The 135,254-nt window shown below is 45.1% G+C and overlaps 1 protein-coding gene across 3 annotated transcripts; it reads right to left on the minus strand.

Annotated features, from left to right (window-relative positions):
• Window positions 1–22,231: 22,231 nt before the first annotated feature.
• On the minus strand, window positions 22,232–80,361 carry LOC128703984 (WD repeat-containing protein 47-like). Of its 3 annotated transcripts, none has more exons than XM_070104926.1 (5): window positions 80,271–80,361; window positions 44,266–44,489; window positions 34,981–35,112; window positions 28,738–28,881; window positions 22,232–23,527 (listed from the first exon to the last, which is right to left on the minus strand). In XM_070104926.1, exons 2-5 carry the CDS (start codon window positions 44,476–44,478, stop codon window positions 22,247–22,249), a joined length of 1,770 nt encoding a protein of 589 aa, XP_069961027.1. In that variant the 5' UTR covers window positions 44,479–44,489; window positions 80,271–80,361; the 3' UTR covers window positions 22,232–22,246. The 3 variants fall into 3 exon arrangements, with proteins under 3 accessions (XP_069961027.1, XP_069961028.1, XP_069961026.1); XM_070104927.1 differs by lacking the exon at window positions 80,271–80,361 and adding an exon at window positions 80,101–80,182; XM_070104925.1 differs by lacking the exon at window positions 80,271–80,361 and adding an exon at window positions 79,923–80,075.
• Between the last annotated feature and the right edge of the window lie 54,893 nt (window positions 80,362–135,254).

Consider the following 135,254-nt stretch of genomic DNA (forward strand, 5'->3'; position numbering starts at 1 on the left):
TCCTTCAGAGTGCAGGCACTGTACTTCCCACCTCCAGGACTCCTTCAGAGTGCAGGCACTGTACTTCCCACCTCCAGGACTCCTTCAGAGTGCAGGCACTGTACTTACCACCTCCAGGACTCCTTCAGAGTGCAGGCACTGTACTTCCCACCTCCAGGACTCCTTCAGAGTGCAGGCACTGTACTTCCCACCTCCAGGACTCCTTCAGAGTGCAGGCACTGTACTTCCCACCTCCAGGACTCCTTCAGAGTGCAGGCACTGTACTTCCCACCTCCAGGACTCCTTCAGAGTGCAGACACTGTACTTCCCTTATTCAGAGTGCAGGCACTGTACTTCCCACCTCCAGGACTCCTTCAGAGTCCAGGCACTGTACTTCCCTACTCCAGGACTCCTTCAGAGTGCAGGCACTGTACTTCCCACCTCCAGGACTCCTTCAGAGTGCAGGCACTGTACTTCCCATCTCCAGGACTCCTTCAGAGTGCAGACACTGTACTTCCCATCTCCAGGACTCCTTCAGAGTGCAGGCACTGTACTTCCCATCTCCAGGACTCCTTCAGAGTGCAGGCACTGTACTTCCCATCTCCAGGACTCCTTCAGAGTGCAGGCACTGTACTTCCCATCTCCAGGACTCCTTCAGAGTGCAGGCACTGTACTTCCCATCTCCAGGACTCCTTCAGAGTGCAAACACTGTACTTCCCACCTCCAGGACTCCTTCAGAGTGCAGACACTGTACTTCCCACTTCCAGGACTCCTTCAGAGTGCAAACACTGTACTTACCACCTCCAGGACTCCTTCAGAGTGCAGACACTGTACTTCCTACCTCCAGGACTCCTTCAGAGTGCAGGCACTGTACTTCCCACCTCCAGGACTCCTTCAGAGTGCAGGCACTGTACTTCCCACCTCCAGGACTCTTTCAGAGTGCAGGCACTGTACTTCCCACCTCCAGGACTCCTTCAGAGTGCAGGCACTGTACTTCCCACCTCCAGGACTCCTTCAGAGTGCAGGCACTGTACTTCCCACCTCCAGGACTCCTTCAGAGTGCAGGCACTGTACTTCCCACCTCCAGGACTCCTTCAGAGTGCAGGCACTGTACCTCCCACCTCCAGGACTCCTTCAGAGTGCAGGCACTGTACTTCCCACCTCCAGGACTCCTTCAGAGTGCAGGCACTGTACTTCCCACCTCCAGGACTCCTTCAGAGTGCAGGCACTGTACTTCCCACCTCCAGGACTCCTTCAGAGTGCAGGCACTGTACTTCCCACCTCCAGGACTCCTTCAGAGTGCAGGCACTGTACTTCCCACCTCCAGGACTCCTTCAGAGTGCAGGCACTGTACTTCCCACCTCCAGGACTCCTTCAGAGTGCAGGCACTGTACTTCCCACCTCCAGGACTCCTTCAGAGTGCAGGCACTGTACTTCCCACCTCCAGGACTCCTTCAGAGTGCAGGCACTGTACTTCCCACCTCCAGGACTCCTTCAGAGTGCAGGCACTGTACTTCCCACCTCCAGGACTCCTTCAGAGTGCAGGCACTGTACTTCCCACCTCCAGGACTCCTTCAGAGTGCAGGCACTGTACTTCCCACCTCCAGGACTCCTTCAGAGTGCAGGCACTGTACTTCCCACCTCCAGGACTCCTTCAGAGTGCAGGCACTGTACTTCCCACCTCCAGGACTCCTTCAGAGTGCAGGCACTGTACTTCCAACCTCCAGGACTCCTTCAGAGTGCAGACACTGTACTTCCCACCTCCAGGACTCCTTCAGAGTGCAGGCACTGTACTTCCCACCTCCAGGACTCCTTCAGAGTGCAGGCACTGTACTTCCCACCTCCAGGACTCCTTCAGAGTGCAGGCACTGTACTTCCCACCTCCAGGACTCCTTCAGAGTGCAGGCACTGTACTTCCCACCTCCAGGACTCCTTCAGAGTGCAGGCACTGTACTTCCCACCTCCAGGACTCCTTCAGAGTGCAGGCACTGTACTTCCCACCTCCAGGACTCCTTCAGAGTGCAGGCACTGTACTTCCCACCTCCAGGACTCCTTCAGAGTGCAGGCACTGTACTTCCCACCTCCAGGACTCCTTCAGAGTGCAGGCACTGTACTTCCCACCTCCAGGACTCCTTCAGAGTGCAGGCACTGTACTTCCCACCTCCAGGACTCCTTCAGAGTGCAGGCACTGTACTTCCCACCTCCAGGACTCCTTCAGAGTGCAGGCACTGTACTTCCCACCTCCAGGACTCCTTCAGAGTGCAGGCACTGTACTTCCCACCTCCAGGACTCCTTCAGAGTGCAGGCACTGTACTTCCCACCTCCAGGACTCCTTCAGAGTGCAGGCACTGTACTTCCCACCTCCAGGACTCCTTCAGAGTGCAGGCACTGTACTTCCCACCTCCAGGACTCCTTCAGAGTGCAGGCACTGTACTTCCCACCTCCAGGACTCCTTCAGAGTGCAGGCACTGTACTTCCCACCTCCAGGACTCCTTCAGAGTGCAGGCACTGTACTTCCCACCTCCAGGACTCCTTCAGAGTGCAGGCACTGTACTTCCCACCTCCAGGACTCCTTCAGAGTGCAGGCACTGTACTTCCCACCTCCAGGACTCCTTCAGAGTGCAGGCACTGTACTTCCCACCTCCAGGACTCCTTCAGAGTGCAGGCACTGTACTTCCCACCTCCAGGACTCCTTCAGAGTGCAGGCACTGTACTTCCCACCTCCAGGACTCCTTCAGAGTGCAGGCACTGTACTTCCCACCTCCAGGACTCCTTCAGAGTGCAGGCACTGTACTTCCCACCTCCAGGACTCCTTCAGAGTGCAGGCACTGTACTTCCCACCTCCAGGACTCCTTCATGGTGCAGGCACTGTACTTCCCACCTCCAGGACTCCTTCAGAGTGCAGGCACTGTACTTCCCAGCACCACACCTTCAGAGTGCAGGCACTGTACTTCCCAGCACCACACCTTCAGAGTGCAGGCACTGTACTTCCCACCTCCTTCAGAGTGCAGGCACTGTACTTCCCACCTCCTTCAGAGTGAAGGCACTGTACTTCCCACCTCCCCTCCTCCTTCAGTGTGCAGGCACTGCACTTCCCATTGCACCCTCCTTCAGTGTGCAGGCAGTGTACTTCCCACCCCTCCCTCATTCAGTGTGCAGGCAATGTACTTCCCACTCTACCCTCCTTCAGTGTGCAGGCAGTGTACTTCCCACCCCTCCCTCATTCAGTGTGCAGGCACTGCACTTCCCACTCCACTCTCCTTCAGTGTGCAGGCAGTGTACTTCCCACCCCACCCCTCCTTCAGAGTGCAGGCACTGTACTTCCCACTCCTCCCTCCTTCAGTGTGCAGGTACTGTACTTCCCACCTCCAGGACTCCTTCAGAGTGCAGGCACTGTACTTCCCACCTCCAGGACTCCTTCAGAGTGCAGGCACTGTACTTCCCACCTCCAGGACTCCTTCAGAGTGCAGGCACTGTACTTCCCACCTCCAGGACTCCTTCAGAGTGCAGGCACTGTACTTCCCACCTCCCCCTCCTTCAGAGTGCAGGCACTGTACTTCCCACCTCCACCCTCCTTCAGAGTGCAGGCACTGTACTTCCCACCTCTCCCACTGTACTTCCCACCTTCAGAGTGCAGGCACTGTACTTCCAACCTCCACCCCACCTTCAGATTGCAGGCACTGTACTTCCCACCTCCACCCCTCCTTCAGAGTGCAGGCACTGTACTTCCCACCTCCACCCCTCCTTCATAGTGCAGGCACTGTACTTCCCACCTCCACCCCTCCTTCAGAGTGCAGGCACTGTACTTCCCACCCACCTTCCCCTCCTTCAGAGTGCAGGCACTGTACTTCCCACCTCCCCCTCCTTCAGAGTGCAGACACTGTACTTCCCACCTCCAGGATTCCTTCAGAGTGCAGGCACTGTACTTCCCACCTCCAGGACTCCTTCAGAGTGCAGGCACTGTACTTCCCACCTCCAGGACTCCTTCAGAGTGCAGGCACTGTACTTCCTACCTCCAGAACTTCTTCAGAGTGCAGGCACTGTACTTCCCACCTCCAGGACTCCTTCAGAGTGCAGGCACTGTACTTCCCACCTCCAGGACTCCTTCAGAGTGCAGGCACTGTACTTCCCACCTCCAGGACTCCTTCAAAGTGCAGGCACTGTACTTCCCACCTCCAGGACTCCTTCAGTGTGCAGGTACTGTACTTCCCACTTCACCTCCTTCAGTGTGCAGGTACTGTACTTCCCACTCCTCCCTCCTTCAGTGTGCAGGCACTGTACTTCCCACTCCTCCCTCCTTCAGTGTGCAGGTACTGTACTTCCCACTCCTCCCTCCTTCAGTGTGCAGGTACTGTACTTCCCACTTCTCCCTCCTTCAGTGTGCAGGCACTGTACTTCCCACTCTTCCCTCCTTCAGTGTGCAGGCACTGTACTTCCCACTCCACCCTCCTTCAGTGTGCAGGCACTGTACTTCCCACCACCACCCCTCCTTCAGAGTGCAGACACTGTACTTCCCACCTCCACCCCTCCTTCAGAGTGCAGGCACTGTACTTCCCACCTCCACCCCTCCTTCAGAGTGCAGGCACTGTACTTCCCACCTCCACCCCTCCTTCAGAGTGAAGGCACTGTACTTCCCACCTCCACCCCTCCTTCAGAGTGCAGGCACTGTACTTCCCACCTCCAGCCGTCCTTCAGAGTGCAGGCACTGTACTTCCCACCTCCACCCCTCCTTCAGAGTGCAGGCACTGTACTTCCCACCTCCACCCCTCCTTCAGAGTGCAGGCACTGTACTTCCCACCTCCAGGAGTGCAGGCACTGTACTTCCCACCTCCAGGAGTGCAGGCCCTGTACTTCCCACCTTCACCCCTCCTTCAGAGTACAGGCACTGTACTTCCCACTTCCAGGACTCCTTCAGAGTGCAGGCACTGTACTTCCCACCTTCACCCCTCCTTCAGAGTACAGGCACTGTACTTCCCACTTCCAGGACTCCTTCAGAGTGCAGGCACTGTACTTCCCACCTTCACCCCTCCTTCAGAGTGGAGGCACAGTACTTCCCACCTCCACCCTTCCTTCAGAGTGCAGACACTGTACTTCCCACCTCCACCCCTCCTTCAGAGTGCAGGCACTGTACTTCCCACCTTCACCCCTCCTTCAGAGTGGAGGCACAGTACTTCCCACCTCCACCCTTCCTTCAGAGTGCAGACACTGTACTTCCCTTATTCAGAGTGCAGGCACTGTACTTCCGACCTCCACCCCTCCTTCAGAGTGCAGGCACTGTACTTCCCACCTCCCCTCCTTCAGAGTGCAGGCACTGTACTTCCCACCCACCACCCCTCCTTCAGAGTGCAGGCACTGTACTTCCCACCTCCCCCTCCTTCAGAGTGCCACTGTACTTCCCACCTCCTTCAGAGTGCAGGCACTGTACTTCCCACCTCCCCTCCTTCAGAGTGCAGGCACTGTACTTCCCACCTCCAGGACTCCTTCTGATTGCATGCACTGTTCTTCCCCCCTCCACCACTCCTTCAGAGTGCAGGCACTGTACTTCCCACCTCCACCCCTCCTTCAGAGTGCAGGCACTGTACTTCCCACCTTCACCTCTCTTTCAGAGTGCAAGCACTGTACTTCCCACCTCCACCCTCCTTCAGAGTGCAGGCACTGTACTTCCCACCTCCACCCCTCCTTCAGAGTGCAGGCACTGTACTTCCCACCTCCACCCCTCCTTCAGAGTGCAGGTACTGTACTACCCACCTCCACCCCTCCTTCAGAGTACAGGTACTGTACTACCCACCTCCACCCCTCCTTCAGAGTGCAGGTACTGTACTTCCCACCTCCACCCCTCCTTCAGAGTGCAGGGACTGTTCTTACCACCTCCAGGACTCCTTCAGAGTGCAGGCACTGTACTTCCCACCTCCACCCCTCCTTCAGAGTGCAGGCACTGTACTTCCCACCTCCACTTCCCACTCCTTCAGAGTGCAGGCACTGTACTTCCCACCTCCACTTCCCTCCTTCAGAGTGCAGGCACTGTACTTCCCACCTCCACCCCTCCTTCAGAGTGCAGGCACTGTACTTCCCCCCTCCACCCCTCCTTCAGAGTGCAGGCACTGTACTTCCCACCTCCACCCCTCCTTCAGAGTGCAGGCACTGTACTTCCCACCTCCATCCCTCCTCCAGAGTGCAGGCACTGTACTTCCCACCTCCACCCCTCCTTCAGAGTGCAGGCACTGTACTTCCCACCTCCATCCCTCCTTCAGAGTGCAGGCACTGTACTTCCCACCTCCACCCCTCCTTCAGAGTGCAGGCACTGTACTTCCCACCTCCACCCCTCCTTCAGAGTGCAGGCACTGTACTTCCCACCTCCACCCCTCCTTCAGAGTGCAGGCACTGTACTTCCCACCTCCACCCCTCCTTCAGAGTGCAGGCACTGTACTTCCCACCTCCACCCCTCCTTCAGAGTGCAGGCACTGTACTTCCCACCTCCACCCCTCCTTCAGAGTGCAGGCACTGTACTTCCCACCTCCACCCCTCCTTCAGAGTGCAGGCACTGTACTTCCCACCTCCACCCCTCCTTCAGAGTGCAGGCACTGTACTTCCCACCTCCACCCCTCCTTCAGAGTGCAGGCACTGTACTTGCCACCCCCCTCCTTCAGAGTGCCACTGTACTTCCCACCTCCACCCCTCCTTCAGAGTGCAGGCACTGTACTTCCCACCTCCACCCCTCCTTCAGAGTGCAGGCACTGTACTTCCCACCTCCCCCTCCTTCAGAGTGCAGGCACTGTACTTCCCACCTCCACCCTCCTTCAGAGTGCAGGCACTGTACTTCCCACCTCCACCCCTCCTTCAGAGTGCAGGCACTGTACTTCCCACCTCCACCCCTCCTTCAGAGTGCAGGCACTGTACTTCCCACCTCCACCCCTCTTTCAGAGTGCAGGCACTGTACTTCCCACTTCCACCCCTCCTTCAGAGTGCAGGCACTGTACTTCCCACTTCCACCCCTCCTTCAGAGTGCAGGCACTGTACTTCCCACCTCCACCCCTCCTTCAGAGTGCAGGCACTGTACTTCCCACCTCCACCCCTCCTTCAGAGTGCAGGCACTGTACTTCCCACCTCCACCCCTCCTTCAGAGTGCAGGCACTGTACTTCCCACCTCCACCCCTCCTTCAGAGTGCAGGCACTGTACTTCCCACCTCCACCCCTCCTTCAGAGTGCAGGCACTGTACTTCCCACCTCCACCCCTCCTTCAGAGTGCAGGCACTGTACTTCCCACCTCCACCCCTCCTTCAGAGTGCAGGCACTGTACTTCCCACCTCCACCCCTCCTTCAGAGTGCAGGCACTGTACTTCCCACCTCCACCTCTCCTTCAGAGTGCAGGCACTGTACTTCCCACCTCCACCCCTCCTTCAGAGTGCAGGCACTGTACTTCCCACCTCCACCCCTCCTTCAGAGTGCAGGCACTGTACTTCCCACCTCCACCCCTCCTTCAGAGTGCAGGCACTGTACTTCCCACCTCCACCCCTCCTTCAGAGTGCAGGCACTGTACTTCCCACCTCCACCTGCAGGCACTGTACTTCCCACCCTCCTTCAGGGTGCAGGCACTGTACTTCCCACCTCCACCCCTCCTTCAGGGTGCAGGCACTGTACTTCCCACCTCCACCCCTCCTTCAGGGTGCAGGCACTGTACTTCCCACCTCCACCCCTCCTTCAGAGTGCAGGCACTGTACTTCCCACCTCCACCCCTCCTTCAGAGTGCAGGCACTGTACTTCCCACCTCCACCCCTCCTTCAGAGTGCAGGCACTGTACTTCCCACCTCCAGGCACTGTACTCTCCTTGAGAGTGCAGGCACTGTACTTCCCGCCTCCACCCCTCCTTCAGAGTGCAGGCACTGTACTCTCCATCAGAGTGCAGGCACTGTACTTCCCACCTCCACCCCTCCTTCAGAGTGCAGGCACTGTACTTCCCACCTCCACCCCTCCTTCAGAGTGCAGGCACTGTACTTCCCACCTCCACCCCTCCTTCAGAGTGCAGGCACTGTACTTCCCACCTCCACCCCTCCTTCAGAGTGCAGGCACTGTACTTCCCACCTGCACCCCTCCTTCAGAGTGCAGGCACTGTACTTCCCACATCCACCCCTCCTTCAGAGTGCAGGCACTGTACTTCCCACCTCCACCCCTCCTTCAGAGTGCAGGCACTGTACTTCCCACCTCCACCCCTCCTTCAGAGTGCAGGCACTGTACTTCACCCCTCCTCCCCTCCTTCAGAGTGCAGGCACTGTACATCACCCCACAACCCCTCCTTCCGAGTGCAGGCAATGAACTTCACACCTCCACCCCTCCTTCAGAGTGCAGGCACTGTACTTCCCCCACCTCCCACCCCTCCTTCAGAGTGCAGGCACTGTACTTCCCACCTCCACCCCTCCTTCAGTTTGCAGTCCCTGTACTTCCCCCCTCCTCCCCTCCTTCAGAGTGCAGGCACTGTACTTCACACCTCCACCCCTCCTTCAGAGTACAGGCAATGTACTTCACACCTCCACCCCTCCTTCAGAGTGCAGGCACTGTACTTCACCCCTCCTCCCCTCCTTCAGAGTGCAGGCACTGTACTTCACCCCTCTACCCCTCCTTCAGAGTGCAGGCAATGTACTTCACACCTCCACCCTTCCTTCAGAGTGCAGGCACTGTACTTCACACCTCCACCCTTCCTTCAGAGTGCAGGCACTGTACCTCCCACCTCCCCCACCACTCCTTCAGAGTGCAGGCACTGTACCTCCCACCTCCCCACCACTCCTTCAGAGTGCAGGCACTGTACCTCCCACACCACTCCTTCAGAGTGCAGGCACTGTACTTCCTACTTCCACCCCGCCTCCAGAGTGCAGGCACTGTACTTCTCACCTCCACCCCTCCTTCAGAGTGCAGGCACTGTACTTCCCACCTCCATCCCTCCTTCAGAGTGCAGGCACTGTACTTCCCACCTCCACCCCTCCTTCAGAGTGCAGGCACTGTACTTCCCACCTCCACCCCTCCTTCAGAGTGCAGGCACTGTACTTCCCACCTCCACCCCTCCTTCAGAGTGCAGGCACTGTACTTCCTACCTCCACCCCTCCTTCAGAGTGCAGGCACTGTACTTCCCACCTCCACCCCTCCTTCAGAGTGCAGGCACTGTACTTCCTACCTCCACCCCTCCTTCAGAGTGCAGGCACTGTACTTCCCACCTCCACCCCTCCTTCAGAGTGCAGGCACTGTACTTCCCACCTCCACCCCTCCTTCAGAGTGCAGGCACTGTACTTCCCACCTCCAGCCGTCCTTCAGAGTGCAGGCACTGTACTTCCTCCCCCTCCTTCAGAGTGCAGGCACTGTACTTCCCACCTCCACCCCTCCTTCAGAGTGCAGGCACTGTACTTCCCACCTCCACCCCTGCTTCAGAGTGCAGGCACTGTACTTCCCACCTCCACCCCTCCTTCAGAGTGCAGGCACTGTACTTCCCACCTCCACCCCTCCTTCAGAGTGCAGGCACTGTACTTCCCACCTCCACCCCTCCTTCAGAGTGCAGGCACTGTACTTCCCACCTCCACCCCTCCTTCAGAGTGCAGGCACTGTACTTCCCACCTCCACCCCTCCTTCAGAGTGCAGGCACTGTACTTCCCACCTCCACCCCTCCTTCAGAGTGCAGGCACTGTACTTCCCACCTCCACCCCTCCTTCAGAGTGCAGGCACTGTACTTCCCACCTCAACCCCTCCTTCAGAGTGCAGGCACTGTACTTCCCACCTCCACCCCTCCTTCAGAGTGCAGGCACTGTACTTCCCACCTCCACCCCTCCTTCAGAGTGCAGGCACTGTACTTCCCACCTCCACCCCTCCTTCAGAGTGCAGGCACTGTACTTCCCACCTCCACCCCTCCTTCAGAGTGCAGGCACTGTACTTCCCACCTCCACCCCTCCTTCAGAGTGCAGGCACTGTACTTCCCACCTCCACCCCTCCTTCAGAGTGCAGGCACTGTACTTCCCACCTCCACCCCTCCTTCAGAGTGCAGGCACTGTACTTCCCACCTCCACCCCTCCTTCAGAGTGCAGGCACTGTACTTCCCACCTCCACCCCTCCTTCAGAGTGCAGGCACTGTACTTCCCACCTCCACCCCTCCTTCAGAGTGCAGGCACTGTACTTCCCACCTCCACCCCTCCTTCAGAGTGCAGGCACTGTACTTCCCACCTCCACCCCTCCTTCAGAGTGCAGGCACTGTACTTCCCACCTCCACCCCTCCTTCAGAGTGCAGGCACTGTACTTCCCACCTCCACCCCTCCTTCAGAGTGCAGGCACTGTACTTCCCACCTCCACCCCTCCTTCAGAGTGCAGGCACTGTACTTCCCACCTCCACCCCTCCTTCAGAGTGCAGGCACTGTATTTCCCACCTCCACCCCTCCTTCAGAGTGCAGGCACTGTACTTCCCACCTCCACCCCTCCTTCAGAGTGCAGGCACTGTACTTCCCACCTCCACCCCTCCTTCAGAGTGCAGGCACTGTACTTCCCACCTCCACCCCTCCTTCAGAGTGCAGGCACTGTACTTCCCACCTCCACCCCTCCTTCAGAGTGCAGGCACTGTACTTCCCACCTCCACCCCTCCTTCAGAGTGCAGACACTGTACTTCCCACCTCCCCCTCCTTCAGAGTACAGGCACTGTACTTCCCACCTCCACCCCTCCGTCAGAGTGCAGGCACTGTACTTCCCACCTCCACCCTCCTTCAGAGTGCAGGCACTGTACTTCCCACCTCCACCTCTTCTTCAGAGTGCAGGAACTGTACTTCCCACCTCCACTTCTCCTTCAGATTGCAGGCACTGTACTTCCCACCTCCACCCCTCCTTCAGAGTGCAGGCACTGTACTTCCCACCTCCACCCCTCCTTCAGAGTGCAGGCACTGTACTTCCCACCTCCACCCCTCCTTCAGAGTGCAGGCACTGTACTTCCCACCTCCACCTCTCCTTCAGAGTGCAGGCACTGTACTTCCCACTTCCACCCCTCCTTCAGAGTGCAGGCACTATACTTCCCACCTCCACCCCTCCTTCAGAGTGCAGGCACTGTACTTCCCACCTCCACCCCTCCTTCAGAGTACAGGCACTGTACTTCCCACCTCCACCCCTCCTTCAGAGTACAGGCACTGTACTTCCCACCTCCACCCCTCCTTCAGAGTACAGGCACTGTACTTCCCACCTCCACCCCTCCTTCAGAGTGCAGGCACTGTACTTCCCACCTCCACCCCTCCTTCAGAGTGCAAGCACTGTACTTCCCACCTCCACCCCTCCTTCAGAGTACAAGCACTGTACTTCCCACCTCCACCCCTCCTTCAGAGTGCAGGCACTGTACTTCCCACCACCACCCCTCCTTCAGAGTGCAGGCACTGTACTTCCCACCTCCACCCCTCCTTCAGAGTGCAGGCACTGTACTTCCCACCTCCACCCCTCCTTCAGAGTGCAGGCACTGTACTTCCCACCTCCACCCCTCCTTCAGAGTGCAGGCACTGTACTTCCCACCTCCACCCCTCCTTCAGAGTGCAGGCACTGTACTTCCCACCTCCACCCCTCCTTCAGAGTGCAGGCACTGTACTTCCCACCTCCACCCCTCCTTCAGAGTGCAGGCACTGTACTTCCCACCTCCACCCCTCCTTCAGAGTGCAGGCACTGTACTTCCCACCTCCACCCCTCCTTCAGAGTGCAGGCACTGTACTTCCCACCTCCACCCCTCCTTCAGAGTGCAGGCACTGTACTTCCCACCTCCACCCCTCCTTCAGAGTGCAGGCACTGTACTTCCCACCTCCACCCCTCCTTCAGAGTGCAGGCACTGTACTTCCCACCTCCACCCCTCCTTCAGAGTGCAGGCACTGTACTTCCCACCTCCACCCCTCCTTCAGAGTGCAGGCACTGTACTTCCCACCTCCACCCCTCCTTCAGAGTGCAGGCACTGTACTTCCCACCTCCACCCCTCCTTCAGAGTGCAGGCACTGTACTTCCCACCTCCACCCCTCCTTCAGAGTGCAGGCACTGTACTTCCCACCTCCACCCCTCCTTCAGAGTGCAGGCACTGTACTTCCCACCTCCACCCTCATTCAGAGTGCAGGCACTGTACTTCCCACCTCCACCCCTCCTTCAGAGTGCAGGCACTGTACTTCCCACCTCCACCCCTCCTTCAGAGTGCAGGCACTGTACTTCCCACCTCCCCCTCCTTCAGAGTGCAGGCACTGTACTTCCCACCTCCACACTCCTTCAGAGTGCAGGCACTGTACTTCCCACCTCCACCCTCCTTCAGAGTGCAGGCACTGTACTTCCCACCTCCACCCCTCCTTCAGAGTGCAGGCACTGTACTTCCCACCTCCACCCCTCCTTCAGAGTGCAGGCACTGTACTTCCCACCTCCACCCCTCCTTCAGAGTGCAGGCACTGTACTTCCCACCTCCACCCTCCTTCAGAGTGCAGGCACTGTACTTCCCACCTCCACCCCTCCTTCAGAGTGCAGGCACTGTACTTCCCACCTCCACCCCTCCTTCAGAGTGCAGGCACTGTACTTCCCACCTACACCCCTCCTTCAGAGTGCAGGCACTGTACTTCCCACCTCCACCCCTCCTTCAGAGTGCAGGCACTGTACTTCCCAGCTGCACCCCGCCTTCAGAGTGCAGGCACTGTACTTCCCACCTCCACCCCTCCTTCAGAGTGCAGGCACTGTACTTCCCACCTCCACCCCTCCTTCAGAGTGCAGGCACTGTACTTCCCACCTCCACCCCTCCTTCAGAGTGCAGGCACGGGACGTCCCACCTCCAGGCACTGTACCCTCCTTCAGAGTGCAGGCACTGTACTTCCCACCTCCACCCCTCCTTCAGAGTGCAGGCACTGTACTTCCCACCTCCACCCTCCTTCAGAGTGCAGGCACTGTACTTCCCACCTCCACCCTCCTTCAGAGTGCAGGCACTGTACTTCCACCCTCCACCCCTCCTTCAGAGTGCAGGCACTGTACTTCCCACCTCCACCCCTCCTTCAGAGTGCAGGCACTATACTTCCCACCTCCACCCCTCCTTCAGAGTGCAGGCACTATACTTCCCACCTCCACCCCTCCTTCAGAGTGCAGGCACTATACTTCCCACCTCCACCCCTCCTTCAGAGTGCAGGCACTATACTTCCCACCTCCACCCTCCTTCAGAGTGCAGGCACTATACTTCCCACCTCCACCCTCCTTCAGAGTGCAGGCACTATACTTCCCACCTCCACCCTCCTTCAGAGTGCAGGCACTATACTTCCCACCTCCACCCTCCTTCAGAGTGCAGGCACTATACTTCCCACCTCCACCCCTCCTTCAGAGTGCAGGCACTGTACTTCCCACCTCCACCCCTCCTTCAGAGTGCAGGCACTGTACTTCCCACCTCCACCCCTCCTTCAGAGTGCAGGCACTGTACTTCCCACCTCCACCCCTCCTTCAGAGTGCAGGCACTGTACTTCCCACCTCCACCCCTCCTTCAGAGTGCAGGCACTGTACTTCCCACCTCCACCCTCCTTCAGAGTGCAGGCACTGTACTTCCCACCTCCACCCCTCCTTCAGAGTGCAGGCACTGTACTTCCCACCCTTCAGAGTGCAGTCACTGTACTTCCCACCTTCAGAGTGCAGGCACTGTACTTCCCACCTTCAGAGTGCAGGCACTGTACTTCCAACCTCCACCCCTCCTTCAGATTGCAGGCACTGTACTTCCCACCTCCACCCCTCCTTCAGAGTGCAGGCACTGTACTTCCCACCTCCACCCCTCCTTTATAGTGCAGGCACTGTACTTCCCGCCTCCACCCCTCCTTCAGAGTGCAGGCACTGTACTTCCCACCTCCACCCCTCCTTCAGAGTGCAGGCACTGTACTTCCCGCCTCCACCCCTCCTTCAGAGTGCAGGCACTGTACTTCCCGCCTCCACCCCTCCTTCAGAGTGCAGGCACTGTACTTCCCACCTCCTTCCCACCCCTCCTTCAGAGTGCAGGCACTGTACTTCCCACCTCCACCCCCTTCAGAGTGCAGGCACTGTACTTCCCACCTCCACCCTCCTTCAGAGTGCAGGCACTATACTTCCCACCTCCACCCTCCTTCAGAGTGCAGGCACTATACTTCCCACCTCCACCCTCCTTCAGAGTGCAGGCACTATACTTCCCACCTCCACCCTCCTTCAGAGTGCAGGCACTGTACTTCCCACCTCCACCCCTCCTTCAGAGTGCAGGCACTGTACTTCCCACCTCCACCCTCCTTCAAAGTGCAGGCACTGTACTTCCCACCTCCACCCCTCCTTCAGAGTGCAGGCACTGTACTTCCCACCTCCACCCGTCCTTCAGAGTGCAGGCACTGTACTTCCCACCTCCACCCCTCCTTCAGAGTGCAGGCACTGTACTTCCCACCTCCACCCCTCCTTCAGAGTGCAGGCACTGTACTTCTCACCTCCACCCCTCCTTCAGAGTGCAGGCACTGTACTTCCCACCTCCAGCCGTCCTTCAGAGTGCAGGCACTGTACTTCCCACCTCCACCCCTCCTTCAGAGTGCAGGCACTGTACTTGCCACCTTCACCCCTCCATCAGAGTGAAGGCACTGTACTTCCCACCTCCACCCCTCCTTCAGAGTGCAGGCACTGTACTTCCCACCTCCACCCCCTCCTTCAGAGAGCAGGCACTGTACTTCTCACCTCCACCCCTTCTTCAGAGTGCAGGCACTGTACTTCCCACCTCCGCCTCTCCTTCAGAGTGCAGGCACTATACTTCCCACCTCCACCCCTCCTTCAGAGTACAGGCACTGTACTTCCCACCTCCACCCATCCTTCAGAGTTCAGGCACTGTACTTCCCACCTCCACCCTCCTTCAGAGTGCAGGCACTGTACTTCCCACCTCCACCCTCCTTCAGAGTGCAGGCACTGTACTTCCCACCTCCACCCCTCCTTCAGAGTGCAGGCACTGTACTTCCCACCTCCACCCCTCCTTCAGAGTGCAGGCACTGTACTTCCCACCTCCACCCCTCCTTCAGAGTACAGGCACTGTACTTCCCACCTCCACCCCTCCTTCAGAGTGCAGGCACTGTACTTCCCACCTCCACCCCTCCTTCAGAGTGCAGGCACTGTACTTCCCACCTCCACCCCTCCTTCAGAGTGCAGGCACTGTACTTCCCACCTCCACCCCTCCTTCAGAGTGCAGGCACTGTACTACCCACCTCCACCCTCCTTCAGAGTGCAGGCACTGTACTACCCACCTCCACCCTCCTTCAGAGTACAGGTACTCTACTACTACCCACCTCCACCCTCCTTCAGAGTACAGGTACTCTACTACTACCCACCTCCACCCTCCTTCAGAGTACAGGTACTCTACTACTACCCACCTCCACCCTCCTTCAGAGTACAGGTACTGTACTACCCACCTCCACCCCTCCTTCAAAGTGTAGGTACTGTACTTCCCACCTCCACCCCTCCTTCAGAGTGCAGGGACTGTTCTTACCACCTCCACCCCTCCTTCAGTGTACAGGCACTGTACTTCACACCTCCACCCTTCCTTCAGAGTGCAGGCACTGCACTTCCCTTATTCAGAGTGCAGGCACTGTACTTCCGACCTCCACCCCTCCTTCAGAGTGCAGGCACTGTACTTCCCACCTCCACCCCTCCTTCAGAGTGCAGGCACTGTACTTCCCACCTCCACCTCTCGTTCAGAGTGCAGGCACTGTACTTCCCACCTCCACCCCTCCTTCAGAGTGCAGGCACTGTACTTCCCACCTCCACCCCTCCTTCAGAGTACAGGCACTGTACTTCCCACCTCCACCCCTCCTTCAGAGTGCAGGCACTGTACTTCCCACCTCCACCCCTCCTTCAGAGTACAGGCACTGTACTTCCCACCTCCACCCCTCCTTCAGAGTGCAGGCACTGTACTTCCCACCTCCACCCATCCTTCAGAGTGCAGGCACTGTACTTCCCACCTTCACCCCTCCTTCAGAGTGAAGGCACTGTACTTCCCACCTCCACCCCTCCTTCAGAGTGCATGCACTGTACTTACCACCTCCACCCCCTCCTTCAGAGAGCAGGCACTGTACTTCTCACCTCCACCCCTTCTTCAGAGTGCAGGCACTGTACTTCCCACCTCCACCCCTCCTTCAGAGTACAGGCACTGTACTTCCCACCTCCACCCCTCCTTCAGAGTACAGGCACTGTACTTCCCACCTCCACCCCCCTCCTTCAGAGTACAGGCACTGTACTTCCCACCTCCACCCCTCCTTCAGAGTGCAGGCACTGTACTTCCCACCTCCACCCCTCCTTCAGAGTGCAGGCACTGTACTTCCCACCTCCACCCCTCCTTCAGAGTACAGGTACTCTACTACTACCCACCTCCACCCTCCTTCAGAGTACAGGTACTCTACTACTACCCACCTCCACCCTCCTTCAGAGTACAGGTACTCTACTACTACCCACCTCCACCCTCCTTCAGAGTACAGGTACTCTACTACTACCCACCTCCACCCTCCTTCAGAGTGCAGGTACTGTACTTCCCACCTCCACCCCTCCTTCAGAGTGCAGGGACTGTACTTCCCACCTCCACCCTCCTTCAGAGTGCAGGCACTGTACTTCCCATCTCCACCCCTCCTTCAGAGTTCAGGCACTGTACTTCCCACCTCCACCACTCCTTCAGAGTGCAGGCACTGTACTTCCCACCTCCACCCTCCTTCAGAGTGCAGGCACTATACTTCCCACCTCCACCTCTCCTTCAGAGTGCAGGCACTGTACTTCCCACCTCCACCACTCCTTCAGAGTGCAGGCACTGTACTTCCCACCTCCACTCCTCCTTCAGAGTGCAGGCACTGTACTTCCCACCTCCACTCCTCCTTCAGAGTGCAGGCACTGTACTTCCCACCTCCACCACTCCTTCAGAGTGCAGGCACTGTACTTCCCACCTCCACCCCTCCTTCAGAGTGCAGGCACTGTACTTCCCACCTCCACCACTCCTTCAGAGTGCAGGCACTGTACTTCCCACCTCCACCCCTCCTTCAGAGTGCAGGCACTGTACTTCCCACCTCCACCACTCCTTCAGAGTGCAGGCACTGTACTTCCCACCTCCACCACTCCTTCAGAGTGCAGGCACTGTACTTCCCACCTCCACCCCTCCTTCAGAGTGCAGGCACTGTACTTCCCACCTCCAGCACTCCTTCAGAGTGCAGGCACTGTACTTCCCACCTCCACTTAATATAGTATTCTCCTTCAGAGTGACAGGCACTGTACTTCCCACCACTCGTGGCCCGGTGGCCTGGTGGCTAAAGCTCCCGCTTCACACACGGAGGGCCCGGGTTCGATTCCCGGCGGGTGGAAACATTTCGACACGTTTCCTTACACCTGTTGTCCTGTTCACCTAGCAGCAAATAGGTACCTGGGTGTTAGTCGACTGGTGTGGGTCGCATCCTGGGGGACAAGATTAAGGACCACAATGGAAATAAGTTAGACAGTCCTCGATGACGCACTGACTTTCTTGGGTTATCCTGGGTGGCTAACCCTCCGGGGTTAAAAATCCGAACGAAATCTTATCTTATCTTATCTTATCTTAACCTCACCAACATCAAGGAACCTTCCTTGAGGGGAGCCCCTCACCAACATCAAGGAACCTTCCTTGAGGGGAGCCCCTCACCAACATCAAGGAACCTTCCTTGAGGGGAGCCCCTCACCAACATCAAGGAACCTTCCTTGAGGGGAGCCCCTAACCAACATCAAGGAACCTTCCTTGAGGGGAGCCCCTCACCAACATCAAGGAACCTTCCTTGAGGGGAGCCCCTCACCAACATCAAGGAACCTTCCTTGAGGGGAGCCCCTCACCAACATCAAGGAACCTTCCTTGAGGGGTATTCAAGAAGAATACTTAAAGAATATGAGGGAAAAACTGCTGACTTTTACCTTTAGTTTTGTTATACCTTTGACGAGTTTTAAGAGTTTTACCACTTGGAGCCCGGCCATGGGCCAGGCTCGTCTGGTGTGTGCCTGGTCAACCACTTGCTGACCTCTCTAAGAAGGCTTTCCAAACATCCTCAATCACATCTATGCTTTGAAATTCCTACTGAGATCTCATGTACCTGAGACTCACCTCTCAAAGTGAATAAAAACGACAAAAATAAAAAAATATGGAGGACTTGCACCAGCACGTCCTCCATGATGCTCGACTGGCAACAACTTTTCCATTCATAAGTAAGACTGATATTATATGGGCAACTAGCAAGCAAAGTTTACCGACCATAACATAAACGTTCCATAACTTACAGAAGTAATGCAAGTTACACACATCCATAGTTAGTAACAAGACACTCAGGAACCAGTTATAAACAAGACACTCTGGAACCAGTTAGCAACAAGACACTCAGGAACCAGTTAGTAACAAGACACTCAGGAACCAGTTATAAACAAGACACTCTGGAACCAGTTAGCAACAAGACACTCAGGAACCAGTTAGTAACAAGACACTCAGGAACCAGTTATAAACAAGACACTCTGGAACCAGTTAGTAACAAGACACTCTGGAACCAGTTAGCAACAAGACACTCTGGAACCAGTTAGTAACAAAACACTCTGGAACCAGTTAGTAACAAGACACTCTGGAACCAGTTATAAACAAGACACTCAGGAACCAGTTAGTAACAAGACACTCAGGAACCAGTTATAAACAAGACACTCTGGAACCAGTTAGTAACAAGACACTCTGGAACCAGTTAGTAACAAGACACTCTGGAACCAGTTAGTAACAAGACACTCTGGAACCAGTTAGTAACAAGACACTCTGGAACCAGTTAGTAACAAGACACTCAGGAACCAGTTATAAACAAGACACTCTGGAACCAGTTAGCAACAAGACACTCTGGAACCAGTTAGTAACAAGACACTCTGGAACCAGTTAGTAACAAGACACTCTGGAACCAGTTAGTAACAAGACACTCAGGAACCAGTTAGTAACAAGACACTCTGGAACCAGTTAGTAACAAGACACTCTGGAACCAGTTAGTAACAAGACACTCTGGAACCAGTTAGTAACAAGACACTCTGGAACCAGTTAGTAACAAGACACTCTGGAACCAGTTAGTAACAAGACACTCTGGAACCAGTTAGTAACAAGACTGGAACCAGTTATAAACAAGACACTCTGGAACCAGTTATAAACAAGACACTCTGGAACCAGTTAGTAACAAGACACTCTGGAACCAGTTAGTAACAAGACACAGTTAGTAACAAGACACTCTGGAACCAGTTAGTAACAAGACACTCTGGAACCAGTTAGTAACAAGACACTATGGAACCAGTTAGTAACACGACACTCTGGAACCAGACACTTAGTAACAAGACACTCAGGAACCAGTTAGTAACAAGACACTCTGGAACCAGTTAGTAACAAGACACTCTGGAACCAGTTAGTAACAAGACACTCTGGAACCAGTTAGTAACAAGACACTCTGGAACCAGTTAGTAACAAGACACTCTGGAACCAGTTAGTAACAAGACACTCTGGAACCAGTTAGTAACAAGACACTCTGGAACCAGTTAGTAACAAGACACTCTGGAACCAGTTAGTAACAAGACACTCTGGAACCAGTTAGTAACAAGACACTCTGGAACCAGTTAGTAACAAGACACTCTGGAACCAGTTAGTAACAAGACACTCTGGAACCAGTTAGTAACAAGACACTCTGGAACCAGTTAGAAACAAGACAACCAGTTAGACACTTCTGGAACCAGTTAGTAACAAGACACTCTGGAACCAGTTAGTAACAAGACACTTCGGAACCAGTTAGCAACAAGACACTTCGGAACCAGTTAGCAACAAGACACTCTGGAACCAGTTAGTAACAAGACACTCTGGAACCAGTTAGTAACAAAACACTCAGGAAGCAGTTAGCAACAAAACACTCAGGAACCAGTTAGCAACAAAACACTCAGGAACCAGTTAGCAACAAAACACTCAGAAAGCAGTTAGCAACAAAACACTCAGGAACCAGTTATCAACAAAACACTCAGGAACCGGTTAGCAACAAGACACTCAGGACCCAGTTAATAAGACACTCGGGAACCAGTTAGCAACAAAACACTCAGGAACCAGTTAGCAACAAAACACTCAGGAACCAGTTAGCAACAAAACACTCAGGAACCAGTTAGCAACAAAATATTCAGAAACCAGTTAGCAACAAGCCACTCAGGAACCAGTTAATAAGACACTCAGGAACCAGTTAAAAACAAGACACTCAGAAAGCAGTTAGCAACAAAACACTCAGGAACCAGTTAGCAACAAAACACTCAGGAAGCAGTTAGCAACAAAACACTCAGGAACCAGTTAGCAACAAAACACTCAGGAACCAGTTAGCAACAAAACACTCAGGAACCAGTTAGCAACAAAACACTCAGAAGCCAGTTAGCAACAAGACACTCAGGAACCAGTTAAAAACAAGACACTCAGGACCCAGTTAATAAGACACTCAGGAACCAGTTAATAAGACACTCAGGAACCAGTTAATAAGACACTCAGGACCCAGTTAATAAGACACTCAGGAACCAGTTAATAAGACACTCAGGAACCAGTTAATAAGACACTCAGGACCCAGTCAATAAGACACTCAGGAACCAGTTAGCAACAAGACACTCAGGAACTAATTAGTTTTACAACTGCTGAGCCACAGCATAATTAAAATAATTAACACAATGACCATCTCCCACCAAGGTAGACGAGCCAAGAAAGAGGAAACACATTCACTGTTATTCAGTCAATCACTATCTTGTCAGAAGTGCAAATGTAAGTGAAGCATAACCATCCTTTGTACCTTTTTAAACAAACAACTTGTTAGTAAGTTGAAAAGGCAAGAGAGCAGCTGGACGTAAATTAGGGGGTCTTGCGTAGAGCATTTTACGTCATTAATTATTTCTTTCCAAGTCCAAACCATCTTAGCTCCAGCTTTGTATCTTATATTTATTCCTTGCTTCAAATTCTATTTAAACATTGATATTATGTAACACAAAATATTCATGGTGGCACAATACTGCACAAAATACATTTGTTTCACTTAGAGCAAACTCTGAAGATACGCAAAACAAAGGTATAACTTTAAGACTTTTTTGTATAAAAATGCACTTGTATGTTCTTACTAATATTACTAGTAAAATCAAATAGTGTGTGGAAGATATCTGAAGAGAAACGAGTAATTTATAACTACAAATAAATTCAATTCTCACTTTTTTCATCTGATAAAACAATTGCTTACTCAATCACAAATTATATACAGTGGACCCCCGCATAACGATTACCTCCGAATGCGAGCAATTATGTAAGTGTATTTATGTAAGTGCGTTTGTACGTGTATGTTTGGGGGTCTGAAATGGACTAATCTACTTCACAATATTCCTTATGGGAAAAAATTCGGTCAGTACTGGCACCTGAACATACTACTGGAATGAAAAAAGTTCGTTAACCGGGGGTCCACTGTAATACATTATTGACATTGCTAGCTCTTCGCCAGTGATAAATTATAAATTAGTGTAAGTTTTGGAGAAAAATAACTAAAATCTAAATAGATTACTTAACTAACGCAAGAAGAGATACAATGTAAATAAAATACCACAAAATATAGTAGTCTAAAACTCCATAATTTTTCAGTTTTCCAAGGAGGTGGAATTTAGCACAAATATTATTCAACATAAAAGTTGCTGTTGAAAATGGCTTTGAAAACTGACAAGTTGAAGTAGGAGACACTTGTGTAACACTTGAGAATCTTTAGAGGAAATATTTTGCCAGCCAGTGGCTTCTTCAGTCCAATACAGATAATAACAGTTGAAGATGAGGAGTTTGAGGTAATCAGTCCCTCAAACTCCTCCTTATCTTCCACTGTTATTCTCTGTATCAGACTGAACAAGCCACTGGCTGGCAAAACATTTCCTCATTAAAGATTTTCATAAACATGTCATTACTGCAACATGACAAAGAAAATGCTCATTCCTTCCCTCTCACTATAAACAAACATGGATTACGTAAATAAAATTTAGTTATTTTATGTTTAAAATTTTTTCATGGAGAGATAATGACAATAAAAACAATCTTGCGAATGTTTAATAATTGACACTCTCACAGGACTATTATTGTATTTACAGATAAGTGCTAAACCCATAAGGGTCATGCAGCGCCTGGGAAATGGGATGTAATCAGGTTTGATCCGAGGAAGACGAGGGTTAACTTTAATTCCTTAGATTCCACAGATCAAGATCACAATCTGTTAGAATATACAATGAGTAATCAGGAGTTGACTAACCTGGTAATGATCAAGATCACAATGTTAGAACATACAATGAGTACTCGGGAGTTGACTAACCTGGTCATGTTCATGTTGGCATGATGCATGGGACCCATATTCATCATCATCTGGTTATTGTTTCCATAATGATCATACATGTGTTGCTGTTGTTGCTGTCCCATCATCTGTTGTCTCCGCTGGTATATGCTATAGAGTTCTCCCGTCTCCCGATCGTTGTTGGCATTGCAGTTATCATCGTAGGGAGGCGGAGGTGGCTGCTGAGAATGCTGATTTTGTTGAGGATGTGAGAGAGCAGATTTCCCATCAGGAACAGGAGGAAGGGGAACATTCTGTTTCGGATGAGGATGGTGCTGGGCTGGCAGTTGGTGTTGGTATGGTGGTGGCATGTTGGACTGCACATGATTGGAAGGTGGAAGCTGAGGTGGTGTCGGCGACGATTTAGGAGGAAGAGCTGGTGGAGAACCTGGCTTTTCTTCACGGATTTCCTTCTCAATTTTGTCAGATAGGGCTGGCTTGTTGAGGGAATCTGTCGACTGTCGCTTGTCTGGGCTACGCGATCGTGCCCGTCTTGGTGGTGGTTTAGGAAGGGCAACTTTCTCAATTATAGTGGGAAGATCTCCATATGAACTACTGGTAAATACATTTTCTGTGTCAAATAATCTGTCAACGGATGTATTCATAGTCTTTTTTCCTGTGAGATGGAAGCTCGCAATGCTCTTAGACATGAGGTTGATATCACCAGTTGAAAGTGCCATAGAACTTCTGTTTGACCCAAGGCCAAATGGAAGTCCATCAAGGTTAGGATTTAGTGAACGGGACATTATATCTGTAGCTCTTGGTCGACTGTAGGGCATGGCAGAGTGTGGGAAAGTTCTGGGTTTAAAGGGTGTTACTAAGAGATGCTCCGTCCAAGAAGCCTCAAGAGGAGGCTTTTCTAGACGCTCAACATCAACATTAAGAGTTTTTTGTTCAAATGGGCATGCAAATGTTTCTGGGGGTATACTTTGTAGCCACGAAAGTAATGAGAGATCAGAATCACTGAATGTTGTGGCGGCAAGGAGTGAAGGAAATTTGAGCGTGCCAGAACCATTGCCCTCTCCAGTGGCCTGATTCTGGCAGTAGTCGACACATGACTCATATAGAAGACCTTTGATGATTAACTGAACAAGACGATCATTTCTGGCCATGCCAACACCTTCCATTGCACCAGCAAGTCCTCCACGATGCTCGGCTGGCAAGAACTTTTCCACCAGAGGAAACACCTGATAAAACAAATGTAAATGTATTATCTTCATCAAAAGAGTACAACTTCTGATATTCAAGAGCTGGAAATGTTACTAACTAAAACTTTAAAAGATATATTAACAATTTAGCATGCAGCTAACTTATTTAGTGGACATTATTAATTGCATTTTAGAAAAAATGCATGTATACAGTGCATAAATATGTTCAAAAATCTGTCCTGTAGCAACTAACAAAAATTTCCAAACATTACCCCAGGAACGTTACATTAACAAGAAAATACACCTACCTGGCCGCTTCCCACCCTATGTCAGTGGGACACAGCAGGTAGGTTAAAATTTATTATTATTATTATCATCATAATCATTATTATTAGTGCTGTTATTGTTGTTATTATTATTATTAATGAAGCATGAACATTTTGTAGGGGCATTCAAGAAAGGGTTAGAGAGAGGGGTGGAGGTTTTACGTATTACATGCTTGAGCAGAGTGATAACAAAGCAGTTTTTTGGATTTGTAACCAGTTAGCCAGGCTTGAGTCTTTAAAGTACAGTGACTACAGTGGTGATGGATAGTGATGCTGCACAGTGGCATACGGTGGGTTATTGTCACATGATGTCTGCTGTGCATGATGCAACTAGCTGTGTGGTGTGCAGTGCTATTTTAGAACAACTTCCACAATATTTCATAACAGGGGACAGAAAAACTAGTTTCCCATTGCAGCCTCTCCTCACTTAACGATGGAGTTCCATTCCTAAGACCACGTCGTTAAACGAACTTGTTGCAAAGTGAAAAGCATATTATAATTGTAGTGAGTTTGTGTCAACCATCTCTGATATTGTTTTAATGTCACCTTTGCACCATTTATAACATTTCTGGTATATTTTTAAAAGTTTACACAGTAGTGTACTGTATATTGAAATAAACAGAATAGAGGAAATCAGCTCTAATATACATTATTTAGGTATGAATGCTGGTCAGAGAGCCTGTCATAAGTCCGAGGCATCGATAAACGAGTATGTTGCAAAGTGAGGAGAGGCTGTATTATCCATCATTATATTATTGTGTGAACTTAATACATGTATTTATGATGACTTTACCATCTTTGGTGGGTATGCAGCACTCACCTGATGCTGTGTTCTGTGGGTCATTTGAACTATGGTTTCCATGCATTCTGCACTACAGTGAAAACCAAATGATGATGATATGAGGACGGGTGTTAATGTTGCAGTTATACAGTGGGCCCTCGCCTAACGATATTAATCCGTTCCTGAGAGCTCATCGTTAGACGAAATTATCGTTAGCCGAATTAATTTTCCCCATAAGAAATAATGGAAATCCAATTAATCTGTTCCAGACAGCCAAAAGTATTAAAAAAATAGTTTTTTTTTTCATGAAATATACATTTCCCTACAAAGAAAACAATGAGACATGCACAATAACTATATAAATAAATGTTAAAATGACACTTACCTTTATTGAAGAGTATTGATGAGTGATGAGACACTGTTTTTCTTGAACACTCTGGGATTTTCAGAGTGATACATGAGTAAAGGCTTCACTTTGCAATCCCCACTAGCATTACAACAAAACAAGAAAGTTAGCCTGTCTTTCATAGGCTTGTGTCCTGGGAGTGCCTTTTCCTCCTGAGTAATGTAGGTCCTGTTTGGCATTTTCTTCCAGAACAGGCCTGTTTCGTCACAATTGAACACTTGTTGGGGTTGGAATTTTTCAGCTTCGCCATGCCTTATCACACTGTGTATGCCACTACGATTCTTAAATCTCTCAAACCAACCTTTGCTGGCCTTAAATTCACCAATATGAGCACTAGTTCCAGGCATTTTTTCCTGTTCACCTGGGTGTTAGTCGACTGGTGTGGGTCGCATCCTGGGGGACAAGATTAAGGACCCCAATGGAAATAAGTTAGACAGTCCTCGATGACTCACTGACTTTCTTGGGTTATCCTGGGTGGCTAACCCTCTGGGGTTAATTGTTTCTCGGTAATTGTTTCTCGTTAAGCCACACCAACAACAGTCTCTCCACATCTTCGAGTAGTACAGCTGACGGTGGTGCAGCAACAGCTGACGGTGGTGCAGCAGCAGTTGACCTTGGTACGATAGTATTTCGATAGTATTTCTCACCCTTTTTACCACAGGGTTGGCACTAGAAGCTTTCTTTGGGCCCATGGTGGCTTATTTAGCAGTTACAAGCACTATAAACAATGGAATAATACAAAATGTATCTAATGTATGCATGAAACCGGCCACCCTGGCTTGTAAACAATGACGGCAGGGCAGCCGAGGTGCTCAGGCTGGACGGACAGGTTCGGGATGAATCACGTTGGGCGAGTTTTTTATCGTTAGCCAAGCCAAAATTTTTACGCTCAAATGCTTCGTTGGGTGGATTTAACGTTAGGCGATGAGTTCGTTAGCCGAGGGTCCACTGTATAATTGGCAATTTGGTGAATTTCATGCAAATTAAAAAATATGCCAGTTTCAAAATAGGGTCAAGAATGAACAATGTAGACATTCCTGGCTCTAAAATAACATTTTCTTTGTTCATCAGTCACATCTGCTTTCTATTTTGAATTTTTATTCAAGCAAAAAATAGATTTACTGTTATGCAGACTACTGCAATATTGTAATAACTATAAATAACATCAACCCATTCATGACTGCATATTAGAATGGCTAGTTGGGCATTTATTGGACAATGACATCATTTGTTTACTCTTGAACATCAGCAAAAATCAAACATTTTCCCTACTTTGAGCTCCATTTCCAGGTCCTTTTCATAGTAAAACCAAAGTTACTTCTATTTCTATAATGTGTTTTCCATTCTATCAAATGAGACCATGAAAACAAAAATACAACCATAAATGCTACACAAAAATACACCTCAAAGTCGGTGTTTTAATCCAAAAACATGGTCGGAGTTTTTTTTTCTCATTACGCACTGCGTGCTGCAGGATTTTTTTTATATGGTGCACACTGACCACACAGACCCATTCTCTCACATGTGGGCCTACCAGCTTTCTCCAGCTTGATTTGAAGCTGCTAGAATTTTTGAGTATACAGTGGACCCCCGCATAACGATCACCTCCAAATGCGACCAGCTTGATTTGAAGCGGTCAGCTAGAACTTTTTATCGACCGGGGGTCCACTGTATATATGTCAAACACATTGGCTCGTAAGACGTATATATACGACCGAAAAAGTCAAAGGGTTAATTATAAAGAAGGCCACTATCGTGCCTATCGTACAGATGCTACCCTACTTACGAACATTCGGGTTACAAACATTATGATATATGAGCAGACTGCAACCTGAAGTTTATTGTACCAATTAAAAAGGTAACAAGTTTTTATTACAGTGTTATTATTAAAATATGCATTAGTATTAAGAACCGTACTTTACTGATTTTTTTTTTTTTTTATTATCACTGGCCGATTCCCACCAAGGCAGGGTGGCCCGAAAAAGAAAAACTTTCACCATCATTCACTCCATCACTGTCTTGCCAGAAGGGTGCTTTACACTACAGTTTTTAAACTGCAACATTAACACCCCTCCTTCAGAGCATTGTAGAGTATTGTCTTTAAGTTTTCAACAAACAACGGCGCAGAGAAAGAACAATAATAATAATGATACTAATATTAAAAACAATAATAATAACCGTAATAGAAAAATGGCAAAATAACGACTTACGAACAATTCAAGATACAAACAGCCTTCTGGAACGTAACTTGTTCGTAAGTTCGGGGGGGGGAGGCGTCTGTACAAGCAAAATAATCACCTAAGATTATTTGTTTATGGCTTGATAAAACACAACAGTTGGGTATCTTTATTATTGAAATGTTTCACCTACACAGTAGGTTTCTTCAGTAAAATACAGAGGCAGCAAGAGTTTCTGTATTTGACTGAACAAACCTTCAGTGTAGGTGAAGTGTTCCAACAATATAGATACTCAACTGATATATGTGTCTTAATTATCACCTTGTTACTATTTTATACCATTTTCAACATAACGCTTATGGCTTAGCATGCTGTCGGAGTTTAAGTAAAGTAACATTTATGAAGGTGTTCAGAATGACCAGGCAGCTGGACTTGAATTTTGGAGGTGAGAAGTGCAGTGTCTGAACTCTGGTGGAGTGGTAAGTAAGTTTATTTAGGCACAGGTACATGTAAGTAAAATTATTGTACATAGTGTAAATTACCTAGGACAGGGGTGGGCAAACTTTTCAGTGCAGGAGCCACATTCAGTTGTTGACAGGAATATAACTGAATCATAGTTTTCTCAAAAAGTATGTTCGAATATAAATATATCTTTGTATTATACATATTTATTCATTCATAATTAATATTCTACTGTACAACTATGAAATAATTACTATCCTACTGTACAACTATGATATACTACTCCTTAGTGTTAAGTAGTCTGTAAGTCAATAATGTTAAGTTGGCCCATAATGCCTAGGCATAATAGAGGCTCTCTTTGCATTGCAACCCACTATTGTAAATATAAAATCTCAATGTACTGTTTGCAAAGACATAAAATAAATAAATAACGTGTTAATGTTGCACAATATTACTCGGCATTACGTGGTAACTTTTTTTTTTCAAATTTACTAACATTTTGTCCCCAAATAACATGAGTACATGACTTGATCTTGGCGGGCTGCATAAAAACCTTTGGCAGGCCGTAGTTTGCCCACCGCTGACCTAGGATAACCCAAAAAAGTCAAAATGACTTATTTCCGTTGGAAGGGATGTTGTAGTTCAGAAGACCATTTGAAGTGTGATATCTGTGCACTTCGAGCAAGACAGCTGTTGAGTGATTGATGTTCATTGTATTTTATACTGTGGGTTGCCCTACCTTAGTGAGAGACGGCCAGTGTGTTAAAAAAATTCTATGTTATGAGTGTGTACTGTGAATGCCTATTCTCCAGAAGCTGCATAGCTTTTATGAATGTAATCAGGGAAACTGATTAGCCAGGCTTGAGCCCTAGACATGGGAGGATCAGTGCCTGCACTTTGAAGGAGATGTAGGAATGTTGCAGTTGCAGGTAATCTGACTGTGATGTCTGCACACTTCTGGAAAGACGGTGACCGAATGAATAATGGTTAATGCGTTCTCTTCTTTGGGTCACCCTACCTCAGCAGGAGATAGCCATTGAGTTAAAAATATATATATAGGCAAACACTATATTACTTTTTGACAAATAAAAGCTCACCTGAGTCCAACATTGAACCCGAGCACTACTGGGGTTCCAGTCTCGTAAGTCAGCATGTTCGTGTAGTCGAGGAAGTGTTAAGTACAGACACAGCTGTGAGTAAGCTTCTTTATTGGGAGCATATTTTTCCAACTCATTCAAAACCTGTTAAGGGCAAAAAACATACCATGAATAATGTTATTTACTAAAGAGAAAAAAAAAAAAAACACATTTATGATGAAATTATAATTTTTTACAGTTTCTGAAGTAGATTAAGATACATGTGCAACAGTTGGGTATTGTTAGTGATGAAACGTTTTGCCTACACAGTAGGTTTCTTCAGTCATATATAAAGGGAGCAGTAGTAATGAAATAATGATGATGTAATCAGTCCATCAACCTTGGAGAAAAAGTATTTGAGGTGGTCAGTCCCTCAGCCTGGAGAAGAGTTCAGCTTCATGGAGTTGAACTCTTCATCAATAAAGATACCCAATTGTTGCGCATGTGTCTTAATCTTCAACTTGTCTGTATTTTATATCATTTTCAACAGTTTCTGAAGTGGAGAAAGCTGGGACAAAATTTTTAATGAACAAATGGAACAGTTTAATGAAGCAATCAGAATTTAAACCTGAAGTCTCGGATTACCAGCTTATTGCCTTCGTTCAGTGGAGAGAAATGGCGCAAGAGACCGACAAGATAAACACAAATGCAGTATAATGTACTTGTGTCTCATTCTCCCCACATAGTGGACTTTATTAAGTTGTTTGTGACTTGATAAAGTGAAGTGTGGGGGCAAAAGAAAAAGTTATATTACATTTGTGTCCAAGCTCAGTAATGCATTAACCCAGCTCTAATAACCCAGCTCTAGTAATCCAGCTCTAATAACCCAGCTCTAGTAATCCAGCTCTAATAACCCAGCTCTAGTAATCCAGCTCTAATAACCCAGCTCTAGTAACCCAGCTCATGGATTTAAAACCTCATTACTTCACTGAAATGATGGTGAAAGTCAGAAAAGTAAGGTAAAGTAAGTGTTATGATGCCCTAATATTGTCTGATGGGGATATAAAATAATTCCCAAAAACCCGCACGTGAGAGACGAACCTTAGAACGACATTTCAGTCTGTCCTGGACCATCGTTATGTCTCTGAAATGTCATTAAAACGTTCACCTCTTAAGTGCAGACTTTTGGTGAATTGTTTCACCCATGGTATTGTGACTTTTTATTTTATATGAAATAATAATAATAATAATAATAATAATAATAATAATAATAATAATAATAATAATAATATATTTTTATGATACATAATTGTACAAAGGAATATAATAGTGGAGTGTACATGACAAAAGCCCATTGTATGCAGAGCATTTCATTAAAGTCAAATGCAAGAGGTATGCACAGATTTAATCTACTGTAGTTTACCTGGAGTTTGCCTGGAGAGAGTTCCGGGGGTCAACGCACACGGGTTCTGATAAGACTGAGAGTCTATCAGTTTTATGCTTAAAATAACAAGTTTTCAACCTCCCTCTCACTCTTGCACTCAGTAACACCAACAACCTCCTTCCCACTCTTGCACTCAGCAACACCAACAACTTCCCCCTCACTCGTGCACTCAGTAACACCATCAACCTCCCGCTCACTCTTGCACTCAGTGGTCTGGTGGCTAAAGCTCCCGCTTCACACACAGAGGGCCCAAGTTCAATTCCCGGCGGGTGGAAACATTTCGACGTGTTTCCTTACACCTGCTGTCCTGTTCACCTAGCAGCAAATAAGTACCTGGGTGTTAGTCGACTAGTGTGGGTCGCATCCTGGGGGACAAGCTTGAGGACCCCAACGGAAATAAGTCAGACAGTCCTCGATGACGCACTGACTTTCTTGGGTTATCCTGGGTGGCTAACCCTTCAGGGTTAAAAATCCGAATGAAATCTTATCTTATCTCCCCCTCACTCTTGCACTCAGTAACACCAACAACTTCCCCCTCACTCTTGCACTCAGTAACACCAACAATCTCCCTCTCACTCTTGTGCTCAGTAACACCAACAATCTCCCTCTCACTCTTGCACTCAGTAACACCAACAATCTCCCTCTCACTCTTGCACTCAGTAACACCAACAATCTCCCTCTCACTCCTCCACTCAGTAACAACAACACTAATGTATGGCACAAGCATTTTTTTTTAAACACACTGGCCATCTCCTTTTGAGTAAGAGTGACCTGAGAAAAGAGGAAATGCTTTCACAGTCATTCCTTCAATCACTGTCTTGCCAGCAGTGTGCTGATGTAACAGTTCAAATGACTCTCTGAACTGCAACTCCCCACCCCTCCTTCAAAGTGCAGGCACTCTACATCCATCCTCCAGGACTCGAGTCCAATATGTAACAACAGTCACCGAGACTTCAGTCACAGGTGGGCCTTCACATTCCTCTGCTATCTTGGTCATAACAACCCATCTCATTGACTACATACAAATTTACGAATATGCTTAAAAATCATCTCATCTCTCAATACTAACCAAACCAAAACAACTTCTAATTAGCTTGAAGCAACTCTCCCAAATATTATATCATATGACCTCTAGTCTATTAAAACATCTGCCAATCCATAAAATATTACTGTTTGAGCCATTAATTGCAATGTTGTTTTTATTATGTGCAACTTCAAAGTTATTATTCTCATAAACCTCCACCTTGACTAAATAACAAAAAAAGGCACAATACCGTGACTGGAACGATACACAAATAACCCGCACATAAAAGAGAGAAGCTTACGACGACGTTTCGGTCCGATTTGAACAATTTACAAAGTCACTCCACCTTGACTAACTTGCATAGTACAGTACATTTAGAAAGGAGAGAAAGACACAGAATGACTTGAAGAGTGTATACTGTATTTTGTGGCTATAAGTTTGGGGTGTGGAGTGGGCTGCAGGTCTCCCAGTTACATTTTAAGCCAAGCTATTGAAACTAAAACAAGTCTTAGACGTCACGTCTTACAAGCCGTGAAATACGGTAAATCTGTAATGGAAGAATGGCGGGGTAGGTGTCGGCCTAGGAAAGCTTCAAGGGAGGGGGTAAAGGAGGTTTCATGTGTGAGGGGCTTGGACTTCCAGCAAGCATGCGTGAGTGTTAGATAGGAGCTAGCGGAGACAAATGGTTTTCATGACTTGATGTGCTATTGGAGTGTGATCAAGGTAACAATTATGAAGGGACTCAGGAAAACTGGTTAGGCAGACTTGAGTCCATTAGGTGGGAAGTACAGTGCCTGCACTCTGAAGGAGAGGTATTAATATGTTGCAATTTTGTTCTAATCATAGTGTAGACACATCTCTGGCAAGACAGTGATGGAATGAATGATGATGAGAATGTTTCTTCTTTTACCGAGTCACCCCGTCTCAACAGGAAACGGCTGATGTTATAATAAAAAAAAATACTATGACTGAAACAATGCACAAATAACCTGCAAGTAGGAGGCTTACATTTATGATGTTTCGGATCGAATTGGACCATTCGTTAGTCACTAGTTGGACCGAAACGCCATCATAAGTGCCAGTCTTCTACATGTGGTTTCTTTGTGTAATTTATAAAATGCTCCTATGCTATGGAAATGTTTTGTCTACCAGACTTTTCCTTAATAAGTTCCTAAATGATATGTTTTCTTTATACATTTGCTTTACAATGTAATTCTTGATTACATACCATATTTTGTATCAAACATCTCATGCTGTAAGCATCCCAAATTTTTTTTTTTTCAACACACCAGTCGTCTACTACCAATGTAGGGTGACCCCGGAAAGAGGGAACACTTTAACTATCACTCACTCCATCCCAAATAGACAAAACAATGCTAATTAAAATGAGCCTTCATAATTCAACAACCAGCAAGAGTCTTCTCAGCTGGAAGCCTAACAATACCATTGCACTTTCTGGTCTATATCTGGGATATAGACCACTTTTATTATTGTCCATATTTCTGTATTTAACTAAATTGCTCAACTGAAGCTAGACTGATCATAAGTTTAAGATATGATAAGATTTTCTGGGATTTTTAACCTGGGGTAGGGAGGGTTAGCCACCCAGGGTTAAACCAAGAAAATCAGTGCATCATCGAGGACTGTCTTATTTCCATTGTGGTCCTTAAATCTTGTCCCCCCCCAGGATGCCACCCACACCAGTACAACAATAACCAGGTCCCTACTTACTGCTAGGTGAACAGAGACAGCAGATGTAAGGTGAGTAACATCCAGATACCTACTTACTGCTAGGCAAACAGGGAGAGCAGGTGTAAGGAAACATGTCCAACATTTCCACCAAGATGTAACAAGTATCTTGACTAGTTCATTAACAGCATTATTAAACTGAATGTTAGTTGCTCAAAAGTAGGTTATACTGAAATATAACACATACATCGACTAATTCATCAACAGCATTGTTAAACCAAATCAACAAAACTGGTTGCTAGTTTCTCAGTAGTGGTTAATGCTAAGTTGTAAGACATACCTTGACTAGTTCATCAACAGCATTATTAAACCAAATCAACAAAACTGGTTGCTAGTTTCTCAGTAGTGGTTAATGCTAAGTTGTAAGACATACCTTGACTAGTTCATCAACAGCATTATTAAACCAAATCAACAAAACTGGTTGCTAGTTTCTCAGTAGTGGTTAATGCTAAGTTGTAAGACATACCTTGACTAGTTCATCAACAGCATTATTAAACCAAATCAACAAAACTGGTTGCTAGTTTCTCAGTAGTGGTTAATGCTAAGTTGTAAGACATACCTTGACTAGTTCATCAACAGCATTATTAAACCAAATCAACAAAACTGGTTGCTAGTTTCTCAGTAGTGGTTAATGCTAAGTTGTAAGACATACCTTGACTAGTTCATCAACAGCATTATTAAACCAAATCAACAAAACTGGTTGCTAGTTTCTCAGTAGTGGTTAATGCTAAGTTGTAAGACATACCTTGACTAGTTCATCAACAGCATTATTAAACCAAATCAACAAAACTGGTTGCTAGTTTCTCAGTAGTGGTTAATGCTAAGTTGTAAGACATACCTTGACTAGTTCATCAACAGCATTATTAAACCAAATCAACAAAACTGGTTGCTAGTTTCTCAGTAGTGGTTAATGCTAAGTTGTAAGACATACCTTGACTAGTTCATCAACAGCATTATTAAACCAAATCAACAAAACTGGTTGCTAGTTTCTCAGTAGTGGTTAATGCTAAGTTGTAAGACATACCTTGACTAGTTCATCAACAGCATTATTAAACCAAATCAACAAAACTGGTTGCTAGTTTCTCAGTAGTGGTTAATGCTAAGTTGTAAGACATACCTTGACTAGTTCATCAACAGCATTATTAAACCAAATCAACAAAACTGGTTGCTAGTTTCTCAGTAGTGGTTAATGCTAAGTTGTAAGACATACCTTGACTAGTTCATCAACAGCATTGTTAAACCAAATCAACAAAACTGGTTGCTAGTTTCTCAGTAGTGGTTAATGCTAAGTTGTAAGACATACCTTGACTAGTTCATCAACATCATTATTAAACCAAATCAACAAAACTGGTTGCTAGTTTCTCAGTAGTGGTTAATGCTAAGTTGTAAGACATACCTTGACTAGTTCATCAACAGCATTATTAAACCAAATCAACAAAACTGGTTGCTAGTTTCTCAGTAGTGGTTAATGCTAAGTTGTAAGACATACCTTGACTAGTTCATCAACAGCATTATTAAACCAAATCAACAAAACTGGTTGCTAGTTTCTCAGTAGTGGTTAATGCTAAGTTGTAAGACATACCTTGACTAGTTCATCAACAGCATTATTAAACCAAATCAACAAAACTGGTTGCTAGTTTCTCAGTAGTGGTTAATGCTAAGTTGTAAGACATACCTTGACTAGTTCATCAACAGCATTATTAAACCAAATCAACAAAACTGGTTGCTAGTTTCTCAGTAGTGGTTAATGCTAAGTTGTAAGACATACCTTGACTAGTTCATCAACAGCATTATTAAACCAAATCAACAAAACTGGTTGCTAGTTTCTCAGTAGTGGTTAATGCTAAGTTGTAAGACATACCTTGACTAGTTCATCAACAGCATTATTAAACCAAATCAACAAAACTGGTTGCTAGTTTCTCAGTAGTGGTTAATGCTAAGTTGTAAGACATACCTTGACTAGTTCATCAACATCATTATTAAACCAAATCAACAAAACTGGTTGCTAGTTTCTCAGTAGTGGTTAATGCTAAGTTGTAAGACATACCTTGACTAGTTCATCAACAGCACCCTCTTTGCTTGGGTTAGCTGGGGCTTCTGCTTTGATACACAACAGTTCATAATACTTGTACTTGAGCACAATGAAGTGGAACTTCTTAGTCTCAAATGCATCGATAGCCTGAAAACGCAGATGATGATTAACAATAATAATAATAATAATAATAAAAATAATAAAAATAATAATAATAATAATAATAATAATGATATTGGCAGTGTGGAGGGAAATGTTGTGTATCTTTATACGTATATGCTTCTAGACTGTTGTATTCTGAGCACCTCTGCAAAAACAGTGATAATGTGCGAGTGTGGTGAAAGTGTTGAATGATGATGAAAGTATTTTCTTTTTGGGGATTTTCTTTCTTTTTTGGGTCACCCTGCCTCGGTGGGAGACGGCCGACTTGTTGAAAAAAAAAAAAAAAAAAAAATAATAATAATAATAATAATAATAATAAATTTCCAAGAGGAAGTGGAGAATTTTCCTCCGTAAGCCATGCATGTCGTAAGAGGCGGCTAAAATACCGGGAGAAAGGAGCCAGTGACTCGTTCTCCTGTATACATTACTAAATGTAAAAAAATAGAAAATCTTTTGTTTCTTCTTTTTTTTGGGTCACTCTGCCTCAGTGGGAGAAGGCTGGTGTGTTAAAAAATAATAATAATAACAAAAATTATAATTTATTTCCACAGAATACAGTTCTTACAAAACTGGATGACAATGAATGGTACACAGAGAGAACTGCTGGTTATGAAGAGCATTTCAGACAACCTTAAACCTGTGCAAGAATGGTACATAATACCAACAAGATGAAATTAAGACACATGTGCAACATCTGGGTATCTTCATTGTAGACGTTTCGCCATCCAGTGGCTTTATCAATACAAATTCCAGGACATAACTTGAAGACAGTAGAACTATGTACAGAAGATGAGGTAATCAGTCCCTCAACCTAGGAGTAGGTGCGAAGAGCACCGTAGCCGTAGAATTCTGAAGCAGAGGCAAGGAGCCTGGCGTTTATATACTAACGTCAGGCGTAGCAGATGAGGACATAGTCGCTGGTAGGCGGGATTCCCCAGTGGAAGTAGGTCCTTCCCAAAGAGATGGGTTAGTTGCAGTAGTAGTTGTCTTCAAGTTATGTCCTGGAATTTGTATTGATAAAGCCACTGGATGGCAAAACGTCTACAATAAAGATACCCAGATGTTGCACATGTGTCTTAATTTCAATCTAAAACCTAACATTAAACCAACAGAACATTAAAAAATCTAATACAATTTCAAATACAGTAGTAACCACTCAATACTTTTTTCCGAAACATTTCACAGACCATATTCGTATGTACGATTGTTCGACAGCTCTGTATAACCCTAGTGGGTTTAACGCTTCTTTTTTATTATAACAATGATTGTTCGACCAAACACACATTATTTGTGTAATTAATCACTGGATCTGGCTTCTGTATTGTTGATTGTGTCTTGATGTTCATCTTGTTAGTTTGTAACAACGAAAGTTTATGAAAAGTTGTAAGAAGTGTTCCACCTCAACTTTCTTACCACCTACTTAACCCTTTGAGTGTCGAGATCAATGCTCGCAAACTTGCGAGCAATAATGAAATAATGAATAATTAAACCAAAAGTTTGAAATTTGATGGAAAACTTACGAAATTACACTCTTGCAAAGTTCGCAGTCTTGGCGATATTTATGCATCGGTGATTTTGCCCACTTTGAGCCTTATTTTGGGCCAATTACTTTATTTCACTCGACCAAGCTCATAGCAATTTTATTCTACTGACTGAGCACAAGAAACTGCCCACTTACCTATTTCAAGTACACAAAAAAGTGATCAGAAATTACTAATTTGGCCAATTTCACACAAAATTCAAGAAAGGTGAATTTCAAAATAGGGGACAATAAACAATGCAGACATTCCCAGCACAAAAATAACATTTTCTCTGTTCATTAGCCACGACTCCAGGCCCCTCTTATATTATGCCTGCTTTCCATTTTGAATTTTTATTCACACAAAAAAATAGAAGATTTACTGTTATGCAAACTACTGCATTATTGTAAAAATTGTATAAATAATGTCAACCCATTCATGACTGCATATCAGACTTGCCACTTAGACATGTATACAAACCATACGAAAATGCCCGCAAAATTGCTGTTTTACACCAAAAGCACAGTCGCCATTTTTTTCATGCACTGCGGCTGCAGGACTTACCACACAGACCTATTCTCTCATATGTAGGCCCAAATACAGTAACATCTCCAGGCGCCTCTTATATTGTGCTTGCTTTCCATTTTGAATTTTTATTCAAACAAAAAATAGATTTACTGTTATGCAGACTACTGCATTATTGTATTTTTATTATTATTATCACACTGGCCGATTCCCACCAAGGCAGGGTGGCCCGAAAAAGAAAAACTTTCACCATCATTCACTCCATCACTGTCTTGCCAGAAGGGTGCTTTACACTACAGTTTTTAAACTGCAACATTAACACCCCTCCTTCAGAGTGCAGGCACTGTACTTCCCATCTCCAGGACTCAAGTCCGGCCTGCCGGTTTCCCTGAATCCCTTCATAAATGTTACTTTGCTCACACTCCAACAGCACGTCAAGTATTAAAAACCATTTGTCTCCATTCACTCCTATCAAACACGCTCATGCATGCCTGCTGGAAGTCCAAGCCCCTCGCACACAAAACCTCCTTTACCCCCTCCCTCCAACCTTTCCTAGGCCGACCCCTACCCCGCCTTCCTTCCACTACAGACTGATACACTCTTGAAGTCATTCTGTTTCGCTCCATTCTCTCTACATGTCCGAACCACCTCAACAACCCTTCCTCAGCCCTCTGGACAACAGTTTTGGTAATCCCGCACCTCCTCCTAACTTCCAAACTACGAATTCTCTGCATTATATTCACACCACACATTGCCCTCAGACATGACATCTCCACTGCCTCCAGCCTTCTCCTCGCTGCAACATTCATCACCCACGCTTCACACCCATATAAGAGCGTTGGTAAAACTATACTCTCATACATTCCCCTCTTTGCCTCCAAGGACAAAGTTCTTTGTCTCCACAGACTCCTAAGTGCACCACTCACTCTTTTTCCCTCATCAATTCTATGATTCACCTCATCTTTCATAGACCCATCCGCTGACACGTCCACTCCCAAATATCTGAATACGTTCACCTCCTCCATACTCTCTCCCTCCAATCTGATATTCAATCTTTCATCACCTAATCTTTTTGTTATCCTCATAACCTTACTCTTTCCTGTATTCACCTTTAATTTTCTTCTTTTGCACACCCTACCAAATTCATCCACCAATCTCTGCAACTTCTCTTCAGAATCTCCCAAGAGCACAGTGTCATCAGCAAAGAGCAGCTGTGACAACTCCCACTTTGTGTGTGATTCTTTATCTTTTAACTCCACGCCTCTTGCCAAGACCCTCGCATTTACTTCTCTTACAACCCCATCTATAAATATATTAAACAACCATGGTGACATCACACATCCTTGTCTAAGGCCTACTTTTACTGGGAAAAAATTTCCCTCTTTCCTACATACTCTAACTTGAGCCTCACTATCCTCGTAAAAACTCTTCACTGCTTTCAGTAACCTACCTCCTACACCATACACTTGCAACATCTGCCACATTGCCCCCCTATCCACCCTGTCATACGCCTTTTCCAAATCCATAAATGCCACAAAGACCTCTTTAGCCTTATCTAAATACTGTTCACTTATATGTTTCACTGTAAACACCTGGTCCACACACCCCCTACCTTTCCTAAAGCCTCCTTGTTCATCTGCTATCCTATTCTCTGTCTTACTCTTAATTCTTTCAATTATAACTCTACCATACACTTTACCAGGTACACTCAACAGACTTATCCCCCTATAATTTTTGCACTCTCTTTTATCCCCTTTGCCTTTATACAAAGGAACTATGCATGCTCTCTGCCAATCCCTAGGTACCTTACCCTCTTCCATACATTTATTAAATAATTGCACCAACCACTCCAAAACTATATCCCCACCTGCTTTTAACATTTCTATCTTTATCCCATCAATCCCGGCTGCCTTACCCCCTTTCATTTTACCTACTGCCTCACGAACTTCCCCCACACTCACAACTGGCTCTTCCTCACTCCTACAAGATGTTATTCCTCCTTGCCCTATACACGAAATCACAGCTTCCCTATCTTCATCAACATTTAACAATTCCTCAAAATATTCCCTCCATCTTCCCAATACCTCTAACTCTCCATTTAATAACTCTCCTCTCCTATTTTTAACTGACAAATCCATTTGTTCTCTAGGCATTATTGTAATAACTGCATAAATAACATCAACCCATTCTTGACTGCATATTAGACCAGCCAGTTGGACGTGTATTGCATGGTAACATTATTTGTTTACTCTTGAACATTGGCAAAAATTGAACAGTTCTGCGACTTGGAGCTCAATTTTGAGGTACTTTCATGCATGAAACCAATTAAAATGATATCTATTTCTGTAAAGTATCTTCCATTCTATCAGATGAGACCAAAAAAATGAGAATACAACCATATAAAAATACACCGCAAAGTTGGGTTTACACCATAAACACGGTTGCAGTTTTTTCTTATTATGCACTGCGGCTGCAGGATTTTTTTTATACAGTGCACACTTACTACACAGACCTATTCTCTCATATGTAGGCCCAGATTTACTGGTCACAGCTTATGTGAGTGAGGTGAGCTCATGGCAACCGACAGTGGTTTAAAAGCCACCTTATCTTTCATGGACAATGTACAGTGTATGTGCTTTACACAATGAGAAGCATTTCTTTTATTTGTTAGAACCATGGCTAGAGCTAAAAGTGAGCAGGTTATAACAATGGAGAAAAAGAAATTGGAATGACTTATGCAGCAAGTAGCGCCACCAAACTGTAGCAGCAGGTTGGTGTGGCAACCCTGAAAATTTGAAGTTATGCTAGCTGAAATTAGTGCCGGATTACTGATGGAACCGGATTACTGATGGAACCGGATTACTGATGGAACCGGATTACTGATGGAACCGGATTACTGATTGCCAGATTACTGATGGCCAACCTGTAAATTGCTGCTTAAGAATTCAAACACATCTTTTGCAACTATCAGTTTTTTCTTTGTGGTAATACTGTAGAATATTATGAATCAATTCTGCTAAATAACTAGCAGTATACACTAAATCATACACACTTCAAAATTTATTCTAATTTAAAAATAAATAAATTTAAAAAATAAATTTGTGAAAAACTTGTACAGGTATGTTAAAAAATTAAATCCAACTTGAAAATACGATAAACTTCACTAGCTGTTCTCTTTATTTTTACCACATCAATTATTTCCCACCAAGTTACGGTGATTCAGAGGAAGCACATTCATCATCACTCAGTCAATAGTTGCTTTTAGAGAAATGTGTAGATATCATCGTTATTAACCCTTTGACTGTCAGTGTCATATACACCTACCATCCGACTTACGACCGAGTTCGGTTCCGAGAAACCGGTCGTAAGTCGAAATGGTCGTAAGTCGAACTTTACTACTGAATATCAACAAAACATTTTTGTAATGACTTTATTTTATTGTTTTATTTTGGTATTTCATGTTTTACTTTACTTTTTATGTTGTTAGTACTGTATTTTATACTGTAAGGTTTAGGATAAACACTGTGTACAACACAAATAGTTGTTTATTTCCCAGAAATTTGGCATAAAAAACACGGTCGTAAGTCAAGTGGTCATAAGTCGAGCAGGTCGTAAGTTGGATGGTAGATGTACATACGTTTTACGAGCCAGTGTTTTTGATGTATTAATACGCCAAAATTCTAGCGGCTTCAAATCAAGCTTGAGGGAGAAAGCTGGTAGGCCCACATATGAGAGAATGGGTCTGTGTGGTCAGTGTGCACGGTATAAAAAAAATACTGCAGCACCCAGTGCATAATGAGAAAAAAACTTCGTGATTTTTTATTAAAACGCCGACTTTGAGGTGTATTTTCGTATAGTATTTATGGTTGTATTCTCGTCTTCTTGGTCTCAATTGATAGAATGGAAGACATATTACAGAAACAGAGATGATTTTGATTGGTTTCACTATGAGAAGAACTTTGAAATTGAGCTCAAAGTAGCGGAAATGTTCGATTTTTGCCAATGTTCAAGAGTTAACAAATGCCGTCATGGTCCAGTAAGTGTCCAACTAGACCTTCTAATACACAGTCACGAATGGGTTGACGTTATTTATACAATTATTACAATAAAGCAGTAGTCTGCATAACAGTAAATCTTCTATTTTTTGTGTGAATAAAAATTCAAAATAGAAAGCAAGAGGAATATAAGAGGGGCCTGGAGACGTGACTAATGAACACAGAAAAATGTTATTTTAGTGCCAGGAATGTCTGCACTGTTTATTCTGATCCCTATTTTGAAATTGGCATCTTTTTTTTTAATTTGTGTGAAATTGGCCAAATTGCCAATGTCTGACTACTTTATTGGGTAGTTGAAATCAGTAAATGAGCAGTTTGATAGAACAAATGGAGTTCTAAAGAAATAGCTATGAGTTTGGTTGACTGGAACAATGGAATTGGCTGACAATAGGGCTCAAAGTGGGTGAAATCGCCGATGCGTATATATCGCCAAGATTGCTAACTTTGCGGGAGCGTAATTCCCTAAGTTTTCTATCAAATTTCGTACTTTTGGTGTCATTACCATCGGGAAAAGATTCTCTATCATTTCATAAGAAAAAAAAAGTCATGTTTTTTCGAATATTCTGCGACACAGAGAGACACTTCAGGGCTTGGGGTCTTGAGAGTCAAAGGGTTAGTAATACAATATTATTATTATTAATAGATTTATTTCTTTTCTGCTGTATATGGGCAATGTAGTTTAAATGTAGTAAAATATTATTAGGCATAAAGGAAAGCCACTAACATGCTGTGCATTTTACGTAGACTAATCCTTAATATCAATATGTACTAATAAGATATTCAATTTTCTTGTATTCGTTGTAACTACTAAGTTTATATTTACAATCACCTAAGAGATTGTGCATGTAAAATCATTAGTCCTTGCCTTATTAATCTTAAGTTAGTCGTAAGTTTGCCCGAAATGCTCTGTATATTAACCCATAAACGGTCAAAACGTATATATATACGTTTTTTCAACATTTGAATTCTTTCAACACACCGGCCGTATCCCACCGAGGCGGGGTGGCCCAAAAGGAAAAACGAAAGTTTCTCCTTTTACATTTAGTAATATATACAGGAGAAGAGGTTACTAGCCCCTTGCTCCCGGCATTTTAGTCGCCTCTTACAACACGCATGGCTTACGGAGGAAGAATTCTGTTCCACTTCCCCATGGAGATAAGAGGAAATAAACAAGAATAAGAACTAGAAAGAAAATAGAAGAAAACCCAGAGGGGTGTGTATATATGTGCTTGTACATGTATGTGTAGTGTGACCTAAGTGTAAGTAGAAGTAGCAAGACGTACCTGAAATCTTGCATGTTCATGAGACAGAAAAAAGGACACCAGCAATCCTACCATCATGTAAAACAATTACAGGCTTTCGTTTTACACTCACTTGGCAGGACGGTAGTACCTCCCTGGGCGGTTGCTGTCTACCAACCTACTACCTAAAGAAATTATTATTATTATTATTATTATTATTATTATTATTATTATTATTATCATGCACCAATTTTCCTGTGATATACACTTGTAATGCATCATAAAATTGGAAAAAAAAGCTATTTTTTTGAAAAAAATTTTTTGGTGTGCGCTCGTTTTTGTCATTAATCTCGGAAGCAAGTTATTCATAAATTACAGTAATTATGACAGTGATAAATTCGAATTAGCAATGTTTTATCAGAAGAAAGTGCCCAAACAACTTCTCGCAGTGCCAGTACCCGGCTAAGGCTTGCCATATATGATTTTTGGTAAATATTTTTTTTCTCAGTTGTTTGTTGGGCTATCTTATTGAAACTTGGGCAATGTATGACGGAAAGATGCTTCTTAACATACACCAAAAATGAAAGAAATCAGACAATAAATAACAGAGTTCACTTCTCAGCCATTAAATCTCTTAGGACTCGTGCAATGTTAGTTTTCTCTGTTGTTCATGGTTGTCTCAGTGTTAATCAAGGATTTTACATTTAGTTCACTATTACACTGTGTATTCTATGGTATAATTAACTATTTTTATGCTTAAAATCTAAAAAATCAAAACAATATTTACATACATTTCGTAGGTGTCTGGAATGGATTAATCGTATTTACGTACAATCCAATGGGGAAATTAGGTTCGGGTCATGACCAAATTGGGTTGTAACCAGAGTTTTGGAATGAATTATGGTCGTGATCAGAGGTTCCACTGAACTAGTATATTAGAATAAAGTCCCAGACTGAAAAGTTTTCTAATACAGTGGACCCCCGGCTTACGATATTATTTCATTCCAGAAGTATGTTCAGGTGCCAGTACTGACCGAATTTGTTCCCATAAGGAATATTGTGAATTAGATCAGTCCATTTCAGACCCCCAAACATACACATACAAACACACTTACATAAATACACTTACATAATTGGTCGCATTGGGAGCTAATCGTAAACCGGGGGTCCACTGTATATACAAGCAGGCCCTCCACTGTCTTCATTTTACAGCATTTCGCTAATGCAATGGTTTTCAACTATGCCCATTTTTCATTGATTCAGATTTCCTACAGTAAATAAATCTGCCACTCACTCTAAACTAAGGGCAAAAATATTTTAAGGTAAGTAATGTGTGTACTGTATATGCACTGTTCACTTAACCCGTAAACGGTCCAAGCAGATATACGTACACATGTGTAGTGCTGCAAAAGTAGATCTACGTTTTTTTTACATATTTTCAATAACAAAAAAAAAGTACATCAAAGTTTTTTTTACACAGTTTCAAATGTAAAAAAACAAAAGAAGATCTACTTTTTTTACATACTTTCAAATGTTGAAAAAACGTATATATACGTTTGGACCGTTTACGGGTTAATATATTATACTGCAAATGTGTTACCAGGCTTTTATGTGCATTTGAAAGTGAAAAAAATGATTTTCACTTTACAACAGTAGCCCAGAACTTACCCTGTTGTATAAGCAGGACCCTCCTGTATGTCCTTGTATTTAAATAAATAGTGTGTCCTTGTATTTGCTCACGTGGCTTTGTAAAACATAAATTAATTCTGAGGATTTATTGGGAAAAAATAAGCTTACCTCTAACGGCTGCACAAATTCGAGGACATCATCCCACTGGCCATCGAGAATAAGTTGACGTAGAAAAAGTGCATCATCCGAGTGGTTGCCATTGATGATGCCTGTTTCTCTCTCAACATTTAACTGTGAGATATGCAAGAAGCGGTTGTGAAGAAACTCTAGTGTAAGTCGCACTACATCCTCCTCCCGTAAGCTGAGATGAGCACTAGGCATGTTGATGATGCCTGAAAAATTAAGAAAACAATTATAATACATGTAATAATTTATGAAAGGATTCAGGGAAACTGGTTAGTTGGAGTTGAGTCTTGGTGGTGGAAAGTACAGTGCCTGCACTGTGAAGGAGGGGTGGGGATATTCGCAGTTTTGAACCGCAAAGACACAACAGTGATGGAGTGCATGATGGTGAAAGTATTTCTTCTTTTTTGGATCACTCTACCTTTGTTGAAAAAAAAAATAACAACACTAATCTGGAATTTCATAATTTTTGATCACTTGATCTTTGGAGAGATTAACACATCAAATCATATATATAACAACTATGATAAAAAAAAAGTTAGTAAAATCTACATTCTTGAGTAACAGTATAATCATCAGTCTCATAAACCCTAGCAGAGAGATGTGCTTTCAACTGATACTTAAAAGAATGACCAGAATCCTAACCAAAGTAAAGGCTTTTTCTGTAAATGATTTCTTCCCAGCAACGTAAGGCTCAATCAGTCTGAAAGAACCCACAGCAATTCATGGACACATTCCTGAGCCCAATGTATAATGGTGTGGATGTTAACAATTTCTGAAAGTGTAAATATACATCAATTCAAACATTAATATAAAAAACAGTTCGGATTGGGCTTAATATCTAAGGATAAGAACAAACGATATACTGTACATTAATACTTCCCAACTTAATAAGGAAGTCTAAACAACTTTATTATGCAAGCAGATTTAACAAAATAAAAGGAGATATGAAAAAGTCCTGGAAAACCTTCTCCAAAATCCTGGGCTGTCAAAAACCATCCAGAAACAGATATAGACTTAACTAAATCAGATGAACTTCACACCCAGCCTGGAGATACAAATGATTTCTTCTCTACTATAGGATCAAAACTAGTTAGCAAAATCCCAACTTCAAATGCCCAGGCGAGTGACTACCTTACTGGAAATTATCCAAATTCACCACGTCTAGCTCCAACTAATCCTATGAAAATCTCACTAATAATAAAGTCCCTGAAATACAAGACAAGGCACCACTTTTGTACAAAAAAGCAGCCAATGTGCTGTCACTCACTATTGCAACTTGCTCAACAAATCAATAGAATCTACAACTTCAACAACACTTAACCCTTAAACGGTCCAAACAAATCGACGTTCAAATTCGTAGTGCTCCAAAAGTAGATCTACTTTTTTTTACATATATTTTCAAAAATAACAAAAAAAAAAAATGTAGACCAAAGTTTTTTTTGCCTATTTTTAAATGTAAAACAAGAAAGAAGATCTACATTTTTTTACATACTTTCAAATGTTGAAAAAACGTATATAGTATACCTATCATCCGACTTACGACCTGCTCGACTTATGACCACTCGACTTACGACCGTGTTTTTTATACCAAATTTCTGGGAAATAAACAACTATTTGGTGTTGTACAGAGTGTTTATCCTAAACCTTACAGTATAAAATACAGTACTAACAACATAAAAAGTAAAGTAAAACATGAAATACCAAAATAAAACAATAAAATAAAGTCATTACAAAAATGTTTTGTTGATATTCAGTAGTAAAGTTTGACTTACGACCATTTCGACTTACGACCGGCTTCTCGGAACCGAACTCGGTCGTAAGTCGGATGGTAGGTGTATACGTTTGGACCATTTAAGGGTTAAGATAGCAAGAGTTACCTCGATCCTCAAAGGAGGCAATCAAATCAATGTAAACAGCTATAGGCCAATGTCCAACTTACCATTACTATCTAAAATCTTCAAAAAAATAATCCATAAGCGAGTTTGCTCCTTCCTAGTGTCTCACAACATATTCAAACTCTGCTAGTTTGGCTTTTAAGTTAAAAAAAGTATAAATGATCCAATTGTAAAAATGCCTGAACTGTTTTATGCAGCTCTTGGAAAAATGAATATGCTCTGGGACTCTTTACAGACCTACAGAAAGCTTCCAGTACAGTGAACCACAACATCCTGCACCTTAAACTAGAACATTATGGGGTCAGAGGACATACCCTTGCTTAACGAAAGTCTTATCTGAACTTTCTAGACAGTTGCAACAGGACCCATGGACACAATACTAGACACAAAAATCTCTATGACATTCCCAGTGTTAGGTTAAATCTTTTCAAAACTCAATATACATAAAAGGATCCAAAATCTTGAACTCTCTGCCAGAAATCTCCAGAACCATTGGCTTCGCTAGCATTTTTAAAACTACAGTTAAAAACACCTTATCTCCTTAACCTATCCTAGCCCATCATAAATAAGTACGTTTTTTTTTTTTTGTTTTTTTTTCAACAAGTCGGCCGTCTCCCACCGAGGCAGGGTGACCCAAAAAAGAAAGAAAATCCCCAAAAAGAAAATACTTTCATCATCATTCAACACTTTCACCACACTCACACATTATCACTGTTTTTGCAGAGGTGCTCAGAATACAACAGTCTAGAAGCATACACATAAGTACGTACATGTAAGTAAATACTATATGTGCATTTGCTCAATATCAAGAACTTAGTTAAAACATTATAATCGGTACATATATATTTACTCTCAATATCTTTAATCCTCTCAAATGTTAATCATTCCATTGTGCCCATACAGTGGACCCCCGGTTAACGATATTTTTTCATTCCAGAAGTATGTTCAGGTGCCAGTACTGACCGAATTTGTTCCCATAAGGAATATTGTGAAGTAGATTAGTCCATTTCAGACCCCCAAACATACACGTACAAACGCACTTACATAAATACACTTACATAATTGGTCGCATTGGGAGGTGATCGTTAAGCGGGGGTCCACTGTATTAGGTTAACCCTTAAACTGTCCAAACGTAGATCTACGTTTGTACTGCTAGCGCTCCAAACATAGATCTAAGTTTTATTTTTCCTGCCTCTAAATTTGGCATGATTGGTCTGAGATGCCTTGTCAGTATAGAATGTGTCTTAACACTTGGTGTGTGCAGTATTAAAAAAAATCTGGGACCACTTAGTACCTTGTGGGAGCACCAATTCAACTGAGTGCCAGCTAGAGCAAATAGCACAGCAAACACCAGGGATTCACTGATGTTATGTCGTATTAACACTCCCTTTTCAAGAGGAAAGTAATGGATGTGGCCGTACGTGGTCGAGGAAATATAAAAAACCACAATAATAACCCATGTGTAACATTTGTGCAACATCCTTTCATTTTTTATACTATTGGTAGTGTCATCCTGCCAGAATGTCCTAAACCTATGCCCTAAGTAAAGAGAAACGATTCTGGAACATGTGTAACATGTATTCGGCAGGCAGGCAGGCTATGGCTCTCTGTCTGTCTATATCTCTATCTTTCTATAGCTCTGTCTATATCTCCATCTATCTGTCTATAGGTCTGTCTATCTGTCTATATCTCTATCTATATCTCTATCTGTCCATATCTCTGTCTCCCTCTTTCTCACATGTACACATAAGTACAGTTATTATACATAGTGTACATTACCTAGGATAACCCAAAAATTCCAGGCAAAGCACTATACAGTGTTTGTAGATATAAGACATAATAACCATGACCAGCAACTCAGTGGCAAGTAATACACATTTTCACATCATCAGGAATCAGATGTGACTACTGCATCGTGTGTAACACTTGTTGGTTCATGAGCCGCTCTCTGAGACTGACAAGCAGATGGAAAGACACACACACACACACACAGGCAGACAGAAAGACAGACACACAGGCAGACAGAAAGACAGACACACAGGCAGACAGAAAGACAGACACACAGGCAGACAGAAAGACAGACACACAGGCAGACAGAAAGACAGACACACAGGCAGACAGAAAGACAGACACACAGGCAGACAGAAAGACAGACACACAGGCAGACAGAAAGACAGACACACAGGCAGACAGATAAACAGAGCTAGACAGACAGATAGACAAACAGACAGGAGCTGAGTCTCGACCCCTGCAACCACAATTAGGTGAGTACGTGAGTACAGATAGACAAACAGACAGACATGTTTGTGTGTAACAGTGAAAACAAATAAAGCCAGGGTTCCCTGCAGCAGTGCACTATCATCGTGTCACTTCACTGCTTACCCTGTCAGCAGTTTAGTGACACTTGTCATAAACACCATGATTCAAGAAGTTTCATATATACTCCAGCATGTCTAAAACATTACTGAGACCTATAAATACAGTGGACCCCCGGTTAACGATATTTTTTCACTCCAGAAGTATGTTCAGGTGCCAGTACTGACCGAATTTTTTCCCATAAGAAATATTGTGAAGTAGATTAGTCCATTTCAGACCCCCAAACATACACGTACAAACGCACTTACATAAATACACTTACATAATTGGTCACATTCGGAGGTAATCGTTATGCGGGGGTCCACTGTACAGTACTTTGTATATACAGTATTTCTAGACAATAGTAAATGACCAAGGCAAGTGAAAATGTTCACCTGTCGGTGTGATTGTGACTATTTGAGTGCTATTTCAGTACATAATAATGTACAGTGGACCCCCGGTTAACGATATTTTTTCATTCCAGAAGTATGTACAAGTGCCAGTACTGACCGAATTTGTTCCCATAAGGAATATTGTGAAGTAGATTAGTCCATTTCAGACCCCCAAACATACACATACAAATGCACTTACATAAATACACTTACATAATTGGTCGTATTGGGAGGTGATCGTTAAGCGGGGGTCCACTGTATTAGTGTCAGAATAAATATTGGCTATGAAATCACAAAAACTATTATAAATTGTAATTATCAGAAGATAAAAATTATAAATTAAAATGAAAACGAAGAAAAAAGGTATATCGGCAACACTTCTGCAAGCAGCAGGACAAGATGTTGCAATCAGGCGAGCATCCAGCGCCAAATTCGCAGTCTTATATCTCGGTAAGTACTGGTCCTAAAATTTTTATTTTGGTCTTATAACACACAGAAAATTGCCCTCTTTAATTTAAAAAGAGAGAGAATTTTTTTTTTTTTCAAAATATTCGGAGCGCTGGGTGAGAAAATGTAGATGTACGTTTGAACAGTTTAAGGGTTAATAATCAAAACTTTAATTCTTCTCTACGAAACTTATTAAAGCCATACAACATGAACTAATAGAATATTAAATTTTCTTGTATTCACTGTAACTCACCTAATGACCATATGTACAATTATTGCAGTGTTATTGCCTTATTAATCTTAAGTTAGTCTTACGTTTGCCCAAAATAATCTGCATATAAAGAAACTTTTGGCATATACACCCAATTGTTATACTCCTTTGTACAAACATGTACGTATTATGCTAAACTAAAAATATTATTACTATACAGTGGAACCTCAAATTTCGAACATATCGCTTATCGAACTTTTCGAAAATCAACTGCTTTTTTCGAACCAACTTTGTCTGCCAGCTCGCTCTGTCCGTGTCCCCATGTAGGCGCCGCGAGCCAGTCTGGCTTTGTTGATGCTTGAGTGAACACTAACCTGCGCTCTCATTCAAACATTTTATGATTAATTTATTGTGGTTAGTGCTTGTGGGACTGTGAAATAAGCTACCATGGGCCCAAAGAAACTTGCTAGTGGTACCCCTGTGGTAAAGAAAGTGAGAAACACCATCAATGTGAAGAAGGAAATAATACAGAAGTATGAGAGTGGTGTGAGACTTGTTGAGCTTGCCAGGATGTATATGGACAGTTATTTTGTGAGACAGGGGTTCAGTGACTCTCATGCTGGTCCTAGTGGCATTAAAAGACAGAGAAGGGAAGTAACCCCAGAGAAGGCTTTCATACCTAAAGTCCTTATGGAGGGGGATTCCCTTTCCAAACACTAACCCCAACTCCCTCTCTCCTCCTCCCTATCTTCCAGACACCATCACCAATCTTCAATAAAGTTAAGTAGAAATGTTATTTTATATGTTTATTTAAATTTATTAATAATTGTACACTATATTTGTTGTATGTAAAACTATAATGTAATACTATCAATAAAATGTATTTTTTTGTGAATATTTTCTGGAACTAGCTCCTGGAACGGATTACTCTCGAAATTTGAGGTTCCACTGTATTATTATTATTATAACACACCAGTATGTCTTCACCTACAGCGTAACCTCATCAACTCAGCCTGTAGCTGTAAGAGTGTCTCAAGGCTGTTTGCTCTTCCTCATTTACATCAATGATCTCCCAAACGCATCTCATTTCTTTAAACCTGTCTTGTTCACAGACGACACAACTTACATTTTCCCCCATTAAAACCTGACTACCCTCAGCAACACTGCTAATGATAAGTAAGTTTATTCAGGTACAGGTACACATAAATACAGTTACATAAATTATCATACATAGCAACATATTTCCATTGGAGTCCTATGAGCTCCTACAAATATCTACGTGGATGACTAGCAACAAACTCACCCTTAATACTAACAAAATCTACTACATGCTATTTGGAAACAGCTTCAAATAACCAACTAAACATAATGATCAACGGTCCTTCCATTGCAAGACACGCCGAGGGCAAATTCTTAGGTCTACACCTTAAATGCAACTTGAAATTTAATACCCACATCCAACACAGCCAAGAAGGTCTCCTAAATAGTAGGCATCCTCTCCACGATCCATTACTAGGTACCTCAAACAACATTATTTACATTATACCACTCTCTAATCTACACTTGCTTTACCTACCGTAATAGTGTGTGTGCGGATCTAATACACCGAATTGCCCAAAACTATTAATAACCCAACAATAAAAAGCCACTGTGTCAACTATCACCTAATGCTGTGCAGGACAACACATCCCCCTTAGCTTGAATTTACTTAATATACAAAATGTGCATTCATATTACTGTGCCAACTATATCTGTTGAACATTCAACTTCAGTATCAACCCTTCTATGAATTTTTCCCTTTATAGCTGCAACAGAACACAGGCATAACACAAGACACAAAGGAAAATCTCTTGAGCATTTCCCATGTCTGACTCTGCCTATGTAAATACTCAATGTACACAAAAGAGCCTAAGATCTGGAATTCATTGCATGAATCATCAAAAGGTGATTCAGGAAATGTCAATCAATTCAAAGCTATTGTTAAAAAACACCTCATCTCCCTAACATAACTGAACTAGCAATAAGTTATGTCAAACAAAATCAGTTCATCCAACTCTGCCCTTGTTTTTCTTCCAGTCTTCCTCCAACTCCCACAAAATTAATTACTCATCTTCTACCATTATATTTTTACTTTAAGTAACTTGCTATTCAAACATTAGCTATTCAAGCACTTGCAATTCAAATACTCGCAATTCAAACACTTGCAATTCAAACACTCCACAAAACTGAGGATCACTGAATCAGTTTGATATAATGTCAAACTTTTAAAATTTGCACCTTTAACTCATTAGCTGCCTTGCATATTGCACATACAGTTGCAGTTAACTGCACAAAAAATCCTACTTAACCCTTTGACTGTTTGGTCATATATATACATCTTACGAGCCACCGTGTTTGACGTATATACAGTGGACCCCCGCCTTACGAACACATCGTGTTACATTAAATCCGCCATACGAAGCATCTGAATGCAAAAATTTTGCCTCGCCTCACGATAAAAAACTCGCCTTACATGATTCGTCTGGGACGCATCCCACGTGTGGCCTCAGCGCCAGTGTTTACAAGCCAGCCAGTGTGGTCGTATCTACACATACATTCGGTACATTTCACATTATCACAGTGTTTTTAGTGCTTATAACTGCAAAATAAGTCACACATGGACCCCAAGAAAGCTTCTAGTGCCATCCCTGTGGTAAAAAGGGTGAGAATTAGTATGGAATTGAAAAAAGAGATTAAATGGCCCATTTTAGGAAAGTCTTAAAGGAACGGGAGGTACAGAGCTCTTTGGACAGATTTGTTGTGTGACAGAGGTCCAGTGACTCTCAAGCTGGTCCTAATGGCATTAAAAGAAAAAGGGAAGTAACCCCAGAAAAGGACTTACTACCTCAAGTCCTAATGGAAGGGGACTCCCCTTCTAAACAATAACTTCCACATTCTCCCCTCCTCCCATCCCATCAATCATCACCAGATCTTCAATAAAGGTAAATGTCATGTATTCTATTCTTAGTAGAGTAGTAAATGTGCATGTCTTCTTCAGTTTGTGTGTATTAAAATTAATATTTCATGTGGTAAAAATAGTTTTTTTTTTCATACTTTGGGGTGTCAGGAAGGGATTAATTTGATTTCCATTATTTCTTATGGGGAAAATTAATTCGGCTAACGATGATTTCGGCTTACGATGAGCTCTCAGGAACGGATTAATATCGTAAGGCGGGGGTCCACTGTATACTCATAAATTCTAGCAGCTTCAAATCAAGCAGGAGAAAGCTGGTAGGCCCACATGTGAGAGAAGATTTGGGGTTGTGACAGTCAAGGGGTTAATAGTCTATGTTTAATTCTTAAGTACAGGAGGGTCCCACTTTACAGTGCTTCACTTTGAGGCATTTCATTAACACAGCAGTTTTCAATTATAGCCTCTTCTCACTTAGTTACGTACTTGTTTACTGACGACTCAGACTTATGACGGGCTCTCTGACCAGTATGCATACCTAAATAATGTATATTACAGCTAATTTCCTCTATTTTGTTTATTACAATATACAGTACACTACTAAACATTATACCCCAGAAATGTTATAAATGGTGTAAAGGTGACATTAAAACAATATTGGTTGACACAAACCCACTACCATTATTGCGACAAATTATTTACTGACGTGGTCTTACGCAACTCCGTCTAGGCTGTACTATACCCATTCTTTATATATTCAGACTTCCTACAGTAAATACATTCATCACTCACTATAAGCTATGGACAAAAAATAATTTAAAGTAATATATTTTTTTATTTATTATCACACTGGCCGATTCCCACCAAGGCAGGGTGGCCCGAAAAAGAAAAACTTTCACCATCATTCACTCCATCACTGTCTTGCCAGAAGGGTGCTTTACACTACAGTTTTTAAACTGCAACATTAACACCCCTCCTTCAGAGTGCAGGCACTGTACTTCCCATCTCCAGGACTCAAGTCCGGCCTGCCGGTTTCCCTGAACCCCTTCATAAATGTTACTTTGCTCACACTCCAACAGCACGTCAAGTATTAAAAACCATTTGTCTCCATTCACTCCTATCAAACACGCTCACGCATGCCTGCTGGAAGTCCAAGCCCCTCGCACACAAAACCTCCTTTACCCCCTCCCTCCAACCTTTCCTAGGCCGACCCCTACCCCGCCTTCCTTCCACTACAGACTGATACACTCTTGAAGTTATTCTGTTTCGCTCCATTCTCTCCACATGTCCGAACCACCTCAACAACCCTTCCTCAGCCCTCTGGACAACAGTTTTGGTAATCCCGCACCTCCTCCTAACTTCCAAACTACGAATTCTCTGCATTATATTCACACCACACATTGCTCTCAGACATGACATCTCCACTGCCTCCAGCCTTCTCCTCGCTGCAACATTCATCACCCATGCTTCACACCCATATAAGAGCGTTGGTAAAACTATACTCTCATACATTCCCCTCTTTGCCTCCAAGGACAAAGTTCTTTGTCTCCACAGACTCCTAAGTGCACCACTCACCCTTTTCCCCTCATCAATTCTATGATTCACCTCATCTTTCATAGACCCATCCGCTGACACGTCCACTCCCAAATATCTGAATACATTCACCTCCTCCATACTCTCTCCCTCCAATCTGATATCCAATCTTTCATCACCTAATCTTTTTGTTATCCTCATAACCTTACTCTTTCCTGTATTCACTTTCAATTTTCTTCTTTTGCACACCCTACCAAATTCATCCACCAATCTCTGCAACTTCTCTTCAGAATCTCCCAAGAGCACAGTGTCATCAGCAAAGAGCAACTGTGACAACTCCCACTTTATGTGTGATTCTTTATCTTTTAACTCCACGCCTCTTGCCAAGACCCTCGCATTTACTTCTCTTACAACCCCATCTATAAATATATTAAACAACCACGGTGACATCACACATCCTTGTCTAAGGCCTACTTTTACTGGGAAATAATTTCCCTCTTTCCTACATACTCTAACTTGAGCCTCACTATCCTCGTAAAAACTCTTCACTGCTTTCAGTAACCTACCTCCTACACCATACACCTGCAACATCTGCCACATTGCCCCCCTATCCACCCTGTCATACGCCTTTTCCAAATCCATAAATGCCACAAAGACCTCTTTAGCCTTATCTAAATACTGTTCACTTATATGTTTCACTGTAAACACCTGGTCCACACACCCCCTACCTTTCCTAAAGCCTCCTTGTTCATCTGCTATCCTATTCTCCGTCTTACTCTTAATTCTTTCAATAATAACTCTACCATACACTTTGCCAGGTATACTCAACAGACTTATCCCCCTATAATTTTTGCACTCTCTTTTATCCCCTTTGCCTTTATACAAAGGAACTATGCATGCTCTCTGCCAATCCCTAGGTACCTTACCCTCTTCCATACATTTATTAAATAATTGCACCAACCACTCCAAAACTATATCCCCACCTGCTTTTAACATTTCTATCTTTATCCCATCAATCCCGGCTGCCTTACCCCCTTTCATTTTACCTACTGCCTCACGAACTTCCCCCACACTCACAACTGGCTCTTCCTCACTCCTACAAGATGTTGTTCTTCCTTGCCCTATACACGAAATCACAGCTTCCCTATCTTCATCAACATTTAACAATTCCTCAAAATATTCCCTCCATCTTCCCAATACCTCTAACTCTCCATTTAATAACTCTCCTCTCCTATTTTTAACTGACAAATCCATTTGTTCTCTAGGCTTTCTTAACTTGTTAATCTCACTCCAAAACTTTTTCTTATTTTCAACAAAATTTGTTGATAACATCTCACCCACTCTCTCATTTGCTCTCTTTTTACATTGCTTCACCACTCTCTTAACCTCTCTCTTTTTCTCCATATACTCTTCCCTCCTTGCATCACTTCTACTTTGTAAAAACTTCTCATATGCTAACTTTTTCTCTCTTACTACTCTCTTCACATCATCATTCCACCAATCGCTCCTCTTCCCTCCCGCACCCACTTTCCTGTAACCACAAACTTCTGCTGAACACTCTAACACTACATTTTTAAACCTACCCCATACCTCTTCGACCCCATTGCCTATGCTCTCATTAGCCCATCTATCCTCCAATAGCTGTTTATATCTTACCCTAACTGCCTCCTCTTTTAGTTTATAAACCTTCACCTCTCTCTTCCCTGATGCTTCTATTCTCCTTGTATCCCATCTACCTTTTACTCTCAGTGTAGCTACAACTAGAAAGTGATCTGATATATCTGTGTACTGTATTTGCATTTTTTTTAGGCCTACCTCTATTGTTCACTTAATATATGATAGTGTAAACATGTAAACATGTTATCAGGCTTTTACATGAATTTGAAAATTAAAAAAAAAGGATATGTTTCACTTTACAGAGATTTTCTCTTCACAGCAGTAGCCTGGAACCTAACCTGCTGTATAAGCGAGACCCTCCTGTAGTCTTAAAGCATTATGATTAGTTTGCCTGAAATGCATTTACACACTAGTGTCTTTCCAATATGCTAACAATATATTTTATTTATTAACGCTTTAGCTGTTTCCCACCAAGGCAGGGTGGCCCGAAAAAGAAAAACTTTCATCATCATTCACTCCATCACTGTCTTGCCAGAGGCGTACTTACACTACAGTTATAAATTGCAACATTAATACCACTCCTTCAGAGTGCCGGCACTGTACTTCCCAGCTCCAGGAATCAAGTCCGGCCTGCTGGTTTCCCTGCATGTTACCTTGCTTACACTCCAACAGCACGTCAAGCCCTTAAAAGCATTCGTCTCCATTTGCTCCTATGTAACACGCTCATGCATGCTTGTTGGAAGTCCAAGCCCCTCATACACAAAACCTCCTTTACCCTCTCCCTCCAACCTTTCCTAGGCCGACCTCTTCCCCACCTTCCCTCCACTACAGATTTACACACTCTTGAAGTCATTCTATTTTGTTCCATCCTCTCTACATGTCCAAACCATCTCAATAACTCCTCAGCCCTGTGGATGATAGTTTTGGTAATCCTGCACCTCCTCCTAATCTCCAAACTACAGATTCTCTGCATTATATTCACATTACACATTGCCCTCAGAAACAACATCTCCACTGCCTCCAGCCATCTCCTTGTCGCAACATTCACCACCCATGTCTCACACCCATACAAGAGCGTTGGTATAACTATACTCTCATACATTCCTGTCTTTGCTTTCATGAATAAAGTTCTTTGTCACCACAGACTCCTCAGTGCACCACTCACCTTTTTTCCCTCATCAATTCTATGATTCACCTCATCTTTCATAGACCCATCCGCTGATACATCCACCCCCAAATATCTGAATGCATTCACCTCCTCCATACTCTCTCCCTCCAATCTGATATCCAATCTTCCGTTACCTAATTTTTTTGTTATCCTCATCACCTTACTCTTTCCTATATTCACTTTTAATTTCCTAACAATTTGACTAACAATGTTCAATTATATGTAAACTACTTTATCTTTGTACAGCACAAAAAAAAAAAAATTGAATTCAAATATGTTAATATAGGAAGCTCTTAGCATACAAACAATTTTTGTTTCTAGAACTGAAAATTATCAAGGAGGTGTTTGAATAGAAAATAACAGGGCAAGAGATACATAGCTATGTTTCACACATTTATACAGAGGATTAGCAACAGTTAAACATGAACCCTTTCACTGTCCATCAAGTAAAACCACGTCACTGAGGCCAGGGTCCTTCAGGTAGTTCTATGTCACGAGCTCCTCACTCAGATAAGCTGTGAGCGGTAAATTTTGGCCTAGATATGAGAGAATGCAACTGTGTAGTGAGTGTTCACAGTATAAAAACAATCCTGCCCTATGCAGTGCATGATAGGAAATACAAAACTGTGACCATGTGTATGGTTTAAAACAGTGATTTTGAGGTGTTTTCTCAGATGGTTTTTATGGTTTTATTGACTGTTTCTTGTATTATTTGATAGAATGGAAGACATACTGAAATAAATGTGATTTTGATTGGTGTTAGAACTAGAAATTGAGCTCAAAGTAGTGAAAACATTCAATTTTTGCTGATACTCCAGAGGAGAGGTAAGGCCTGATTTAATTATTGGGAAGTTATAAACCATGACCAGTCTTTCCTGGTTATATTTTATTATCTGAGAATTAGAGTAAATCTTCTATCTTTGCATGAACAAGAATCAAAATGAAATATAGAAGAAAGCTTTTGCTGTGACTAATGAACAGAGGATATTCTGCTTTACTGCCAAGAATGTCTACATTGTTTATTATGGACTCATTTTTAAATTGGTATTTTTTTAATTTTGTGTAAAACTGGTTGAATTACTGACTTCTGCACACTTTACAGGGTAGTTGAAATAGTTGACAGGGCAGTTTCTCGAGCTTATTGATAGAATGGAAGGCATACTTGCAAAATAGCTAAGAATTTGGTCAAATGGAACAATGGAATTGGCTTAAAATAGGACTTAAAGTGGGTAAAATAGCCGATGTGTAAATAGCACAGCAATCACTAATTCTGCGCCTGTGTAATTCAATAAGTTTTCATCAAATTTTATATTTTTTAGTGTCATAACCTTCAGAAAAAGATTCTCTACCATTTCACAAGAAAATATATATACAGCAGAACCCCAAATTTCGGCCATAATTCCTTCCAAAAGGCTGTTTGAGTGCCGTTACCAAACGAATTTGTTCCCATAAGGAATAATGTAAATTAGATTAGTCCATTTCAGACCCCCAAAAATACACTTACAAAAGCACTTACAATAATACACTTACATAAGTGTTCAAGTTGGGAGCTGTACGAAACTCGGGGTACCACTGTATATGATTTTTTCTAAATGGACATTGAGACCACTATTAATTTTGGGGGTTGGGACAGTGAAAGTGTTTACCTTTGAAGTGATTAGCTGACAGGGAACACCTGATATCTTCAGTCAAGGAGCTCCAGATTTTATGCACATTGAATTTTTAACCAGGTTGAGTTGGACACAGGGACTATCATAGAGAGTTTTGTCTAGTATTATGACTATGAGTTGTATTTGTAGCTATCAAGAAAGTGTTTTGGAGCAGGATTAATATTAGAAATGATTGTCCTGTACATGTAATATACACATAAGTATGCGTGAATTTTATGTATATTAAGTAGATTTAAGTGCCTGCAGCAGTGATCCACCACTCCTGTCAGGTGTATAGTGTACCCTAGCTGTGTCCCACCACACCTGACAGGTGTATAGTGCACTCTAGCAGGGTGTTGATAAGTTGCAGTTTTATAACTGTGGTGTCGGCATGACTCTGGTAAGACAGTGATGGAGAGCATGATAATGAAAGTGTTTCTTCTTTTCCGGGTCACCCTGCCTTGGTGAGAAATGGCCAATGTGTTAATAAAAAATTGAATAAGTAGATTTTAGCTTTCAAGAGTGGGGGAGTGTGTTGCCTGGCACTAGACTGCCACCAGGCCACGGTGGCCCATGGTGGCCCATGGCCTGGTGGCAAAAGCTCTTGCTTCACACAGTGAGGGTCCAGGTTTGATTCCTGGCAAGGATTGAAACATTGGGCATGTTTCCTTACACTGTTGTCTATGTTCACCCAGCAGTAAAAAAATGGGTACCTGGGTGTTAGTCGACTGGTGTGGGTCGCATCCTGGGACAAAACTGACCTAATTTGCCACTTGTTATGCATTGCATAACAAGCAGCTTTCTGTATAGTAGTATGTCACTGATGTCAGCTAGGCCTGTATACCTTGTACATGTACTTGTAGAATATAGATATTATTATTATTATCATTCACACAGTGACTTTTTGTTGAGTTATTGACTTAGGTGATTTACTGTAGTGGATCCCACCATGAACAAATAACATAGGTGAGGTAAAGATAGATCAGAGAGTAGTATAATGTAAGTAGTGCTGTTTGAGGTACACAGTAACATACATGTATCTTGGAGAGGATGCCAACTATGAAGTACAGTGGTTTTTCAGTTACTCAGAGGAAACATGAAAATAGCCTATGATCAGTGGCAGCTTGTAACGCCAGTAATGCCTATAGTGTACTATCGTACCACATCAAACTTCTACTTTTAATAATTTTTCATCTCGTTTCAACAACAACAACAAAAAAATAGCTTATAAATAGATTGAAAACAACATACAACAGATTTTTCCTGTAATATATGTGTCAGTTGTTGCAAATTATTTTAGGTTAAGGTTGATGAGGTCATGCATCTGGCAATGAGCATCTGGGGGGGGGGGGACTGCAGCTCTGCAACTCCTACAGATGAGCCACCACTGCCTATGATACAAGAGTATCATAGGCTGGAATACTGCTGTACATTAACATCTCCATTCAAAGCAGGTTAAATCGCAGATCTAGGGAGTGTACAGAGATCCTTTACTGCACATATAAGTTCTGTCAAGCACCTTAACTACTGGGAACACTTGGAAGCACTTGACTTGTACTCGTTGGAACGCAGGAGGGAGAGATATATCATAATCTACACTTGGAAAATCTTGGAAGGAATGGTCCCAAATCTGCACACAGAAATCACTCCCTACGAAAGTAAAAGACTGGGCAGGCGATGCAAAATGCCCCCAATAAAAAGTAGGGGCGCCATTGGTACACTAAGGGAAAACACCATAAGTGTCCGGGGCCCAAAACTGTTCAACAGCCTCCCATCAAGCATTAGGGGAATTGCCAATAAACCCCTGGCTGCCTTCAAGAGAGAGCTGGATAGATACCTAAAGTCAGTGCCGGATCAGCCGGGCTGTGGCTCGTACGTTGGACTGCGTGCGGCCAGCAGTAACAGCCTAGTTGATCAGGCCCTGATCCATCGGGAGGCCTGGTCATGGACCGGGCCGCGGGGGCGTTGATCCCCGGAATAACCTCCAGGTAACCACTGCATAAATGGTATGCTCAACAGTGCACTGTTGGTGTTAATGTTTGAGAGAGCTGAGTCTGAAGAGTGAGAGTTCATTCAGTTTAACTTGACTCTGCAGCTATGAAGCAAGCAAGCCATATGGGAATAGAATTTGGGGCAAGTGATAGTTGGCTTCAGAAAAACCTATGAAGCTGGCACCTACACCATCTGCAATGTTACTGCTGGAGACCTACAGCTCCACTGGCTAAGAATAAGTTCCGAGTCACTACTACACCACATGGGAATACTGTATTGCATTGTGCATCTGTAATTTCATCTATCCACCAGAAAATATAAGAAAAATCAGTCTACTGTATTCTATTGTAGTGTAATGTATTTTTAAGCTATTTTCTTTTCAGGTTCATTTACAGGCAATACTATATTGTACTCCAAATTATTCTTAGTATGTCCAGTATTCCATCAATATAGCGGACTATGTTTTACTGGATGTTGGTCTCTGTCAGGTAGTTGATCAATTAAGCAGACTACATCTACTTACCTGAAATATTTAATACAATGAAATTTTTATAAATTGGATACCTACCACCATCACTACCACCCTCTACCACCATCACAACCACTACCACCCTCTACCACCATCACTACCACCCTCTACCACCATCACAACCACTACCACCCTCTACCACCATCACTACCACCCTCTACCACCATCACAACCACTACCACCCTCTACCACCATCACTACCACCCTCTACCACCATCACAACCACTACCACCCTCTACCACCATCACTACCACCCTCTACCACCATCACAACCACTACCACCCTCTACCACCATCACAACCACCACTTTCGTATTTTTCTACAAACTTTTTCTTTAATTCTATCCTGTTTCTCACCAATAACTAAACAATGTCCAACTTAAAAGTCTACGTAGTGTAGTGTATGTTTTGCTCCATTATTGTTCTAATTTCATTGTACAATCTCTTAGTAATTAAATATTCAACTACCTCATTTTGTGATTTTACTAGTAAGCATAGGTCACCTTATGTGATTTTCTTATTTACTATTGTTCGCTTAAACATTAGCTGAATTGATACTTTCTCTGTCCATATTACTACCTCTTATTTTTTTTTAAATACTCTTTTGTACATTAAACATTATTTTATACTTCCCATAACATTTTGTTGCCAAATTTTCAAGTTTTTATATTCAACCCCAACCTTTGTATTATCCTTTGTACCTGTGTACCTGGGTACCTGTCTACCATCTTACTATCATATTATAACCAAGACATTACCATTGTGATTTTTTACTATTATTCTTTTGGTACTTTAATTGTGAATTTTATTTTGTCAATTTAAATCTATAGTTATAATCTTGATCTTGTCAACAACCTATACCAGACTCTAGTGCAATTGCAAGTACCATTTCAAATTGTATTTTTATATTATAAGTTTATATTATAATTCCTACCATCTGTCCATTTAACTTTGCTTACCATTACTTAATTTTAGTCCCTTATATATTTTCTCCTTTATTTTAGCTTTATATAACTATCCTAGTTTATATATCCACAACTGTTAAAATAATCAAGGTGCTATTCTCAGGTGCTAAAGTAGAATAAGCTCACAATTTTGCCATTATATTCCAAAGCTCATTTATTTGATTACCACTTTATTTCACAACCTATATTAGTCCCTTTTTATTATAATTTTAAACTATAATTATAACTTTAAAAAATTACCTTTATAGTACTACCTACTATCATATTCCCAAGCACTATTATATGATCATCACTTTATTTGTATTAGTCCCTTAGCTCATTATTTTACATTTGTTAAATAATTCAGGTGCTATTTTTTAGCTTAAGACTATTTACTTTGTTTTATACTTAATTCTAACTATAGATTCACTACAAATCTTATGATTACAAGCATTGATCCTGATACCAACCTCTTATTTAATGACTTAAATGAATCAAACAGTTACTGTAATTACTACACTGCAGAACAATCAAAGGCACTTCTCAGTGCCAACAACAACATAACTATCTTTAACTACAATATCAGATCTTTAAGCAAGCATTACGATGACCTCATAGCATTACTAAATTCCTTACATGCCAATATGTCCATCATTACACTAACTGAAACCTGGCTAAAGCCTGATAGTACAGATGTCTATGCCATTCCTGGTTACACAGCCATACACAACTGTAGGCCAGACCAACAAGGGGGTGGCACAGCCATATACTACTCAGACCAACTAGAATGTATCACTAATACTTGCACAAGGGATGAACATGGGGAATATATAATAGCTAAATTCAAATCCAAATACCTACAAAAACCTCTCACATTGATAAACATCTACAGAGTTCCACAGTCAAACATTAGCCAATTTAGTCAAAATCTAGGAAGTATGATAACTGATGCACGCATGAACAAAGATCACTTACTACTCTCAGGTGACTTCAATATAAATCTCCTGCAAGACCAGGACCCACACGTTACTGAATTCACAAACACAATGAGTAACTGTATGTTACTACCAACAGTAACAAAACCTACAAGAGTTACAGAGACTAGTGTTTCCCTACTTGACCACATCTGGACCAACACCATATCCCCTTTAAAATCAGGCATAATTACAGATAATACCACAGACCACTACCCTACTTTCCTCATAACAACTCTTGGTAAACTACCCCAAGACACTACTAAAGTCACCTTCAGACTTCACAATGAGGCAGCCATTAATAACTTCACAACAGCATTAGCAAACATTGATTGGCACACTGAGCTAGAAATCTATACAGATATTGACGAATGTATTAATAATTTTCTAAAAAAGACCCAATACCTCTATAACAAGCACTGCCCTAAAAAAACTAAACAGATGACAGCAAAGAGACTGAACAGTCCCTGGCTAACACCCAGCATTCTCAAATCCATAAATACAAAACACCAATATGAAAAACAGTACAGAATGGGTCACATAACCAGAGACCAAACAAAACGTTACTCGTCAATCCTAACCAGCCTGATAAGAAGGGCAAAAAAATTGTATTATGAGAACAGATTATCCAACTTACGAGGTGATATAAAAAAGACCTGGAAAACCCTATCAGAAATTCTGGGAACAAAAAAGATATCACGAAATAGCGAAATAAAATTAGCAAAATCAGATGAACCCCAACTCCCACCAACAGAAACAGCAAACAGACTCAATGATTTCTTCTCCACTATAGGACAAAACCTTGCCAATAAAATCCCAAGCTCAGATACCCCACCAAATGACTACCTCACCGGCAACTACCCGAACACACTGTTCCTAGCTCCGACTAACCCATACGAAGTCTCCCTTATTATCAATGCACTAAAAAACAAGGCAGGAGATTTAAGTACCTTACCACCCTTTATATACAAAAAAGTGTCACAAGTGCTATCTCCAATCATTGCAACACTCTTTAACAAATCCATTGAATCCTCCACCTTCCCTACAGTACTCAAAATAGCAAGGGTCACCCCGATCCACAAAGGAGGAGACCAAACAGAGTTGAATAACTATAGGCCAATATCCAACTTACACCCTCTCTCAAAAATCTTCGAAAAATTAATTCATAAACGAATCTACTCCTACCTTATCTCCCAAAACATACTCAACCCCTGCCAATTTGGATTCAGGCCTAATAAAAATACTAATGATGCTATTATACACATGCTAGAACATATATACACTGCAATAGAGAAAAAAGAAGTCCCACTGGGGATCTTCATTGACTTACGTAAAGCTTTTGATACAGTTGACCATGACTTGCTCCACGTAAAATTGTCACACTATGGTATAAGAGGGCACTCCCTCAACTACCTCAAGTCATACCTCAGCAACAGAAGCCAATATGTGTACGCAAATGGGGCAAACTCTTCTGCGCAACCAATTACAGTTGGTGTCCCACAGGGAAGTGTCCTTGGCCCTCTTCTCTTTCTCCTATACATAAATGACCTTCCAAATGCTTCGCAATTACTCAAACCCACACTATTTGCAGATGACACTACATACGTCTTCTCTCACCCGAGCCCAGTCACACTAGCCAATACTGTAAATACCGAATTACAGAAAATATCTACCTGGATGAGGACTAACAAACTTACACTAAACATTGACAAAACCTACTTCATTCAGTTTGGTAACAGAGCTACAGATGTCCCTCTTAACATAATGATAAACGGATCACCTATCACAAAGCTAACAGAGGGAAAATTCTTAGGAATCCACCTTGATAATAGACTCAAATTTCATACACATATACAACAAATTTCTAAGAAAATTTCCAAGACTGTAGGCATACTATCGAAGATACGGTACTATGTTCCACAGTCAGCCCTCCTGGCCCTATATCACTCTCTTATTTACCCCTATCTCACCTATGGAATTTGTGCATGGGGCTCAACAACAATTAACCATCTCAGACCACTAATTACCCAACAAAAGGCTGCAGTTAGAATGATAACAAATTCTCACTACAGGCAGCACACTCCACCAATATTCAATACACTAAACCTACTCACCATACAAAACATCCATACTTATTACTGCACCTATTACATACATAGAACACTTAACTCTGATATTAACCCTCCCCTCAAACATCTCCTTGCCAACCTCAACAGAACACATGACCATAACACAAGGCACAGATCACTCTTTGATGTTCCTCGTGTTCATCTCACACTATGCAAAAACTCAATGCACATAAAAGGCCCTAAAATCTGGAATTCATTACCTGTAAATATAAAAGAAACACTACCTGTTTATAAATTCAAGTCTCTACTCAAAGATCACTTACTCACCCAAAACCAAATAAATACTGAATAACTGAACCTTATAAATTGTATATCTTAAATGTTTCTCACAATTATATCACATAAATGTTAAACCTAAAACCCAATCTAACTTTATTATTTTTTAAATACACTACCTAACAGATCATCCTGAATGCAACCATATGACCTGTCTTTGTAATACTCACTTGTGCTTTATAGTAATCTGTTTACATTAATGTTTTATCACTGACTTCATCATTGCTTAGTTAATCTTAAGTTAATTTTAAGCCAGCCCGTAATGCTATGCATAGTATAAGTGGCTTTGGCATACTGCTCTTATCTGTATTTTTTTGTACCTCTGTATGTGTGCACAAATTTATAATAAATAAATAAATAAATAGTCAACTCCCAAATACAGTGGACGAAAAGGGAGGGTCCCTGGTTAACGATATTTTTCACTCCAGAAGTATGTTCAGGTGCCAGTACTGACCGAATTTGTTCCCATAAGAAATTGTGAAGTAGATTAGTCCATTTCAGACCCCCAAACATACACGTGCAAACGCACTTATATAAATACACTTACATAATTGGTCACATTAGGAGGTGATCGTTAAGCGGGGGTCCACTGTACATGTATAGCCTCTCCTCACTTAATGATGGAGTTCCATTCCTAAGATCATGTCCGTAAACGAATTCGTTGCTAAGCCAGAAGTATACTATAATGGTAGTGGGTTTGTGTCAGCTATCTTTGATATTGTTTTAATGTCACCTCAGCACCATTTGTAACATTTCTGGTACATTTTTAAATGTTTATACAGTAGTGTACTGTTTATTGTAATAAACAGAATAGAGGAAATCAGCTCTAATATACATTATTTAGGCATGCATGCATACTGGTCAGAGAGCCTGTCATAAGTCCGAGGCGTTGGAAAACGAGTACATCGCTAAGTGAGGAGGGGCTGTACAGGAATACAGTGGACCCCCGCTTAACGATCACCTCCCAATGCGACCAATTATGTAAGTGTATTTATGTAAGTGCGTTTGTACGTGTATGTTTGGGGGTCTGAAATGCACTAATCTACTTCACAATATTCCTTATGGGAACAAATTCGGTCAGTACTGGCACCTGAACATACTACTGGAATGAAAAAAGTTCGTTAACCGGGGGTCCACTGTACTTCATTAATGTGGCAGGTTAGGTTCCACACCGCTGCCATAAAGCAAACATCACCTTAAAGTGACTCACAGCCAATTTTTCACTTGTCAGTGCATATAAAAGCCTAAAGATATGTTTACACTATCATTTATTAAGTGTGCAACAGCACTAAGCCTTAAAGAGAGGCACAAATTTAAAATTTATGAAAACTATCCTAGGAGCAAGAAAAGTGCCAAAAATAAACATGAATACAATTCAAAAGCACTGTATTTGCAAAGCACTCTAAAGTAAGAACCATATTAACTTTTAAACGGTCCAAACAAATCGACGTTCAAATTCGTATTGCTATAAAAGTAGATCTACTTTTCTTTACATATTTTCAAATATAACAAAAAAATGTAGATAAAAGTTTTTTTTACACATTTTCAAATGTAAAACAAAAAAGAAGATCTACATTTTTTTATATACTTTCAGATGTTGAAAAAACGTATATATACGTTTTGGACCATTTAAAGGTTAACAAGGTATGCCTGTAGTGTTATACATTCATACAATAGTCTCCAAGGCAGCCAGTTGCCTTAACATAAACAGTTATTTATATATTTAACCATGTTGACAGGCAAGTCATATTAATATATTTTCAATCTGCTTAATTTTTTTTTTAATACACTTAACCCGTAAACGGTCCAAACGTATATACAGTGGACCCCCGCTTAACGATAACCTCCGAATACGACCAATTATGTAAGTGTATTTATGTAAGTGCGTTTGTACGTGTATGTTTGGGGGTCTGAAATGGACTAATCTACTTCACAATATTCCTTATGGGAAAAAATTCGGTCAGTACTGGCACCTGAACATACTACTGGAATGAAAAAAGTTTGTTAACCGGGGGTCCACTGTATACGTTTTTTCAACATTTGAAAGTATGTAAAAAAAGTAGATCTTCTTCTTTTTTTTTTTTTACATTTGAAAATGTGTAAAAAAACTTTGATCTACTTTTTTTTTGTTATATTTGAAAATATGTAAAAAAAATGTAGATCTACTTTTGGAGCACTACACATGTGAACGTAGATCTGCTTGGACCGTTTACGGGCTAAACTTTTAACTATAGTTATTATGCCACTATCATCTCAATAATCTTTAACATACTGCCGGCTACAGACATGTCTGATGGGCAAGTAGACACTTTCCTAAATGTTATAGGCATACATTATTCACATTTAACCTAGGAATGGATAACCCAACAAAGTTGAAAAGTTTGAGTTAATTTCTGGGGTACTCAAATTCTATTGTAAGTCATCAAATTCCAATGGGTCTTCAACTTTTAACAATACTTGGGAAAACATGTCAGACAAAACACAGAAGCCATTCGCAAGTCACAGCCGACACATGTTGGGAAAATTCAACATGATGACTATAGATATATCTAAGGATTAGAGTCATAGTTTTAGGTAAAATGATTAGATAAGCAGTGTAATTCTTTCTGGAATGAATATTTTGAGGAACTGTTAAATGTTGATGAAGATAGGGAAGCTGTGATTTCATGTATAGGGCAAGGAGGAATGATATCTTGTAAGAGTGAGGAAGAGCCAATTGTGAGTGTGGGGGAAGTTCGTGAGGCAGTAGGTAAAATGAAAGGGGGTAAGGCAGCCGGGATTGATGGGATAAAGATAGAAATGTTAAAAGCAGGTGAGGATATAGTTTTGGAGTGGTTGGTGCTATTATTTAATAAATGTATGGAAGAGGGTAAGGTACCTAGGGATTGGCAGAGAGCATGCATAGTTCCTTTGTATAAAGGCAAAGGGGACAAAAGAGAGTGCAAAAATTATAGGGGATAAGTCTGTTGAGTATACCTGGTAAAGTGTATGGTAGAGTTATTATTGAAAGAATTAAGAGTAAGACGGAGAATAGGATAGCAGATGAACAAGGAGGCTTTAGGAAAGGTAGGGGGTGTGTGGACCAGGTGTTTACAGTGAAACATATAATTTTATTATTTTTTTATTATCACACCGGCCGATTCCCACCAAGGCAGGGTGGCCCGAAAAAGAAAAACTTTCACCATCAGTATTTAGATAAGGCTAAAGAGGTTTTTGTGGCATTTATGGATTTGGAAAAGGCGTATGACAGGGTGGATAGGGGGGCAATGTGGCAGATGTTGCAGGTGTATGGTGTAGGAGGTAGGTTACTGAAAGCAGTGAAGAGTTTTTACGAGGATAGTGAGGCTCAAGTTAGAGTATGTAGGAAAGAGGGAGATTATTTCCCAGTAAAAGTAGGCCTTAGACAAGGATGTGTGATGTCACCGTGGTTGTTTAATATATTTATAGATGGGGTTGTAAGAGAAGTAAATGCGAGGGTCTTGGCAAGAGGCGTGGAGTTAAAAGATAAAGAATCACACATAAAGTGGGAGTTGTCACAGTTGCTCTTTGCTGATGACACTGTGCTCTTGGGAGATTCTGAAGAGAAGTTGCAGAGATTGGTGGATGAATTTGGTAGGGTATGCAAAAGAAGAAAATTAAAAGTGAATACAGGAAAGAGTAAGGTTATGAGGATAACAAAAAGATTAGGTGATGAAAGATTGGATATCAGATTGGAGGGAGAGAGTATGGAGGAGGTGAATGTATTCAGATATTTGGGAGTGGACGTGTCAGCGGATGGGTCTATGAAAGATGAGGTGAATCATAGAATTGATGAGGGGAAAAGGGTGAGTGGTGCACTTAGGAGTCTGTGGAGACAAAGAACTTTGTCCTTGGAGGCAAAGAGGGGAATGTATGAGAGTATAGTTTTACCAACGCTCTTATATGGGTGTGAAGCATGGGTGATGAATGTTGCAGCGAGGAGAAGGCTGGAGGCAGTGGAGATGTCATGTCTGAGGGCAATGTGTGGTGTGAATATAATGCAGAGAATTCGTAGTTTGGAAGTTAGGAGGAGGTGCGGGATTACCAAAACTGTTGTCCAGAGGGCTGAGGAAGGGTTGTTGAGGTGGTTCGGACATGTAGAGAGAATGGAGCGAAACAGAATGACTTCAAGAGTGTATCAGTCTGTAGTGGAAGGAAGGCGGGGTAGGGGTCAGCCTAGGAAAGGTTGGAGGGAGGGGGTAAAGGAGGTTTTGTGTGCGAGGGGCTTGGACTTCCAGCAGGCATGCGTGAGCGTGTTTGATAGGAGTGAATGGAGACAAATGGTTTTTAATACTTGACGTGCTGTTGGAGTGTGAGCAAAGTAACATTTATGAAGGGGTTCAGGGAAACCGGCAGGCCGGACTTGAGTCCTGGAGATGGGAAGTACAGTGCCTGCACTCTGAAGGAGGGGTGTTAATGTTGCAGTTTAAAAACTGTAGTGTAAAGCACCCTTCTGGCAAGACAGTGATGGAGTGAATGATGGTGAAAGTTTTTCTTTTTCGGGCAGCCCTGCCTTGGTGGGAATCGGCCAGTGTGTTAATATAAAATATAAATTTTATAGAATGGAAGACATATTACAGAAATTGAGATGATTTTGACTGGTTTTACAATGAAAAGTACCTTGAAATTGAGCTCAAAGTAGCAGAAATGTTCAATTTTTACCAAATTTCAAAAGTAAACAAATCATGCCAAGCGTCCAATACACATCAACTGGCGAGTCTAATATTCTTTCACAAGTGCGCCAATAATATTTATACCATTTTTTACACTATGCAGTAGTCTGCATAACAGTAAATCTTATATTTTTTGTGAGAATAAAAATTCAAAGTGGAAAGCAAAAGAATATAAGAGGGGCCTTGAGACGTGACTAATGACCAGAGGAAATGTCATTTTAGTGCCAGGAATGTCTTTCTTGTTTATTCTGGACCCTATTCGGAAATTGGCATCTTTTGAAATTTGTGTGAAATTGGCAAAATTGCTAAATTCTGACCACTGTACTGGATAGTTGAATTTCATAAATGGGTGGTTTCTTGCACCCATTCGATAGAAAAAATGGAGTTCTAGCGAAATATTCATGTTTTTTGTCGACTAGTACAGTGGAATTGGCCGAAAATGGGGCTCAAAGTGGGCAAAATCGCCGATGCGTAAACATCGCCGAGACCGCTAACTTCGCGAGAGCATAATTCCGTAAGTTTTCCATCAAATTTCAAATTTTTGGTGTCCTTATGATCAGGAAAAGATTTTCTATCTTTTCATAAAAGAAAATATTTTTTTTTTTTTTTTTTAATTTGGCCGACCCTGAGAACGAGTTTCGGAGAGGGCCTGTCGACCCTCAAAGGGTTAATTGAATAAGTATGGATGTTCTTAATGGTGAGCAGATTCAGACTTTTGAAAATTGGTGGAGCATGCTCACTAAACAACGGAGTTCCATTCCTAAGACCACGTCGGTAAATGAAATCGTCACTAAGTAAGGAGTATTATACTATAATGGTAGTGGGTTTGTGTCAACCATCTCAAATGTTTATACAGTAATGTACTGTATATTGTGATAAACAGAAGAGAGGAAATCCGCTCTAATATACACTATTTAGGTATGCACATTGGTCAGAGAGCCCGTCGTAAGTCCAAGTCTTCAGTAAACGAGCACATCGCCAAGAGAGAAGAGGCTATAAGTCACTGTATCTAGCTTTTTGGGGTTATCCTAAGTAATTTATGTTATATGATAATTGTACTTATGTGTACAAGCAGACTCTGCTTTACAGCACTTTGCTTTATGGCATTTCGCTAATGCAGCAGTTTTCATTTATACCAATTCTTCATTTATTCAGATTTCCTTGTTGAATCAAGACCACTCACAGTGTCGGCTGGTTACCTCGGACACAGGTGTCAGGTCACCTCAGACACAGGTGCTGGGTGGCAGGTCACCTCAGACAGGTGTCAGGTGGCAGGTCGCTTCAGACACAGGTGGCAAGTCACTTCAGACATAGGTGCTGGGTGGCAGGTCACCTCATACACAGGTGTCTAATGGCAGGTCACTTCAGACAGAAGTGTCAGGTCACCTCAGGTGTCAGGTCACCTCAGACAGGTGTCAGGTGGAAGGTTACCTCAGGTACAGGTAGCCTGAGACATAGGTGTCTGGCAGGTCATCTCAGACACAGGTGTCAGGTCACCTCAGACACAGGTGTTGGGTGTCATGTCACCTCAGACACAGGTAGCCTGAGACATAGGTGTCCGGCAGGTCATCTCAGACACAGGTGTCAGGTCACCTGAAACACAGGTGGCAGGTCACAGGTGTTGTGTATCATCACTTCAGATAAAAGTGATGTGCAGGTCACATCAGGCACAAATGTTGCAATGGTTATCTCAGACACATGTGTTGTGTATCAGGTCACCTCATACACAGATGTTGTGCTGCAGGTTACCTCAGATACAGGTGTCATGCAGGTCACCTCAGGCAGGTCTCCTCCACTGTGGATCAGGTCACCTTGGACAAAAGTGTTGTGCATCAGGTCAACTCAGATATTGTGCAGGTCACCTCAGATACAGGTATTGTGCAGGTCACCTTTGACAGTTGTTCAAGTCACCTCAAACATGTCGTGCAAGTCACCTCAGATGGGTGTTTTGCAGGTCACCTCAGATACTGGTGTTGTAGAGGTCACCTCAGATATAGGTGTTGTGCAGGTCACCTTAGAAGTGCTGTGGTCACTTCAGATACAGGTATTGTGCAGGTCATCTCAAACACAAGTGCTGTGCAGGTCACCACAAACAGGTATTGTGTAGGTCACTTCAAACACAGGTGCCAGGCAAGAGGTCACCTCAAACACAGGTGTTGTGCAGCAGGTCACCTCAAACAGGTGCTGTGCAGGTCACCTCAAACAGGTGTTGTGTAGATCACTTCAAACAGGTGCTGTGCAGGTCACCTCAAACAGGTGTTGTAAAGGTCACTTCAAACACAGGTGCTGTGCAGGTCACCACACAGGTGCTGTGCAGGTCACCACACAGGTGCTGTGCAGGTCACCACACAGGTGCTATACAGGTCACCACACAGGTGCTATGCAGGTCACCACACAGGTGCTGTGCAGGTCACCACACAGGTGCTATGCAGGTCACCACACAGGTGCTATGCAGGTCACCACACAGGCACTATGCAGGTCACCACACAGGTGCTATGCAGGTCACCACACAGGTGCTATGCAGGTCACCACACAGGTGCTATGCAGGTCACCACACAGGTGCTATGCAGGTCACCACACAGGTGCTATGCAGGTCACCACACAGGTGCTATGCAGGTCACCACACAGGTGCTATGCAGGTCACAACACAGGTGCTATGCAGGTCACCACACAGGTGCTGTGCAGGTCACTACACAGGTGCTATACAGGTCACCACACAGGTGCTATGCAGGTCACCACACAGGTACTGTGCAGGTCACTACACAGGTGCTATGCAGGTCACCACACAGGCACTATGCAGGTCGCCACAGGTGTTATACAGGTCACCACACAGGTTCTATGCAGGTCACCACACAGGTGCTGTGCAGGTCACCACACAGGCACTATGCAAGTCACCACAGGTGCTATGCAGATCACCACACAGGTGCTATGCAGGTCACCACACAGGTGTTGCGCAGCAGGCCACCTCAAACACAGGTGTTGTGCAGGTCACACAGGCACTATGCAGGTCACCACAGAGACACTATGCAGGTCAACACACAGGCACTATGCAGGTCACCACACAGGCACTATGCAGGTCACCACACAGGTGCTATGCAGGTCACCACACAGGCACTATGCAGGTCACCACACAGGTGCTATGCAAGTCACCACACAGGCACTATGCAGGTCACCACACAGGTGCTGTGCAGGTCATCACACAGGTGCTGTGCAGGTCACCACACAGGTGCTGTGCAGGTCACCACACAGGTGCTGTGCAGGTCACCACACAGGTGCTGTGCAGGTCACCACACAGGTGCTGTGCAGGTCACCACACAGGTGCTGTGCAGGTCACCACACAGGCACTATGCAGGTCACCACACAGGTGCTGTGCAGGTCACCACACAGGTGCTGTGCAGGTCACCACACAGGCACTATGCAGGTCACCACACAGGTGCTGCGCAGGTCACCACACAGGCACTATGCAGGTCACCACACAGGCACTATGCAGGTCACCACACAGGCACTATGCAGGTCACCACACAAGTGCTGTGCAGGTCACCACACAGGCACTATGCAGGTCACCACACAGGCACTATGCAGGTCACCACACAGGCACTATGCAGGTCACCACACAGGCACTATACAGGTCACCACACAGGTGCTATACAGGTCACCACACAGGTGCTATACAGGTCATAACACAGGCACTATACAGGTCACCACACAGGTGCACACGAAAATCACTCATTACGAAAGCAAAAGACTTGGCAGACGATGCACCATCCCCCCAATGAAAAGCAGGGGTGTCACTAGCACGTTAAGAGACCATACAATAAGTGTCAGGGGCCCGAGACTGTTCAACTGCCTCCCAGCACACATAAGGGGGATTACCAACAGACCCCTGGCAGTCTTCAAGCTGGCACTGGACAAGCACCTAAAGTCAGTTCCTGATCAGCCGGGCTGTAGCTCGTATGTTGGTTTGCGTGCAGCCAGCAGCAACAGCCTGGTTGATCAGGCTCTGATCCACCAGGAGGCCTGGTCTCAGACCGGGCCGCGGGGGCGTTGACCCCCGGAACTCTCTCCAGGTAAACTCCAGGTAAACTCCAGGTGCTATGCAGGTCACCACACAGGCACTATGCAGGTCACCACACAGGCACTATACAGGTCACCACACAGGTGCTATACAGGTCACCACACAGGCACTATACAGGTCACCACACAGGTGCTATACAGGTCACCACACAGGCACTATACAGGTCACCACACAGGTGCTATACAGGTCACCACACAGGTGGTATACAGGTCACAACACAGGTGCTATACAGGTCACAACACAGGCACTATACAGGTCACCACACAGGTGCTATACAGGTCACCACACAGGTGGTATACAGGTCACAACACAGGTGCTATACAGGTCACAACAGGCACTATGCAGGTCACAACACAGGCACTATGCAGGTCACAACACAGGCACTATGCAGGTCACAACACAGGTGCTATACAGGTCACAACACAGGCACTATACAGGTCACAACACAGGCACTATACAGGTCACCACACAGGTGCTATACAGGTCACCACACAGGTGGTATACAGGTCACAACACAGGTGCTATACAGGTCACAACAGGCACTATGCAGGTCACAACACAGGCACTATGCAGGTCACAACACAGGCACTATGCAGGTCACAACACAGGTGCTATACAGGTCACAACACAGGCACTATACAGGTCACAACACAGGCACTATGCAAGTCACAACACAGGCACTATGCAGGTCACAACACAGGTCACAACACAGGCACTATACAGGTCACAACACAGGCACTATACAGGTCACAACATAGGCACTATACAGGTCACAACACAGGCACTATACAGGTCACAACACAGGCACTATACAGGTCACAACACAGGCACTATACAAGTCACAACACAGGCACTATACAGGTCACAACACAGGCACTATACAGGTCACAACACAGGCACTATACAGGTCACAACACAGGCACTATACAGGTCACAACACAGGCACTATACAGGTCACAACACAGGCACTATACAGGTCACAACACAGGCACTATACAGGTCACAATACAGGCACTATAAAGGTCACAACACAGGTCACAACACAGACACTATACAGGTCACAACACAGGCACTATACAGGTCACAACACAGGCACTATACAGGTCACAACACAGGCACTATACAGGTCACCACACAGGCACTATACAGGTCACAACACAGGCACTATACAGGTCACCACACAGGCACTATACAGGTCACAACACAGGCACTATACAGGTCACCACACAGGCACTATACAGGTCACAACACAGGCACTATACAGGTCACAACACAGGCACTATACAGGTCACAACACAGGCACTATACAGGTCACAACACAGGCACTATACAGGTCACAACACAGGCACTATACAGGTCACAACACAGGCACTATACAGGTCACAACACAGGCACTATACAGGTCACAACACAGGCACTATACAGGTCACAACACAGGCACTATACAGGTCACAACACAGGCACTATACAGGTCACAACACAGGTCACAACACAGGCACTATACAGGTCACAACACAGGCACTATACAGGTCACAACACAGGCACTATGCAGGTCACAACACAGGCACTATACAGGTCACCACACAGGCACTATACAGGTCACAACACAGGCACTATACAGGTCACCACACAGGCACTATACAGGTCACAACACAGGCACTATACAGGTCACCACACAGGCACTATACAGGTCACAACACAGGCACCATACAGGTCACAACACAGGCACTATACAGGTCACAACACAGGCACTATACAGGTCACAACACAGGCACTATACAGGTCACAACACAGGCACTATACAGGTCACAACACAGGCACTATACAGGTCACAACACAGGCACTATACAGGTCACAACACAGGCACTATACAGGTCACAACATAGGCACTATACAGGTCACAACACAGGCACTATACAGGTCACAACACAGGCACTATACAGGTCACAACACAGGCACTATACAGGTCACAACACAGGCACTATACAGGTCACAACACAGGCACTATACAGGTCACAACATAGGCACTATACAGGTCACAACACAGGCACTATACAGGTCACAACACAGGCACTATACAGGTCACAACACAGGCACTATACAGGTCACAACACAGGTGCTATGCAGGTCACCACACAGGTGCTGTGCAGGTCACTACACAGGTGCTATACAGGTCACCACACAGGTGCTATGCAGGTCACCACACAGGTACTGTGCAGGTCACTACACAGGTGCTATGCAGGTCACCACACAGGCACTATGCAGGTCGCCACAGGTGTTATACAGGTCACCACACAGGTTCTATGCAGGTCACCACACAGGTGCTGTGCAGGTCACCACACAGGCACTATGCAAGTCACCACAGGTGCTATGCAGATCACCACACAGGTGCTATGCAGGTCACCACACAGGTGTTGCGCAGCAGGCCACCTCAAACACAGGTGTTGTGCAGGTCACACAGGCACTATGCAGGTCACCACAGAGACACTATGCAGGTCAACACACAGGCACTATGCAGGTCACCACACAGGCACTATGCAGGTCACCACACAGGCACTATGCAGGTCACCACACAGGTGCTATGCAGGTCACCACACAGGCACTATGCAGGTCACCACACAGGTGCTATGCAAGTCACCACACAGGCACTATGCAGGTCACCACACAGGTGCTGTGCAGGTCATCACACAGGTGCTGTGCAGGTCACCACACAGGTGCTGTGCAGGTCACCACACAGGTGCTGTGCAGGTCACCACACAGGTGCTGTGCAGGTCACCACACAGGTGCTGTGCAGGTCACCACACAGGTGCTGTGCAGGTCACCACACAGGCACTATGCAGGTCACCACACAGGTGCTGTGCAGGTCACCACACAGGTGCTGTGCAGGTCACCACACAGGCACTATGCAGGTCACCACACAGGTGCTGCGCAGGTCACCACACAGGCACTATGCAGGTCACCACACAGGCACTATGCAGGTCACCACACAGGCACTATGCAGGTCACCACACAAGTGCTGTGCAGGTCACCACACAGGCACTATGCAGGTCACCACACAGGCACTATGCAGGTCACCACACAGGCACTATGCAGGTCACCACACAGGCACTATACAGGTCACCACACAGGTGCTATACAGGTCACCACACAGGTGCTATACAGGTCATAACACAGGCACTATACAGGTCACCACACAGGTGCACACGAAAATCACTCATTACGAAAGCAAAAGACTTGGCAGACGATGCACCATCCCCCCAATGAAAAGCAGGGGTGTCACTAGCACGTTAAGAGACCATACAATAAGTGTCAGGGGCCCGAGACTGTTCAACTGCCTCCCAGCACACATAAGGGGGATTACCAACAGACCCCTGGCAGTCTTCAAGCTGGCACTGGACAAGCACCTAAAGTCAGTTCCTGATCAGCCGGGCTGTAGCTCGTATGTTGGTTTGCGTGCAGCCAGCAGCAACAGCCTGGTTGATCAGGCTCTGATCCACCAGGAGGCCTGGTCTCAGACCGGGCCGCGGGGGCGTTGACCCCCGGAACTCTCTCCAGGTAAACTCCAGGTAAACTCCAGGTGCTATGCAGGTCACCACACAGGCACTATGCAGGTCACCACACAGGCACTATACAGGTCACCACACAGGTGCTATACAGGTCACCACACAGGCACTATACAGGTCACCACACAGGTGCTATACAGGTCACCACACAGGCACTATACAGGTCACCACACAGGTGCTATACAGGTCACCACACAGGTGGTATACAGGTCACAACACAGGTGCTATACAGGTCACAACACAGGCACTATACAGGTCACCACACAGGTGCTATACAGGTCACCACACAGGTGGTATACAGGTCACAACACAGGTGCTATACAGGTCACAACAGGCACTATGCAGGTCACAACACAGGCACTATGCAGGTCACAACACAGGCACTATGCAGGTCACAACACAGGTGCTATACAGGTCACAACACAGGCACTATACAGGTCACAACACAGGCACTATACAGGTCACCACACAGGTGCTATACAGGTCACCACACAGGTGGTATACAGGTCACAACACAGGTGCTATACAGGTCACAACAGGCACTATGCAGGTCACAACACAGGCACTATGCAGGTCACAACACAGGCACTATGCAGGTCACAACACAGGTGCTATACAGGTCACAACACAGGCACTATACAGGTCACAACACAGGCACTATGCAGGTCACAACACAGGCACTATGCAGGTCACAACACAGGTCACAACACAGGCACTATACAGGTCACAACACAGGCACTATACAGGTCACAACATAGGCACTATACAGGTCACAACACAGGCACTATACAGGTCACAACACAGGCACTATACAGGTCACAACACAGGCACTATACAAGTCACAACACAGGCACTATACAGGTCACAACACAGGCACTATACAGGTCACAACACAGGCACTATACAGGTCACAACACAGGCACTATACAGGTCACAACACAGGCACTATACAGGTCACAACACAGGCACTATACAGGTCACAACACAGGCACTATACAGGTCACAATACAGGCACTATACAGGTCACAACACAGGTCACAACACAGACACTATACAGGTCACAACACAGGCACTATACAGGTCACAACACAGGCACTATACAGGTCACAACACAGGCACTATACAGGTCACCACACAGGCACTATACAGGTCACAACACAGGCACTATACAGGTCACCACACAGGCACTATACAGGTCACAACACAGGCACTATACAGGTCACCACACAGGCACTATACAGGTCACAACACAGGCACTATACAGGTCACAACACAGGCACTATACAGGTCACAACACAGGCACTATACAGGTCACAACACAGGCACTATACAGGTCACAACACAGGCACTATACAGGTCACAACACAGGCACTATACAGGTCACAACACAGGCACTATACAGGTCACAACACAGGCACTATACAGGTCACAACACAGGCACTATACAGGTCACAACACAGGCACTATACAGGTCACAACACAGGTCACAACACAGGCACTATACAGGTCACAACACAGGCACTATACAGGTCACAACACAGGCACTATGCAGGTCACAACACAGGCACTATACAGGTCACCACACAGGCACTATACAGGTCACAACACAGGCACTATACAGGTCACCACACAGGCACTATACAGGTCACAACACAGGCACTATACAGGTCACCACACAGGCACTATACAGGTCACAACACAGGCACCATACAGGTCACAACACAGGCACTATACAGGTCACAACACAGGCACTATACAGGTCACAACACAGGCACTATACAGGTCACAACACAGGCACCATACAGGTCACAACACAGGCACTATACAGGTCACAACACAGGCACTATACAGGTCACAACACAGGCACTATACAGGTCACAACACAGGCACTATACAGGTCACAACACAGGCACTATACAGGTCACAACACAGGCACTATACAGGTCACAACACAGGCACTATACAGGTCACAACATAGGCACTATACAGGTCACAACACAGGCACTATACAGGTCACAACACAGGCACTATACAGGTCACAACACAGGCACTATACAGGTCACAACACAGGCACTATACAGGTCACAACACAGGCACTATACAGGTCACAACATAGGCACTATACAGGTCACAACACAGGCACTATACAGGTCACAACACAGGCACTATACAGGTCACAACACAGGCACTATACAGGTCACCACACAGGTGTAACACCTGCAACACCCAAACGTTACACATATTCTTAACTCATCAGAGAGCAGAGCTCCACTTCCTGGGATCCAAAGCTCCACACCGGCATCAACACAGGTGACAGGGCGGCAGACACACCTGTGTGAGGTGTGGGCGGCACCACCCAACAGGCGACACCACCCAACGGGCGGCACCACCCACACCCCCCACCACCCAGTAAACACTTAAAACCTACCTCAAGTGGAGCCTCCAGAGCAGTAAATAAGGATCCCTGAAGGAGCACAGGAGCCTCCTCCACCCTCCTCCACCCTCTACAACACCACCCACTACTTTATTTAACACAATCCCCATCTTAAATTAACATTGCCTGGCCGGCTGGATCACTGGGCTCCGTCATGCACATACCTGCACTAATAACATTGATAATTTAACAATAATTGTTGACACATCTCAAGTGACACTGTCAAGGATCTTACAGATCCCACGTGACCACCTGCCACGATATTAATTTATTATGTGTTTTTTGGGGTTAATTAACATCTGTGGGGCATCTTGTTATTATTGTGACGTTAATATCTGGTTATATGTGTTAATTATGTATTTTGGTGGTGTGTAATTAGTGTATAGTGGGAAAATAATGGTTATAAGTTTGTTAATGTGGCGAGGTGTGGCAATGTTGTAAGATCTACATCCAAAACAGTGGGACTCTGAGCTGTGATTGGTCGAGCACCGCCGTGACGTCACACACTGTGATTTAATTGGTTGAGTTCCACTGTGACGTCATGCTTCATCATTTGGGATAAACCACTTGCTCATCATCTCAGATATAACACAATATTAACTACATCGTTCGGTTATTATATATAAAAATCGATTTTAAAAAAATAATTAAGTGTAATAAATCAGGGTGAGGGAAGCGGGGGCGGCGACCCACACCCAAAAAATTCAAAATTCATTATTTAGCTATAAGCTTTTCCATATATAACACAATCTGTGTTAATCAATTTCTGATATAGAACTGCATCTTCATAATAAAATAAGCTTGTATTATTGTATTCGTGTATTGTATCCTGTATTTTTGTATCCACGCTTAAACGCTTTTACTTGTCAACGATTCATACTTATACATCATATAAGAAAATGTTACAAATATTCTAAATTTATACCAAGAAAATAAAATAATACACAATTTGCACGACAACATTATAAAATATTGTTTCAAGAAGAGAGAATATTATACAAAGTAAAATATGAATCGCGTGTCGGCTGCACCGGGACAAGATGGCTGGCGGCTTCGTCTCTAGAATATATCATAATGTGTTCCGGCGGACCTCCTCGTTCGTGCTGGCAACCGTCGCTGGCGCCTTTATGTTTGAGCGAGGCTTTGACATGTTGGCAGACACAATATTTGACAACATAAACAAGGGAGTAAGTGTTGAAGTGCCGGGACGGCTCCAGCTAATATTTTTGTAAATATTTATCCATCAAGGAAGGTTCCTTGATGTTGCTGAGGGGCTCTTGATTTAGGGAATTGGATCTGTGCTCCAGTTCCCCTAAATGCCTTCCACATCCCCCCCCCTAGGCGCTATATAATCCTCCGGGTTTAGCGCTTCCCCCTTGATTATAATAATTTGTAAATATTTATCCATCAAGGGAGGTTCCTTGATGTCGATGATGGGCTCTTGATCCGTGGAACTGAACCCGATTTTCATTTCCTCGGATCGAAACTGAATGCCTCAAATTTCCCCCAGGAGCTGTATGACCCCCTGCGGGTTTAGCGCTTCCCCATAAATGTAACGTAAGTTTAAAAGTTCATCATCTCTTAATTGTGACATTTTTTTATTGTAAGTAAACTTTTTAGTAGCAAAAAAAAACAAACTATATTTTAACTTAAGGTAAGATTTATTTAAGATATTTCCCTTACGGGTTTAGCGCTTAAATTTGTATTTTTTTTTTTTTTGTTAGGTAATTTACACGTGTTACTATACAATAACTATAATCATACAGGTTTACTTATCTGTTTTAAGTTAATTTTTTTAACTTTTAAGGTTTAAATATGATTTTCTTTCTTTCTAAAGGTTACAATGTGTAATTATAATTTTGGTTTAATGTCACAATTTTGGTTTAATAAGTCACAATTTTGGTTTAATAAGTCACAATTTTGGTTTAATAAGTCACAATTTAGGTTTAATAAGTCACAATTTAGGTTTAATAAGTCACAATTTAGGTTTAATAAGTCACAATTTAGGTTTAATAAGTCACAATTTAGGTTTAATAAGTCACAATTTAGGTTTAATAAGTCACAATTTAGGTTCAATAAGTCACAATTTAGGTTTAATAAGTCACAATTTAGGTTAATAAGTCACAATTTTGGTTTAATAAGTCACAATTTTGGTTTAATAAGTCACAATTTTGGTTTAATGTCACAATTTTGGTTTAATAAGTCACAATTTAGGTTTAATAAGTCACAATTTAGGTTTAATAAGTCAATTTAGGTTTAATAAGTCACAATTTAGGTTTAATAAGTCACAATTTTGGTTTAATAAGTCACAATTTTGGTTTAATGTCACAATTTAGGTTTAATAAGTCACAATTTAGGTTTAATAAGTCACAATTTTGGTTTAATAAGTCACAATTTTGGTTTAATAAGTCACAATTTAGGTTTAATAAGTCACAATTTTGGTTTAATAAGTCACAATTTAGGTTTAATAAGTCACAATCATGCCGGGGTATTTCAGGCAGACTCGTCCTAGTACATAATAACTAAAATCTAGACGATAAGAGTGGTTAACTTTTATTAAAATCTTTATATAATGTTAATACTAATGTGAGGTTGTCAAGATGGACATTTATAAGAAAAATAATCTTGAAGTTGTGTATAATATAAATAATATTACAATCAATAGTTCCAACAGTAATATTTCATGGATTGGCAGATGTTTAATAAGATATTAACCCGTAAACGGTCCAAACGTATATATACGTTTTTTCAACATTTGAAAGTATGTAAAAAAAGTAGATCTTTTTGTTTTTTTACATTTGAAAATGTGTAAAAAAAACTTTGATCTACTTTTTTTTTTGTTATGATTGAAAATTTGTAAAAATAAAACGTAGATCTACTTTTGTAGCACTACACATGTGAACGTAGATCTGCTTGGACTGTTTACGGGTTAACCCTTAAACTGTCCAAACATAGAGCTACGTTGATGTGCGTAGCGCTCCAGACGTAGGTCTACCTTTTTTTTTTTTACATGCTTTCAAATGGAGAAAATAAAGGTTGGAGCGCTACGCGTGTGAATGTAGATCTACGTTTGGACAGTTTGTTCAGTTATACACAATTAATACCTGGTTACCTGGAGGTTATTCCGGGGATCAACGCCCCCGCGGCCCGGTCCATGACCAGGCCTCCCGATGGATCAGGGCCTGATCAACTAGGCTGTTACTGCTGGCCGCACGCAGTCCAACGTACGAGCCACAGCCCGGCTGATCCGGCACTGACTTTAGGTATCTGTCCAGCTCTCTCTTGAAGGCAGCCAGGGGTTTATTGGCAATTCCCCTAATGCTTGATGGGAGGCTGTTGAACAGTTTTGGGCCCCGGACACTTATGGTGTTTTCTCTTAGTGTACCAATGGCGCCCCTACTTTTTATTGGCGGCATTTTGCATCGCCTGCCCAGTCTTTTACTTTCGTAGGGAGTGATTTCTGTGTGCAGATTTGGGACCATTCCTTCCAAGATTTTCCAAGTGTAGATTATGATATATCTCTCCCTCCTGCGTTCCAACGAGTACAAGTCAAGTGCTTCCAAGCGTTCCCAGTAGTTAAGGTGCTTGACAGAACTTATACGTGCAGTAAAGGATCTCTGTACACTCTCTAGATCTGCGACCCTTACATTATTTTTCCGCTCTACACATATGCTGCTATGTACGATAATTCTATGTAACTGTATTTGTGTATACCTGAATAAACTTACTTGCTAACTTACTTACTAGTCCACTAACACCCAGGATGTGACCCACACCAGTCTACTAATACCCAGGATGTGACCCACACCAGTCCACTAACACCCAGGTACCCATTTTACTTATGGGTGAACACAGACAACAGGTGTAAGGAAACACCAAATGTTTCAACCCTCGCTGGGAATCGAACCTGGACACTCACCGTGTGAAGTGACAGCTTTGCCTACCAGGGCATGGGATACCTTCATGACAGCTGCCTAACGTGACTGTGACTAGTTCATTAGTACAAGTCGGACTGAAATTTCATCATGAGTTTTTTTCGTTTACATGCGGGGGTTCAAATTTTGGGGGGATTTTTAACCCCGGAGGGGTTAATCACCTAGAATATTCCAAGAAAGGCTGTGCGTCATTGAGGGACTGTCTGATTTATTTGTGTATTGTAACAGTCACATTATTGTGCCTCACATACTGTCCACGGTTCCATTCCCTGGTATGAGTGGATACATTAGGCATGTTTCCTGACGTGTGTTGTCCCTATTCACTTAGCAGTAAGTGGGTACTTGAGTGTTAGTGGACTGGTGTGGGTTGCATCCTGGGGGGCAAGATTGAAGGCCTACAATGGTTACAAGACAGCCCTTGGTGACACAGATTTTCTTGGGTTATCCTGACTTGTTAACTCTCAGGATTAAAAATTCATACAAAATCATTTCTTACATGTCTGGTTATGCTATTTATCCCTGCATTACCCTACATTGGTTAATACAGCCTCTCCTCACTTAGCGACGTACTCGTTTACCAACAACTCGGACTTACGACGGGCTCTCTGACCAGTATGCATACCTAAATAATCTACAGTGGACCCTCGTTTTTCGTAATTAATCCATTCCAGAAAGTGTGACTATTTCCGAAATTTACAATTTTCGCCTCTTCAAGGGGGGCTCCTTGGCGTGGTGAAGAGGCTCTTGGTCTGAGGAATTAGACCTATCGGTCTTCTTCCTCAGACCGAACCTAATTACCCCCCAATCTCCCCTCCCCTATCCCATCCTCCCCATCCTCCCCTTTTTCCTTTCCTCCTCCTCCTCCCCACCCCTCCCTTTTGCCCTTCCTCTTTTTGTCCTTTGGGATTTCTCCCACAGGCGCGCTAGTTCCTAGGTAGGGGAAAGGATACCGGGGTCCATCCCATTCCGTTGAGGTTCTTAGCGGTGGCGTAGTTTGCCGTGGAATCTGGATCGCCTGGGGATGTCCCGATCCCTCTCCGGTATCCCGGAGTAGCTTTGGGTGTCTTTCGGGCGACGGGTGTATCTCTGGAAGCCACCTTTCGGATTCCGGGGGTGGTGGCCGAAGGAGGTATGCTTTGTGGCGGATATCCGGCCGCCCTCTCTTTTGTCCACCGAGGTAGCTCGGCAGATGTGAGGTTGCTATCCCGGATTGTTAGTTTACTAGCATGATGGGTAGGGTATGGCACGGGTTCCATGCTGCATCTGCGCTACTTGCGGTGCTGAGGTCCTCTTGGGCGCGGAGGGAGATTTCTGGCCCTTTCATTCCTCCTAGGAACTATCCCTCCCCGGTCCCCCCTTTTTTTTTTCTTTTTTTTATTTTTATTTTCTTTTCTTCTTTCTTTTTTTTTCTTAAAAACAAAAAGAAAGAAGTAACCTAACCATGGCAGCCCTAGTCCATGAACCTGGTACCCCCGGGCCCCTTCTTGATACCGCACCCCGTTCTGACCCCGCCTCGTCTTTGGACCACTCTTCAGACATTCCTCATGCCTCTGTACCTATTGCCGGTGCTGTTTCCTCACCCGCTTCAGGTACTGAGGCCTCGACTGACTCCTTCGATTTATCGGACCTTCGCTCTCCTCTGACTATGCTTCCGGCCTCTCCCTCTACGGTGCGGCAATTTTCAAATCGCCGACCCGTTCCACGTCGGACCAACTCTGGTCCCACGCCTAAACGCCAACGACAATTACCTGCTGATGATACTTCTCCACCTTCTCGTTCTTCTCAGAAACGATCGACACGTCCTTCACTACCTTTCCACGCTCAGTTTCAGACTGAACAGTGGACTAAATTCTTCACTTTACGACCAACTTCCTCTACTGCCTATCTTTCTGACCATAGTATTGGCAAGGCACTCCTACGCCATGTTGGTAAAGATATTTCTTTTCATGCTCTTAAGAGCGGTACGCGCATCATTACCGTACAGAATGCTACCCAGGCTCATGAGCTCTCTCGTCTTTCCCATATCGATACTGTTCCTGTCACTCTTGAAAAACATCATTCCCTCAATTCTTGTAGTGGTACCGTCATTCTGCCCCATACCATAGTTCAACAAAATTTCCAGACATGTGGCACTGACATTCTAGAACAGCTGGAACTCCAAGATCTCCCAATCCTCAAGGTAGACACTTACGTTCTTCCTGCCCGTGGGCGGAGACGATACCCTAGCAATGTGGCTCGTTTAACTTTTGACAGCCGAGAACTCCCATCCTCAGTTTATATAGCAGGACATCGGTTACAAGTTCGAAAGGTGATCCCTACACCACAACAGTGTAGAAATTGCTGGCGATTTGGCCATCCAGCGAAATATTGCAGATCTATCGCCGAATGCCCAGTCTGTGGTGCCGATGACCATTCTAATACGTCTTGCAATCGATCTCCCTCTTGCCTTAACTGTCATGAGGCTCACCCTTCGTACTCTCGCCGTTGTCAGGTCTATTTAAACGAGCGGGAAATCCGTTACCTCAAAGAGACAGAAGGTCTCCCTTATGCCATGGCAGTTTCTCATCTCCGCCTCCAAGGGAGACTCCCACGTGTTTCTTATTCCCGTGTTTCAAAACGTCCCCCCACTTCTGGTATCCCATCTTCTACACCCACCTCTGTGGTTACCTCTCCCATAATCACTCCTGTATCTAATCCTTTTGCTGTCCTCGGCTCAGACGTCCCTACTTCAACGCCTCAGTCTAATCTCGCTTCTTCGAGTTCTCTCTCACAAGCCTCAGTATCGACGAGACCTCGTACGACACCTCCTCCCAATCGTCCCTCTACTTCTCAAAAGTCAAAAAAAGGTCCGTTAACACCTCCTACCCATCTTCCACCTCCTCATTTTACCCTCCCTGTCTCTGTCCCTGGTTCTTCCCCTCTCACTGGCTCAGTTACAAGTGCAGAGGTTCACCCTCCTCCTCGTAATGTACCTTCCTCCCCTGTTCCCTCCCAAGTTTCTTCCTCTTCTGCCACCTCCCAGGTTCCTGCCTCTTCTGTCCCCTGCCACGCTTCTCCAGTTCCCTCCACCCTTTCGCCCCCCCCTACCTTGGTACAGTCCAATACAGTTCCAATCTTTACTCATCCTCCCCCTACCATTCCCAATATTGTCTCCCATACGACATCTCTGAATTCCGAAACACTTGAAGCAATCTCTGAATATATTGCAGAGACCAAACCATCAATGGACACTGATCCACCTTCCGCTCTTTCTCTCTCCTCTGCTCCATCTGCGCAACTCCTTTCTTCACAGCGCACCGTTCCTTCGCTGCTTGAACGTTTTCCACTGCCTCCGCATGTGGACTTTTCTAACCCTTCTAGTCCGTAGGAACCCTTACCTGCGGATTTCAAGTATCTTTATCATTGCCAATCATGGCCTATTTACAGTGGAATATACGCGGCCTCAGGGGTAATCGGGGTGAGCTTCAGATGTTACTCTCCCAGTTTGCCCCTGTTGGTGTTTGCTTACAGGAACCAAAATTACACTCTGCTGTTATTTCTCACATCTCAGGCTATAATTTATTGTATTCTTCAGATCCTTTTCCTGATGGGACCTTTAATGAAAGTGCCCTTCTTCTCCGCACTGATATTCCGTACCATCAGCTATTTGTTCATACTTCGCTGCATTACACAGCAGCCCGTATCCACTTACATAGGTGGTATACGCTCTGTTCTTTATATCTCTCTCCTTCTCGGGCATTATCTATTCCGGATTTTGCCTTCCTTGTTTCGTCATTACCGCCACCGATTCTGTTACTTGGTGATTTTAATGCCCACCATTTCCTCTGGGGGGGGGGGGGTCTCACTGTGATTCCCGTGGAATTCAGTTAGAGGCTTTTCTTGCCACCCACCCCCTCCATGTTTTAAATACAGGTACTCACACCCATTTTGATCCTCGGACTCATACTCTCTCTTGCATCGATCTCTCAGTCTGCTCTTCCTCCGCCGCATTAGACTTCACTTGGTCTGTTCTCCCGGACTTACATGACAGTGATCATTTCCCAATCATTCTTACTTCCCCTTCATATTCGCCACCTCTTCGCACCCCACGCTGGCAATTTAATCGGGCAAATTGGAACCTTTACTCACACCTAACTGTTTTTAAAGAGGTTCCTTCTTCGTCCTCCATCGATGAGCTTTTACACCTCTTCTCGTCCTCCGTTTTCACCGCAGCTTCTCATTCTATACCCCAAACTTCGGGCAGGCATTCTCAGAAATGCGTGCCTTGGTGGTCTCCTGCTTGTGCTCGTGCAGTACGTTTGAAACGCGCTGCATGGGGCAGGTACCGGTACAATAGAACCACAGAGCGACTCCTTGATTTTAAACAGAAGCGTGCGATCGCTCGCCGTGTCATCCGTGACGCTAAACGCACTTGCTGGCGAGATTATGTCTCCACCATCACCTCTGCTTCCTCTATGAGTGCAGTCTGGAAAAAAGTACGAAAACTGAGCATTCTCAGAAATGCGTGCCTTGGTGGTCTCCTGCTTGTGCTCGTGCAGTACGTTTGAAACGCGCTGCATGGGGCAGGTACCGGTACAATAGAACCACAGAGAGACTCCTTGATTTTAAACAGAAGCGTGCGATCGCTCGCCGTGTCATCCGTGACGCTAAACGCACTTGCTGGCGAGATTATGTCTCCACCATCACCTCTGCTTCCTCTATGAGTGCAGTCTGGAAAAAAGTACGAAAACTGAGTGGTAAATATTCTCCTGACCCGGCTCCTGTTCTGCGGGTTGCCGGTGTTGATATAGCAAACCCACTAGATGTTGCCAATGAAATTGGCAATCATCTGGTCCGTATTTCTCAGGGACTCCATCTATGCCCCTCATTTCTTTCCTCAAAGTCTGCCAGAGAGTTAGCACCCTTGGACTTTTCTTCTCTCAGAGAAGAACAGTATAATGTGCCTTTTACACTTCAAGAACTGGAGGCAACACTCTCAGCTTGTCGATCATCGGCAGCTGGGCCCGACGACATTCATATTCGTATGCTACAACATTTACATCAGTCAGCCCTTGCAGTCCTATTACGCCTTTACAATCTTATTTGGTCACAAGGAGTTCTTCCACAGCTGTGGAAATCCGCCATTGTTCTCCCTTTCCGCAAACCAGGCACTACGGGACATGAAACCTCCCACTATCGTCCCATTGCTCTTACCAGTGCAGTTTGCAAAGTAATGGAACGCCTAGTAAATAGACGTTTAGTGTGGTATTTAGAGACACACAACAGTCTCTCCACTCGTCAATATGGCTTTCGTAAGGGACGTTCTACCATAGACCCCTTACTACGCTTGGATACGTATGTTCGTAATGCCTTTGCGAATAACCACTCAGTTATTGCCATATTTTTTGACCTTGAGAAGGCATATGACACAACTTGGAGGTATAATATTTTAGCCCAAGCCCACTCCTTAGGCCTTCGAGGCAATCTACCATCCTTCCTTAAGAACTTTTTAACTGACAGGCATTTCCGTGTTCGGGTTAATAATGTGCTCTCCCCGGACTTTATCCAAGCTGAAGGTGTCCCCCAGGGATGTGTTCTGAGCACAACACTTTTTCTCCTTGCTATTAATGATTTGGCCTCTAGTCTTCCATCAAATATTTGGTCATCACTCTATGTTGATGACTTCGCTATTGCCTGTGCAGGCGCTGACTGTCACCTCATTACAGTTTCTCTCCAACATGCAGTCGACCGTGTTTCCAATTGGGCCACCACACGTGGGTTTAAATTTTCCAGCACTAAAACCCACCAAATCACTTTCACTAGACGCTCTGTCATCTCCGATCATCCTTTGTACCTCTATGGCTCCCGTATCCCTGAACGTGATACAGTCAAGTTTCTGGGCCTCCTCTTTGATCGTAGGTTATCCTGGAAACCTCACATTACCTCTCTGAAGGCAACTTGTCACAGCCGGCTGAACCTTCTTAAAACCCTTGCTCATCTTTCATGGGGAGCTGATCGTCGAACCCTCCTTCGCCTACATTCCACCCTTATTTTATCGAAACTTGATTATGGTGACCAGATCTATTCAGCGGCATCTCCTGCTACTCTCTCTAGCCTTAACCCCATTCATCACCAAGGATTACGTTTATGCCTTGGTGCTTTTCGCTCTTCCCCTGTCGAGAGCCTCTATGCAGAAGCGAACGTTCCATCCTTATCCGATCGCCGTGATGCCCATTGCCTGCGCTACTATGTACGCTCTCATGATCTCCGCAATCCTTCCATTTATAGAATGGTCACTGATATTAGTAGACATTCTTTATTTGTTCGCCGCCCCTGTTTACTCCGTCCCTTCTCTCTTCGCCTTCATTCGCTCTTGTCTTCTCTTCAACTACCACCTTTCTATGTACATGTAGCATCTCACTTTTCCCTACCCCCCTGGGAAGTTCCAGCTGTTCGAGTCTGTTCTTTCTCCCTCCCTTGCTCGAAAGCCCAACTGTCTACGGTCGCTTCCCGCTCTCTTTTTCTTGACCACTTTCACTCTCATTCTCATGCCATTGCTGTGTACACAGATGGCTCTAAGTCTTCTGACGGCGTAGGATTCGCAGCAGTGTTTCCGGACAGCGTCGTACAAGGGCATTTACTATCTTCGGCTAGTATTTTTACTGCTGAATTATATGCCATCCTTACAGCACTTATCCGTATTGCATCTATGCCTGTGTCATCATTTGTGGTTGTCTCAGACTCCCTTAGTGCTTTACAGGCTATACAAAAATTTGATACACCTCACCCCTTAGTCCTCCGTATCCAACTTTGGCTACGCCGCATCTTTACCAAGCATAAAGATATTGTTTTTTGTTGGGTCCCTGGTCATGTTGACGTACAGGGCAATGAACAGGCAGACACTGCTGCGCGGTCAGCAGTACATGACCTACCAGTTTCTTATAGAGGTATTCCATTTACGGACTATTTTGCTGCAATATCTTCCCACCTTCACACCCGTTGGCAACAACGTTGGTCTACTATGCTCGGCAACAAACTTCAATCTATTAAACCGAGTATAGGTTACTGGCCGTCTTCTTATCACCAGTGTCGAGGTTGGGAGACTACTCTCTCCCGTCTTCGCATTGGCCATACTCGTCTTACTCATGGATATCTCATGGAGAGGCGTCTTGCTCCTCTCTGTGAGAATTGCCAAGCTCCATTATCAGTCAGCCACATTCTGTTGGACTGCCCACTTTATCAACGAGCACGCAGAATTTACCTCTGTCGTCGTCTTCGCTCCGCTGCTCTCTCTTTACCTTCCCTTCTCGCTGATGGACCCACCTTTCATCCGGACTCTCTCATTGACTTTTTGACAACGACTGACTTACTTCACAAATTCTGATACCTTCAGCCCTTTCTACTTCAATCTCTTGCTACCCTCTACCCCCGTACTATCCCCTGCCCCGCTGTTTTCTGTAACCTGCTGATCATCCCCCCTCCCTTCTGCCATCCAATTCCCTTGCTTCCTTCCCTACCCTGCAGCGCTGTATAGCCCTTGTGGCTTAGCGCTTCTTTTTGATTATAATAATAATAATGCTACCCTCTACCCCCGTACTATCCCCTGCCCCGCTGTTTTCTGTAACCTACTGACCATCCCTCCTCCCTTCTGCCATCCAATACCCTCGCTTCCTTCCCTACCCTGCAGCGCTGTATAGCCCTTGTGGCTTAGCGCTTCTTTTTGATTATAATAATAATAATAAATTTCTTTTCCAGGAGGTAATTCTTCACACTGGGGCCAAACACTTCATTGAACCACTCGACAAAAATTTCCCTTGTGACTCATGCCTTATTATTAGCTTTCCAAAACACGCACAATTTACTTTTCATAACATTGTTTTTCTTGAACGCTCTGGGATTTTCAGAATGGTACACTAGTAACGGCTTCACTTTGAAATCCCCACTAGCATTACTACAGAACATGGGCGTCGGCGATAATATGGAATGTACTGAATGTATCCTTAGATGAGCGCACAGTGGCTGGCTTGTAAACACTGGCACACACGGGGCAGTTCAGGCCACACGTGGACACGTCTCGTACGAATCGTGTCGAATGTCGGGTTTTTCCATCGCATGTCGAGGCGAAATTTTTGAGTTAAAATGCATCGAATGTCGGATTTATCGAATGTCGATGCCATTGAATGTCGGGGGTCCACTGTATCTCCTGCTAATTGTTTCTCGTTTATCCACACCAGTAATAACTTCTCAACATCTTCGAGTACTGGCGATCTCACTTTTGTCAGCATATTTACCCCCTTTGCAACAACAGCTTCCTTGATTTCCTTTTTCTTGGCCACGATGGAAGCTATGGTTGTATGGGGTTTCTTATACATCCTGGCCAGTTCGGCCACACATACGCCACTTTCATATTGTTCAGTAATGTTTTTCTTGAATTCAATCATATTTCTCACCTTCTTTACCAAAGGCATGGCACTAGGAGCTTTCTTTGGAGCCATGGTAGCTTATTTAGCAGTTGCAATCACTAAATGAATGGCATATTATGAAATATTTCGTATGAACAAGTGAGGGGACCGTCACTTACTGGTAAACAATGCCACACTGGCTGGGAAGGGAGTGCGAGGCGGCTCGGGGCCATGAGTACGCGTCCGGGATGAACGACTATTTGCGAGTCAAACGACGATTCATGAGTCAATGCTTTGACGAAAGTCACGATTTCCAAAAATTACGACTTTCAAGCCTTACGATTATCTAGGGTCCACTGTATATTAGAGCTGATTTCCTCTATTCTGTTTATTACAATATACAGTGCACTGCGGTACAAACATTAAAAATATACCAGAAATATTATAAATGGTGAAAAGGTGACTTTAAAACAATATCATAGATGTTAAGTAGGACACAAATGCAACCGTTACATTTTATTGTGGCAACGTTTTGCTCTCCAGGAGCTTTATCAAGCCGTAACTTCTTGGTAAATGAATTGACAGTAGTTTTACTTGGCAAAATGATCATTACTTTATGATTCTAGATTACAAAATCTCCTTTAAAATAGCTTGTATATATATAAAAGAGAAACTTTCGTTTTTCTTTTTGGGCCACCCTGCCTTGGTGGGATACGGCCGGTGTGTTGAAAGAAAGAAAGATATATATGTGTGTGTGCGTGCATGCATACATATCCCTGATGAATTCAGAGAGCTTCCCCACTCCTAGAGCCTGGCCATGGACCAGGCTCATCTGGTGCTAGCCTGATCAACCAGGTTGTTGCTGCTGCTGGTGGCCAACTCACACACATATCCATCACAGTCTGATTGATCTTGCACCTGGTGAAGATACTTGCCCAGTTTCCTCTTCAAGACTTCTACACTTGTCCCAGGAGTGTTTCTGATATCTTTTGGTATGTTGAATAGTCTGGAGTCACAGATGTTGATTCAGTATTCCCTTAGTGTGTCCACAGTGCCCCAGTGAAAACTGGAGCACCATGTGTCTTCCCATACCTCTCACTCCAGTAAGTTATGGCAATGTGCAGATTTGGGACCAGACCCTCAAGTACAGTGGACCCCCGCATAACGATTACCTCCGAATGCGACCAATTATGTTAGTGTATTTATGTAAGTGCGTTTGTACGTGTATGTTTGGGGGTCTGAAATGGACTAATCTACTTCACAATATTCCTTATGGGAATAAATTCAGTCAGTACTGGCACCTGAACATACTTATGGAGTGAAAAAATATCGTTAACCGGGGGTCCACTGTATTTTCCAAGTATACAACCTCTCCTCAATTAGTGACAGAGTTCACTTCCTAAGACCACGTTGTCAGATGAATTAGTTGCTAAGCAAGGAGCATACTATAATGGTAGTGGGTTTGTGTCAACCAGCTTTGATATTGTTTTAATGTCACTTTTGCACCATTTATAACATTTCTGGTATATTTTTAAAGGTGTATACAGCAGTGTACTGTATATTGTAATAAACAGAATAGCAGAAATCAGCTCTTAATATACTGGTCAGAGAGCCCGTCGAAAGTCCGAGTAGTTGGTAAACAAGTAAGTCACTAAGTGAGGAGAGGCTGTATATTATCATGTATCTCTCTGTTCCAACTAATACATATTAAGGACTTTAAGGTGTTCCCAGCAATTTTAATGCTTTATTGGCTCTTTTTCTGGCTGTAAACGATCCATGTATCTGTTCCAGCTCTAATATTTCTTGTGCATTGAACGGGGTCATCAACACTTAGCAGTATTCCCAATGAGAGAGCACACACAGTTTGAATAGTCACCATTATCACTAGTTTCCTTGTTTTGAAAGTTCTCATTATCCGCCCTGTCATCTTCCTGGTTGTCATGACTTTTCCCTTAGTGTTCTTTGAAAGAACGATCACCCATTCCAGTGCCAGAAAGCACGCTCCTCACTCTTCAAAAGCTCTAACTTGCCTAATATACAAAATATGCATGGGTTTAGAGCAGGCCATTCTTGCCTCTCGAAAGAATGACCCGTGAGACTATGATATGGTCTTCGATGCACTAGAGAACAGACAAAATGCAGATGTAGTATACATAGACATTACAAAAGCTTTTGACAAGTGCGATCATGGTGTAATAGCACACAAAATGCGTGATAAAGGAATAATAGGAAAAGTGAGTGGATGGATCTGTAACTTCATAAATAGAACACCAAGTACAGTGGTACCCTGAGTTCCGTACAAAATTCATTCCAGAAGGCTGTTCAAGTGCCGTTACCGAGCGAATTTGTTCCCATAAGGAATAGCGTGAATTAGATTAGTCTGTTTCAGACCTCCAAAAATACACTTACAGAATCACTTACAATAATACACTTACATAATTGTTCAAGTTGGGGCTGTATGAAACTCAGGTACCACTGTAATAGTAAATAATAAAGTCAGGAGAGGCTACAGTGAAAAGCTCTGTTCTACAAAGTGCAGTACTTGCCCCCATTCGTTTTTACAGCACTGTCTTTAAATGGGCCTCGGAAAGCAATTTGAAGTTCAATGAAGACAAATTCCAGTTACTCTGCTATGGAAAACTCTATTAATTGAAAACTTGATTGGAGTATGAAACAAATTCCAACCACACAAGGCAAAACACTAGGAGTGATAATGTCAGAGAATCTCACTTTCAAAGATCACAACAATGTCTCGACCACATCTGCTTGGAAAATGATAGGATGGATAATAAGAACCTTCAGAACTTGGGATGCCAAGCCAATGATGATTCTCTTCCGATCGCTTGATCTCTCTAGGCTGGAATATTGTTGTACACTAACATCCCCTTTCAAGGCAGGCAAAATGGCAGACCTGGAGAATCTGCAGAACTTTCGTTGCATTTATACTTGGAGAGGGTTTTTGGGATAAACATCCCTGCAGCCCAGTCTGAGACCAGGCCTCATGGTGGATCAGGGTCTGATCAGCCAAGCTGTTACTGCTGGCCACACACAAACCAACATATGAACTGCAGCCCAGCTGATCAGGCACTGACTTTAGGTGCCTGTCCAGCACCTTCTTGACAGCTAGGGGTATATTGGTAATCCCCCTTATGCATGCTGGAGGCAGTTGAACGGTACAATAAAGCACCTAAATTACTGCTCCTTGGAACACAGGTGAAAAAGATACATGATAATATACTCTTTGAAAGTCTTCGAGGGCCTAGTCCCAAATCTGCCCATGGAAATCACTCCCTACGAAAACAAACGAGTGTACTCATGGCAAGAGTGCCATGAGTACACTACCTCTTCAAGGGGGGCTCCTTGGCGTGGTGAAGAGGCTCTTGGTCTGAGGAATTAGACCTATCGGTCTTCTTCCTCAGACCGAACCTAATTACCCCCCAATCTCCCCTCCCCTATCCCATCCTCCCCATCCTCCCCTTTTTCCTTTCCTCCTCCTCCTCCCCACTCCTCCCTTTTGCCCTTCCTCTTTTTGTCCTTTGGGATTTCTCCCACAGGCGCGCTAGTTCCTAGGTAGGGGAAAGGACACCGGGGTCCATCCCATTCCGTTGAGGTTTCTTGGCGGTGGCGTAGTTTGCCGTGGAATCTGGATTGCCTAGGGATGTCCCGATCCCTCTCCGGTATCCCGGAGTAGCTTTGGGTGTCTTTTGGGCGACGGGTGTATCTCTGGAAGCCACCTTTCGGATTCCGGGGGTGGTGGCTGAAGGAGGTATGCTTTGTGGCGGATATCCGGCCGCCCTCTCTTTTGTCCACCGAGGTAGCTCGGCAGATGTGAGGTTGCTATCCCAGATTGCTGGTTTACTGGCATGAAGGGTAGGGTATGGCACGGGTTCCATGCTGCATCTGCGCTACTAGCGGTGTCGAGTCCTCTTGGGCGCGGAGGGAGATTTCTGGCCCTTTCATTCCTCCTAGGAACTATCCCTCCCCGGTCCCCCCTTTTTTTTTCTTTTTTTTATTTTTATTTTCTTTTCTTCTTTCTTTTTTTTTCTTAAAAACAAAAAGAAAGAAGTAACCTAACCATGGCAGCCCTAGTCCATGAACCTGGTACCCCCGGGCCCCTTCTTGATACCGCACCCCGTTCTGACCCCGCCTCGTCTTTGGACCACTCTTCAGACATTCCTCATGCCTCTGTACCTATTGCCGGTGCTGTTTCCTCACCCGCTTCAGGTACTGAGGCCTCGACTGACTCCTTCGATTTATCAGACCTTCGCTCTCCTCTGACTATGCTTCCGGCCTCTCCCTCTACGGTGCGGCAATTTTCAAATCGCCGACCCGTTCCACGTCGGACCAACTCTGGTCCCACGCCTAAACGTCAACGACAATTACCTGCTGATGATACTTCTCCACCTTCACCTTCTCGTTCTTCTCAGAAACGATCGACACGTCCTTCACTACCTTTCCACGCTCAGTTTCAGACTGAACAGTGGACTAAATTCTTCACTTTACGACCAACTTCCTCTACTGCCTATCTTTCTGACCATAGTATTGGCAAGGCACTCCTACGCCATGTTGGTAAAGATATTTCTTTTCATGCTCTTAAGAGCGGTACGCGCATCATTACCGTACAGAATGCTACCCAGGCTCGTGAGCTCTCTCGTCTTTCCCATATAGATACTGTTCCTGTCACCCTTGAAAAACATCATTCCCTCAATTCTTGTAGTGGTACCGTTATTCTGCCCCATACCATAGTTCAACAAAATTTCCAGACATGTGGCACCGACATTCTAGAACAGCTGGAACTCCAAGATCTCCCAATCCTCAAGGTAGACACTTACGTTCTTCCTGCCCGTGGGCGGAGACGATACCCTAGCAATGTGGCTCGTTTAACTTTTGACAGCCGAGAACTCCCATCCTCCGTTTATATAGCAGGACATCGGTTACAAGTTCGAAAGGTGATCCCTACACCACAACAGTGTAGAAATTGCTGGCGATTTGGCCATCCAGCGAAATATTGCAGATCTATCGCCGAATGCCCAGTCTGTGGTGCCGATGACCATTCTAATACGTCTTGCAATCGATCTCCCTCTTGCCTTAACTGTCATGAGGCTCACCCTTCGTACTCTCGCCGTTGTCAGGTCTATTTAAACGAGCGGGAAATCCGTTACCTCAAAGAGACAGAAGGTCTCCCTTATGCCATGGCAGTTTCTCATCTCCGCCTCCAAGGGAGACTCCCACGTGTTTCTTATTCCCGTGTTTCAAAACGTCCCCCCACTTCTGGTATCCCATCTTCTACACCCACCTCTGTGGTTACCTCTCCCATAATCACTCCTGTATCTAATCCTTTTGCTGTCCTCGGCTCAGACGTCCCTACTTCAACGCCTCAGTCTAATCTCGCTTCTTCGAGTTCTCTCTTACAAGCCTCAGTATCGACGAGACCTCGTACGACACCTCTTCCCAATCGTCCCTCTACTTCTCAAAAGTCAAAAAAAGGTCCGGTAACACCTCCTACCCATCTTCCACCTCCTCATTTTACCCTCCCTGTCTCTGTCCCTAGTTCTTCCCCTCTCACTGGCTCAGTTACAAGTGCAGAGGTTCACCCTCCTCCTCGTAATGTACCTTCCTCCCCTGTTCCCTCCCAAGTTTCTTCCTCTTCTGCCACCTCCCAGGTTCCTGTCTCTTCTGTCCCCTGCCACGCTTCTCCAGTTCCCTCCACCCTTTCGCCCCCCCCTACCTTGGTACAGTCCAATACAGTTCCAATCTTTACTCATCCTCCCCCTACCATTCCCAATATTGTCTCCCATACGACATCTCTGAATTCCGAAACACTTGAAGCAATCTCTGAATATATTGCAGAGACCAAACCATCAATGGACACTGATCCACCTTCCGCTCTTTCTCTCTCCTCTGCTCCATCTGCGCAACTCCTTTCTTCACAGCGCACCGTTCCTTCGCTGCTTGAACATTTTCCACTGCCTCCGCATGTGGACTTTTCTAACCCTTCTAGTCCGTAGGAACCCTTACCTGCGGATTTCAAGTATCTTTATCATTGCCAATCATGGCCTTTTTACAGTGGAATATACGCGGCCTCAGGGGTAATCGGGGTGAGCTTCAGATGTTACTCTCCCAGTTTGCCCCTGTTGGTGTTTGCTTACAGGAACCAAAATTACACTCTGCTGTTATTTCTCACATCTCAGGCTATAATTTATTGTATTCTTCAGATCCTTTTCCTGATGGGACCTTTAATGAAAGTGCCCTTCTTCTCCGCACTGATATTCCGTACCATCAGCTATTTGTTCATACTTCGCTGCATTACACAGCAGCCCGTATCCACTTACATAGGTGGTATACGCTCTGTTCTTTATATCTCTCTCCTTCTCGGGCATTATCTATTCCGGATTTTGCCTTCCTTGTTTCGTCATTACCGCCACCGATTCTGTTACTTGGTGATTTTAATGCCCACCATTTCCTCTGGGGAGGGTCTCACTGTGATTCCCGTGGAATTCAGTTAGAGGCTTTTCTTGCCACCCACCCCCTCCATGTTTTAAATACAGGTACTCACACCCATTTTGATCCTCGGACTCATACTCTCTCTTGCATCGATCTCTCAGTTTGCTCTTCCTCCGCCGCATTAGACTTTACTTGGTCTGTTCTCCCGGACTTACATGACAGTGATCATTTCCCAATCATTCTTACTTCCCCTTCATATTCGCCACCTCTTCGCACCCCACGCTGGCAATTTAATCGGGCAAATTGGAACCTTTACTCACACCTGACTGTTTTTAAAGAGGTTCCTTCTTCGTCCTCCATCGATGAGCTTTTACACCTCTTCTCGTCCTCCGTTTTCACCGCAGCTTCTCATTCTATACCCCAAACTTCGGGCAGGCATTCTCAGAAATGCGTGCCTTGGTGGTCTCCTGCTTGTGCTCGTGCAGTACGTTTGAAACGCGCTGCATGGGGCAGGTACCGGTACAATAGAACCACAGAGCGACTCCTTGATTTTAAACAGAAGCGTGCGATCGCTCGCCGTGTCATCCGTGACGCTAAACGCACTTGCTGGCGAGATTATGTCTCCACCATCACCTCTGCTTCCTCTATGAGTGCAGTCTGGAAAAAAGTACGAAAACTGAGTGGTAAATATTCTCCTGACCCGGCTCCTGTTCTGCGGGTTGCCGGTGTTGATATAGCAAACCCACTAGATGTTGCCAATGAAATTGGCAATCATCTGGTCCGTATTTCTCAGGGACTCCATCTATGCCCCTCATTTCTTTCCTCAAAGTCTGCCAGAGAGTTAGCACCCTTGGACTTTTCTTCTCTCAGAGAAGAACAGTATAATGTGCCTTTTACACTTCAAGAACTGGAGGCAACACTCTCAGCTTGTCGATCATCGGCAGCTGGGCCCGACGACATTCATATTCGTATGCTACAACATTTACATCAGTCAGCCCTTGCAGTCCTATTACGCCTTTACAATCTTATTTGGTCACAAGGAGTTCTTCCACAGCTGTGGAAATCCGCCATTGTTCTCCCTTTCCGCAAACCAGGCACTACGGGACATGAAACCTCCCACTATCGTCCCATTGCTCTTACCAGTGCAGTTTGCAAAGTAATGGAACGTCTAGTAAATAGACGTTTAGTGTGGTATTTAGAGACACACAACAGTCTCTCCACTCGTCAATATGGCTTTCGTAAGGGACGTTCTACCATAGACCCCTTACTGCGCTTGGATACGTATGTTCGTAATGCCTTTGCGAATAACCACTCAGTTATTGCCATATTTTTTGACCTTGAGAAGGCATATGACACAACTTGGAGGTATAATATTTTAGCCCAAGCCCACTCCTTAGGCCTTCGAGGCAATCTACCATCCTTCCTTAAGAACTTTTTAACTGACAGGCATTTCCGTGTTCGGGTTAATAATGTGCTCTCCCCGGACTTTGTCCAAGCTGAAGGTGTCCCCCAGGGATGTGTTCTGAGCACAACACTTTTTCTCCTTGCTATTAATGATTTGGCCTCTAGTCTTCCATCAAATATTTGGTCATCACTCTATGTTGATGACTTCGCTATTGCCTGTGCAGGCGCTGACTGTCACCTCCTTACAGTTTCTCTCCAGCATGCAGTCGACCGTGTTTCCAATTGGGCCACCACACATGGGTTTAAATTTTCCAGCACTAAAACCCACCAAATCACTTTCACTAGACGCTCTGTCATCTCTGATCATCCTTTGTACCTCTATGGCTCACGTATCCCTGAACGTGATACAGTCAAGTTTCTGGGCCTCCTCTTTGATCGTAGGTTATCCTGGAAACCTCACATTACCTCTCTGAAGGCAACTTGTCACAGCCGGCTGAACCTTCTTAAAACCCTTGCTCATCTTTCGTGGGGAGCTGATCGTCGAACCCTCCTTCACCTACATTCCACCCTTATTTTATCGAAACTTGATTATGGTGACCAGATCTATTCAGCGGCATCTCCTGCTACTCTCTCTAGCCTTAACCCCATTCATCACCAAGGATTACGTTTATGCCTTGGTGCTTTTCGCTCTTCCCCTGTCGAAAGCCTCTATGCAGAAGCGAACGTTCCATCCTTATCCGATCGCCGTGATGCCCATTGCCTGCGCTACTATGTACGCTCTCATGATCTCCGCAATCCTTCCATTTATAGAATGGTCACTGATATTAGTAGACATTCTTTATTTGTTCGCCGCCCCTGCTTACTCCGTCCCTTCTCTCTTCGCCTTCATTCGCTCTTGTCTTCTCTTCAACTACCACCTTTCTATGTACATGTAGCATCTCACTTTTCCCTACCCCCCTGGGAAGTTCCAGCTGTTCGAGTCTGTTCTTTCTCCCTCCCTTGCTCGAAAGCCCAACTGTCTACGGTCGCTTCCCGCTCTCTTTTTCTTGACCACTTTCACTCTCATTCTCATGCCATTGCTGTGTACACAGATGGCTCTAAGTCTTCTGACGGCGTAGGATTCGCAGCAGTGTTTCCGGACAGCGTCGTACAAGGGCATTTACTATCTTCAGCTAGTATTTTTACTGCTGAATTATATGCCATCCTTACAGCACTTATCCGTATTGCATCTATGCCTGTGTCATCATTTGTGGTTGTCTCAGACTCCCTTAGTGCTTTACAGGCTATACAAAAATTTGATACACCTCACCCCTTAGTCCTCCGTATCCAACTTTGGCTACGCCGCATCTTTACTAAGCATAAAGATATTGTTTTTTGTTGGGTCCCTGGTCATGTTGACGTACAGGGCAATGAACAGGCAGACACTGCTGCGCGGTCAGCAGTACATGACCTACCAGTTTCTTATAGAGGTATTCCATGTACGGACTATTTTGCTGTAATATCTTCCCACCTTCACACCCGTTGGCAACAACGTTGGTCTACTATGCTCGGCAACAAACTTCAGTCTATTAAACCGAGTATAGGTTACTGGCCGTCTTCTTATCACCAGTGTCGAGGTTGGGAGACTACTCTCTCCCGTCTTCGCATTGGCCATACTCGTCTTACTCATGGATATCTCATGGAGAGGCGTCTTGCTCCTCTCTGTGAGAATTGCCAAGCTCCATTATCAGTCAGCCACATTCTGTTGGACTGCCCACTTTATCAACGAGCACGCAGAATTTACCTCTGTCGTCGTCTTCGCCCCGCTGCTCTCTCTTTACCTTCCCTTCTCGCTGATGGACCCACCTTTCATCCGGACTCTCTCATTGACTTTTTGACAACGACTGACTTACTTCACAAATTCTGATACTTTCAGCCCTTTCTACTTGTATCTCTTGCTACCCTCTACCCCCGTACTATCCCCTGCCCCGCTGTTTTCTGTAACCTGCTGATCATCCCCCCTCCCTTCTGCCATCCAATTCCCTTGCTTCCTTCCCTACCCTGCAGCGCTGTATAGCCCTTGTGGCTTAGCGCTTCTTTTTGATTATAATAATAATAATAATCCACAAATAGTTGTTTATTTCCCAGAAATTTGGCATAAAAAACACGGTCGTAAGTCGAGCAGGTCGTAAGTCAGATGGTAGATGTACATAATAGCAATTTTTTATGTAATTGTCAATTTTCCATTAACTACATTTTGGTTTTCTTCCATTGTCTCTATAATTCTGCCATAGTAGTTTAGCTGTTAACAGTCATGATCTTCCAGTTCGAAAACTGCTGGCTTGGGTTATGGAGATTGTGCTGTTCCGTAGTGTTTGCAATTTGGCATCTTATCATTTTTCTGAAGACTTTCATGATGTGGAATGTTAGGGCTGCTGATTTGTAATTTTTAGCAAGTGCTCTACTACCTCCCTTATGCAGATAAGCATTGCAGCACTATTTAAGGTCTCTGGTATTTCACTTAGATCCAAGCTCTTTCTCCAAAGAATACTGAGGCCTCATGCTAATGGTTCTTTGCACTTTCTTGTAAATAAGGAATTCCATGAATCTAGTCGAGTTCCTCGATGAGCAGGAGGATTTTCAGTTTTTTCTTTAATTCTATGGGATTAGTACTAATATCAGTCATTTGGTGTGCACCGCCTTCAGATGGAACGAAAAAGGTTTCTGCATTCTCTGCTCTGCTGTCATCTAGTGGGTTGCTGAACATGGACTCATATTGATCTTCTAGAATTTTGCTCATTTCCTGTTCATCATTAGTATATAAACCTGTTTGAAGGGTCCAGTTCTGCGGGTAAAGGAATGCCTGGTTAACACTGTCCTTGCTTTAGAGCACTTTGCTAATACAGTGCTTGTCAGTTATAGGGTTCATGTTTGTTATTATCAGCACTTGCCTTTCTCTTAAAATATTTTTTGTAAATTTTTCAAATGTTATTTACTATTTTTACTTTTTCATCATTTTTTTTAGGCCTACTGCTATTGTTCACCTAATAAATGATAGTGTAAACATGTTATTTTTTTAGGCTTTTATATGCACTGGCTAGTGAATAATGGTTGCAAAATGCTTTAAGGTGATATTTGCTTTATGGCAGCGGTCTGGACCTTAACCTGTCGCATTACTGAGGTATGCCTGTAGTTCTTAGCTTAAATTTTGTATATGTATAGAAAGTAATTTGAAATAAATCGTAACAGATGACTCGGTGAATAAACAGAAGAATAAATGGGGATTCAAGCCATGGTCCTGAATGGTAGCAGTGGTATAGCGCTGGACTTGTTACCATTTAGGGCCGCGTCCTGAATGGTAGCTGGACCAAGTCCAGTGCTCTACCACTGCTACCATTCAGGACCACAATTCAAATTCCCATCCATTCTTCTATATAGAAATATGTGGGATTTCTTGCAGTATTCTGTATGACTTTTTGCTCCCTTTGAGCTCTTGTTTGGTTTAGCAGCTCAAGTTTTTGCTCTATCTTCCTTTCATTGTGACATTTATGTTATTAAGCAATTCGGTAACTCTTCTGTACAAGCTTCTGCACTCTTTATATCTGATCTTGTAGGTTTCCTCACTTGTATGCTTCTGTGTTCAGCATTTCCAGGCACTGTTATGGATTTAGGGTTCTCATGACTGTTTACCATGATGTACATGGGTAGGTGGGGCTGGTTGGTTGTAATCATCGTATATCGAAAATTATATAGAATATCACGTCTTGATTGACAATCTACTGTGTGTGTGCTTTCTTTTTTCTTTTTTTTATCTCATTGTCAATTTTCTTCCAACAGAAATTGTGGAAAGACATCAAGCACCAATATGAACAGCCAGCTGAAGAGGAGTAATGAGTCACACTGATCATTATATCACCTTCATTCCACCTCACAGTGCTCCAGACTTATGCTTCTTATAATAATGAGGAGTTCATTGTTTTATGCTGTTGACATTGAAAATTGAAGAGGCCATTTAACAGCTTAATATTTATATTTTATGTGGATACTGAGTATCTTATTTTTTCTTCTGTTAATTGGTAAATCATAATTTTTTTTGACTTATTTACTATAGGCCTTTTGTGTAAATTGTAGTCAACAACTCATTTGTACAAACTCAGCTACTCATTGTCTGTATATTAGTAAAAATGAAGAATTAAATATACTACACTGAATGATCATTCATTTGTCCTAAGTTAAAATGTTTTATAAATTGACTAGATACAAATTAAATTTTACCACATATACACAGAATGGGGAGTCAGCTACCATGGGTGTGGAATTGTAGTTTTAGGAGCAGAACCAGGCATGTGATAGTTTGGAAGATCTATCAGACTGGTCCTGTTATTAATGTGAAAACCTGCCAGGCATGTTGCACCAACAAGATTGAGGGATCCAACCTGACTTGACACACCTACCTCAGGCACTCGATGACCCCCATAGGTTTAGCACTTCCCCCATAGATATAATTTTCTAATGAAGTAGTGTAAAATCTTGCAAATTAATCTTTCTAATAAACATTTAAGATGGGCAAATTTTGCAAATTTCTGCTTTTCAGTGTCACACGCAGAACTACAGGTGCTCCTTAACTTCCGATGATTTGACTTGCTATACAGTGGACCCCCGGTTTACGATATTATTTCATTCCAGTAGTATGTTCAGGTGCCAGTACTGAACGAATTTGTTCCCATAAGGAATATTGTGAATTAGATTAGTCCATTTCAAACCCCCAAACATACACGTACAAACGCACTTACATAAATACACTTACATAATTGGTCGCATTGGGAGCTGTTCGTAAACCGGGGGTCCACTGTATTTCAGCTTTATGACAGCACGAAGAAACTGAAAATAATTACCCAACATGAAGGCGACAAATCTGTAACTTTCATTTATTTACTCTTCAGTACTGGTATTTAGTTAAAGTAATTACATATTTATTTAGAAATTCATTGACAGTAGTTATTTACTTATTTAGCATATTCAAGTCGCTATATTTTCAACTTAAAATGGATTCGTTGCAACGTGACCTTATCATTGGTTGAGGAACACCTGTATGTTATTGGCACCAGGGTCTGTTATGTATATTGTTGTTATGAGCTGGCTCACTCAGATACATTGTGAGTGGTAAATTTTGGCCTAGATGTGAGGGAATGGGTCTGTGCAGTCAATATGCACAGTATACCTGGAGAGGGTTTCAGGGGTCAATGCCCCTGTGTCCCAGTCTGTGACCAGGCCTCATGGTGGATCAGGGCCTGATCAACCAGGCTGTTACTGTTGGTGACACAACCCGACATACAAACCACAGCCTGGCTGGTCAGGTACTGACTTGAGGTGCCTGTCCAGTGCCTTCTTGAAGACAGCCAGGGGTCTACTGGTAATCCTCTTCATGTATGCTGGGAGGCAGTTGAATAGTCTTGGGCCCCTGACACTTACTGTGTTGTCTCTTGTCATGCTAGTGGCCCCCCTGCTTTTCATTGGGGGGCTTTTGCATCGTCTGCCAAATCTTTTGCTTTCATAGGGAGTGATTTTTATGTGCAAGTTTGGTACTAATCCCTCTAGGATTTTCCAAGTGTATATAATCATGTCTCTTGCCTGTATTCTTAAAATAGTGACTTAGAGGTGTTTTATACAATGGTTTATTTGGTTATTTATTGGTATCATTTGATAGCATGGAAGACATACTTATGAACTGAGATGATTTTAGCTGGTGTTGACTCAATTATTGGGGTGCCATGAACCATGACCAATCATTTCTGGTTATCATCTGAGAAATAGGGAAAAATTTAGATTTTTTTTGTGTGATGAATTAAAAATAGAAGGCAAGTGTAATATAGGAGAGGCCTGGGGAATTGATGAATGAGGTGAGAATGTTGTTTCAGAGTCTGGAATGTCTAGTGTTTATTTTGGACTTTTTAAATTTGAATTTTTGGAATTTTGTTTAAAATTGGCCAAATTACTGACTTAAGTGCACTTTATACCTGGAGAGGGTTCTGGGGGTCAACGGCCCTGCGGCCCAGTCTATGACCAGGCCTCATGGTGGACTCTTCCCTTTCTGACTATTCCCCGGGGCATTGCCTTTGCCACGTACTCCACCCTCCTCCCCAACCATTCCCCCCTTCTGTTGTGGCCTTCTCTTAGAGTCACTCTGGGTACCATAACCCCATGCTTTTTTCCCTGGCCTTTGCGCCGGCGTCAGAACATCATCCGAATCTGACGCCGCTGCCCTTTTCCTCGTTGCTCCCTCCATCTCCGTATCTGTGTCCTGGGAGTCCTCACAATGGACTTCCACCTCTACCACCCCCTGTCCTTCCATGGCACTCTTGCCATGTATGTCCTTGCACACATCCGGCACTCGCTGCGACTCTCCACTCCGTAGACCATCACAGGTGCCACCTGGTCCTCCCTCCTGCACACACCTCCTTCCGCCACCACCTTTTCACTCCTCATGCGACCATGCCCTCCTCCTTGCCTCCGTTCTTCCTCAGGCCCCGATCCCAGGTTCCTGCTCGCTGCGACTCTCCATCTCCGTAGACTGTAACATTACTTGGGTTTTAAACTCCTCGAGATATACATACGAGGGTATAGGATGTCTCACCGTCATCTTAAGATTGAAAGTACCCTCTGGAAATCCTGCGTAAGTTCCTTTTACCCATTTTCCAGGTTGGGCTAGATGTACAGTCCCATATCTTTCGAAAACACTTCTGATATCTGCTTCATCAGCCTCAAAAGGGACGTTCCGTAGCTTGACCCACGAATAATGTCTTGATACATCCGTCAACCTGACCCTCATTGCTGGTGTTACGTTAATGCTGACATCTTGGTAACAATCCACCAATGCCTCATACACTTGAGCGTTAGCACTTTCACGAATATTCTATAAACACCATTTAGTGCCACTCCATATAAATCCTTGTCTCTGATGTCCTATGTCTCTCTTAAAATTTTGGGCAATAACTCCTCGACTGACGTAGGTGTTAAAGCCCCACTAATAAGCTCAATGCCCACAGTATTCACTCTGGCGCACACCTAGCGCCATATTGTTTTCTGAGTAGCTCGTCTGGGTAAACAGTAGAGGGGTGCAAAGCACGACCGCACTCTACCTCATCCAGGCAGCGAATCAATTATGTATTTACAATAATAAGTTGCAGTACAAAGAGCCACTATCATGCCTGGTTGTTATGGCCAGACCTTAATGATCATCTGATTTAATGGTCATCTGACTGAGGCCTTCCGCTGGCTTACTGTTCCACCCCTTTAAGAATAATGGACATTTATAACCATGTACGTTGTCCAGCTGAAGGTAGTTTAACTGTTGTTTAAGTAGTTTAAGTGTTATCTGTATGAACCTCGTCCTTCCTTTTATACAAATAATCTCACTTGGAGGTGATATCCATATATTATTTACAGTAGTTTTTTTTCATTTAAAACATGACATTACACGAAATAAATAATACCCTACCGTCATTAAGCAGGATACACCACATTCACAACTACGTGTGGGTACATAACCCCCCTTTCCCCATATCTGATGAACTGTCCCAAATCTTACATGTGTGTCACCAAACCTAGTGGAGCCACCCAACAAAATTACACATATATATAAACAAATCGGATATCCTGTACATCCCGATAGAGTTTACACAATCAGAGACCGCAGACAGCCTCTTCCATCCCACATTGATGGTGTACATCCGACCACAAGAAATTCGTGATACATCATGAAATACATAGCACAGACACAAGTACATCTTGTATTTACATCTAGGACTCCTACAAAAAATTCCCCCCCCCCCTGGTGGTTATCCTCTCCTCCCCCTGCTATTCACAACCTAACAGACATACTATTATAATAATGGCTTTTAACTCAAAATTTTGAGCACGTATCATTTACTTGCCAACAATGGCCTTTTAACCTCATCCCAGATAAGGTTTCAGTTTTGAAAAACGCACTAACACCAACACAGGTTATGTACGTATAAATCAATAAAGACAGTGCACACAACATGCAGTGCAAAGCACACAACAAATATTTAAGCAAGTGCATTTAACAGGATGAGACATCCACGATCGACACCATGCCCAGCCCTTCTAGGGCAGGGTAGGTGCCTGAGCCAGAGCTTGCAGCTCACAAGACTGTCATTCCCATTAGCCCCCTTAGGGTGGGGATGGTAGACCAGAGAGGCCTAGCTTCTCCCTACGAGCCCCATGAGGGCGGGGAATGTGGCTAGGCCTGGAGACAGTTGGTCCCAACGCTGAGGGAGTACTTGTACCTCCTCCCATGGGAGACATAGGTCTCAGACACACCCTCGACAGGGAGCCAAGGCCAGGCCACCCCTTGGAAAGGGCCCGATCCAGGAGAATACTGGCGAATCAAGAAGACATCCACATCGACACCATGCCTGGCCCTTCTAGGGCAGGGTAGGTGCCTGAGCCAGAGCTTGCAGCTCACAAGACTGTCATTCCCATTAGCCCCCTTGAGGCGGGGATGGCAGACCAGAGAGGCCTAGCTTCTCCCTATGAGCCCCATGAGGATGGGGAATGTGGCTAGGCCTGGGGACAGTTGGTCCCATGGGGGACTTAGGTCTCAGACACTCCCTCGACAGGGAGCTAAGGCCAGGCCACCACTTGGTAAAGGCCTGGGCGGGGAGAATACCGGCGAATCAACAAGAAGACATCCAGATATATAATGACAGTACCTCTTCAAGCAATAATGCCACACACATTAAATACAAAATTATATCACGGCATAGCTCTGAACACTGTTCAAACTCTCAGGCCACACTAGCTTGTACTCACGTTTACAACTTCCACGCCTACACACACATTACCTTACACTCCAGGAGGCGACCCTGTTGCAACCTCTGACATAACCTCCCACATATGTGGCAACCAACACACACCCCTGCACCCTTCCTTCCGATTTACAGATCCAATAAAATTCCTAACGTTAGTGCTCTATATCCCTCTGAAAAAGCCTGCACTCACCTCCTCCCGTAAATTTCCCTATTACGACACATCGTGCGATAAAATGTAACTGCTAAAACCTACTGCTGCACCTACCAAACCCCCTGTCCCCTCATTCCCCATGAAATATATATACATATATAATCGACCCCAAAGCCCTTGTGACACCCTCATCCAACCCTCCCACATCAAGACTAAGCGCTCGCAGTACTGACACCTCTTTTCCCCCTACCCTCTGCACCACCCTACTCATCCAACCCCTTACACCCCCCAACCCCTCGCAAAAATATACTACATGATACGCTGTCTGCTCATCTCAGATGCCACACACCCTACCCTCAACTGCCCTTCTATTCCGAAGTACCACTCCCGACGACAAAATGTTGTGCAGAAAACGATATATTACGTCACATGCCCTAGGTTTTAACCTCAACTTACTAAAGCGGCACCACTAGGGCAACAACCCTCTCCACAAGCAACCTACAGAAAACACCTATCCTGATATTCCCTGGTTCCCGAGCCAACACCAAAGCACACGATACAGTCTCACACTCCCGCAACTCCACTCCATTATACAAATGTCTCAACCTGTCATGTACCTTATTCAGCCGTCCCCCGCACACTCCCTCCTCCTTGATAAAAACACATTTAACTCTCCGTTTCAGGTCCAGCAACCCCAACCCTCCCTGACACACTGGTAACGTTACAACCTCGCTCCTAAGCCAATCACAACCTGAACCCCACAAGAATTTGAACACCTGTCTAAGAATGCCTGAAATCGCAGTACTTGTTAATGGAAACATGGCCGCCACATACAACACCTTGCTTACAATAAAACATTAATTGCAATAGCTCTTTGCACAAGGGTTAGGCGATATGGTCTCAATGCCCCCAGGCGACCCTGGATCCTTTCCACCAACCTATTTGAGTTTTCCTCTCTTGCAGCACCCAGGTCATCCGTATAGATGATACCACATAGTTTTAAAAACCCCGCCTGCCACTGCACAAAGTTACATTCCCACTCGACCCTCCCCACCCAAGCCCCCATCCCCATGGCCATTGACTTCTCCATATTCACTTTCATACCAGTAGCACCTCCTAACAATTGCACAGCATCCTCTAAAGCCCCCAGCAACATCCCCTACCGTACCAGGACAGTTGTGTTGTCAACATATCTGACCAAACCAGGCCAAACTCTCCCTACCCCTACCCCTCCCCCATTGTACATGCGTTGCTCCACCATTCGATAAAAGGGGTCCTGTAAACACACAAACAATAGTTGTGACATTGGACATCCCTGCCTAAGAACCTGCCCTATAATAACTGCCTCCCCCAAGCACCCTGGTACCCCAGTACAATGCTTCAAATTTACAGTAGTTACCTCGTGTAGACGTGTGAGAAAACTTAAGCCACTCCTGGTCGATGTAAGTGGCTCCTTCGAACTCACACATCTTAAACATCTGTCCTAGACGATCGACACCATGCCCAGCCCTTCTAGGGCAGGGTAGGTGCTTGAGCCAGAGCTTGCAGCTCTGGCTCATTCCCATTAGACCCCTTGGGGCAGGGATGGCAGACCAGAGAGGCCTAGTTTCTTCCTATGAGCCACATGAGGGCAGGGAATGTGGCTAGGCCTGGGGACAGTTGGTCCCAGAGTTGAAGGGGTAATTGTACCTCCTCCCATGGCAGAAATCGTACACCAAATCCAGTCATTTCTGGAGTGGAACCACAGTCGATGGCCTCCACTCCAAACCAACAGATACAGATACTAATGCCGGAAAAAAAATCCCCCCCCCCCCAGTACCAACAATACCACCAGTCCGATGACATTCTTCTTTGCAAATATACAGGGTCTAAAGCCAGCAACAAACAACAAAATACCTTTCATCTGTGGACTGCTTGCAGAGGCAAAGGCAATGTTCGCGGCTTTCACTGAGACCCACATAAAGGATCACTTGGACAATGAAATATGGATCCCAGGTTACAACCTATACAGATGTGACAGAGTGAACAGGCAAAAGGAAGGGGTTGGCCTGTACATTGCAGAGTCACTTGTTTGCACAGAACTGCTTAATGCCTCAAATGATGTAGTAGAAGTTTTAGCAGTAAAGGTCGAGAACCAAAACCTAGTCATTGTGGTAGTCTACAAGCCTCCGGATGCAACATCCCAGCAATTCCAGGAACAGCTGTTAAAAATTGACCACTGTCTGTTAAAAATTGAAAATCTTCCAGCTTCTGCACCCAACATCTTGCTCCTGGGGGATTTCAACTTAAGGCACCTAAAATGGAGGAATATAGCAAATAATATTGTTGCAGTAATAACACCAGGAGGCAGCTCTGATGAAAACTCACACTCACACGAGCTCTTAAATCTCTGCACAAAATTCAATTTAAACCAGCAAATAATAGAGCCTACTAGACTGGAGAATACACTAGACCTCATCTTCACTAACAATGATGATCTGATAAGAAATGTCACCATATCAAAAACAATATACTCAGATCACAACATAATTGAGGTTCAGACATGTATGCGCGGAGCCCCAGACCGACATAATGAGATTAGTCACGAGGGTGCATTCACCAAATTCAACTTCAATAACAAAAACATAAAGTGGGACCAAGTAAACCAAGTCCTAACCGATATAAGCTGGGAAGATATACTAAGCAACACAGACCCCAACTTATGCCTAGAACAGATTAACTTGGTGGCACTCGATGTATGCTCAAGGCTTATTCCTCTAAGAAAAAGGAGGAGTAGATGTAAAATACAGACAGATGCTCCCTTTACAGGCGACGGAAAAGAATAACAGAGCGGCTAAAAGAGGTCAATATATCTGAAATGCGTAGGGAGACACTGGTCAGAGAAAGAGCAAGCATCGAATTTAAGCTAAAGGAATCTTATAGCAGTCAGGAATCGCGGGAAGAACTAAAAGCCATAAATGAAATCGAAAGAAACCCAAAGTATTTCTTCTCCTATGCCAAATCAAAGTCGAGAACAACGTCCAGTATTGGGCCCCTACTTAAACAAGATGGGTCCTACACAGATGACAGCAAGGAAATGAGTGAGCTACTCAAGTCCCAATATGACTCAGTTTTTAGCAAGCCGCTAACCAGACTGAGAGTCGAAGATCAAAATGAATTTTTTATGAGAGAGCTACAGAATTTGGTTAACACAAGCCTATCCGATGTTATCCTGATGCCAAATGACTTCGAACAGGCGATAAATGACATGCCCATGCACTCTGCCCCAGGGCCAGACTCATGGAACTCTGTGTTCATCAAGAACTGCAAGAAGCCCCTATCACGAGCCTTTACCATCCTATGGAGAGGGAGCATGGACACGGGGGTCGTCCCACAGTTACTAAAAACAACAGACATAGCCCCACTCCACAAAGGGGGCAGAAAGGCAACAGCAAAGAACTACAGACCGACAGCACTAGCATCCCATATCATAAAAATCTTTGAAAGGGTCCTAAGAAGCAAGATCACCACCCATCTAGAAACCCATCAGTTACACAACCCAGGGCAACATGGGTTTAGAACAGGTCGCTCCTGTCTGTCTCAACTATTGGATCACTACGACAAGGTCCTAGATGCACTAGAAGACAAAAAGAATGCAGATGTAATATATACAGACTTTGCAAAAGCCTTCGACAAGTGTGACCATGGCGTAATAGCGCACAAAATGCGTGCTAAAGGAATAACAGGAAAAGTCGGTCGATGGATCTATAATTTCCTCACTAACAGAACACAGAGAGTAGTCGTCAACAGAGTAAAGTCAGAGGCAGCTACGGTGAAAAGCTCTGTTCCACAAGGCACAGTACTCGCTCCCATCTTGTTCTTCATCCTCATATCCGACATAGACAAGGATGTCAGCCACAGCACCGTGTCTTCCTTTGCAGATGACACCCGAATCTGCATGACAGTGTCTTCCATTGCAGACACTGCAAGGCTCCAGGCGGACATCAACCAAATCTTTCAGTGGGCTGCAGAAAACAATATGAAGTTCAACGATGAGAAATTTCAATTACTCAGATATGGTAAACACGAGGAAATTAAATCTTCATCAGAGTACAAAACAAATTCTGGCCACAAAATAGAGCGAAACACCAACGTCAAAGACCTGGGAGTGATCATGTCGGAGGATCTCGCCTTCAAGGACCATAACATTGTATAAATCGCATCTGCTAGAAAAATGACGGGATGGATAATGAGAACCTTCAAAACTAGGGAGGCCAAGCCCATGATTACACTCTTCAGGTCACTTGTTCGATCTAGGCTGGAATATTGCTGCACACTAACAGCACCTTTCAAGGCAGGTGAAATTGCTGACCTAGAAAATGTACAGAGAACTTTCACGGCGCGCATAACGGAGATAAAACACCTCAATTACTAGGAGAGCTTGAGGTTCCTAAACCTGTATTCCCTGGAATGCAGGCGGGAGAGATACATGATTATATACACCTGGAAAATCCTAGAGGGACTAGTACCGAACTTGCACACGAAAATCACTCACTACGAAAGCAAAAGACTTGGCAGACGATGCAACATCCCCCCAATGAAAAGCAGGGGTGTCACTAGCACGTTAAGAGACCATACAATAAGTGTCAGGGGCCCGAGACTGTTCAACTGCCTCCCAGCATACATAAGGGGGATTACCAACAGACCCCTGGCAGTCTTCAAGCTGGCACTGGACAAGCACCTAAAGTGGGTTCCTGACCAGCCGGGCTGTGGCTCGTATGTTGGTTTGCGTGCAGCCAGCAGTAACAGCCTGGTTGATCAGGCTCTGACCCACCAGGAGGCCTGGTCACAGACCGGGCCGCGGGGGCGTTGAACCCCGGAACTCTCTCCAGGTAAACTCCAGGTAAACACTCTACCATGATGGTGTACCTGGATTACCTGGAGAGAGTTCCGGGGGTCAACGCCCCCGCGGCCCGGTCTGTGACCAGGCCTCCTGGTGGATCAGAGCCTGATCAACCAGGCTGTTACTGCTGGTGTGTGGAGGTTGTACTGCACTCTACCATGATGGTGTGTGGAGGTTGTACTTCACTCAACCATGATGGTGTGTGGAGGTTGTACTGCACTCTACCATGATGGTGTGTGGAGGTTGTACTGCACTCTACCATGATGGTGTGTGGAGGTTGTACTGCACTCTACCATGATGGTGTGTGGAGGTTGTACTGCACTCTACCATGATGGTGTGTGGAGGTTGTACTGCACTCTACCATGATGGTGTGTGGAGGTTGTACTGCACTCTACCATGATGGTGTGTGGAGGTTGTACTGCACTCTACCATGATGGTGTGTGGAGGTTGTACTGCACTCTACCATGATGGTGTGTGGAGGTTGTACTGCACTCTACCATGATGGTGTGTGGAGGTTGTACTGCACTGTACCATGATGGTGTGTGGAGGTTGTGTACTGCACTCTACCATGATGGTGTGTGGAGGTTGTACTGCACTCTACCATGATGGTGTGTGGAGGTTGTACTGCACTCTACCATGATGGTGTGTGGAGGTTGTACTGCACTCTACCATGATGGTGTGTGGAGGTTGTACTGCACTCTACCATGATGGTGTGTGGAGGTTGTACTGCACTCTACCATGATGGTGTGTGGAGGTTGTACTGCACTCTACCATGATGGTGTGTGGAGGTTGTACTGCACTCTACCATGATGGTGTGTGGAGGTTGTACTGCACTCTACCATGATGGTGTGTGGAGGTTGTACTGCACTCTACCATGATGGTGTGTGGAGGTTGTACTGCACTCTACCATGATGGTGTGTGGAGGTTGTACTGCACTCTACCATGATGGTGTGTGGAGGTTGTACTGCACTCTACCATGATGGTGTGTGGAGGTTGTACTGCACTCTACCATGATGGTGTGTGGAGGTTGTACTGCACTCTACCATGATGGTGTGTGGAGGTTGTACTGCACTCTACCATGATGGTGTGTGGAGGTTGTACTGCACTCTACCATGATGGTGTGTGGAGGTTGTACTGCACTCTACCATGATGGTGTGTGGAGGTTGTACTGCACTCTACCATGATGGTGTGTGGAGGTTGTACTGCACTCTACCATGATGGTGTGTGGAGGTTGTACTGCACTCTACCATGATGGTGTGTGGAGGTTGTACTGCACTCTACCATGATGGTGTGTGGAGGTTGTACTGCACTCTACCATGATGGTGTGTGGAGGTTGTACTGCACTCTACCATGATGGTGTGTGGAGGTTGTACTGCACTCTACCATGATGGTGTGTGGAGGTTGTACTGCACTCTACCATGATGGTGTGTGGAGGTTGTACTGCACTCTACCATGATGGTGTGTGGAGGTTGTACTGCACTCTACCATGATGGTGTGTGGAGGTTGTACTGCACTCTACCATGATGGTGTGTGGAGGTTGTACTGCACTCTACCATGATGGTGTGTGGAGGTTGTACTGCACTCTACCATGATGGTGTGTGGAGGTTGTACTGCACTCTACCATGATGGTGTGTGGAGGTTGTACTGCACTCTACCATGATGGTGTGTGGAGGTTGTACTGCACTCTACCATGATGGTGTGTGGAGGTTGTACTGCACTCTACCATGATGGTGTGTGGAGGTTGTACTGCACTCTACCATGATGGTGTGTGGAGGTTGTACTGCACTCTACCATGATGGTGTGTGGAGGTTGTACTGCACTCTACCATGATGGTGTGTGGAGGTTGTACTGCACTCTACCATGATGGTGTGTGGAGGTTGTACTGCACTCTACCATGATGGTGTGTGGAGGTTGTACTGCACTCTACCATGATGGTGTGTGGAGGTTGTACTGCACTCTACCATGATGGTGTGTGGAGGTTGTACTGCACTCTACCATGATGGTGTCTGGATGGTGTGTGGAGGTTGTACTGCACTCTACCATGATGGTGTGTGGAGGTTGTACTGCACTCTACCATGATGGTGTGTGGAGGTTGTACTGCACTCTACCATGATGGTGTGTGGAGGTTGTACTGCACTCTACCATGATGGTGTGTGGAGGTTGTACTGCACTCTACCATGATGGTGTGTGGAGGTTGTACTGCACTCTACCATGATGGTGTGTGGAGGTTGTACTGCACTCTACCATGATGGTGTGTGGAGGTTGTACTGCACTCTACCATGATGGTGTGTGGAGGTTGTACTGCACTCTACCATGATGGTGTGTGGAGGTTGTACTGCACTCTACCATGATGGTGTGTGGAGGTTGCACTCTACCATGATGGTGTGTGGAGGTTGTACTGCACTCTACCATGATGGTGTGTGGAGGTTGTACTGCACTCTACCATGATGGTGTGTGGAGGTTGTACTGCACTCTACCATGATGGTGTGTGGAGGTTGTACTGCACTCTACCATGATGGTGTGTGGAGGTTGTACTGCACTCTACCATGATGGTGTGTGGAGGTTGTACTGCACTCTACCATGATGGTGTGTGGAGGTTGTACTGCACTCTACCATGAGGTTGTACTGCACTCTACCATGATTGTGTGTGGAGGTTGTACTGCACTCTACCATGATGGTGTGTGGAGGTTGTACTGCACTCTACCATGATGGTGTGTGGAGGTTGTACTGCACTCTACCATGATGGTGTGTGGAGGTTGTACTTCACTCTACCATGATGGTGTGTGGAGGTTGTACTGCACTCTACCATGATGGTGTGTGGAGGTTGTACTGCACTCTACCATGATGGTGTGTGGAGGTTGTACTGCACTCTACCATGATGGTGTGTGGAGGTTGTACTGCACTCTACCATGATGGTGTGTGGAGGTTGTACTGCACTCTACCATGATGGTGTGGAGGTTGTACTGCACTCTACCATGATGGTGTGTGGAGGCTGTACTGCACTCTACCATGGTGTGTGGAGGTTGTACTGCACTCTACCATGATGGTGTGTGGAGGTTGTACTGCACTCTACCATGATGGTGTGTGGAGGTTGTACTGCACTCTACCATGATGGTGTGTGGAGGTTGTACTGCACTCTACCATGATGGTGTGTGGAGGTTGTACTGCACTCTACCATGATGGTGTGTGGAGGTTGTACTGCACTCTACCATGGTGTTTGGAGGTTGTACTGCACTCTGCCATGATGGTGTGTGGAGGTTGTACTGCACTCTACCATGATGGTGTGTGGAGGTTTTACTGCACTCTACCATGATGGTGTACTGTGGAGGTTGTACTGCACTCTACCATGATGGTGTGTGGAGGTTGTACTGCACTCTACCATGATGGTGTGTGGAGGTTGTACTGCACTCTACCATGATGGTGTGTGGAGGTTGTACTGCACTCTACCATGATGGTGTGTGGAGGTTGTACTGCACTCTACCATGATGGTGTGTGGAGGTTGTACTGCACTCTACCATGATGGTGTGTGGAGGTTGTACTGCACTCTACCATGATGGTGTGTGGAGGTTGTACTGCACTCTACCATGATGGTGTGTGGAGGTTGTACTGCACTCTACCATGATGGTGTGTGGAGGTTGTACTGCACTCTACCATGATGGTGTGTGGAGGTTGTACTGCACTCTACCATGATGGTGTGTGGAGGTTGTACTGCACTCTACCATGATGGTGTGTGGAGGTTGTACTGCACTCTACCATGATGGTGTGTGGAGGTTGTACTGCACTCTACCATGATGGTGTGTGGAGGTTGTACTGCACTCTACCATGATGGTGTGTGGAGGTTGTACTGCACTCTACCATGATGGTGTGTGGAGGTTGTACTGCACTCTACCATGATGGTGTGTGGAGGTTGTACTGCACTCTACCATGATGGTGTGTGGAGGTTGTACTGCACTCTACCATGATGGTGTGTGGAGGTTGTACTACACTCTACCATGGTGGTGTGTGTACGTTGTACTGCACTCTACCATGATGGTGTGTGGAGGTTGTACTGCACTCTACCATGATATCGTGTGGACGTTGTACTGCACTCTACCATGATGGTGTGCGCAGGTTTTACTACACTCTACGATGATGGTGTGCAGAGGTTGTACTGCACTCTACCATGATGGTGTGTGGAGGTTGTACTGCACTCTACCATGATGGTGTGTGGAGGTTGTACTGCACTCTACCATGATGGTGTGTGGAGGTTGTACTGCACTCTACCATGATGGTGTGTGGAGGTTGTACTGCACTCTACCATGATGGTGTGTGGAGGTTGTACTGCACTCTACCATGATGGTGTGTGGAGGTTGTACTGCACTCTACCATGATGGTGTGTGGAGGTTGTACTGCACTCTACCATGATGGTGTGTGGAGGTTGTACTGCACTCTACCATGATGGTGTGTGGAGGTTGTAATGCACTCTACCATGATGGTGTGTGGAGGTTGTACTGCACTCTACCATGATGGTGTGTGGAGGTTGTACTGCACTCTACCATGATGGTGTGTGGAGGTTGTACTGCACTCTACCATGATGGTGTGTGGAGGTTGTACTGCACTCTACCATGATGGTGTGTGGAGGTTGTACTGCACTCTACCATGATGGTGTGTGGAGGTTGTACTGCACTCTACCATGATGGTGTGTGGAGGTTGTACTGCACTCTACCATGATGGTGTGTGGAGGTTGTACTGCACTCTACCATGATGGTGTGTGGAGGTTGTACTGCACTCTACCATGATGGTGTGTGGAGGTTGTACTGCACTCTACCATGATGGTGTGTGGAGGTTGTACTGCACTCTACCATGATGGTGTGTGGAGGTTGTACTGCACTCTACCATGATGGTGTGTGGAGGTTGTACTGCACTCTACCATGATGGTGTGTGGAGGTTGTACTGCACTCTACCATGATGGTGTGTGGAGGTTGTACTGCACTCTACCATGATGGTGTGTGGAGGTTGTACTGCACTCTACCATGATGGTGTGTGGAGGTTGTACTGCACTCTACCATGATGGTGTGTGGAGGTTGTACTGCACTCTACCATGATGGTGTGTGGAGGTTGTACTGCACTCTACCATGATGGTGTGTGGAGGTTGTACTGCACTCTACCATGATGGTGTGTGGAGGTTGTACTGCACTCTACCATGATGGTGTGTGGAGGTTGTACTGCACTCTACCATGATGGTGTGTGGAGGTTGTACTGCACTCTACCATGATGGTGTGTGGAGGTTGTACTGCACTCTACCATGATGGTGTGTGGAGGTTGTACTGCACTCTACCATGATGGTGTGTGGAGGTTGTACTGCACTCTACCATGATGGTGTGTGGAGGTTGTACTGCACTCTACCATGATGGTGTGTGGAGGTTGTACTGCACTCTACCATGATGGTGTGTGGAGGTTGTACTGCACTCTACCATGATGGTGTGTGGAGGTTGTACTGCACTCTACCATGATGGTGTGTGGAGGTTGTACTGCACTCTACCATGATGGTGTGTGGAGGTTGTACTGCACTCTACCATGATGGTGTGTGGAGGTTGTACTGCACTCTACCATGATGGTGTGTGGAGGTTGTACTGCACTCTACCATGATGGTGTGTGGAGGTTGTACTGCACTCTACCATGATGGTGTGTGGAGGTTGTACTGCACTCTACCATGATGGTGTGTGGAGGTTGTACTGCGCTCTACCATGATGGTGTGCTCTACCATGATTGTACTGTACTGCACTCTACCATGATGGTGTGTGGAGGTTGTACTGCACTCTACCATGATGGTGTGTGGAGGTTGTACTGCACTCTACCATGATGGTGTGTGGAGGGTGTACTGCACTCTTCCATGGTGTGTGGAGGTTGTACTGTGCTCTTCCATGATGGCGTGTGGAGGTTATACTGCACTCTACCATACTGCACTCTACCATGATGGTGGAGGTTGTACTGCACTCTACCATGATGGTGGTGGAGGTTGTACTGCACTCTACCATGATGGTGTGTGGAGGTTGTACTGCGCTCTACCATGATGGTGTGTGAAGGTTGTACTGCACTCTACCATGATGGTGTGTGGAGGTTGTACTGCACTCTACCATGATGGTACTGTGTGGAGGTTGTACTGCACTCTACCATGATGGTGTGTGTACTGCACTCTACCAGGTTGTACTGCACTCTACCATGATGGTGTGTGTGCACTCTACCATGATGTGTGTGTACTGCACTCTACCATGATGTGGAGGTTGTACTGCACTCTACCATGATGGTGTGTGGAGGTTGTACTGCACTCTACCATGATGGTGTGTGGAGGTTGTACTGCACTCTACCATGATGGTGTGTGGAGGTTGTACTGCACTCTACCATGATGGTGTGTGGAGGTTGTACTGCACTCTACCATGATGGTGTGTGGAGGTTGTACTGCACTCTACCATGATGGTGTGTGGAGGTTGTACTGCACTCTACCATGATGGTGTGTGGAGGTTGTACTGCACTCTACCATGATGGTGTGTGGAGGTTGTACTGCGGCTCCATGGATTGTGAGATTGCCCTGCACTCTTACCATGATGGTGTGTAGGTTGCTTACTGGCACTCTACAATGAGGTGTGGAGGTTGGCTTGCATACCATGATGGTGTGTAGTGGAGGTTGTACCTCTACCATGATGGTGTGCTGGAAGGTTGTACCTCTACCATGATGGTGGTGGTAGGAGGTTGCTGCACTCTACTGTGATGGTGTGTTGGAGGTTATGCTGCACTCTGCTGATGGTGTGTGAGTTGCCTGCCACTCCTGTGATGATGTGTGGAGTTGTACTGGCACTCTCTATGATGGTTGTGGCAAGGTTGTACCTCTACCACGCGATGGTGTGGGGAGGTTGTGCCTCTACCATGATGGTGTGTGGAGGTTGTACTGCCTCTACCATGGATGGTGTGGGAATTATGCCTCTACCATGATGGTGGAGGATTGTACTGCAACTCTACCATGATGGTGTGGAGGTTATGGCACTCTACCATGATGGTGTGTGGAGGTTGTACTACACTCTACCATGATGGTGTGTGCAGAGATTGTACTGCACTCTACCATGATGGTGTGTGGAGGTTTTGTTCTGCTCTACCATGATGGTGTGTGGAGGTTGTACTGCACTCAAACATGATGGTGTGTGGAGGTTGTACTGCACTCTACCATGATGGTGGTGGAGAGTTAATACTGCACTCTACCATGGATGGTGTGGTTAAGGTTATGCTGCACTCTACTATGATGGTGTGTGGAGGTTGTACCTCTACCATGATGGTGTGTAGGTGGTACTTGCAATCTACCCATGATGGTGTGTGGAGAGTTCACTTTCCTCTACCATGATGGTATGTGGTACTGCACTCTACCATGATGGTGTGTGGAGGTTGTACTGCACTCTACCATGATGGTGTGTGGAGGTTGTACTGCACTCTACCATGATGGTGTGTGTTGTACTGCACTCTACCATGATGGTGTGTGGAGGTTGTACTGCACTCTACCATGATGGTGTGTGGAGGTTGTACTGCACTCTACCATGATGGTGTGTGGAGGGGGTACTGGACTCTACCAGGTTGTACTGCACTCTACCATGATGGTGTGTGGACGTTGTACTGCACTCTTCCATGAAGGTGTGTGGAGGTTGTACTGCACTCTACCATGATGGTGTGTGGAGGTTGTACTGCACTCTACCATGATGGTGTGTGGAGGTTGTACTGCACTCTACCATGATGGTGTGTGGAGGTTGTACTGCACTCTACCATGATGGTGTGTGGAGGTTGTACTGCACTCTACCATGATGGTGTGTGGAGGTTGTACAGCACTCTACCATGATCATGTGTGGAGGTTGTAGTGCGCTCTACCATGATGGTGTGTGGAGGTTGTACTGCACTACTGCACTCTACCATGATGGTGTGTGGAGGTTGTACTGCACTCTACCATGATGGTGTGTGGAGGTTGTACTGCACTCTACCATGATGGTGTGTGGAGGTTGTACTGCACTCTACCATGATGGTGTGTGGAGGTTGTACTGCACTCTACCATGATGGTGTGTGGAGGTTGTACTGCACTCTACCATGATGGTGTGTGAAGGTTGTACTGCACTCTACCATGATGGTGTGTGCAGTCTACCAGGTTGTACTGCACTCTACCATGATGGTGTGTGGAGGTTGTACTGCACTCTACCATGATGGTGTGTGGAGGTTGTACTGCACTCTACCATGATGGTGTGTGGAGGTTGTACTGCACTCTACCATGATGGTGTGTGGAAGGTTGTACTGCACTCTACCATGATGGTGTGTGGAGGTTGTACTGCACTCTACCATGATGGTGTGTGGAGGTTGTACTGCACTCTACCATGATGGTGTGTGGAGGTTGTACTGCACTCTACCATGATGGTGTGTGGAGGTTGTACTGCACTCTACCATGATGGTGTGTGGAGGTTGTACTGCACTCTACCATGATGGTGTGTGGAGGTTGTACTGCACTCTACCATGATGGTGTGTGGAGGTTGTACTGCACTCTACCATGATGGTGTGTGGAGGTTGTACTGCACTCTACCATGATGGTGTGTGGAGGTTGTACTACACTCTACCATGATGGTGTGTGGAGGTTGTACTGCACTCTACCATGATGGTGTGTGGAGGTTGTACTGCACTCTACCATGATGGTGTGTGGAGGTTGTACTGCACTCTACCATGATGGTGTGTGGAGATTGTACTGCACTCTACCATGATGGTGTGTGGAGGTTGTACTGCACTCTACCATGATGGTGTGTGGAGGTTGTACTGAACTCTCCCATGATGGTGTGTGGAGTGTGGAGGTTGTACTGCTCTCTACCATGATGGTGTGTGGAGGTTGTACTGCACTCTACCATGATGGTGTGTGGAGGTTGTACTGCACTCTACCATGATGGTGTGTGGAGGTTGTACTGCACTCTACCATGATGGTGTGTGGAGGTTGTACTGCACTCTACCATGATGGTGTGTGGAGGTTGTACTGCACTCTACCATGATGGTGTGTGGAGGTTGTACTGCACTCTACCATGATGGTGTGTGGAGGTTGTACTGCACTCTACCATGATGGTGTGTGGAGGTTGTACTGCACTCTACCATGATGGTGTGTGGAGGTTGTACTGCACTCTACCATGATGGTGTGTGGAGGTTGTACTGCACTCTACCATGATGGTGTGTGGAGGTTGTACTGCACTCTACCATGATGGTGTGTGGAGGTTGTACTGCACTCTACCATGATGGTGTGTGGAGGTTGTACTGCACTCTACCATGATGGTGTGTGGAGGTTGTACTGCACTCTACCATGATGGTGTGTGGAGGTTGTACTGCACTCTACCATGATGGTGTGTGGAGGTTGTACTGCACTCTACCATGATGGTGTGTGGAGGTTGTACTGCACTCTACCATGATGGTGTGTGGAGGTTGTACTGCACTCTACCATGATGGTGTGTGGAGGTTGTACTGCACTCTACCATGATGGTGTGTGGAGGTTGTACTGCACTCTACCATGATGGTGTGTGGAGGTTGTACTGCACTCTACCATGATGGTGTGTGGAGGTTGTACTGCACTCTACCATGATGGTGTGTGGAGGTTGTACTGCACTCTACCATGATGGTGTGTGGAGGTTGTACTGCACTCTACCATGATGGTGTGTGGAGGTTGTACTGCACTCTACCATGATGGTGTGTGGAGGTTGTACTGCACTCTACCATGATGGTGTGTGGAGGTTGTACTGCACTCTACCATGATGGTGTGTGGAGGTTGTACTGCACTCTACCATGATGGTGTGTGGAGGTTGTACTGCACTCTACAATGATGGTGTGTGGAGGTTGTACTGCACTCTACCATGATGGTGTGTGGAGGTTGTACTGCACTCTACCATGATGGTGTGTGGAGGTTGTACTGCACTCTACCATGATGGTGTGTGGAGGTTGTACTGCACTCTACCATGATGGTGTGTGGAGGTTGTACTGCACTCTACCATGATGGTGTGTGGAGGTTGTACTGCACTCTACCATGATGGTGTGTGGAGGTTGTACTGCACTCTACCATGATGGTGTGTGGAGGTTGTACTGCACTCTACCATGATGGTGTGTGGAGGTTGTACTGCACTCTACCATGATGGTGTGTGGAGGTTGTACTGCACTCTACCATGATGGTGTGTGGAGGTTGTACTGCACTCTACCATGATGGTGTGTGGAGGTTGTACTGCACTCTACCATGATGGTGTGTGGAGGTTGTACTGCACTCTACCATGATGGTGTGTGGAGGTTGTACTGCACTCTACCATGATGGTGTGTGGAGGTTGTACTGCACTCTACCATGATGGTGTGTGGAGGTTGTACTGCACTCTACCATGATGGTGTGTGGAGGTTGTACTGCACTCTACCATGATGGTGTGTGGAGGTTGTACTGCACTCTACCATGATGGTGTGTGGAGGTTGTACTGCACTCTACCATGATGGTGTGTGGAGGTTGTACTGCACTCTACCATGATGGTGTGTGGAGGTTGTACTGCACTCTACCATGATGGTGTGTGGAGGTTGTACTGCACTCTACCATGATGGTGTGTGGAGGTTGTACTGCACTCTACCATGATGGTGTGTGGAGGTTGTACTGCACTCTACCATGATGGTGTGTGGAGGTTGTACTGCACTCTACCATGATGGTGTGTGGAGGTTGTACTGCACTCTACCATGATGGTGTGTGGAGGTTGTACTGCACTCTACCATGATGGTGTGTGGAGGTTGTACTGCACTCTACCATGATGGTGTGTGGAGGTTGTACTGCACTCTACCATGATGGTGTGTGGAGGTTGTACTGCACTCTACCATGATGGTGTGTGGAGGTTGTACTGCACTCTACCATGATGGTGTGTGGAGGTTGTACTGCACTCTACCATGATGGTGTGTGGAGGTTGTACTGCACTCTACCATGATGGTGTGTGGAGGTTGTACTGCACTCTACCATGATGGTGTGTGGAGGTTGTACTGCACTCTACCATGATGGTGTGTGGAGGTTGTACTGCACTCTACCATGATGGTGTGTGGAGGTTGTACTGCACTCTACCATGATGGTGTGTGGAGGTTGTACTGCACTCTACCATGATGGTGTGTGGAGGTTGTACTGCACTCTACCATGATGGTGTGTGGAGGTTGTACTGCACTCTACCATGATGGTGTGTGGAGGTTGTACTGCACTCTACCATGATGGTGTGTGGAGGTTGTACTGCACTCTACCATGATGGTGTGTGGAGGTTGTACTGCACTCTACCATGATGGTGTGTGGAGGTTGTACTGCACTCTACCATGATGGTGTGTGGAGGTTGTACTGCACTCTACCATGATGGTGTGTGGAGGTTGTACTGCACTCTACCATGATGGTGTGTGGAGGTTGTACTGCACTCTACCATGATGGTGTGTGGAGGTTGTACTGCACTCTACCATGATGGTGTGTGGAGGTTGTACTGCACTCTACCATGATGGTGTGTGGAGGTTGTACTGCACTCTACCATGATGGTGTGTGGAGGTTGTACTGCACTCTACCATGATGGTGTGTGGAGGTTGTACTGCACTCTACCATGATGGTGTGTGGAGGTTGTACTGCACTCTACCATGATGGTGTGTGGAGGTTGTACTGCACTCTACCATGATGGTGTGTGGAGGTTGTACTGCACTCTACCATGATGGTGTGTGGAGGTTGTACTGCACTCTACCATGATGGTGTGTGGAGGTTGTACTGCACTCTACCATGATGGTGTGTGGAGGTTGTACTGCACTCTACCATGATGGTGTGTGGAGGTTGTACTGCACTCTACCATGATGGTGTGTGGAGGTTGTACTGCACTCTACCATGATGGTGTGTGGAGGTTGTACTGCACTCTACCATGATGGTGTGTGGAGGTTGTACTGCACTCTACCATGATGGTGTGTGGAGGTTGTACTGCACTCTACCATGATGGTGTGTGGAGGTTGTACTGCACTCTACCATGATGGTGTGTGGAGGTTGTACTGCACTCTACCATGATGGTGTGTGGAGGTTGTACTGCACTCTACCATGATGGTGTGTGGAGGTTGTACTGCACTCTACCATGATGGTGTGTGGAGGTTGTACTGCACTCTACCATGATGGTGTGTGGAGGTTGTACTGCACTCTACCATGATGGTGTGTGGAGGTTGTACTGCACTCTACCATGATGGTGTGTGGAGGTTGTACTGCACTCTACCATGATGGTGTGTGGAGGTTGTACTGCACTCTACCATGATGGTGTGTGGAGGTTGTACTGCACTCTACCATGATGGTGTGTGGAGGTTGTACTGCACTCTACCATGATGGTGTGTGGAGGTTGTACTGCACTCTACCATGATGGTGTGTGGAGGTTGTACTGCACTCTACCATGATGGTGTGTGGAGGTTGTACTGCACTCTACCATGATGGTGTGTGGAGGTTGTACTGCACTCTACCATGATGGTGTGTGGAGGTTGTACTGCACTCTACCATGATGGTGTGTGGAGGTTGTACTGCACTCTACCATGATGGTGTGTGGAGGTTGTACTGCACTCTACCATGATGGTGTGTGGAGGTTGTACTGCACTCTACCATGATGGTGTGTGGAGGTTGTACTGCACTCTACCATGATGGTGTGTGGAGGTTGTACTGCACTCTACCATGATGGTGTGTGGAGGTTGTACTGCACTCTACCATGATGGTGTGTGGAGGTTGTACTGCACTGTACCATGATGGTGTGTGGAGGTTGTACTGCACTCTACCATGTACTGCACTCTACCATGATGTGTGGAGGTTGTACTGCACTCTACCATGATGGTGTGTGGAGGTTGTACTGCACTCTACCATGATGGTGTGTGGAGGTTGTACTGCACTCTACCATGATGGTGTGTGGAGGTTGTACTGCACTCTACCATGATGGTGTGTGGAGGTTGTACTGCACTCTACCATGATGGTGTGTGGAGGTTGTACTGCACTCTACCATGATGGTGTGTGGAGGGTGTACTGCACTCTACCATGATGGTGTGTGGAGGTTGTACTGCACTCTACCATGATGGTGTGTGGAGGTTGTACTGCACTCTACCATGATGGTGTGTGGAGATTGTACTGCACTCTACCATGATGGTGTGTGGAGGTTGTACTGCACTCTACCATGATGGTGTGTGGAGGTTGTACTGCACTCTACCATGATGGTGTGTGGAGGTTGTACTGCACTCTACCATGATGGTGTGTGGAGGTTGTACTGCACTCTACCATGATGGTGTGTGGAGGTTGTACTGCACTCTACCATGATGGTGTGTGGAGGTTGTACTGCACTCTACCATGATGGTGTGTGGAGGTTGTACTGCACTCTACCATGATTGTGTGTGGAGGTTGTACTGCACTCTACCATGATGGTGTGTGGAGGTTGTACTGCACTCTACCATGATGGTGTGTGGAGGTTGTACTGCACTCTACCATGATGGTGTGTGGAGGTTGTACTGCACTCTACCATGATGGTGTGTGGAGGTTGTACTGCACTCTACCATGATGGTGTGTGGAGGTTGTACTGCACTCTACCATGATGGTGTGTGGAGGTTGTACTGCACTCTACCATGATGGTGTGTGGAGGTTGTACTGCACTCTACCATGATGGTGTGTGGAGGTTGTACTGCACTCTACCATGATGGTGTGTGGAGGTTGTACTGCACTCTACCATGATGGTGTGTGGAGGTTGTACTGCACTCTACCATGATGGTGTGTGGAGGTTGTACTGCACTCTACCATGATGGTGTGTGGAGGTTGTACTGCACTCTACCATGATGGTGTGTGGAGGTTGTACTGCACTCTACCATGATGGTGTGTGGAGGTTGTACTGCACTCTACCATGATGGTGTGTGGAGGTTGTACTGCACTCTACCATGATGGTGTGTGGAGGTTGTACTGCACTCTACCATGATGGTGTGTGGAGGTTGTACTGCACTCTACCATGATGGTGTGTGGAGGTTGTACTGCACTCTACTCCATGATGGTGTGTGGAGGTTGTACTGCACTCTACCATGATGGTGTGTGGAGGTTGTACTGCACTCTACCATGATGGTGTGTGGAGGTTGTACTGCACTCTACCATGATGGTGTGTGGAGGTTGTACTGCACTCTACCATGATGGTGATTGTACTGTGTTCTACCATGAGGTGTGTACTGCACTCTACCGTGATGGTGTGTGGAGGTTGTACTGCACTCTACCATGATGGTGTGTGGAGGTTGAACTGCACTCTACCATGATGGTGTGTGGAGGTTGTACTGCACTCTACCATGATGGTGTGTGGAGGTTGTACTGCACTCTACCATGATGGTGTGTGGAGGTTGTACTGCACTCTACCATGATGGTGTGTGGAGACTGTACTGCACTCTACCATGATGGTGTGTGGAGGTTGTACTGCACTCTACCATGATGGTGTGTGAAGGTTGTACTGCACTCTACCATGATGGTGTGTGGAGGTTGTACTGCACTCTACCATGATGGTGTGTGGAGGTTGTACTGCACTCTACCATGATGGTGTGTGGAGGTTGTACTGCACTCTACCATGATGGTGTGTGAAGGTTGTACTGCACTCTACCATGATGGTGTGTGGAGGTTGTACTGCACTCTACCATGATGGTGTGTGGAAGGTTGTACTGCACTCTACCATGATGGTGTGTGGAGGTTGTACTGCACTCTACCATGATGGTGTGTGGAGGTTGTACTGCACTCTACCATGATGGTGTGTGGAGGTTGTACTGCACTCTACCATGATGGTGTGTGGAGGTTGTACTGCACTCTACCATGATGGTGTGTGGAGGTTGTACTGCACTCTACCATGATGGTGTGTGGAGGTTGTACTGCACTCTACCATGATGGTGTGTGGAGGTTGTACTGCACTCTACCATGATGGTGTGTGGAGGTTGTACTGCACTCTACCATGATGGTGTGTGGAGGTTGTACTGCACTCTACCATGATGGTGTGTGGAGGTTGTACTGCACTCTACCATGATGGTGTGTGGAGGTTGTACTGCACTCTACCATGATGGTGTGTGGAGGTTGTACTGCACTCTACCATGATGGTGTGTGGAGGTTGTACTGCACTCTACCATGATGGTGTGTGGAGGTTGTACTGCACTCTACCATGATGGTGTGTGGAGGTTGTACTGCACTATACCATGATGGTGTGTGGAGGTTGTACTGCACTCTACCAGGATGGTGGGTGGAGGTGGTACTGCACTCTACCTTGTTGGTGTGTTGAGATTTTACTACACTACCATGATGGTGTGTGGAGGTTGTACTGCACTCTACCATGATGGTGTGTGGAGATTGTACTACACTACCATGATGGTGTGTGGAGGTTGTACTGCACTCTACCATGATGGTGTGTGGAGGTTGTACTGAACTCTACCATGATGGTGTGTGGAGGTTGTACTGCACTCTACCATGATGGTGTGTGGAGGTTGTACTGCACTCTACCATGATGGTGTGTGGAGGTTGTACTGCACTCTACCATGATGGTGTGTGGAGGTTGTACTGCACTCTACCATGATGGTGTGCAGAGATTGTACTGTGTTCTACCATGATGGTGTGTGAGGTTTTACTTCGCTCTACCATGATGGTGTGTGGAGGTTGTACTGCAATTTACGATGGTGTGTGGAGGTTGTACTGCACTCTACCATGATGGTGTGTGGAGGTTGTACTGCACTCTACCATGATGGTGTGTGGAGGGTGTACTGCACTCTACCATGATGGTGTGTGGAGGTTGTACTGTGCTCTTCCATGATGGCGTGTGGAGGTTGTACTGCACTCTACCATGATGGTGTGTGGAGGTTGTACTGCACTCTACCATGATGGTGTGTGGAGGTTGTGCTGCACTCTACCATGATGGTGTGTGGAGGTTGTACTGCATTCTACCATGATGGTGTGTGGAGATTGTACTGCAGTCTACCATGGTGTGTGGAGGTTGTATTGCACTCTTCCACGATGGTGTTTGGAGGTTGTTTTGTACTCTTCCATGATGGTGTGTGGAGGTTGTACTGCACTCTACCATGATGGTGTGTGGAGGTTGTACTGCACTCTACCATGATGGTGTGTGGAGGTTGTACTGCACTCTACCATGATGGTGTGTGGAGGTTGTACTGCACTCTACCATGATGGTGTGTGGAGGTTGTACTGCACTCTACCATGATGGTGTGTGAAGGTTGTACTGCACTCTACCATGATGGTGTGTGGAGGTTGTACTGCACTCTACCATGATGGTGTGTGGAGGTTGTACTGCACTCTACCATGATGGTGTGTGGAGGTTGTACTGCACTCTACCATGATGGTGTGTGGAGGTTGTACTGCACTCTACCATGATGGTGTGTGGAGGTTGTACTGCACTCTACCATGATGGTGTGTGGAGGTTGTACTACACTCTACCATGATGGTGTGTGGAGGTTGTACTGCACTCTACCATGATGGTGTGTGGAGGTTGTACTACACTCTACCATGATGGTGTGTGGAGGTTGTACTGCACTCTACCATGATGGTGTGTGGAGGTTGTACTGCACTCTACCATGATGGTGTGTGGAGGTTGTACTGCACTCTACCATGATGGTGTGTGGAGGTTGTACTGCACTCTACCATGATGGTGTGTGGAGGTTGTACTGCACTCTACCATGATGGTGTGTGGAGGTTGTACTGCACTCTACCATGATGGTGTGTGAAGGTTGTACTGCACTCTACCATGATGGTGTGTGGAGGTTGTACTGCACTATACCATGATGGTGTGTGGAGGTTGTACTGCACTCTACCATGATGGTGTGTGGAGGTTGTACTGCACTCTACCATGATGGTGTGTGGAGGTTGTACTGCACTCTACCATGATGGTGTGTGGAGGTTGTACTGCACTCTACCATGATGGTGTGTGGAGGTTGTACTGCACTCTACCATGATGGTGTGTGGAGGTTGTACTGCACTCTACCATGATGGTGTGTGGAGGTTGTACTGCACTCTACCATGATGGTGTGTGGAGGTTGTACTGCACTCTACCATGATGGTGTGTGGAGGTTGTACTGCACTCTACCATGATGGTGTGTGGAGGTTGTACTGCACTCTACCATGATGGTGTGGGGAGGTTGTACTGCACTCTACCATGATGGTGTGTGGAGGTTGTACTGCACTCTACCATGATGGTGTGTGGAGGTTGTACTGCACTCTACCATGATGGTGTGTGGAGGTTGTACTGCACTCTACCATGATGGTGTGTGGAGGTTGTACTGCACTCTACCATGATTGTGTGTGGAGGTTGTACTGCACTCTACCATGATGGTGTGTGGAGGTTGTACTGCACTCTACCATGATGGTGTGTGGAGGTTGTACTGCACTCTACCATGATGGTGTGTGGAGGTTGTACTGCACTCTACCATGATGGTGTGTGGAGGTTGTACTGCACTCTACCATGATGGTGTGTGGAGGTTGTACTGCACTCTACCATGATGGTGTGTGGAGGTTGTACTGCACTCTACCATGATGGTGTGTGGAGGTTGTACTGCGCTCTACCATGATGGTGTGTGGAGGTTGTACTGCACTCTACCATGATGGTGTGTGGAGGTTGTACTGCACTCTACCATGATGGTGTGTGGAGGTTGTACTGCACTCTACCATGATGGTGTGTGGAGGTTGTACTGCACTCTACCATGATGGTGTGTGAAGGTTGTACTGCACTCTACCATGATGGTGTGTGGAGGTTGTACTGCACTCTACCATGATGTGTGGAGGTTGTACTGCACTCTACCATGATGGTGTGTGGAGGTTGTACTGCACTCTACCATGATGGTGTGTGGAGGTTGTACAGCACTCTACCATGATGAGGTTGTACTGCACTCTACCATGATGGTGTGTGGAGGTTGTACTGCACTCTACCATGATGGTGTGTGGAGGTTGTACTGCACTCTAACATGAGTGTGTGGAGGTTGTACTGCACTCTACCATGATGGTGTGTGGAGGTTGTACTGCACTCTACCATGATGGTGTGTGAAGATTGTACTGCACTCTACCATGGTGCGTGGAGGTTGTACTGCACTCTACCATGATGTGTACTGCACTCTACCATGATGGTGTGTGGAGGTTGGTACTGCACTCTACCATGATGGTGTGTGGAGGTTGTACTGCGTACTGCACTCTACCATGATGGTGTGTGGAGGTTGTACTGCATTCTACCAAGATGGTGTGTGGAGGTTGTACTGCGCTCTACCATGATGGTGTGTGGAGGTTGTACTGCACTCTACCATGATGGTGTGTGGAGGTTGTACTGCACTCTACCATGATGGTGTGTGGAGGTTGTACTGCACTCTACCATGATGGTGTGTGGAGGTTTTACTGCACTCTACCATGATGGTGTGTGTAGGTTGTACTGCACTCTACCATGATGGTGTGTGGAGGTTGTACTGCACTCTACCATGATGGTGTGTGGAGGTTGTACTGCACTCTACCATGATGGTGTGTGGAGGTTGTACTGCACTCTACCATGATGGTGTGTGGAGGTTGTACTGCACTCTACCATGATGGTGTGTGGAGGTTGTACTGCACTCTACCATGATGGTGTGTGTAGGTTGTACTGCACTCTACCATGATGGTGTGTGGAGGTTGTACTGCACTCTACCATGATGGTGTGTGGAGGTTGTACTGCACTCTACCATGATGGTGTGTGGAGGTTGTACTGATGATGGTGTGTGGAGGTTGTACTGCACTCTACCATGATGGTGTGTGGAGGTTGTACTGCACTCTACCATGATGGTGTGTGGAAGTTGTACTGCACTCTACCATGATGGTGTGTGGAAGGTTGTACTGCACTCTACCATGATGGTGGTGGAGGTGTACTGCACTCTACCATGATGGTGTGTGGGTTGTACTGCACTCTACCATGATGGTGTGTGGAGGTTGTACTGCACTCTACCATGATGGTGTGTGGAGGTTGTACTGCACTCTACCATGATGGTGTGTGGAGGTTGTACTGCACTCTACCATGATGGTGTGTGGAAGTTGTACTGCACTCTACCATGATGGTGTGTGGAAGTTGTACTGCACTCTACCATGATGGTGTGTGGAGGTTGTACTGCACTCTAGCATGATGGTGTGTGGAGGTTGTACTACTACCATGGTGTGTGGAGGTTGTACTGCACTCTACCATGATGGTGTGTGGAGGTTGTACTGCACTCTACCATGATGGTGTGGGGAGGTTGTACTGCACTCTACCATGATGGTGTGTGGAGGTTGTACTGCACTCTACCATGATGGTGTGTGGAAGTTGTACTGCACTCTACCATGATGGTGTGTGGAGGTTGTACTGCACTCTAGCATGATGGTGTGTGGAGGTTGTACTGCACTCTACCATGATGGTGTGTGGAGGTTGTACTGCACTCTACCATGATGGTGTGTGGAGGTTGTACTGCACTCTACATGATGGTGTGTGGAGGTTGTACTGCACTCTACCATGATGGTGTGGAGGTTGTACTGCACTCTACCATGGTGTGTGGAGGTTGTACTGCACTCTACCATGATGGTGTGTGGAGGTTGTACTGCACTCTACCATGATGGTGTGTGGAGGTTGTACTGCACTCTACCATGATGGTGTGTGGAGGTTGTACTGCACTCTACCATGATGGTGTGTGGAGGTTGTACTTCACTCTACCATGGTGTGTGGAGGTTGTACTGCACTCTACCATGGTGGTGGATGATGGTGTGTGGAGGTTGTACTGCACTCTACCATGATGGTGTGTGGAGGTTGTACTGCACTCTACCATGATGGTGTGTGGAGGTTGTACTTCACTCTACCATGGTGTGTGGAGGTTGTACTGCACTCTACCATGGTGTGTGTGGAGGTTGTACTTCACTCTACCATGGTGTGTGGAGGTTGTACTGCACTCTACCATGGTGTGTGAAGGTTGTACTGCACTCTACCATGATGGTGTGTGGAGGTTGTACTGCACTCTACCATGATGGTGTGTGAGGGTTGTACTGCACTCTACCATGATGGTGTGTGGAGGTTGTACTGCACTCTACCATGGTGTGTGGAGGTTGTACTTCACTCTACCATGGTGTGTGGAGGTTGTACTGCACTCTACCATGGTGTGTGAAGGTTGTACTGCACTCTACCATGATGGTGTGTGGAGGTTGTACTTCACTCTACCATGGTGTGTGAAGGTTGTACTGCACTCTACCATGATGGTGTGTGGAGGTTGTACTGCACTCTACCATGATGGTGTGTGGAGGTTGTACTTCACTCTACCATGGTGTGTGGAGGTTGTACTGCACTCTACCATGGGTGTGTGGAGGTTGTACTTCACTCTACCATGGTGTGTGGAGGTTGTACTGCACTCTACCATGATGGTGTGTGGAGGTTGTACTGCACTCTACCATGATGGTGTGTGTAGGTTGTACTGCACTCTACCATGATGGTGTGTGGAGGTTGTACTGCACTCTACCATGATGGTGTGTGGAGGTTGTACTGCACTCTACCATGATGGTGTGTGGAGGTTGTACTGCACTCTACCATGATGGTGTGTGGAGGTTGTACTGCACTCTACCATGATGGTGTGTGGAGGTTGTACTGCACTCTACCATGATGGTGTGTGGAGGTTGTACTGCACTCTACCATGATGGTGTGTGGAGGTTGTACTGCACTCTACCATGATGGTGTGTGGAGGTTGTACTGCACTCTACCATGATGGTGTGTGGAGGTTGTACTGCACTCTACCATGATGGTGTGTGGAGGTTGTACTGCACTCTACCATGATGGTGTGTGGAGGATGTACTGCACTCTACCATGATGGTGTGTGGAGGTTGTACTGCACTCTACCATGATGGTGTGTGGAGGTTGTACTGCACTCTACCATGATGGTGTGTTTAGGTTGTACTGCACTCTACCATGATGGTGTGGGGAACTAACCATTACTTTCGTACACTTAAACATGGTGCTGTTATTCCACCAAAATATCATTATAAATAAATCAAAAACATATGAGAAAATTAATGTTATCAAATAAGTATTTTTTTATTTTTATTTAACATATATACACAGATTTTAGGATAATTAAAATTATCCTTTC

This window comes from Cherax quadricarinatus, chromosome 95 (genome assembly GCF_038502225.1).
Source record: "Cherax quadricarinatus isolate ZL_2023a chromosome 95, ASM3850222v1, whole genome shotgun sequence".
Taxonomy (NCBI): domain Eukaryota; kingdom Metazoa; phylum Arthropoda; class Malacostraca; order Decapoda; family Parastacidae; genus Cherax; species Cherax quadricarinatus.

Excerpts from the sequence above, each read along its gene's own strand:
- LOC128703984 (XM_070104925.1), bottom strand. The coding sequence starts at position 79,974 with ATGCCGGTGTGGAGCTTTGGATCCCAGGAAGTGGAGCTCTGCTCTCTG. Across the intron at positions 35,113-44,265 it reads AATTTGTGCAGCCGTTAGAG|GCTATCGATGCATTTGAGAC; the intron begins GTAAGCTTATTT and ends CTGCGTTTTCAG. Across the intron at positions 28,882-34,980 it reads CTGTTGATGAACTAGTCAAG|GTTTTGAATGAGTTGGAAAA; the intron begins GTATGTCTTACA and ends TGCCCTTAACAG.